This window comes from Myotis nattereri, assembly GCF_964212035.1.
Source record: "Myotis nattereri genome assembly, chromosome: 1".
Classification (NCBI taxonomy): Eukaryota; Metazoa; Chordata; class Mammalia; order Chiroptera; family Vespertilionidae; genus Myotis; species Myotis nattereri.
The window spans coordinates 208191075-208315741 of NC_138075.1; the positions used below are offsets into that span (position 1 = coordinate 208191075).

At 44.9% G+C, this 124667-nt stretch overlaps 2 protein-coding genes across 5 annotated transcripts; one reads left to right on the top strand and one right to left on the bottom strand.

The window, feature by feature from the left end:
* Positions 1-46887: 46887 nt before the first annotated feature.
* Positions 46888-121163, top strand: RELL1 (RELT like 1). 4 transcript variants are annotated; one of them, XM_081097698.1, is made up of 7 exons: positions 46888-47100; positions 89318-89542; positions 91371-91442; positions 96297-96354; positions 100025-100261; positions 103032-103170; positions 117890-119877. In XM_081097698.1, exons 1-6 carry the CDS (start codon positions 47013-47015, stop codon positions 103165-103167), a joined length of 816 nt encoding a protein of 271 aa, XP_080953824.1. In that variant the 5' UTR covers positions 46888-47012; the 3' UTR covers positions 103168-103170; positions 117890-119877. The 4 variants fall into 4 exon arrangements, with proteins under 4 accessions (XP_080953824.1, XP_080953826.1, XP_080953825.1 ...); XM_081097700.1 differs by lacking the exon at positions 117890-119877 and adding an exon at positions 106179-106558; XM_081097699.1 differs by lacking the exon at positions 117890-119877 and adding an exon at positions 120423-121163 and having other exon boundaries at positions 46909-47100.
* Positions 64612-65592, bottom strand: LOC308523669 (regulation of nuclear pre-mRNA domain-containing protein 1B-like; the record flags this gene model as incomplete). The annotated part of the gene is given in 2 exon segments (XM_081097685.1): positions 64612-64758; positions 64762-65592. Coding segments are annotated over 2 exon segments (978 nt in total).
* Positions 121164-124667: the final 3504 nt, after the last annotated feature.

The window sequence follows — 124667 nt, forward strand, 5'->3', positions numbered from 1 at the left end:
TGGTCCAGAGGATGAGAGAAGGAGATGGTTGAGGTTGAAGAATGAGTAGGATTTTAGTCAAGAGAGATAAAGGCAGAGGGACATGGCTCCAGAAATTAGGCTCCAGGAGACCGAGTCTGGCTTGTCCGTCACTGTTGCCACCAGCACCCAGCCCAGTCCCTGGTACACGGTGGGCCGTCTGTAAATATTGGTGAAATGAAAATGAATTCTGCATCTGGAAGGGGGGGTAGATGCATGATTGGGGAACTCTAATAAGACCAATTTGCATAATGAAGAAATGTGTTTGGAAAGGTAGGCCAGAGCCTTTATGTTCATTTGAGTCCTCCAAGAAGCAGATGCCAAGACTGAATTAAATGTGCAAGGATTTTATCGAGGGAAAAACCTGAGATAAATTGGAGAGGGATCCGGGAAAGGTAGGAGAGTCATCACACCATGGGTAAAGGAGAGAGAAAAGCAGAAAAGCGGGGTTGGGACAAGTACCCTAGAATGCCATGCAGTCTAGAAAAGCCAGCAGGGAACTCTTGGGTCACAGTCGGCTGTCAGATGTTTGGGAAATTGGCCAAATGTCAAAACCAGGACTAGAACCCAAATTGCCTTTATTCTCAGGTCAGCACTCTTCCCTTTGTTTTATTTTATTTTTTAGATGAGCCAGTGGCTTTCCCAGAATTGAAGGATAATTTTTGTTCAACCTAATCTGAGAACAGAGCATAAAACTTCCTGGAAAATCATGTAAAAAGATAACCTGTTTGCCGTCACTGACTAGGAACAGGTCCAGGCTGGTACCTAGAAACCACCTGAAGGATGCCAGAGCCAAATCCCTGCCTTGTATTTGCAGCTGCCCTTCAGCAAGGAGAAGCCACTGGGTAAGGTCATTAACCAGATGAGCAACCTCCCTGAGTTCAGTTTCCTCTTGGATAAAATGAGAAATTTGGACTCGATGTATGCAAAAGCCCACCCAACCCTGTGTGTGAGGATTCAGGCCCAGATAGGTGTGAGCATCGTGGCTTCAGTAATGGAGGACAAGGAAAACGACTACTTCTGTGGGTGAGGGTGGGGTGGTGCCAGGGTGGCTTCTTTTAGAGTTGTACTAAAGGTGTGATGAAAGCATTTGTTCAAATACGGGTTCTGTGCCCAGCTCCGTGTTAGGCTGTGGGTATAAAATGAGAAGTAAGACATGGTGCCCTGGCCAATGTGGCTCAGTTGGTTGAACATTGTCCCATGCACTCAAAGTTTGCTGGTTCAATTCCTGGTCAGGCCACATGCCCAAGGTTGGATCCCCAGTAGGTGGCATGCAAGAGGCAGCCAAGCGAGGCTTAGCTCTCACATCGATGTGTCTCTCTCCCCTTCTCCCTTCCTCTCACTCTAAAAAAAAAATTAATAAAAATATTTTTTAAAAGATATGGTACCAACCTTGAGGAATTTATGGTTTAGTTAGAAGATTTGTGAAGCAGTAGGGTGGGGTGGGGAAAGGAAGATGGCTTCGGGGTGTCCTGTGGAACCTTGCGTAAACCACATAACCTCTGACTTGGTTTCTTCAAATGAAATACCTACTTCTCAGGGTTGTTGGGAAAATTAGAAATAGCATTGATAAGCTGATCCAAAGAGCGTCTGGAACAAAAGTGGGACTCACAGGATGGCTGTCTGTCATCACTAATATGACCGGGTGTACGATTATGAGTGGAATTGTCGCCAGGCTGTCCCTCCACACCCCACCCCACCCCACCCCACCCCTGTCCTGCTCTCGACGAGGAGACTGCTTTCTTGGGCTCCTCGCCAGTGGCTTCGGGTGTGAAACCCTCTCTGAGGTGAAGCAAAAGATGGTGATGCAGGAATAAAAGCAGCTGATGGGAGGAGGTGAAAGCCTCGGAGGAGAGGCTAAGTAGATCTAATAAGGGGGAATTCAGCGAGAGAGGAGATAAGAAGGGAAGGAAACATGACTGGAGGCTGGGGAGGAGGGGGAATAGGAGGGTGGTGATGAGTGAGAGGCTCCGGAGCTGTGGGGTAAGAACTGGGGAGAAGGGACGAGGGGATATACAAATGTAACTGGATATTTTGAACTGGACCCTCCCCCTCCTTTATTTTTGAGAAATAAGTTAAAGAATAAAGATTTCCTTTTTGGATGTTTTTGGCTGCCTGCGCGTCTGTAATCATGACCTCATAGCCAGATTGAACCACAAGGGTTTGGCATGCTTAAGGCTCACATTACATCCACACATAACTGGGGTGCGTTGTGGTGACAGTGGTATTTACAAAGTGGTATGGGGCTCAAGGAAGGAGCGATACTTTCTCATGAACGGGTCAGGGAGAATGAGGCAGTTGATCTGCTTGAGAGCTGGCTTTGGCTTTTACTGAATGAACGATCATGGTAAAATCACTTAAAGTCTTTAAGCCTCGACCTCCTCATCTGTAAATGAAGAATAATTTCTAAAATACCCTCCTTAAAGGCTTCCCATAAGGATAAAATGAGATATTGAATGTACACTATACAGAAGCAGCTGAGAGTTTCAGTTGAGAGTGTGGGTTATGAGGTTAGACATATGTGGGTTGAATCTTGGCTCAGTAGGTCCATGGACAAGCAATAGGATATTTGTGGGAACCAATGGCCAATGCACGCAGATAAAATAAAGGACACAGATGAACAAACAGGGAGGAGGCACATAGAGTGAGGTCTGGAAGGATTCTGACCACAAGAGCTTCTGTCCCTGTGGAGTTGGGGTGCCCCACCCTCCCAGCACATAGATGTGGTTACCAACTCAGAAGCTCCCCGAATCCCATAGATTTTTATGGAGGTTCCATCCGACAGGCATGGTTGGTTTATTAACCCAGTCTCCAGCCTCTCTCCCCTCCCTGGAGGTTAGTGGGTGGAACTGAAAATTCTAAGCTTTTAATCTTGGCTTGGTCTTTTTGACGACCATCCTGAAGCTATTGAGTCCACCAAGAGTCACCTCATTACACAAAAGAAAGGAAATTTAAAGAGATTTAAGAGCTCTGTGTAAGACATTCCCATCACATCCATCGCTCAAAAAATCACAAAGAATTTAGGAGCTCTGTGTCAAGAACCAGGGTCAAGCCCAGCCGGTGTGGTTCAGTAGTTGAGCGTTGACCTATGAACCAGGGAGGTTACAGTTCAATTCCTGATCGGGCACATGCCCGGGTTGCAGGTTTGATCCCCAGTAGGGGGAGTGGAGGAGGCAGCCGGTCAATGATTCTCTCTCATCATTGATGTTTCTATCTCTTTCTCCCTCTCCCTTGTTCCCTCTGAAATCAATTATATATAGAGTCAAAACCCTAATATTAGAACAAAAGATGCTTCTAGTACCCCCACCACTCCGGTGCTAGGAACTCCATGTCAGGAACCAGGGACAGAGGCTAAATACATATTTCTTATTAGGTCACAGGTGGGCACAGTGGGATCCAGAGAGCGGGGCCGTTTACCGAGTCCATGGGGTAGGAGGTGACTGAACTGTGGCTCCAGCCTGTGTCTCCCGACTCCACACCTGCCTGTGGCGTAGAAACCAGCACACTTCATTGTCGGTAGATTAACATTTTAATTTCTTGCTACTTATTTTCAAAAGTAAAACAGTCAGAACATTTTCTCCCTTCCTCCCTCCCTTCTTTCTTTCTTTCTTTCCTTCCTTCCTTCCTTCCTTCCTTTCTTTCTTTCTTTCTTTCTTTCTTTCTTTCTTTCTTTCTTTCTTTCTTTCTTCCTTTCTAATACAACACAATCCTTCTGCGGTGGAGCTTTGAACTTTGATGAGGTCCCTGATTTTGCTCTGAGCGCCCACAAGCATTCACAAGGAGCTGCCCTGTTCCTGCCGCATCCAGCTTGTCAGGCAACACCAAGTTCTGCTTTTCCCACCCAGAGGGGCTGGCGGGTGGTCTGCCCACAGCGCTGAGCTCCTGCCTATTGTAGTTCATTTCTGCTTTACAATGACAGGCGGTGCACAGGTGGCTGCCAGGCTGTCCCTCACCTACAGGACAATAGAAAAAAAGTGTCCTCTCTGGACAGATGCAACCTTGGCCATCAGAAGTCTCTTTGAGCCAATTAGACAAAGGTACCCTTCCTTTGCATAGTCATGGTCCATGCCAGGGTAGAACAGTGCTTGCATTTTAATCCCCACCTGCCCCCTGGGCCTTGGCACCATGGCAGGATGGGTGAGCTCATAGCATCTGGGTTTGGACCATAGGTCCACCACCTATTGCTGTGTGACCTTAGGAAACTGACTTACCGTCTCTGTAACTTGGGTTCATTACCTACAAATTGGAAAAAATAACTATCCCCATTTCAAATGTTCTCATGAAGATGCAATAATTTAACACACATACAAGTTAGAACGGTTCCTAGACATAGTATGAGTGTGAGTTAGTGTTGTTAGTACTAGAGCTGCACACCCAGTTACTGGGAAGAAACAGGGTCCTCAGTTCTCTCTCTCTCCTTCTAATCCCAGGCCCTGGGGCCTCTTTTCACCCCCACCCCTTCCCTCTGCCATTCTAGAAATATCTTCTCTGACGCTCCACCCTCACTGATGCCCTGATGACACCAGAGAATCCATCTAGGCACCACGTTTGCCTGCGTGCGTGCTTCACACATATTTGATGAAGACCTTAATCTGTTTTGCTGAGTGTATTTGTTAAGATAAAAGCTAAGCTGTTGAAACAAAGAAACCTAACACTGTGTGGTTTGAAGAAGATAGAAGTTTACACTTGAGAATTACCACCAGTCACTGTTTTGGAAGAGATGAGTGGAATCTCCGCTCTCAGACTATCTTCCCGCTGCGGTAGCCTGCGCCTTCTCTTGTTAAGTAGTCAGGAGTTAGGCACTTTCTCATGCACAGGAAATGGGTGATATTTAGACATAGTCTGGGCTCTAAGGAATCTAGAACCTGCAAACAGTTCTCATTGGTATATCTCACCGGCTGCGGCTTCACGTTCCTGCCTCATCTTAATGGCATATTCTTCCTAGAAACCCACCACTTCGATATTTTTCTTGCAATGGTTCAATCAAAGTGCTTACACACACACACACACACACACACACACACACACACACACATAAGATTATCTTTATACCGAGGCCTGCCTTGGTAGCTCTCTGCAACAGTTTTCTTTTCTGTGTGTTAGAGTTGACAAGAAATGCTCATGCGTTAGGAGGTGGCAGTGAAGAGAATGTCAATAATTGTGATTGTTGATTGTTATTAGCTGTAAATGGAGCTGGCAAATGAGCTCATTATCTATAAAAAGTAGCACACATGTTGATGGCGCACACAAAAAGCGTCATGTGCACACAGAGAAAGCATAGACTTCACATTTGTAGAGTCTTTATTGTGCCATCTCTTCTTTCATTTTTCACACAGAAATCTCTGACAATGAGCATTTCTCCCTGGGGTGGGTAGTTGGTGATGCTGTTGTGTTCTTTCCCCAGAGCACCTGGGGGTCAGAGCGCCTGCCCTGGTGCCTCAGCGGCTCACCGGCAGCTGCATGATGCCGAGGTGGGCCCGTCTCCCGCTCTGCAACAGACACTCCCGTCCAGACACCCTGTGACTCGTGTGACCTTCTTCTGCTGGAGCTGTCTGAGACACACTGTTCCAGAAAGAAATAAAGCAGAATAATACAGAATGCTGCCTTATTCTAGACGTATGACGAAATACATGTATTCTTTTTAAAAATTTATTTATTTATTATTATTATTTTTTAGATATTTCTTCATTGATTTCAGAGAGGAAGGGAGAGGGAGACAGAGATAGAAACATCAATGATGAGAGAGAATCATTGATCGGCTGCCTCCTGCATGCCCTCCACTGGGGATCGAGCCCACAACCCAGGCATGTACCCTTGGCTGGAATCAAACCTTGGACCCTTCAGTCCGCAGACTGACACTCTATCCACTGAGCCAAACCGGCTAGGGCTATGTGTACTCTTTTGCACTTCACTCATGCATGCATTCATTTATTCAGTAAATGTTGATTGTCTACTTACTGTCTTACTTGGTGTATTTACCAGGATAAAGGGTAAGCAGCTATAGCAAAGACAGAAAATGCAATGGCTTAAGAAAGAAGCTCTTGCTCGTCATGGTCATAGTCAGGTGGCCAGGTTGACAGATGGTCCCCCAGACTCTGTCCCCGCCATGTGTGTGGTTTTGTATGTAAATATTTAAAAGGCTGCCTCACTCACCCTTTCTGAAAAAGAGAACCTGTTTTGACATTGCTTATTCCCCACTTTGACAAATTATAAACATGTTGAAATGAAGAGATGTCATAATAATCCTATCTAATAAAAGAGAAACATGGTAATTAGCGTACGACCGCTACCCTTCCCATTGGCTAATCAGGGCGATATGCAAATTAACTGCCAGCCAAGATGGCGGCCGGCAGCCAGGCAGCTTGAAACTAACATGAGGCTTGCTTGCTTCAGTGACGGAGGACTCCAACGTTCCCCGCCTGCCACTGCAGGCCTCTGAGCTGCAACTCTAAGCAACTATATAACAAATATAGAAGCTAAACAAAACCCCAGAAACCAGCTTTAGTCCCGGGCTTCAGCCAACAGAATCGCAACATTGTAAGCAAAGGCCAGAAATCTACTTTCAGCAGCAGAGGCCTAAGAGCTGGAGCCAAGCCTCAAAGCTAAAGCTGGCCCAGAATAAAAAAAAAAAAAGAAAAAAAGGAGCAGTTGGGAGCTTCAGTCACCCCCAGCCTGAAAACAGCCCTCAGCCCCTCACCCAGACTGGCCAGGCACCCCTGTGGGGACCCCCACCCTGAAGGGTGTGTGACCAGCTGCAAACAGCCATCATCCCCTCACCCAGGCTGGCCAGGCACCCCAGTGGGGACCCCCACCCTGATCCAGGACACCCTTCAGGGAAAACGAGCTGGCCCCCACCCGTGCACCAGGCCTCTACCTTATATAATAAAAGGGTAATATGCCTCCCAGCACCGGGATCAGCGGAGCTGCGAGGCCTCCCGGCACCGGGATCAGCATGACAGGGGGCAGCGCACAAACCCCCTGATCACCCCACAGCTCTGTGTGTGACAGGGTGCGGTGCCCCAACCCCCCCACCCCACGGGCCCTACTCTGTGTGTGACGGAGTAGAGCCATAACCTCCCCATTGGCCCTGCCCCGAGTGTGAGAGTGGTGGTGCCCCAACCCCCTGATGGGCCCTGGTCTGTGCGTGACAGGGGGCAGTGCCCCAACCCCCTGATTGGCTCTGCTCTGTGCGTGACAGGGTACAGAGCCCCAACCCCCCTGATGGGCCCTGCTCTGTGCGTGACAGGGGGTGGTGCTGCAACCTCCCCATCGACCCTGCCTTGAGTGTGACAGGGGACGGTGCCCAACCCCCCAATCGGCCCTACCCTGAGTGTGACTGAGGGTGGCATCACAACCTTCCGATCACCCTGCTCTGTGCATGACAGGGGAAGGCGCCCCAACTCCCCAATCGGCCCTGCTCTGAGCCCGACCAGGGGCTGCACCTAGGGATTGGGCCTGCCCTCTGCCACCCGGGAACAGGCCTAAGCCAGCAGGTCGTTATCTCCCGAGGGGTCCCAGACTGTGAGAGGGCACAGGCCGGGCTGAGGGACCCCCCTCCCCACCGAGTGCACAAATTTTTGTGCACTGGGCCTCTAGTCCTATATAATAAAAGGGTAATATGCAAATAGACTGAACAGCAGAACAACCTAACAACCAATCAAAGGGTAATATGCTAATGATATGCTAAGGATGCTCAACTGCTTGCTATGACGTGCACTGACCACCAGGGGGCAGATCCTCTGTCCCGTAGGTTAGCTTGCTGCTGGGGTCCGGCTGATCAGGACTGAGTGAGATGGGCCAGACACGCCCTGGAGCCCTCTCGCAGTCCCTCACTGGCCTGATCGTGCACTGGTGGGGTCCCTCGGCCTGGCCTGCATCCTCTTGCAATCCAGGACCCCTCATGGGATGTCGGAGAGCTGGTTTCAGCCCTACGCCACAGGCCACTCCCCTTGGGAGGGCACCAGGCGCAGGGCTCATGGCTGGCGAGTGCTGCTGTGGCCGCTCAAGCCTCTCCTGATTGATCAGGACTGATTGGGCACGAGCCTGTGGCAGGCACATTGGGGCTGTGATGAGCAGGAGTGGCAGGCAGGAGCTGCAGGTGGCGTTGGACTGTGGGTTGCTGCCTGGTCCCTGCAGGCCACCCAGAGGGACCCCACCCATGCATGAATTCATGCACCAGGCCTCTAGTGTTTAAATAAAATTTGTTATTGCATGTGGTTTTTTGGGGGGAAGAGTTTATAAAACAAAGGAAAACATGTTTGTGCCTCCAAAGCAAGCCGTGTAAACTAGTTGTTTGCATTGGACAGAACGCCTATGAGGGAACTGGTGAGTATTGAAGCTAATACTCCTCAGGCTCTAACCCCCAATCTCCTTGTGGAAGGTTTTCACAGAAAAGCCCATCCTGCCTGACCCACACTGAACGCTGAGCATCCATCTCATGCATCTCTTTGGAGAATGCTGAACTGGGTTTCAAAGATTGTGGCACACAGTTTGGAAGAGCTTCTGACTTCATCCTGTAGACAAGAGAAAGAAATCTTGCTCGCCACGGTCACAAGGTCACTGACACACCACAGGGGGGTCAGCAGTGGAGGAGGCAGGGAAAGACTGATCAGACTGAAGAGGTTGTGCATGCTTGTCACCCACTCCCACTAACCCGCTCCCTGCTTGCCTTGTTGAAGTAAATAAATGTAAATGTGGCATTCTCTCTCTCTCTCTCTCTCTCTCTCTCTCACACACACACACACACACACACACACACAGAGAGAGAGAGAGAGAGAGAGAGAGAGAGAGAGAGAGATCAATTGTTTTTCTTTGATATTGACTATTTTTCTACATCCTGAACTTCTGAGTTTTACCTTAGGAGGGGCATGCTTTTCTAAATTAATAGAGTAAATCAGCCCACTTCTGTATGGTCAAAGCTGAGTCAAGAGAAGTTTCAGCTTCCAGAAAGGGAAAAGAAATAGTAAAGATAGTAATTTCTTCTTCTAAAAAATATAGGTGGATTATGTGTATTCACCCTGCATTGATGAGAACATGATCACATGGCCATACCACGCTGCAAGGGATGCTGGGAAATGTAGTCTAACTGGCAGCCCTAGGTTGGAGCTGAAACTTTATTACATGATTTGAGAACGTGAGAAAAGATTTTGGTGCAGCAATTACTCACTATGGCATGGAATTTTAGTCCTACGCCAAACTTCTTTCTCATTTTCCCCACTTTTAGGGATATAGTTATGTTTTAAAGTTTCCTTTAAGCACAGTGAGACGGCCCACAGAGAGCAGAATCTCCATGCTTCCCACTCACCCAAAAGGGGAGGTTGCCCCACCGCTTACAGAGCAAGCCCAATCCTGTCATTAATTCCTTTCTTCTTTGGCACACTGATTCACTGTTGCCAGGAATCCAACATCGTTACTATGGGTTTCAAACATGCTGGTTGGCCGCAGGCGCGGCATAATCTAGCACACGTTGAAAATGAGTCCGGTATTGAATGATTACACATCAGGCAACCATAATTTTAGCACACATATCACTCAGATCCTACTTGGTTTTTCAGACCTCTGTGTTAAGCCAGGAAGGAGTTAATATCAAGGTAATAATAATGACGAACATGTATCATCAGTGCCAACTACAATCAGGGCTTTGGGATTTGTGCTCTACATACATTTTCTTTAATCTCTTAAACTGTGTTTCTAAGCAGTTTCTGGGATCACCTCCCCAAATCCTTGTTCCTTACTCTGGAAGGCACCCAGATTATAATAGTCATCTTAGATTAATTATCTACCCCCTGGGGCTGGGGAGAGACCCGTGTAACATATGAGTGCTCAACATCACAGACCTTCAGGGCTCTGAGAGCTGGGAAAAGGGAGACCTTGTTGGGTGGTCAACTAGCAGTGACCACCCAGGTGGCTTTAGCCAAGTCTGGTTTTCTATGTTCAGATTAACAAGTAGCTAGCTGTTCCCACACTCTTTTTTTTTTGGTTTATCCTCCCCGGAGGTTATTTTCTCCATTGTTTTTTTAGAGAGAGTGGAAGGGAAGGGGAGAGACACATTGATTGGTTGCCTCCCACACGTGCCCCCACCAGGGCTGGGGATTGAGCCTGCAACCCAGGCATGTGCCCTTGATGGAACTGAACCCGGGACCCTTCAGTCCACAGGCCGACGCTCTATCCACTGAGCCAAACTGGCTAGGGCTGTTCCCACCCCCTTGAATACATCCTGCCTACATTTTACAGTTGTCTTGGAACATTGATGATGCTTCTGCCAGGTGGAGACTGCTGGAATGGTCACCCGTCTGCTTGTCTGAGAGGGAATCAGAGAGCACGCTCTGAAGGGGCCCAATGCTCCCGCTTCCAAAAGGACTCATTTGCTTTGGCTGTATTTTGGGAAACAATGTTTTGCAGAAGTATTAAGACTAGAACTTGTGACAACAAAGAGAATTAAATTCGTTCTGAAGATTTTTATAAAGTCATCAGCATTTCCTCTTACCCATGAAACAGGGAAAATGGAGAAAGAAGAAAAGATAATCTTAAGATCTCATCTAACTGAGGTTTCCCAGAAAGGTTTCTTGGCTCGTGATTTCAGAGTCAGGATTCAAGGGAGCAATGGACCATCCAGAAAGCTTAGCTTGTAATGCTTTTCAAGCTTAGCTTGTAATGCTAACATACCTAAAACATTTTGGGACTGCATTTAAAAAGAAGTATTATTAGAGCCAGTTTATTGCAGAAAATAAATATCACTGCACACAATCACGCGTTGCGTTTGGCCAGAAGGGCATTCCTGTGTTTGCTTAATCACTTTATTTTACTACTTGTGACTCTCAAGGATATTTAGCTATTCACGCAAGTTAAATCCACCTTTAAGAGACAGAGATATGTGATCAATGAGAATGTAAAGCGGGCTCTGAAGGTGAGCCTAAAAGGCAACCCCCCAAACCTGTTTTGTGCAAGGTCTGCTTTGAAGAGGGCTCTTAAGTACGTAAATTACAGTACGCTGATTTTGAAAAGTCAACCACATCACATTATGCTCACACCTTATTGTTTTTCCTTTTAAGTGTGTAGCTAACAGAGGCAAGGCATCAGGGCCTTTGCAATAGGGAATCTGGTAACTCAAGCTGGTGTCTGGAAGGTGAGTCAGCTCTGTAGAGGAGCCTGGGAGAGACTTACTCCAGAAACATAAGGTCAAGATCAAGAAAGAAATGGCCCATGGATGTGGCCTGTCCTCGGTAAACACTCCCAGGGATCTCACAGAAGAAACGGAGAAAAAGTGGCAGGTATGACGTTCATCTCCACACTCCTAGAGACCAAATCTCAAAGAGGCATTTCCAGCACGGAGACATTAGCAATAGAAATGTTTCCCCAAATGTTATGGAAGCCACCGAAAACGTTCCCAAAAAGTTTAAAGAAGAGGATAATTGTGTAGCCACCACCTTTATTCAACAACTGGTAACATTTTGGCATTTTGCTTTGTATGAGTGTGTATTTGTATGTCTGTACCTACATATATTGCAAAAAAATAGCACTTTATTTTTTTTTTTAAATTGTCCTTTTGAAGAGAACCAGCCAGTGGCCTTATAGAATGTCCCACAGCCTGGATTCACCTGCTTGATGTCTCCTGGGGGCATTTACCTTGTTCCTTTCGCCCAGGTATTTCCTGCAGCTGGAAGGTAGGTCCAGAGCTGTGACAAGATCCAGGTGACACATCTTTAGCATGAATACGGGGTGGATGACCCTGTGGACTTCACATTGCATCTCACTAAATGTGATAACTAGGGTAGAATGTTAACTGCTAGAACTTTCCATTGAAATGCTCTTTTTCTCCTTTACAATCAGGAACCATGAGGAGCTAACTTGGCACCCGGCACTGGCCTGTCAGCAGCAATCTTTCACCAAATGGGTTAGTCCTTCAAGACAACAGCCTTATCTATTCTGCCTGCTTGAGAGCAACTGGTGTCGGCTTCGTAGCGCCATCTCTAAAGTATCTTCACAGACTTTTTTCTTTCTTGAATTCCTTATAAATCCTAGGTTACAAGTGTTCTCTTGGCTGTTCTTCAAAAACAGCGAGTTCTTGCTCAATGCTGGTAGAGAAGTTCCGCAAACACGTGCAAACACTTCCTGGGAGGGACAGCTGGAAACATCCACCCCGCACATCCCACTGGCTGGTGGAGGAGCCCGCTTGGCTCTGAAAACCTCCTTTTTTTCCACCAGCACCTGGAGTTTGCAGAACGATTCACAACATAGGCAGGTTTTCGGTCAGCAAGCATGTCAGTGTGTTCCCCTAAGACCAGGGGTCTCAACCCTAATAACACATTCAAATTATCTGGGGAGCTTTCAACTATACCTGGCCAGTCTCCTCCAGACCATTTGGATCAGACACGATGAGGATGAGGCCAAGCAGTATATTCTAGGACAGTGGTTCTCAACCTTGGCTGCACATTAGAATTACCTGGGAATCTTTTTAAAATCCTGATTTCTGGGCCTCATCCTCCGGAAATTCTGTTTCTTTGTTGCTAATGTTGTGGCCCCACCCCATAACAAAGAAACAGAATTTCAGGAGAATGAGGCCCAGAAATCAGGATTTTAAAAAGATTCCCAGGTGATTCTAATGTGCAGCCAAGGTTGAGAACCACTGTTCTAGAAGCTTCCTGGGTGGGTCTCTTGGGCAACCCAGGTGGGAATCATTGACAAAGTCACTTCAAAGAGGAAAAGGAATTGTAATGTCATCATTTAACACCAAGACACTACAGTTAAGTCCTCACTAAATGTCATTGACAGGTTTTTTGAACCATGGCAAAATGACATATAACGAAGGCAATTTGACCACAGGCCAGTTGATATAAACAGTTAAGTTTCTACAGGATTTCATCAACGTTAAATGAAATGAAGGTTGAGCACCTGCTCTAAAAACCTTCCTCCAGAATGGGGTTTGTCAAACTTTGTTGCACATTAGTACCATCTGGGGAGAGTTTAAAACAAATGGCCAAGTTACAACCAATACCAATTAAATGGGAATGTCTGGGCATGGGAACCAGACACCAGGATGTTAAAGATGCCAGGTGATTCCATTTTACAGCAAAGGTTTGGAACCACTGACTCTTCCAAAGAGGCAGCTGTGGTTTGTTTGGAAGAACATGGACGCGGGAATGAAGCCGGTCTGCCGCTAGCTACCTGTGTAATCTCTTAGTCTAAATGTCCTTATTAGGAGAACAGGGCTAATAATGCCAGCCCACAGTTTTGTTGTCTGGACTGAGGGAGAATACATGAGCTAGCACATAAAAGTAAGTACCCATCATTACCCTTGTATTCGTCTTCTGTGGCTACTGTACCAAATTACCACAAATTTAGTGGCTTAAAACAACACAAGCTTCTTACCTTACAGTTCTGGTAGCCAGAAGTCCCAAAGGGTCTCACTGGGCTAAAGGCAAGATGCTGGTTGTGCTGCATTCCTCTCTGGAGGCTCTAGAGGAGCGCCTGTGTTCTTGCTCTTTCTGGCTTCTAGAGGCGCCTGCATTCCATGGCTCATGTCCCTTTCCTTCTTCATCGCCAGCAACGGCCAGTATTTTTCTCACATTGCATTACTCTGACTCTCCTACCTCTCTCTTCCACATTTAATAGCCCTGTGATTTACACTGAGCCCATCCAGATAACCCCAGATAATCTTATTGCAAACTAGAGGCCAAGTGCATGAAATTCATGCTCCGGGGGGTGGGCCGGGGGCCCCTCAGCCCGGCCTGCGCCCTCCTGCAGACCGGGACCCCTTGCTCCTTATCACCTGCCTGCTCACTGCTCCTTACTGCTCAGCTCGCTGTCCTTAGTGCTGTCACAGAGGCAGGAGAGGCTCCTGCCACCTCCGCTGCGCTCGCCAGCTGTGAGCGCGGCTTCTGGCTGAGCGGCGCTCTCCCTGTGGGAGCGCACTGACCACTAGGGGGCAGCTCCTGTGTTGAGCATTTGCCCTCTTGCAATTAATACTAAAGATTTGTATAAAGTCATCATACCGACTGGTCATTCTGGTTGTTTCACCGAAAGGGTCACTGAGGCTTTTATTATATAGATAGCTGCTTAGAATCTTCATTTTCCTTTTCCATGTAATGTAACATATTCACAGGTTCTGGGCATTAAAACAAGGATGTCTTGTGGAGGCTATTGTTTTGTCTACCACACCCTCAATAGCCTGTCCCACTGACCAGGATACAAAATGCAATTGTAGGTTTATGTCAGTTTATATCCTATAAATATGTGAGAAATCTGTTAATGTTTTGTTAACGTGATGCCAACTAAAGGATACCTGTTGCAGTCCTGGGTTCACTGTTTGACCTACAAAGAGTTTCCTTCCCTGCTGCTCTGTTGAAGGGCCCGGCATGGGCACCCAAGTTTGTATCACATGGTCCCCGTGCACAGCCACAGCAGATGTGACCCGGTGCGGCCCCATAACCTTATCAGCACCTCATTACAGTTTTTCTTAAGAAATCGAGGCAAGGGGCACAGATCATTGTAATTAGTTGTTGCTGCACTTGGAGCCAAAAAGGAGTATAGAATGAGAACTGGAATTGGCATTGTAGTAATTTAATGTCGCATTGTAGTAATTTAATGTCACATTGTAGTTATTTAATGTCACAAAACATGTGCGTTGGAGGGGAGGAAGAGCCAGAACGCACGAGAGGAAGATGGTCTGCAGAAGGCTGAGCACATGCACAGAGAGGAACCGAGATGCAAGATTTTTTCAGCTCCCCAAAGGGAAATGCTTCAGTTTTTAGAAAATTCCTGTTCCCATAGATCTGGCTGTATTTTGGGAAATAATGTTTTGCAGAAGTATTAAGACTAGAACTTGTGACAACAAAGAGAATTAAATTAGTTCTAAAGATTTGTATAAAGTCATCAGAGTTTCCTCTTACTCGTGTAACAGGGAAAATGGAGAAAGGAAAGAAAAGATAATCTTAAAATCTTAAAACTAATGTTCCTGATCTTTCATGTTTTATAAATAACAACATAGAAAGCTCTATAGTGAGGGCAAGTACATCAGTTAGAAATATTTTTGTAAAAATTAGCCACAGAAACAGTTTATAGCAGCTGAACTCAAAGGACATTTAATTTAATTTTTAAATATATTTTTATTGATTTTACAGAGAGGAAGGGAGAGGGATAGAGAGTTAGAAACATTGATGAGAGAGGAACATAGATCAACTGCCTCCTGCATGCCACCTACTGGGAAATGAAGCCCGCAACCAAGGTATGTGCCCTTGACCAGAATCGAACCTGGGACCCTTCAATTCATGGGCCAACACTCTATAAACTGAGCCAACCGGTTAGGGCAAGGGCATTTAATTTCATTTAAGAAGAAGTCTGGTAGCTCCAGGGTTAGTCCCGAGCCTTCACAATGGCATCAATCAATCCTGCCCAAAGAAGGACATTCTCAGCTATTGGCTTCTCATTCTCGTTTCCCTCACCGCATGGTCACAAGACGATGCTGCAGCATGAATGAGTTTGGCTTCACATCTCCTTCCCGAGGTGGAACGAAGGTGGAGGCAGTACATTGAAGTTTTATCCCTTTGAGGTCCTGTCATTTTATCTGAGATGCCAACTTCCCTCTACAACTCTCTGGCCAGAACAGGCTCGCATGATCCCTTCTAACCCAACTCTACCAAAGGCGAATGGGCAACATGGTTAGACCAAACACAGTTGTTTGGCTGTGACTGGAGTAGATGCCGCCCTTCCTGAGACAAATAGATTTCCACTAGTTGATGTTTTGTTAGCCGGGAAGAAGTGGGGAGACTGGTTGACAACAAATTGTCTGCAACAAGCAAGCAATGATATGGCTGAAAGGAGGAAGAAGAAGAGAACTAGGACTTAGGAAACCACATAGCTCTTTGTTTTGCAAGACAGGAGATCAAGCTATGCCTGTTACAGCAGCTCTGGCTGAGGCTAATGGGACCACATCAGAAATGTATTTTTCCTGTATTCTGAAGGAATCTTCCAGATTCTGGGTTGGAGGCCTTACCTGGGATTCACTCTCAGCTCTTTATCTTCAAATGTCACTTGAGAAATCCCTGTCAAGGGTAAATGGCAGTTAAAACCACAAGTTCTAAGCACTGAACAGATTTGGGGCTCTTCTTTCTTCGTCTCACCCCCCTCCCCCAAGTAATTAGAGATCAACACAAAGTTTCCCCAGTGACTACCTCCCACTTCAATGGTTTTATTTTTTTTTTAAAATAATAATATTAACTTTTTCAAAATTCTTTGTGTGTGTGCGTGTATGATTGCAACTTTTCTGGTATCCTCTATTTTGGATAAAGTATATGCTTACTCTCTATTTTGGATAAAAAAGCATTGCTCCTGGGAGTTATCTAGGCTTCTATGTCATCCCTTGAACCCAAGGAAATATAAAAAATGGTTTAGCATCACGGCACTTTGAGAGTTAATTCAAACCATCAAAGGGTCACATTATCAAAGCAAGGCTCTAATCAACTACAGTAGCTAAGTCAACATATGCAAAGCACACATAACACTGCTTGACACATACTGAGCTCTATATAAAGTGTTGTTGTTGTCAGAGATCTCAAAACTCTTGACATGAAGATCACACAATTTGCACAAAGATAGGATGCCAAAGAGAGAGCGGTGCAGAAAAGCGAAGGGTAAGAGAATATTTGTAGATCATCCTCCCTGTGTGTTCCAGCTGCAGGAAAGACCATGTGAATACATGTGTTCTCACATTTATTACAACCAACCCCACGCGGTAAGTATTGTTGCAGCCACTTGATCAGCGAGGAAATTCGATCCCAGAAAGTTGGAGTGACTTGTACAAGATAACAAATTAGTGAGCAGAAAATCTAACTCAGATCTGTCTCAACCGAGTCATGCTTTAAGAAAACATGCTTTTTTAAAATTGATTCATAGGGCAAAATATTTGGTATATGGTTAAGATAACCAATCCGTTTAAACTGCATTGCTGTTGATGTCCCTAGAAGCAAATACGGTGTTGCTTTTTCTGGGTAGCTATTGTTGACTATTTACAGCCTTGGAGTTACAAAAGTAAAAATGTGATTACTGTCCTCAGAGAACTTACAGAGTCGCGGAGAAGCAGAAATGAACAAAAAAGATTAGAATTCGCATGATGACTGCTACAATGGTCATATTCAAAATAAAGGTAGATCATGGAAAAAGAAGTCCCTACCTGGAAGGGGATTAGAGAAAAAGGATTGGATATAATTTTGGCACAAGACGTTGGCTTAAGGGCAAATAAGAGTTTGCCAGGCAGATAGCCTGCAGGAGGGCATTCCAGGCAGAGGGCAGTCTGGGAAAAGACAGGGAAGTTTAAGAGAGCTCTGGGAATTGCAAGTAGTTCAGTATTGATGGCTTACAGCATTTAAAGATAAGAGTGGCAGAAAATGAATTCCTAGGGGAATGCAAGTACCCAGTATTTCTAAAAGTGTCTTTCTTTCTTTCTTTCTTTCTTTCTTTCTTTCTTTCTTTCTTTCTTTCTTTCTTTCTTCCTTCCTTCCTTCCTTCCTTTCTTTCTTTCTTTCTTTCTTTCTTTCTTTCTTTCTTTCTTTCTTTCTTCTTTCCTTTCCTTTCCTTTCCTTTCCTTTCCTTTCCTTTCCTTTCCTTTCCTTCCTTCCTTTCTTTCTCCCTTCCTTCCTGATAAAAATACTAGTTATGTAACAATGTGATGTCAGCCAAGAAGAGATGATGTGAAAGCATAGAGATCCAAAAACAATTAACATCATACATATTTATGCCTGCAAAAGATTGGAGATGACCTAAATGTCCACCAGTAGACGATTGGTTACATAAATTTTGTATGCACATAAATGAAAAATTATGCGGCTATTAAAAAAGAATGAGGCAGATTTATAGTGTCCTAGACCAGGTTCTCTAGAAAGGAACGCTAATAATTTACTTGGGAGGTACAAGCCCAGGATGGTGAGGATGAGGCAAAAGAGAAGTGAGTCAAGGGAAGTGTGATGCGATGCCATGCAGTATGTTATGATGCTGACTAGATCAACAAATTGCAAAGAGATATTGTTTCACTAGGCAGACACGTTGCATCTCAGAGTAGTCCACAGAGGAGAAAATGGAGGGGGAAGTCAACTGCGTGGCCCCTCCTGTCTCTGCTTTCCCATTGGTGGAGGTTCACACTTCCTGGTTATGGTCATCTGGCCTCAATTGCACACAGGAAGCTGTGACTGACGGCTTGCAGGGTGGTGTTCCACCCGGGACCCCGACTGAAGGGGCAACCAGGTGCAGGAGAAGGACTGACCAGGAGGGAAAGGACAAGTCGGCTGAGGCAATTTAATAAAGCATATGAAGGTGTTTATCCCAACACATATATTCTGTCAGGCTATCAAATCTGGAAACGTTATTTTGTTATCTTTTTTTAATCAATAAGCTGTATTTTAAAAAATATATTCCTTATGTTTTCAGACTTGATGGCCACCTATATTTTGGTGCAACAGAAGCTCCAAAATGTGCTCTAGATTTAAAAAAAAAAAACTAGGTCTAAAATAGCATATACAATATGCGGACATTGGGTAAAATAAATTTGTATGCTGTTTCTGCATCGAGTTCCTCTGGAGTCTGGGAGGAGACACAAGGAACCAATGGCATTACTTGTCTTTGGGAAGACCAGTCGGTGGTTAGGGAATGAGTAAGAGGGAAAGTCACTTTTTGTGCATTTCTAAGTTGGCACCATGTCAAACTATTAATTATTAATGTAAAAACATACGTCATCCTGAGAAAGCCAATATTAATATTAGGAAGATAGCACTGGCAGTAGTAAAGAAGATGTTGAAGATCATTTAACTCAACAAATATATATGAGCTTCAGGATAGCTGGGTATCCTGAAATAATGTGGCAGACCCTCCCTCTACCTGGACAGAGTTTACAATAAAAGAGAGGACAGCCCTAGCTGGTTTTGCTCAGTGGATGGCGCGCCAGCCTGAGGACCAAAGGGTCCCAGGTTCAATTCCAGTCAAGGGCACGTACCTTGGTTGCAGGCTCCTCCCCGGCCTGGGCCCTGGTCAGGGCTCATGCAGGAGGCAACCAATCCATGTGTTTTTCTCACATGGATATTTCTCTCTATCTTTCCCTCTCTCTTTCATTCTCTAAAAATCAATGGAAAAATATTCTCGGGTGAGGATTAAAAAAAAAAGAGAGAGAGAGAGAGAAAAGGCAATTAAGCAAGTGTTACGGTAACCACGTGGGCTCTGGAGCCCTAACCAAGACAACCAATTCTGCTCTGAGTACACAGTCTTTAGGGCTAAAGAAGTTATTTTTGTGGCAAAACACTTACACAGCAGCCCTCAGTTTCTCATTTTTAAATTGTTGGTGCTGAGCTAAAACAGGGGTGCACAGACTTTTTCTGCAAAGGGAAGAGAGTAAACGTTTCAGGCTTCTCAGGCCAGCCGGTCTCTGTCACAACTCTGTTGTAGCTCAGAGCAGCCATAGCCAATCCCTAAGCAAACGAGCATGACTGTGGTCCCATAAAACTACTGGGAGTCTTGCAAGTCCATTGTAGGGTGCAATAGAACTTTGTCATATAATCTATATGTATCATAAAATATTATTCTTCCTTTGATTTTTCTCCAACCCCTTTAATTTGCAGGCTATGCAGAAATAGGCCCTATTTCACCTGCCGGCTGTGGTATGCTCACTCCAAAGTTAGAAGATTGCTCCCATGTTAAGATGCCAACTCTGCTCATGGGAAATCTCAACACCCCTCTGAACAGCAATTGGCACTGTGAGCTGGTGCTGCGGGCCTACCAAAGCTTTCTGGTTCTGATTGCTTGATTTGCATTTCATTTGGTTTAACTTTGTGTGTCTTCTCTCGTCCTCTGCCACACTTGCTCTTGCTGCATTGTGTGCTGTTTCGAAAGGGGGTCCTGCGCTGCAATAAAAGTCACAAGAGAAGATTTAATTCCTCTGCGGCTGCTGGGGAATTCATTTCTGGACATTAAGCCCCATGCCGTAGGCCATATGGAATACTATTATGTGCTCCCTAGAGCTCCTGCTATTGCCATCTGTCGGTGACTTCCTGTGTGCTTTCTTTGGCACTGGGGGATTCAGCTATCGGAATAGCTTCTATAAAGCAAGTTTTAAAAACCCAGTTCTAACATCTGCCTCTGAAGTTAGATGTATAATTTCAAGGCTTAAACATTGGAAGCACATTAATAATGATCTCCATTGTGAAGCCACAGTTGAAAATTATAAGAGTGTATTGTAGTCCGTCACCAGGGCAACACCCAGATAGAAGCACTGCCAGTCCTGCAAAGCCCTCCACCAAGTAAATCTCTAACATCTCCCATTTCGAGGACTCTCACATGTTAGTCAGAACCTTGGCATTCTGCCTGAACGAGGCCTCTGTTCTCAAACACAGCCAGAATTTTCCATCTTAACAGTAGACATTGTATTTGTTCCTTTTGCTTTTGTGTCCCCGGTATCTAATGCAACACCTAGAACTTAGTAGGAGGACAATGAATCTGTGTTGACCTGAGCTGAAATGGCGAATTAACCCCAAGAGTTTGTAGGTCCTATCTGCATGCAACGTCAACGAGAGGATTTTTACTCAATGTGACTCCGGTGGTTGGTTGCAAAGAAAATGAATTGTTCTGTTGTCTTGGTGGCTGATTATGAATGTGCAGAAAATGCATATCTTTATTACAAAGATGAATGAGATACTCAAAGTAAAGCATTTTTAGATCTTCAGATAAAGGCGTAGTATAGATCCAAGTTAGAAACTTGGAAAAACAGAGTTTTTATAAATTGTTGTGACATTTCCCTTAATACTAATTGTCAGTGAAGTAGGTGGTGAGCTAAATGTTTCACATCTGTGAAACTTATCATTAGATAATTTAGGAATTCGATAGAAATTTTTGAATTTTATTTTTCACATATAGGAAATTCTGGGATCTAGAACCTATTTCTCTTAGCCAGAGACAATATAAATTTAGCTAAAGTTGACAATATAAATTTAGCTTAATCTAACCTATATTAGCTAAATTAACAAGAAAGAGGCAGCTAATTTTTCCCATTAAAAATTTTAAATATATGCATATATGTGTTTGTTCAAAATGTTTGTCCATTTGCATAGAGGTGTTTAACAGGAGAAATTATTCTTTGCTTCATCACTTTAAAAAATATTTTTATTCATTTCCGAGAGGAAAGGAGAGGGAAATAGAAACATCAGTGATGAGAGAGAATCATTGATCAGCTGCCTCCTGCATACCCCACACTGGGAATTGAGAAGAAGTTATTAAAACTGGCTGTTAATGGAAGATAGAAGGTGAATTATCCTATATAATAAAGAGGTAATATACAAAATTGACCATCACTCTAACACACAAGATGGCTGGAAGAGGAGGGCAGTTGGGGGTGATCAGGCCTGTAGGAGAGGGCAGTTGGGGGCAACCAGGCCAGCAGGGGAGGGCAGTTGGGGGTGACTAGGCCGGCAGGAGAGCAGTTAGGCATCATCAATCAGGCTGGCAGGGGAGTGGTTAGGGGGTGATCAGGCTGGCAGGCAGAAATGGTTAGGGGCAATCAGGAAGGCAGGCAGGCAGGTAAGTGGTTGGGAGCCAGCAGTCCTGGATTGTGAGAAGGATGCCTGACTGCCCGTTTAGGCCCGATCCCACCAGAATTGGGCCTAAATGGGCAGTTGGACATCCCTCGAGGGGTTCCAGACTGGAGAGGGTACAGGCTGGGCTGAGGGACATCTCCCCCCCCCCCCCGCCCCCGCCCCCCATGCATGAATTTCGTGCACTGGGCCTGTAGTTTAGGATAAGAGTTAGTAAATATCCTGAGTATGCTAAGGCTGTTCTAGTCCATTTCTGTCAACATACCCAGACACTGGCTTTGTCCGCTGTGAGTGTTAGTAACGCAAAATATAGAAGCAGTTTAGACTTATTCTTAGTAAGTAGTGCTGTCACTAATCTAACCTATATTAGCTAAATTAACAAGAAAGAGGCAGCTAATTTTTCCCATTAAAAACTTTAAATATATGCATATATGTGTTTGTTCAAAATGTTTGTCCATTTGCATAGAGGTGTTTAACAGGAGAAATTATTCTTTGCTTCATCACTTTAAAAAATATTTTTATTCATTTCCGAGAGGAAAGGAGAGGGAGATAGAAACATCAGTGATGAGAGAGAATCATTGATCAGCTGCCTCCTGCATGCCCCACACTGGGAATTGAGCCTGAGACCCGGGCATGTGACCTGACTGGGAATCGAACTGTGACCTCTTGGTTCATAGGTTGATGTTCAACCATTGAGCCACCCTGGCTGGGCTTCTTCATCGCTTTTTTGTGCTATGATTGCAGTGAGCAGTGTGCAGGAGGGTGACTTGCAAATTTTGGGGAGTAGAAAAGATTAGGTAATATATAGACTGAATCCAGCTAGGATTGTTCCCTGGTGTTTACATAAGACCTCTTCATGTGCTTTGGGCTTCCTTAGTGCACGGCAACCTCAGGTTAGTCAAACTCGTTACTGGCAGCTCGGAGCTGTTAGCAAAAGATACTGTGACAGTTTTAAAACATGGCACAAATTCCAAATACTCCTATCAAAAAAAATCTCTGATGAGTCTTTGAAGAAAGGAATGTACGAATACCATAAAACCTCCAAAAAATCTGCCATTTAATATGTGAGTAATGCAGTAGGAGGAGGAGTAATTGAATAAATTATTAGAATTTCTTGAGTTGGGCAATGTAAAAACTTGGGATTTAAAGATTTAGATCTGGTTTCCTAATTATCCTTGGCTCATAGTGATGCTTGGGCACGTCTGTTCCAACCTCTCCCTGCCACTTCCATCATATACTGGTATTTCCTGATCCGAAAGCCTTCTTAGCTACGGCTCTGATTCCCTCTCTGCCTTCAGTCCAGGCCGTCTGTTTTCTTCTGAGGCCACAATGATGGGTGGCCAGGAAACACAGATGAGCTAGAGATTTGTGTGCAAATGCAAAGAATGATGACGTGAGTAGAAATTGCTATAACCTTTACCATAAGGTTATCGCCAAGTAAGATTGTGTGTTTTTTTCTTTAAACAAAAAGAGCTTGAAGACACGGAAGATTTTAAAAGTAGAGTGTTGTCACTTTGCCTACATACCCTCACATACCTTTATAATGGTTCTTTTAAGAAGAATGCCATTCACGCTATTATTTTCCTTCTTTCTGGCAGGCATCGCTGGCATATACTGCTCGCTAGTTAACTGTGAAAGGGCATTTCTGTTGTGGTTTATTAAAAGATTCAATAGTTTTAAAGAGCTAAGGTATTTTCCCTCTCTGGTTACTGAACTCAGTGTAAGGAGAGGACCCTGGGAATGTGGACAAGGTCACAGGCATTTGACACTGCTGCCTCCTGGTCACCTTGGGCACTCCTGGCGAGGCCTGGCTCTTTTTCAGGTGACTGCTTATTGTTTAGTCAGGAGAATCAGGTAATTGATTGGGCGTGTCTGTGCAAACCTTCACCACATCTGAGGAGAACTCAGCCCCTCCGTAACCAGCATCTATGGTCAGAAGATAATAGCAGGGATGTGCCTGGAATTCAATGGGAACCTTTTCCCTTAGCTTTGCCTTTTTGTGTTCTCTTGGCACCCACTGATCTTGCCCCTGCGCTTGTTAAGCACCTGCACTGAGAGCCTTCTTTTTTTACTTTGTAATTTACTCAGGGCAATTATAAGCAAGCTTCATAAAATCTCCTCCAATTTTGTAGGCTTTTGGACACGGTGTCTCTGTTTGAGGTTAGGTTTAGGAGCTTCACCCACATTCATTTTTTACTTTAGAAGTTGTTTTGGAATTTCTCTGGAAACCACACTCTGAGTCAGAATGAAACCATTTCAGGACATCTCCCTGAATGGAACACGGCAGGGGAGCTAATCCATCCAAAGGGCTCAACTGAGGAGCAAGGTTTGATGACTGTCCTGAGAGTATGGGGGTTTGTTCTGCTGAGTGGACTATGCAGGCTGAGGACAAAAACTGAACTGCTGGGGGATTTTTAGAAGCTGCTCCTACTGGAGTGGGAGTAGAGGATTGAGAGGCAGTGAAAACAGAGAACAGAGACCTGGTTGGGAAGACACAGAAGGAAGAGTCTGGAGTAAGATCAGAGAGTTAATGGAGGAGTCTGACTGAGCTTAGTGGAAGGTGTGATAATTTTTATATGATGCATTTCTTAGGAGACTTAAGGAAGAAAAAACACTATGAATACTTATATTAATTCATTTAATTTAACAAAGATGTTCTTTTGACAACCAGTGTGTTATTTTGAGTATTATTCTCATAGGGGAAGTGGGGGCAATCTTAATTTTTTGTTATATTTTCAGCTATCTTTATGTGGGATATTATGAGCATGAGTTTTTGTTATCTTTATATTTTTTTCCAAATCCAACATGTATTAATTTTGCAATGAGAAAAGCAATGCTATGCTAAACATTCAACCTTTATTTCGACAGTCATATATTGTCTTATTTGTAAAACTCCTGTAAGGTTCAATTACATCATAATAAGTGCCTAACATCTATTGACACAGCATCTTTCTTCTGAGGAGCTTCGACATCATCTATTAGGCCTTATAAGAGTCCTTGGCAATGAGATTTTTGCCCAGCACTGAGTGCTGTGTGGAACAGAAGATGGAAAGGCTGGCAGGTTTTCATTCTATTTGATAGACTGAAAAATGTGGCTCTGGGGATTGGCAGTGATTCATCCAGGGCTAAGCAGAGAGAACAAGAGCTGGGACCAATCCCAAGAAGCCCAAGTTCTAGTCGAATAAGCAGATGTCTAGACATGGTGTCCAGATGTCCACATCAGTATAAAGTGATTGCTCAGCTCTGGCTGGGTAGCTCAGTAGGTTAGAGTGTTGTCTCTATACACCAAGGTTGCGGGTTTGATCTCTGGTCAGGGCACATACAAGAGTCAACCAATGAATGCATAAGTAAGTGGAACAACAAATAGATGTTTCTCTCTCCCCCTTCCTCTCCCTCTAAATCAACCAATACATAAAAAATAAAATGAGTCAATAATTTTTTTAAAAGGGAAATTCTTTTTTTTTAAGTGATTTATCAGAGACAGCCAGTCAACAAATACTGATACATTTGCAGTATAAGGTATGACTTTTTACAAGGAAATAGTTGGAACTCTTTTCACAAGTGGGAAGTATTCTTCAAAAGTATGTTTTTCTGGCTCCTAATATATGATTGCATTTATTTGTTGGAAATCCCACCAATTTATTTGCGATCAGCATAGGGCAATCAAAGATCCCCATTGTATCTAGGTTATAATATTAAATCAGTAACTCTAAAAGAGATATCTTATATTGAAATTTTTAAAGCTTCCTATGATCTCACTATTTAAAAAATAGCTATGAGCTTGATTTCCATGTATGATATAACAAGGCAACTAGGAATTATTCGTTTGAATCCTTGACCATAATATTTTTACTCAATCACGGCATTTCTAGAAAATGAAATGTATAGTAAGATCATAGTGCATACAGATTTCAGTGGGAACCTGATTTTGTTCCTACCCTCAAATAATGCATGTTTTTAGAGCACGTAAGAATATTCTTATTAATAACACTGACAAGTGCCCAGAATCAAGCATTTTGGAGACTTGCCAAGTGCAATTTTGAATCTGTGTATTTTTCTGATTCAAGTACAGTAAAGTCAGTAGCTCAGCATTTCCTCATCATTATTGACTGTGTTCTAGCAGTGTGACTTTCTCCTAAGAGCCTCCCATCAATGATTAATCTCGAGAGGGGTGAGATCGATGTAGGGTATATGGATGGTCGTGTTCTGCCAATTTTATGATATCGTTACAGACACTGGTACCAGGAGCTACTATACCACCAGAGGTCCCCTTGGTAACATTTTGAATACTTTTAAAACAGCATTCGTCAGGGAATAGAGGATGGGCACCTGGAGGCACTGTGACCTACTGAGCCTGTCTACCCCAGAGTAACTCCGCAAATCCACAGACAGCAACACAACCACTAATCAGGTGTCATGGAAGCATTGTGGTGTCGGGTTATCATCCTAATTACGTGCTCTCATGGTTTGCACAAGGTTCAGAGGGAAGGCTCTTCTCTGTCCTTATGGCCTGAGCTGGGGCAGCTCAAATGTGGGCAGAAGCATTTGCTCCCAAACTGGCTCACTCACATGGCTGGCAAGTTCATGTGGACTGTTTGCCTTGGTTCCCATCTATATGGGCTCTCTATATGGCTTAGCTTTCCTCACAATATGGTGGTGGAGTTCCAACGGTGAATGTCCCAAGAGTGGTGGAAACTGCATGGGTTTTTACAACCTAGCCTAGGAAGCCCCTTAGCATGGCTTCTGCCATATTGTATTAGTCAAAGAGTCCCAAAGGTCCACCCAGGTTCAAGGGAGAGAGGGACATATACCTGGGGCGCAAACCTTGATGGGACAGCGGCAAGGTTCTGAATGAGCATAGGAGATGGGAAATATCGCAGACATTTCTGGAAAATGCAACCTGGCACACTTTTTAATATTTTTTTTACCTGCTAATGGTAGCTTAGCAGTTAATGAAGCAGTTCTTCATTTTAATGAAGTCCGATGTGTTAATCTTTTCTCTTATGCTAATTCTTTGTGTGTGGTAGTTAAGAAAGTTTTGCCTATTTTAAAGTTACATGATCATACTTAATTCTCTTCACTATCATATAAGGCAAGTACTCATGATGTTATGGGTCTCAGTTTTTACGAAAGAGAACATAAGCACAGGGAGTTAAACTCTTGCTTAAGGCCTGAGTCCAAAGTTCATGATTTTGTCTCTCACCTGGTATTCTTGGCACCCTAACACTCAGAGCGATCCCCTATTCCTGCTAAACCTATTCAGATCCGGCCTGTTATCCCGGGATCATCTCAGAGCTGACGCTTCCTCTGGAAGCCTGTTTTATCCTTCCATGCCTCTGGGACAAGCTGTCCTGGGAAGGCAAACACTCTCAAGTTCCTGGATAATCTTGTAAGAAGTTATAAAGGAGAAGGCAGCTTCTTGGCTACATCAGACTGAAAGCAGGTGCAAACTCAAAGGGCTGTTGCCTTGCTTTGTATTTTTGCTGTTATTATTGTTGTTTGGTTTGGTTTAGGTGAACTGCATGGTTCTAGTCCTAATGGCCCTAACAGTGGGTCCTATTTTTAGGACTGAATATAAATAGCTGTATAATCTCAAGCCTAACCGTGAACAGGTATGTAAGGTATGAGATGAGAATGCAACTACCTGTTTCCTGTGCTTCACCAGATTGTTGTATCAGATGAGCCAATGGACAGAAGTCAGCTCTAAGAGCAGTGACCATAATGCTTCTTCACTCAGACTAGAAGCCGAAAATCCCTGCCTAGGGGCAAGCGTGGAGAACAAAGCCATTCACAAGCCAGAGCACATCTTAGGGAAACTTTGCCTTCCTAGTAATGTCTTCATACATAAACACCTGTATTCTAATGGCAAATGTATTCCCAGACACTTGGAAGCCTGCCAGCTTTTTGCAGTTGTTCCTCTCCTGGCATGAACATGACTCACTGGCAGAGGGAGGAGGCCACTCAGGACTGTACTAGTTCATTCTGCAGTTTTCCTATTAATAAAGGCAAGAGGTGAGAAGTAGGATGATGGTTTACAAGATAATCATCCTTCGCCAAGTCAGAACAATTTCAGTCCTGAATTAGTGATGGCCTGTGACAAAGCAAATAACTCACTTCTTTTTGTTTGTTGTTAATCCTCACCTGAGGATTTTTTTCCCATTGATTTTTTTAGAGAGAAAGTGGAAGGGAGAGGGAGAGACAGGAAGAGAGAAACATCAATATGAGAGAGACCCATCAATTGGTAGTCTCCCACACGTGTCCTAACCGGATCGGGAGATCGAACCTGCGACCAAGGTACACGCCCTTGACCGGACTTGAACCCAGGACACTTCAGTCCTCCTGCTGATGCTCTAACCACCACCAAGCCAAACCAGCTAAGGCCATAAGTAAGCTGTCTCTTTCTTTTAACTTCTGGCTTTACTTAAGATGACAACGTAATAGAATTATTGCATTTACTCTCTAGTTGCTAAATGGCAGTAAAAAAAAAAAAAATCAAAAAAAATCCTGACATCAAAAGAAAATGTAAGCTCTAATCAGAACCACATGGAAAAATGGCTAATATTTATTGAGTGCTAGCTATGTGCCAGGCAGTTTTCCAAGTGCCTTACAGTGTTAACCCACTCAAGTCCCATGACAGCTCTGTGAGATATGATTATTTCCTGTATTCTACAGATATGGAAAATGAGGTGTGGAAATCCAGAATTTTAACCCATGGGGTTGGATGCCAGTCTGCTCTCAGAATCTTATGTTATACCACTTTTCTATACAATATAGAATTAAATGTTAACACTGATATTTAAAAATATCAACCTAGACACAGCTTACTTGCGGCTGATAGCCTGACGCAGCTAAGCAGGAAAACCCTCTGGTTCTATAGCAGGGGAAGATGGGCGCTTGTAGTGCCCAAGTGGGTCTGAAAATCAATCACTTCTCAAAAGAGGGAGGAGCCAACTCCAAATCTCACCCAATCCCAGAGCTACCCCCTCTCTCCCCTAAATCAGGATGGGTGTAGTAACTTTGTTCTTGAGGCCACTCCAAGAGCAATTACAGTAAAATGACTGTGGGCGAAACGGTAACTGTGCAGGCCTGCCAGAGAGAGTTCACTGGAGGAAAACAATCCTCCTTAGATCTTGTCAGAGAAGATGCTGCGACAGGGAGATGGAGGGAAGTTCTACACACTAACATGACAAGTGAGGCAAGTGTTCCCACTCCACGGCCAACAAGCTGGTACCTGAATGGCAATGAACTCCTCAAGGGGTCAGCCAGTGATGTAGCACCATGGTGTTTAAAGGGGAATGGGAATGCAGGCCAGACTTCAACCACAAACTGGTGAAATGTTCCTTTGAACATGGAAAACTTGGAATGAATGTCAGAACTAGGCAGTATGTTAGTTGTAGTGGATGCATATGTAGCTCCACTCCTATTTCCTTCCAGCACTTGTTTCTTACCGCTTTCAACTGTCAGAACTTGCAACTCTTTGTCTAAGCCCTAAGGGCTTTCTTGAGTATCCAGAGGTGCTGGAGAATTAACCATCACCATCACCGACACCCATAACCACTCCCACACACGCAGGGCCCCAACCAGTGGCGGATGGGAGATGGCAGACAGGTAGCCCACCTCCCCCCTCTCTCAGCAGGAGACTCAGGTATGCTCTTCATTGTCCCCAGAGTCTCCAGTGGGACTGAGCTCCAATAACACACAGTAGGACGTCGCTTGGAAACACATCACTTATTGACTTCCCGTCTCACGTCCCTATTTCCCCATCAGAGTTTCCTGGGATGAGCTCCTAATTAAACCAGTTGTCTCAGAGTCTGTGTCTAGTGGAAACCAAAAGAAGAAAAATCAAGATAACGGTAAATAAATCTAACCAAGTTGGACAACACCTTTACAAAGACATTATAAAAATTTATTGAGGCCTGCACCGTGGAGGAGGTCCTGCTGCTGTAACTTCCTTTCCCTACAAGTGGCCAGGCATCCGCCATGGAGCGGAGGATACATGTATGGACTGTCCCTCAGTCACCCAGCGTGTTTGTACCAATGGTCCTGGCACCGGACATGTGGAATCGTTTTCTCCTTCTACAGCCTGGACAGCTCAAGATATGTTTTTCCACTACCACCTGGACCATCCAAGAAAAAGCATTTGGGGTGTGCAGTTTGATCTTCGATGGCTGAAGTTATAGTCTGAAAGGCTGCCAACTGTTCATCACTCAGAGAATTTATCAAAACCTCTGCCCTTTGTTGCTCATACAATTGATCACAGGTATTTGCATTCATTAATAAAGGATAGTAAAAAAAAAATTTATTGAAAAACATAAAATAAGGCCTAAATAAAGGTAGAGATATACCATGTTAATGTCAAGGAAAACATAGTATGTCTAGATTTCCCCAAATTTGATCTATTGGAAACTCCAAATTGCAATCGGTTTTTCATGAACCTTATCAACTTGAGCCTAAAATTTGAATAAAGAAACAAATTGCCAAAACAACAACAAAACCCAAAGCCACCAAATTGCCAGGAATAGCCAAGATACTTCAAAAGAAGAACAAAGAATGGAAACTTGCTAAAGGAGATATTAAAACTTATTATAAAGCTACAATTTTGAGAGTGTATTGCTGGCATAGGGATTGATAAGAGATCAGAAGAACAGAATAGAAAGCCCTTGTACAGTTAAACAAAGGTGAAAAGTGAGATGTGACCACTGTAGCCAGTCAGATCAGTGGTCAAAGGGGAATGCATTCCATAAATGATGCCAGGATATGGTGTTTTCCCATGTGGAAAAAAGTGAAAATTGAATCTCCCTTTCATATCAGATGCAAAAATCCATTTCTGATAGTTAATACACCAAAATGTCACAAGCAAAACTTTAAAAATAGTGAAGAGAACATAAGAAGTATCCCAGTGATTTGAAATATGAAAAGATGTCTGAAAGGAAATATACACCAAAACCACAAAATAATAATTAATTGATTATAGTAATGAAAAGTAGCAAAAAGAAAGGTAGAAACTGGAAGAATATAAACAAAGGAACTCCTAAAACACTAGTGATAAAAGGGTGTAATTATTTTGGAAAGTAATTTACCTTTATCTTATAAAGCACTTTCCCAAATGTTTCATTCTGTTATGTTAAGCACATGGCCTTCCGTTGTGATTCCAGATGACGCTGTCTGAGCACATGAGTAGAGTGCCACTTCCTGCACTGGTACTGATGGGGAAAAGCCGATGATTAGGAAGGATTATTAGGGAGGATTATTAGGGAGGATGAATGTAAATAAACAGCGTGATTCAGACACAGGAGAGCTACAGTGCTCTACGTGTCCCAATTACTCCCAGATGGAGGACAGGCTAGCCTTGTCAGAGGCCAGCATTACATTTAATTTTCAATCAATCAGCTGGTATCTACCAATTGATATCTGTGCTGGATGATTAGGGTGCAAAAACACATAAGTACATCCCCCAGAGAATTGAAGACATATATCCACACAAAAGTTACAAAAATCTTCATAGTCGCATTATTCATAATTACTCAAAAGTGGAAATAATCCAAGTGTACAGCAAATGAAGAATGGATAAACAATGAGTGGTATATGCATACAGTTTAATATTATACAGTCATAAAGCCAAATAAAGAACAGTGACATGCTACCACATGGGTGAACCTTGAAAACATTATACAACATGAAAGAAGTCAGACACATATGATTCCATTGGTATGAACTGGATGTTCAGAAGAGGCAAGCCAAGAGAGACGGAGAGTAGATTAGTGGTTACCAGGGGTGATGGAAATGACTGCTAATGGGTATGGGTTTCTTTTCAAGGTGATGAAGATGTTCTGGAATTAGATATGGTGAGGGTTGCACAATTTTTTGGATATAGCAAAAACGACTGAAATTTAAACTTTAAAAGATAAATTTAATGTACATGAATTAGGACTAAAAGGAGAAATGAATGCATTCTCTTAGGCAGGATAATAGTACTGGTGATGGTGGGGGCACGTGACTGGAGGAGAGCGTGACAGAACTTTGGGGTGCTGATCATGTTGTTTCTTGATCTGGCTATTGGTTCCACAGCTCGGTTCACTTTGAGCTAGAACTGGGAACTGAAGTAAACATATGTTGATATATATTGTTTATAGTTGAATTGTCTTCCTCAAAACGATATGTTCCATCCCTGCTACATCAGCATGTGACGTTGTTTGGAAATATAGTCATTGCAGAAGTAATTAGCTAAGATGAGGTCACACTCGAGTAGACTGAGAATTTGATCCAATAGGGCTGGTGTCCTAGGAGAAGGGGAACAGACACCCAAGGAATCCAGCCATGTGAAGACGAAAGCAGAGGTTGGAGTTATGCTGCCACAGACCAAGGAAAGTCTGGGGCTCCCGGAAGCTGGAAGAGGCTAGGAAGGGCCCTCCCCTAGAGGCTTCAGAGGGAACATGGCCCGGCAACACCTTCATCGCAGTCTTCTGGCCTCCAGAACCATGAGACACTCCAGTTCTGTTGGTACCTTGTTGCAGCAGCCCTAGCAACCCAAAATGTATATTATGAGAAAGTCCTTAGAATTAAAAAGAATAAGGCATATAAGACTCATTCCTTCATCAGATAGAAGTTACTATAGATGCTGCAAGGAGGCAGCCCTTACTCTGATTGCTGAGATCAGTGAAGGTGTCTTTGGGGCTGATGCTTGAGCCAAATTTTGAAGGCTCAGTAGACGTTTGCCAGGTGCAAAGCTAATATGTTATTGAGGGAGACTGGTAGTAAACAAGTGAGCAAATAATACATTACAAACTTTAATAATTATAATGTGGAGCTTGCTGTCCTGACAGCATTCTCAATTCATTGGACTGGTAGGGACCAGGTCATAGATGGCACCCCTCAGCAGCCTGGTGTCTGGAGGTCATTGGTAGAGTGGACAGGCCACTGGGCAGAGAAGTATGATCGCCTTGTTTTTACCCCAATGCTGTGTGGCTTAGGCAAGCCTTCTCACTTCTCTGAATCTCACTTCCTACATCTGAAAAAAGATATGGCAGGAAAAGGGGGTGCATCTGAAATGCATTCTCATTCTAGTTGGGTGAAATATCTACACTAATCTACACTAATAAAAGAGAAAAATGGTAATTGGCGTACGGCGATACCATTTTCATTGGCTAATCAGGGCTATATGCAAATTAACTGCCAACTAAGATTGGCAGTTAACTGCCAACAAGATGGCGGCTAATTTGCATATGTAGGCACAATGCAGGGAGGCGAAAGGGAAAGCAGGAAGAAGCCCCCTGCCACTGACAGTGATCTGAAACCCAGGGGGGGGAGCTAAGAGCTGGGGGGCAGGGCCGCCTTTGCCCTGCCCCCCAGCCATGATCAGAGAATCAGGTGCCTTTGCCGCCCTGGCCAGTGATAGCAGGAAGTAGGGGTGGAGCCAGCGATGGGAGCTGGGCACGGTCGAAGCTGGCAGTCCCAGGAGCTAGGGGTCCCTTGCCTGGGCCTAAAGCGAAGCCCACGATCGCGGCGCCCCCTGCTGCCCCTGCAGGTCCCCGCTGCCCGGGCCGGATGCCTAGGCCAGAGGTGTTAGGCCTGGGCAGGGGCGGAGCCTGCAACCGCGGGGAGCTGGGGGTCCCCTGCCCAGGCCTGACACCTCTGCCGGAGGCCTCAGGCCTGGTCAAGGGGCCGATCCGGTGATTGGTGATCAGAGGGTGATGAGGGTCAACTCCTCTGGCCGAGGCATCAGGCCTGGGTGGGGGGTGGAGCTGGGGATTGGGGGGATATGAGGGTCCCCTTGCCCAGGCCTGAGCCTGGGTCAGAGGCGTCAGGCTTGGGTGGGGGGTGGAGCAAGCGATCAGAGGGAGATGGGGGTCCCCTGCCCAAGCATGATTCCTGGGCCAGAGGCCTCAGGCCTGGGCGGGGGCCAGAGCCAGTGATCGAGGGGAGATGGGGGTCCCCTGTCCAAGCCTGACACCTCTGGTGGAGGCGTCAGGCCTGGGCAAGGGGCCGATCAGGCGATCGGAGGGTGATGGGGGTCAACGCCTGAGGGCTCCCAGTATGTGAGAGGGGGCAGGCTGGGCTGAGGGACACTCTCCACCCCCCCCCCCCCACACCCAGTGCACGAATTTCGTGCACCAGGCCCCTAGTGTTGTTATATAAAAAGCTATATAATTGGGTTAACTAAAGCAGCATCCATGGGATAGTAGTAAGTCAATGGTAATTACTAAAGTTTCACAGCAGTCTACATAGATCATTTTTTTATGTTGGTTAAATCGAGCTATTACATTACAAACTATTACAAAGAAAGGAAGCTACAGTCTCTGGTCTTATTTTTTCAGATTGGAGAGTGTGGTAATTCACTCTGAATGAGAAGAGCATTTGGTTCTAGAGATAGCTCCATTTTTGCATTTATCTCTCCTGTAACCAAAGCTGTTTTCATTGCAGTCCTGTTCTTACCGGAATTGATTTCATTGCTCGAGGATCTCTTAGGCCCATGGTTGGCAAACTGTGGCTCGCGAGCCACATGCGGCTCTTTGGCCCCGTAAGTGTGGCTCTTCCTAAGCCTTAGGAGTACCCTAATTAAGTTAATAACAATGTACCTACCTATATAGTTTAAGTTTAAAAAATTTGGCTCTCAAAAAAATTTCAATCGTTGTACTGTTGATATTTGGCTCTGTTGACTAATGAGTTTGCCGACCACTGTCTTAGGCTAAGGAAAGAGAGATGAATGTTCAATGCCATCCTAGAGAAGAAAAATGAGAGGGCAGCTCTCATGGAATCAAAAGAACGGTGGACTTGGAGTCAGGGACCTGACTTCAACTCTCACTGCTTCCACCTATTAGCTGTTTCTGAACCTCACTTTCCGCATCCATTGTAGGAATGAAAACCCGCTTCTCACCTGGTGGTTGTGAAGATTAAATGAACTCAAACATTCATCAAATAGTTGTGACGATTAAATGCATTCATGCATTCATCAGATATTTATGGAGCACCTACATTATATATAAGAGGCACTGCAGATATAGTGGTGAAGAAGACAGCACCCTCAAGGAGTTTCTAGTGTAGAGGTGACCATAGGTTTGACTAGTAAGGATGCAATGAATGTTACTCACTTCCAGCGTCATGGGGTTGGATGATGAGTAGAAGTCATCTTTAGATCACAAGTACTAGGAGGCAGGAAGAGTGTTCAGCGTGGGAAAAAATAAGATGATGCTGATGTCCTCATTGGTGCTGGCTGACTCAACAGTGAAGGAGTTGGTGACAGGCTTGAAGTAACTGTGAATTCAGTAAGATCATATTTCAGAGATAGCGTTTTCCTGAAAATGTTTATCTTGGTAAAATTTCTCCCAAACATAAAGAAGAGCCAAAAATCATAGTTAATTTCTTTTTAGTTGTGAACTAACAACTCAAATTGAGCTCATTTCTGTGCGTCTTTTTCCAGAACATGGAATATTTAACAATACTTGGGGTAATTTGCCTTTCAAATCTCTCTAGTGTTCTGAGTCATGTCATGTTTTATTACATCTCAAGCTACTTCTGAAAATCTGAATGACATAATTGGTCTTTGTCAAACATTATTTCTTAAGCGTCTTTAGGTGCTTTGTGGCAATTAAATTCACCTCAACTTCTGTAAAGATACAGGTTGACTAGGTTGTTACCTGCCATTTATCTATGACCACCCACTGAAGCCTGTTATTAAACTAAATAAGAGAAGAAAGGAGGTGCTGTAGCTTAAAAATTAGGGTTTCAAATGCTAGTGATTACAGGGAATGTGAATTTTGCACTTGAAGCAAAATTTAAAAGATATTATTTGGTAAACTCCAGGTCCAATCAATATGTTCTATTTTTTCCTATTGTGCTGTCCAATGTGGTCCTCACTAGCCATTTAAGTTCAATTTAAATTAATTAAAACAAAATATAATTTAACATCCAGTTCCTCATACTCCTAGCCACATTTCCAGTGTTCAATAGCCACATGGTACTAGTGGCTATATATTATACAGTACGGAAATGGAATATTCTTGTTATCACCAGAAGTTCTTCTGGATTTCATTGCCTTAGATAGGCTAGTGGGTAAGAAGAATTAAGAAGCATCCTGTATGAAATGGGATTTTCTTTACTTCAGTCTTGAGAAGAACATGAGGAATTTTTAAAGTTACTTCTAGAAATACATCCTTAAAAACGTAGAGATGCAGCGAATGGTTAATGAACAAGTGTATTCCTCATGGCATTATTATAGGAATTAAAGTAGAAGTCCACAGGAGTTAATGGTTTACGGTTACTGACGTCATGTTTTGAGAGACTGTTTAATGACATGAGAATATGCTAATGATATTAGTTAAAAAAAACCACACACACACACACACCTCTCAATACATTATGATACCCAAATGTATGCAACATGGTAACTTCTCAGTCATTAGCTAATGGTGCTTTTTATTCTTTTACATATTTGTTTTCAATAAGCATGAACTATTAAGTTGCTAGAGGAAAAGTATTTTTTAAAAATACAAATATTTGAGGTTTGGAACAGGTAGTGAATAAAATCTAAGGCACAAAACAAACTATGGGTGAATTCCTATTTTTGTCTCAGTGAGTAATGGAAAGGTTGCTGACATTAAAAGCGTTTCGATAGCAATCTCCAGGTCTAGGATCTGTCTTCAGGCTGAGTTCATTCTTGTTACCCATCAGGGATCTAATGAGTGTGATTCAGATAAAAGTTTGTGGGCTGGCAGCACTGCAGAAGGTGATATTAAAGCAAATAGCAATGTGCCAGGCCATCTGTAGATCAGAATAAGAAAATGGTTTCAAACAGAAAAATCAAAGTGTCACAGGATAAAAAGCAACTTAGTCCAAAAGCTCACCTTTATTGAACTAAAAATAATCAAGTCACTTAAAAGAACCATTTTCTTTACTTAATTTTGATGATTTCAAAATTTACATCTTAAGTTTTTTACAGGTAAGTTGGATACAATCAGCTTTAGCAAGCCCTTTCTCAATGCTCAGACAGTTCTTAGCTATCATTTCATGGATGATTCAGCCTTGTGGAAATTTTAGCAGCTTTAGGATGGATCTCACACACTCCACATTTTAGATATATTTATAACACATGCATATGATTTCTATAAAGACAAATGGAACATGTACATGCATAAGTACTTTAATGCTTGCTATTATAAATCAAACTTTATAGAATTTTCTTCAACCTTTGCTTTTCAAGGACTGTACCACATACATGGACATTTTGGAGTTATTTAGAGAATGTAAAAATGTAAGCAGTTGCAAACGTTATTAATGAAGTGACTTGTTTAAAGGTTAAATTCCTAGCGAAAATAAGAATATCTTTTGGGAGAACCGACAGTGAGTTGTTGAATCAACTGCTTAAGAAGAGTCCAGAAACAGAGTTCTCCAAGCAGCATTTTGCTCCTTCATGGCCATGACCAGATTGCTCATCACTCCTGACAGCCCTCAACTCTAAGAGAAGGAATGAGGAAACAAGCTGCACTGCATTTGCAAATACCAATTTTGAGTATGAAGCTTTAATCAGTGGAATGCAGGTGTTAGGAATATTGGAACTAATTTTTTTTTCTTATACTTCCAACTCAGAAATTATGATAAGGTTTAGCAGAGAAAAACATCATTATTCATCTCTTCTTGAGTTCCCTGGAACTTGGCATCATGATCTGGCTTAGGTTGTCATATAAAGTCATACGGCTTATCGTGGATCTGCTGAATTTATTCACATCACAGAGAAAGTCCGAGACACTATGTGAACACATTTATTGGTGCACGATGGGACCATGGCACTGCGCTCAATACCAGGACTGCAGTGACAGATAAAACCTGCTTCAGCATTTGTAACCTGATGCTGTTTTTCTCATAATTTGGGTGATACGATATGGGGACCATCTTCTAATTTCTTGGGAGAGAGAATGGGGAAAAAGAGGGTCTGGTCAGTGCATCCATATCTTTGTTTTGGTCCCTGCATCAGTATTGATGATGACTGGACTCTTTGAAAGTTGAGGATCCTTTTCCAAGACTCTGTGAGCCCTTGCTGGTCTAGACCCCAGCACTACATTGGTGTTCAAAGGCAATAGCTTTCAATTCATGCTGACACAACCAGATGTTCTTTTCAGAGCAAGACCCATGGAGCTGGGTTTAAGAAGCTTTCGGTCTCGTGTCTCTCCACTAACCCTCCAAGAACCCTTGTAGAGGTTGAGTTACCTAGTTGTGTTAGTTTCTTATTGCAGCTGTGACAAGTTACCTCGAATTTAGCAACTTACACAGAACAACTTTAGTATCTTACAGTTTTGTAGGTAGAAATAGGAAGTGGGTCTCCCAGGGGCTAAATGAAAGCATGAACAAGGCTCCTGTTCTTCCTGGGGGATCTAGGAGCGAATGTGATCTATTGTCCTTTCTAGTGTGTAGAGGCCTCCCACATTCTTTGGCTCCTGGCCTCATTCCTCTGTCTTCAAAGCCGGCAACATGGCACTTGTCTGTGTCTTTCTTCTCTCTGATTAGTCACATAGGTCTCTGATTACTGTTATTGTTTGGCTGGCTTCTTCCACTTATAAGTCCCCTTCTGCCCTGGCCGGGTTGGCTCGGTTGGTTGGGCATGATCCTGTACACCAAAGGGTTGTCGGTTCGATTCCTGGTCATAGCACATGCCGGGTTGCCAGCTCGATCCCCAGGGACAGCAGATCGATGTTTTGCTCTCACATCAACCTCTCTCTCTCTCTCTCTCTCTCTCTCTCTCTCTCTCTCTCTCTCCCTTTCTCTCTAAAAATCAATAAAAATGGCCTGGAGGCAGCTCCCTTTTGCTGAGGGCAAGTTCCAGAGAGCCCTGGGCTGAGGACCTTGAGGGCCATTCTTCCAGCAGCAGGGGGAAACAGAGGCATGCCCCTGGGTGACTCCTCCCACTGTCACTTCACTGATGACACCACCTTTCCAGGGCAGGCATCCTGTCTGCCAGGGAGAGGGAGGAGTTTGTAATATTTCAGACAACTGGACTTTTAATTCATGTCTAAAGTAGCTTTTATTACCTTGAAGGTAGCAGGAAAATCATGGGGCTTGCTCTATTTTTCATTCATGGGCAAGGAAAGAAATACCCCCACAGAAGGCATGTACAGAAACGTGTATCTAGATAACTAGCTAGATAAGCTTGCTTACATCCCCCAAGCCTTGGTTATAACTGCAGCTGTTTCTAGAGAAGCAGCATCAGAGAAGATAATCTTTGCATAAGAGCATTCCTCAGTGGGTATGGTCATGCAAAGGCAGGCCTGACTCAGTGCTTCCACGTGACTGTGTGTGTGTGTGTGTGTGTGTGTGTGTGTGCCTAGGATCCCTTTGGCAGCCTGGCCTAGTTCTATGGAAACTCTTCTCAGAGTCATATTTTCAAATACATAAAACAGAGTACAAGGAAAACCAATTTTTAAAAAATTGTGATATGGTGATATCATACTATGTTAGTGCAGTTTTGGTAATATTATTATACTTAAAATCCTTTTATTTTTGAAATATTAATGTTTATTCATGTAATCTATACTAATAAAAGGGTAATATGCTAATTAGACCAGACATCTTCTGGATGTCCTTCTGGACAAAACCACAGTGGCAGGGGCCGTGGCAGAGGCGGTTAGGGGAGATCAGGTCAGCAGGGGAGGGCAGTTAGGGGTGACCAGGCCATCAGGGGAGGGCAGTTAGGGGTGACCAGGCCATCAGGGGAGGGCAGTTAGGGGTGACCAGGCCAGCAGGAGAGGGCAGTTAGGGGCAACCAGGCTGTCAGGGGAGGGCAGTTAGGGGTGATCAGGCAGGCAGGCAGGTGGGCGGTTAGGATCCAGCAATTGGAGAGGGTGCAGGCCGGCTGAGGGACTGGATTGAGGAAACCCCCCGCCGCCCTCACCCTCCCTTTGCACGAATTTCATGCACTGGGCCTCTAGTATTATTATATGTAATGTCATTTTTCTTGAATAATTGGTGTTTATTGCATGTAACATTATCATATTTTAAATTGTTTTTCTTGAGATATTAAAAAATTGTGATATGTGTGCTGCATCACACATTAAATGACAAGATTTTAAGTAAAAATCTTGTCATTTAACATGTAATTTTAAGTTTCAGAGTAATTTCAAAATAATAATGGGAATAAATAATATTTTGAGTATCTGCATACCTATAATTAATATGAAAGCATCTTTTTAAAAAATATATTTTATTGATTTTTTACAGAGAGGAAGGGAGAGAGATAGAGAGCTAGAAACATCGATGAGAGAGAAACATCGATCAGCTGCCTCCTGCACATCTCCTACTGGGGATGTGCCCGCAACCCAGGTACATGCCCTTGACCGGAATCAAACCCGGGACCTTTCAGTCCGCAGGCTGACGCTCTAATCCACTGAGCCAAACCGGTTTCGGCTGAAAGCATCTTTGATTTTTATTGGTGACAGTGTTGTTGGTATGGTAGTCTGTTGCCTACATTCATAGTTGAATGAAATGCTAAATTCCACTTCAAGATTACAGAAAATAACAATGTAAACCTGGATCCATCCCCTAAGCTGCCTTCTTCAGTTTTACCCCTGGGCTGCTAGGCACAGTTCAAGAGCATTGTTCAATCGTGCAGATTGGCCCATCAAAAATTCATGGCTCCAACTCCAGCTCTACCCTCGTGATGCACAGCAGTGCACACACTGGCAGCTCTCCCGTTCTCTTTGGTGGCCATAAACCTTTACCACTCTCAGAATCTCTGAGAATCAGCAAAAAGTGCCCCTTCCTCCAGCTAGTTTGTTCTGATGTTACTGCACAAACTGGAGACCTCTGCCCTGAGGGTGAGGGAAACAGGGCTGCCACACTGCCAAGGGGAAGCATCCCTGGCTGCACACATATTTGTGTCCAAGTTCTTCTGACCTGTGAACTCCCCTCCCCTGCCTTTGGGTCCCCACTGCACACTGTATGCTTTCTCTGTCCCCATCCCCAGGGAAAGAGACGCAGGGGTGGAGTCTGGTCAGCATGAATCAAGCTTCTGTGGGTGAGAGAAGAAATCTCAAGGGATGCTCAGAGCATGATGGACACAGGACACAGGCATATGGGTGCATGAACAGCAGTGAGAGTGCACGTGTATACCCTTCCAAATGGGCAAGGCCTTGTGTGCAGTGTGGGTTTTTATGCAGGTAGAGGCTCTCCTCTGCTTTTCCAAGATTTAATCAAGAGGTTGAATCTCTTTCCTTCACATCCTGGGATAAATTAATATATGATACCCTTGTGCAGTACACAATCTGGACACCTGTACTGATGACTCAGACCATAGTCTCTTCAAAATCCTTGTATCATTCCCATCTCTTCCATTGTTAGGGGATGGCTTTGCCTCCATTAATATGAACTTCCTCAACTTCCTATTTCCCACCTGCAAATATTTGTTTCTTTCTTCTGTCTTTGCCCTTCAATTTCAGAGCATGAGCTGTCTGCTTTTTCTGCAAAGCTAACACCTATGCTCTTGATCCCATCAGAGGTGTCCTCTGGACTTTGCTGCATTAGTATTCCCTCTTCAATCTTTGTTTCCAGTTATCCTATAACATCAATTCCATTCCATATAAGCCTTCTCTTGACTATGAAGGTCCCATCTACTACTCTTTCTTCTCTCTCAGCCGAGCTTCTGAGAAGAGAACTCTCTACAATCATTTTCATTTCTTCATCTGCTACCCTCTGGCCTCCTCCTCTATCACTCCCCGTAATGTCCATTCACAAGGGTCCTCCATTGCCTCCATGTTGTCTGATTTGCTGGGTAGCTTTTCAGTCCTTATTTTACGGAACTACTCGGCCCATTTGACTTGATGGTCACTTCTTCCTGCAGGAAACTCTTAACTCTATGGGCTTCCATGATACCTTCCCATACAGAGCCTATCAGCCCAACGTCCCTGTCTGATGGGCAGCCCCATGTCCTGAGACACAGAAAACCTACCCACAGCCAATCTGTGGACGTAATGCTGAGCAGGGCCTGGATGGAAAGCTGCCATGGGAGGCCCTGGCCAAGACAAATAAGCAATAAATACGCAGAAGATGGCAGAGACAGAGAGAGAGAGAGAGAGAGAGAGAGAGAGAGAGAGAGAGAGAGAGAGAGAGGGAGAGAGAAATGGGGAGAGGGAGACACAGAGACAGAGACAGAGAGAGAGAAACAGACTCAGAGACAGAGAGAGAAAGAGAGAGACAGAGAATCAGGCTCAGAGATAGACAGAGATGGAGATAGGGAGACAGAGAAGCATGGACTTGCTAAGAGGTAGGAGTGGCAATAATATGTCAGCCCAGAGAGATGGCTAGGGAAGCCTCACTTTCTATATTTACTGTTCCCAGTTCTGAATTGTTTGAGGACTTGGGGCCTGGCCCTTTTCATATCCGCAAGAGCGCTTTACCCCTATAATAAATGTACTGTTTATTGAGCTAGTGTTTAGGTTTCTGTTAATTATAATCCGAAGGAAGCTTGTCTAGGACAGACAACTTGAACTTTATAATTTGTCCTCTTAAATGTACATTTGTGGGTTTAATTGGGCCGGAACCACAAGGTTCCACACTGTGATTCTCTTTTGCCCTTTCCTGAGAACAACTGTATCGATGTGCATACACCTGATTTTGAGTCCCTACCAGCAAATGCTCTGAGTTCCTTAAGCAAAATTTTCAGAAGAAGATATGTTCATGAAACAAAACCCAACATGGCGGTCCAGGAAATGAGGCCGAGATGATGGACACCATCACTAACCTAAGGATCAAATTCCTCTGACATCTACTGAAAATGTCAGTAAAATTCGGACTGCTCTATTTGTAGCTTCTGATGTATGAAGAAAAATAGCTAATTGAGTGATGAACATATTTTTTCTAACTATCCTTAAAACAATCTATTTTGGTGATAGAACCCTTTATTATACTTATGATATAATTCACGGGCATGTGAAATGCTCAGTTCTCCGAAACTATTAATGTCCAGCTGTGACCCACAGTCCTTGCCAACCCATTCTCTCCTCTTTCCCTCATGCATTCTCATCACTGTGCAAGTTCTTTCACTCTGTGCTCATACACTTCCCGTACCTCTCCATTCATCCCTGTACTTCCTTTAGACTCAGCTCAAATCTCACCTGTTCCATGAAGCCTTGCTCAGAGCCTCCAGTTGCAATCCTTATAATCTTCTTGAAATTCCTTTAGGCCAGCGGTACTCAACTGGGCTCAGTTTTGTCCCTCAGGGATATTTGGTAATGTCTGCAGATATTTTTGGTTGTCACATCTGGAGGGACAGTGCTGCTGGCATTTAGTTGGTAGAAGCGAAGGATGTTGCTAAATATCCTACAATCCATAGAAGAGCCACCCAACAATGTCAATAATGTTAAGAAGCCCTACAGTCTAGCCCAGTGGTTTGCGAGCCACCTGTGGCTCTTTGGCCCCTTGAGTGTGGCTCTTCCACAAGATACCATATGCGGGCGTGCACGTATGGTGCGATTGAAACTTCATGGCCCATGTGCAGAAGTCGGTATTTTGTGGAAGAGCCACACTCAAGGGGCCAAAGAGCCGCATGTGGCTCGCGAGCCGCAGTTTGCTGGCCACTGGTCTAGCCTGCCTTTAGCACCATCAACCTTATCATTTGGTTACTCACTATGGTGTGAACTCTAAGGGCTGGATGGGAACTTTAAGAAACCAGTCAGTTGCCCCCCTGAATTTTGTGGGTACGAAGACTGACTGAAGAGAAGCTGCTGAAAGGCACAGAGAGTGCCATTGGCAGGGCTTTATTCCCTGACCGCTGGGCCTTTGACTAGTTCCATTTCACTCTAATGTTGTTTCCTTTCTCCAGGAAGATTGAAAACGTTTCTGCAAGCAAGGGAAGGGTCTTTCATTGAATGTGCAGTGACTCTCCCCTCCAACCTCCTACCCTCGGCCTAGGACTAAGAACACAGTACATACGTGTCAGGTCAAAATAACCCGAGGTTTTATAAAATATCATTTTATTCCCCCGCAAATGCATTTTCTTAAAGAACTGCAAGCTTTTCTCCTGGATATAACCTCTCAGAAATAAAGATGACTACATCTAAGTCACAGGAAAAAGGAATTCTACAGAGACCTTCTGCGGAAGTATTTTCAACAGTAGAGTGAATAGCAGCCAACTGAGTCTTACACATTTAAATGGCGGTGATGAAAATTACCACCTTAGCAGCACAGAGGAAAACAGGAAAGGTTTCTACTAAGGGGAGTAATTAAATTCTTAGAGAGAACTGGAAAATAACCCCCTAAAAAACAAACAAAAAATCAACAAAATACGGAAACTTATTTATCGCCCATTCCCATAAATACATTTTTCTCCTTGGAGAAAAAAATGTGTAAGCAATTGTTGACAATTAAAAAAGGCTAGGTTAAGCATGCAATGACAGAACAAGACTTTATATTGGAAAAGGAGAGCTGACTGACTAGTATTCTGCGTTTTAGAGGCAGAACAGTAGAAGCAGATGAAGTGCAGGCCTGGAGCAAACTGATTCTGGACCGGAGTCTTGGCAGTGCTGCGGAGCAGCTGTGTGACTTGGGGTAAATGCCTGAATCCCTCAAATCCTGGTCTCCGCAGCTTCGAAGTGAGGATCTGTAACAATACTTCCCAAACTATAAACTTGTGAGGATGTGATGAAGGAACACAGGAAAAGTGCTCACCGCAGGATCAGGCTAAATCCAAGCTGTCAGTAAATGACAGCTATTGTTGCAATGATTTCTACCTACTAAGCTTTAAATTTATTTCTGAAATAATGGAAAGACCATTTAGTCTTGTGATGTCAATTTTTACTTCCTCAGAAGAAATAAGAGAACTACTTCATAATACAGAAAAGAACTTCCATGGAATAGGAATCTTCACACTTAATTGCTGGCCAATTTTAAACAATAAAAACTTTTAGATATGCTATGTGGGGCTTTTAAATTGTGTAAACAAGTCTGTAGTTGCAAGTACAGACTTAATTTAAGCTTGAGCTCCTTAATTAATTAATCCTTCCTTCCTTCCTCCCTTCCTTCCTTCCTTCCTTCCTTCCTCCCTCCCTCCCTCCCTCCCTCCCTCCCTCCCTCCCTTCCTATCTTTTCTTTCCTTCCTCCATCTTTCCTTTCTCCCTCCCTTTAACAAGATGTTCAAAGGCAAGTATTTGGGGTTGTGTGACAGTATAAGATAGCTATAGAGAGAGTGTCAAGCATCTAAGTGTTACGGAAAAGTCTGAGAAGGGAAATTTCAGCAACTTGGTTTCCAACCCTGGCTCTTACTAGGTATGAGATGTCAGGCAAGTCACTTAACTATCTCTCATCTGTAAAATAAGGGGCTTGGTAGATGATTACTGAGATTTTCTCCAGTTTTAGATACTGGATTGCATTTTTATTTTTGGAAAGTCACAGCAGACATCCAATTAAATATGTTAAGAATGATTTTGTCTTAAAATTTTTTTAAAAAATTGATTTCAGAATGAGGAAGTGAAGACAGAGATAGAAACATCAACGATGAAAAAGAATCATCAGTCGACTGCCTCCTGCATGCCCCCTACTGGGGATCAAGCCTGCAGCAACCCGGACATGTGCCCTGACTGGAATCAAACCTGGACCTCCTGGTTCATGGGTCCATGCTCAACCATTGAACCACACTGGCCAGGCTGATCTTGTCTTTTTAATAGAAAGTTCAATCTCTGAGAAAAGAGTGAAACGTCATTCAATTTTAAAACGATATTTTACATTTGGAATAGATCTTTTGGTCCAAGCATTTTGCCCCTTTAGTCCCCAAGCCAGAGCTGGCTTTATGGGTGCAGGACCCTACACTTAGAAGGGCTCCATGATTGATTTAACGCTCCACTATTGCCGTCTTGAAATTCTTAACGTTTGAACAAAAGGCCCTGTGTTTTTGTTTTACACTGGGCTCTGCAAATGATATAGCTGGTTCTGGCTATAACTTACAATTTACAGTGTAAGTTCGAAGCACGGGACTCCCTCCTTTTTTGGTGAGAAGCCTACACCGACCTCTTTCCTCTGCAGCCGTTCTCAGTTTTTGTGTTGGTATAAAACTGCTTCACCAGCCAGGCTGCAGGATGTGAGGACAACTGTGCACAGGACACACAGCGCTGCCTTTGACTTCAAAGGGCAGAGGCTCCATCACTCAGCCCAGCCCCCTGCAGGGCTAGAGCCTCTGTCAGCGGCAATTCCCACATGAGTGCAAATGCTTGCAAGGGTCTAGTAGACTGCATGGAGGACTCAGAGAGAAGATAAGAAGTCCTTTGAAAATTCAACGCTGTCCTCAGGCCAAGGAAGTGCTCCGTTCTGTAAACACCCCCAGTGCCCACCCCATGGCCTTATTGGCGTTCTTAAGTATTTTCTCAAGGCGTGACCACCCTGCTACAGAAGTCTCTAAAGTGAAATAACAAATAACTACTCAGAGAAAGGATCCGAGATCAGTGCTTGGGATGATGATTCACCTTGAAAAATCACTTTTGACCCCTTAGTGTGTGCTGTCATTAAGCCAGGCACCGAGGGCCCAGCAGGAAGCAAACTTAATGAAGATGAGCTAATTCCAATTTGTCCCTGAGGCCTGGCCTTCATGGGTTTACTCCCAGCCTGTGAAATGGGGATACTGTCATAGAGCTGATATGAGGATATAAGGAGATAATAAGTGACTATGCACTAGAAGAAATACTTTGTGGAAGTATTTGCAAGGTGTAATGTAGCAGATAATTTTTTTAAAAAGGTGATTTATTCCTGGAGGTATGTACAGGCCCCCCCCCCCTCAATAGGAGTAGCTTAAATGGAAGCAGAGATAGGAAGAAATTTAAATGATTTGCGTTCTCTCAATTTTCAAACAGTGGAATTTGACATCCAGAGCAGCACCCAGGGGAATGCCAGCTGAATAGAGATGCCACCAGAGAAAAAAGAGCGTGCCCACGCCCATGCTAGCCATGTCTGCATCCAGAGCTTCCCGACCCGCTGTTTTCCTTTTCCCACGCCCCCCTGGTACCAGAGCCGGGGAGGGTAAGCTGACTCAGCCCCCGCCCTGGGCTCCCGCGCAGTCAGTCCTCGCAGTGGCGGTAAAACCCGCTCGGAAAGGAAGCGGTCGGGGCGAGAGGGGGCGGGGCCTGGACGCTGTGGGCGGGGCAGAGGGCGGGGCCTTTCCGAATCGGGCCGTTGAAGCTGTGACCACACGGAAAACAAGCAAGCGAGGGGCGGGGCCAGGCTGCGGTGGGCGGTCGGGGGCGGGGCCACGTACTGGCTTCGCGCGGTGCAGGCGGAGCCCGCGGCTGGGCGCGGAGACGCCAGGCGGAGTCCAGGTGGGTGGGGCTGGAGGGGCGGGTCCAGGGCGGGGTTCGCCGCGCGCGGGGGCCGAGCCTGGCCAGTCCGCGCGCCCGCCAGCTCCAGAGCGGCGCGGTCTGCCGGATCCCAGGACGCGGCGCTCGGGGGAGAGGGCGAAGGGACGCGGCGATGGCCTCGCGGGGATTCCCGGATTTCGCCGTCCTCGCCGCCGCGGTCTTTGTGGCAGGCACCGTGAGCTCGCCGCTCGTGGGCCCGGGTGAGTTTCCCGTCGGTGCTGGGGCTAGCCGGAGGAGCGAGGGATCGAGACCGCCGCCCCGCGGCGCCCCGCGCAGCTCCAGTCCGGGTTCAGCCCCCGGCGCCGGCGCTGCACTCCGGGCTGTCCCGGGCGGCCGCGGCGCGTGGCGCTGGCTGGGTCCCCCCTTCGCGCCGGCAGGGCTCCCGCCTTCACGCCTCCCGCCGGCTCCTCTGAGGACCTGTTACCCCCGTCCCTGCCTCTGAGTGGTCCCCGGTGCAGGGACCCGGCCGGGGCTTGCCTTCCTCTGGGGCGCCTCCTCCGGGCAGGCACCCCGGAGCCCCGCGAACCCTTTGGCTGCAGCCCTCGCCCTCCAGGGCTCCGCGAGCGGAAGATCGTGACAGCGGAGACCCGGTGCGCTATCGCCGTCCTCCCCCTCGCCACCCCCCCCCCCCCGCGGCCCTTTTCTAATTTAAAACCTTGGGCCGAGTTTCAATGTCTTCACTTTCCAAGTTTTAACTTATTTTAGTGGTTGGTGAGTTCTTGTAACAGGTTGGGGGATTTCAGATGTCTTCTGACATATCCTGTATAAATCAGGCTTGGAAAAAGGGAAGACGCGTTCGTGAACGTAACAGTTTTTGTTGTTGTATTTTTTTTTTCTTGAGAGGATTCCTGTCACCACAAAAGGAACCTTCTGAGGTCAGAGCAGGAAGCCGCCCGCGGAGCTGATAAAAGTGTTGCCGCCAATGATGAGCTTAGAGCAGGCATTTTTAATGGAAACCTAAGAGGATCTGTCACTTGTCCTGTCGCAAACTCTTGTTTTTATATAACTGTAGGCACCAGGGATGCCTTGCCACCATATTCCCCCTCTTAATGGCCACCTCGCTGAGTGGTTTAAAAATAATAATAAGCGTATGTATACCTTCTTGGCCAATTGGGGTTTCCACGACCTGGAATCTGACGTCAGCAAGCGCTTCTCAGCTTGAGCAGCTCCTCTCCAGGTCCCGGTAATAAGCATCTGGAAGCCTTCCAGCTGTGACCGTCTCCTCCATAGAAACACACGCGCTGTTCTTCACAACGGAGAAGAGTCCAATGACAGCTTTTAAGCCGGCTTGTCACTCCGGCCTTTACTTTTTCACAGAAACCAGAACATGTTAGGAAGGAAGCAGGGTGGATAGTGTATCTCCCCGGAGTCTGTATTAGCAGACCTGTATTTCCCTTGGCCATCCTTCAGGGGGACCTGGCTGCTAGTGACGTGCGTGCGTTATGTATTGGCTGGGAGATTTTGGTTGGTCGCCTGCGTTTCATTGCTGAGACAGGTAGGTGCCTTACCAGGTTCAAAGGGGGACCTGAGGGTGTCAGTCCTGAGAGATAACAGAGCCAGTTGCTCCAGAATTTGAAGAGTTTCACCGGGGCGTAAAATTCAGCACCTGATGCATGTAATCCTCCATCCACACGAGAAATCCACCCCCTCGAGTAAGATTGTGTTTCCATGGATCTCTGAGCAGCACCCAGGAACATAAGAAAACTCTCACCTAAACTGCACAGTAACCTTTTGGGTGAAAGGGAACACTCGGGAAGCATAAGGTATCTAAAAAGGAAAGGGAACAGAGTACAGATTTGCCAGGGTGCCCTGAGGCCTGACCAGTCAACAGCGGTGGCCACCCGCTGGCATCTAAGGCAGTGTTCATGTTTGTTGGGAATGTGAGGACGTAGGGAGAAAGAAATGGGAAGTCATGTTGAGTGCCTGCGACATGCCGGGCTTCCAGTTGTGCACTTCATATGCATTTTTATACTTATTGCTCAGAGTCCTAGGAAGTTGTAGTTTCCAGTGAGGCAATGGAGGCCCAGAGCAGTTAAACAATTGGCCCAGCGTCACATAGCTAATATATCAGTCAGCATTTAATCAGAGGAGCAGAATCACTGGGAGGTGTGTGAGTGTTTATCTCTATGTATCTCTATCTTTGATAACCTAGCCAGCTTACTTCCAAAGTTCATTCATTCTCTTTCCACTGTACCCACAGGTCCCCCAGAGAGAAAATAGAGCAGAAGTCTTGTTGAGATTGTAAGACAGGGAGTTGAGGACATTTTAAAATTGTAGGCATGGGCTTATCAGAAGGTGGGAAGCAGAGGAAAGTAGAACAGGGAATTTCACAGTGGGTAGTGGCAGTGTCTTTCACTTCCTGCCTAGTAGGTGAATCTCATTAAATTTCTGTCTTCTCAGTAGCAGCATTTGAAACTATATACGGCAAGCAGCAGAAGGGATGATTTTCCACATCTTGGCTTATTTATGTCCTTCAGTTCTCTGGTTACTCAGCCTTTGGGTTTATTTGTTTCTCTACCAGACAGTGAGCACAGCCTCCTAGTAAGGAGTGAGTGGCGAAGGGCCAGGGGCTGGCGCATGAGAAGTGCCCTGTCCCTGAGCTCTGAGGGCTGCCTTCCAGCCTCCTCTCTCCTCATTGAGATGCTAAAGATAAGCTTTATTAAATTCTGTTTCTCCTTTGGCCAGGTAGCTACCCAGATGTACATAAACATCAGTAGACAGAATATTTTGAAAAAGCACCCCTTGGAGTTGAGGCTTTCCAAGTCCAAATTTAATTTAAAGAGGAAATGGAAAAATTTGAGAAGTGCTTGTTATTCCCTCTCTTCCCCTCTTTCCACCCTGGCCTCCCAGATAAATCAATCAATCTATTTGGGAGTAATTGAATTTGAATGAGAGAGGTCAGATCTCTATAGAAGCAAAAATTTTCATTGTTACTTTTCAAAAAATTGTTTGGCTCTGATATTGAAGCTTAATTATATATTGAGAAGTTATTTAAAACTGACAAAAGTGATTTAAATTGTCATTGATTAAAACTATTTTGTTGAGTGGTTTCTAATTTTTTTAGGGCACTTCAGCAGTTGGTCAAGATTTGATAGGCTGAAAGCAGGTGGAATAAGGAGTGTGGTGTGGCTACCAAAGACTAAAATTGGAGTATGGAGTTAATTCACTGTAGGCACTCTTTTTAGAGGAAGGAATGCCATGTTTATTATTTCTGTTTTGTGACAGGTTCTGGTCTGTGTACTCAGGTTATTTAATTCTTACAACATCCTGTCCTATACTAAATACTAGAATAATTTTTTTAGATTTATTGATTTTAGAGAGAGAAACATCAATTTGTTGTTTCACTTACTCATGCATTCATTGGTTGATCCTTTAAGTACTAGAATAATTTAAATATTCCTTTTTTTTATAGATGAAGAGATTTTGTCTCTGAGAAGTTAGCTTGAAAATGTCACTTAATAAAGTATATGATTGTCTAACCACTATTCTATACACCTGAAACTAATACACAATAATATTGGATGTAAACTGTACTTGAAAAGTAAAATAAAAATAAAAAGTCACTCAGTTATGCTAAGTGAAATAAGCCAGTCAGAGAAAGACAAGTATCACATGATCTAATATGTGGAATCTAATGAACAACATAAACTGACAAACAAAATAGACCCAGAGACACTGAATCATGCAACAGACTGACGTATTTCAGAGGGAAGAGGTGGGGGTGGGAAGAGATTAACCAAAGAATGTATATATATGTCCCATGGACACTGACAGTAGTGTGGTAAAGGCCTGGGGAAAGGGTTGAGGGGGTTAGTGGGGGAAAAAAGGGACAGCTGTAATACTTTCAATAATAAAGATTTTTAAAAAAGAAAAAGTCACTCAAATGTATGTTGGGTTTTGACCTTGGTTAGATCTATTCAATTCTGAAGCCTGTTCTTATTATATTACTAAATCATTTTGTTTTTCTTTCAAGTAAGACTTTTATTCTAAGATTTATAAAAGAAGCACTAAGGGTAATGGCAGGATACAGTGGAAAGAGCATCAAGTTCTAAGTCAGAGACCTAGACTTGAAGTCAAAAGTGAATAAGAGCCCCTACCACTTTCAGGAGTGTGGCTTTCTGCCTCATTTTCTTACCTGTAAAATGGGCCTGTGCCAACTCCTATTTTTATCTACCTTATTGGCTGCCAGTAGGGATCAAATGAGCTATTGTCTCTGAAAGGTCTTAGCAAATGGCAAAGTGGCATATACCTTTTAGCCTGTGTATCTTTTTTTCTGTATTTCTTCCACAAAGTGCTCATCAGGTTGGACTTATATTACACTGTCAGTCAAACTATCTAATAAATGTATACCACTCATATTGTAAGCCTTTCATTCTTTAAGTGGTGATGGTTTTGCAATGATGGGTTCATTGGAAATATATAAAAGCCCAAAGTGATGCTTCAGATTCATGAGTTTGCTGCCACTGACTGGGAGTTAAGGAGCCAAGTCTTCTTTTCCCATTTTCCCTCTGCTAAAATACAGTGCTCTGGGTATTCTTGGAAAGTTCCCCACAAGATTTAAAGTTCGGAGGGAGGGGGTCTCATTACTTCAAGGCACTGGCCACTGTTAGTCTATGTTACTCTGGTCTCTATATACAGTATTTTTTACTTGGATAGGATCATAATGCAAATATAATTTTGTGTCCTATGTTTTTCACTTAATGTTTGTTATACACGAAGGTTCTCCATTTCCCTACATTTAAAAAATGGCTGCATCATAATCTATTGTAAGGATTCACTGCATTTTACCTCATTGTGCCTCCATTTTAGGATATTTTATTATATTTTTTTGCCAATCCTCACCCGAGGATATTTTTCCATTGATTTTTAGGGACAGTGGAAAAGAGAGGGAAAGACAGAGAAACATCGATGTGAGAGAAACACATCAATTGGTTGCCTCCTGCACGAGCTCCGACCAGGGCCTGGGCTGGGGAAGAGCCTGCAACCAAGGTACGTGCGTGCCCTTGACCAGAATTGAACCTGGACCCTTTGGGCTGCAGGCTGACCCTCTATCCATTGAGCCAAACTGGCCAGGGCATTAGGCTATTTTAGTTGTTGCTAATTATTTTCAAACTAGAGGCCCGGTGCATGAAATTCGTGCACTTGAGGTGGGGAGGTCCCTCAGCCCAGCCTGCGCCCTCTTGCAGTCCGGGACCCCTCGCTCCTTACCGCTTGACTCGCCACTGTGCTCGCCAGCCATGAGCCCGGTTTCTGGCTGAGCAGTGCTACCCCTGTGGGAGTGCACTGACCACCAGGGGGCAGCTCCTGCATTGAACATCTGCCCCCTGGTGGTCAGTGCACATCATAGCGACTGGTCATTCTGGTTGTTCTGCCATATGGTCGCTTAGGCTTTTATTATATAGATGAATTTTAAAACTCATTGTTTCAGTGTTATTGATGACTTCCCAGGAAATGCATTACTGAAAAGGCATTTGGGGGGAGAGAGGGTTCAAAGGTTTTTGAGGCCTTGATGACATCAATATTGGTGACCTGAACGTTGTCCCACTTTACATTCTCATAGCAATAGTCAAAGGACTCACTTTTCACACCATTGACATTTTCTCTGAAAAATGTATTTGCTAGTTTGTAAGGTGAAAATTGGTACCTTGATTATTTAAGTTTGTATGTTCTCATATATTGACTATTTTTTCTAGTATTTGAGCCATTTGCACATGTCTGGAATCTTTCATGGACAATTGTGAAATCTGAAAGTCTCTGAAAACCAAAAGGTTTTTTTGAGGCTTTTTGCATACTCCGTTGGTGGTAAACCCTAATCTGAACCGATGTGAGATTCTATAGTATATATTTATCCCACTCAGTGTGAATACTGCTAAGTTTTGCTGCAGTTATATTAGTGAGTTTGATTTCTGAGTGTTACATAATGTGTGCTAAATGCGTTACAGTACTTTTTTGGAATCACAGTCTGACTTTTCGAGGCACATCTGACCCCCAGGTTTTCAGATAAGGGATCATGGTCCTGCAGTTTCCGCTTTGTGACTCATCTGTTCTTGTCTGTGGGCAGCCAACTGTAAAACTGCTCAAAATAGTAAAATATCCTATGGAGAAAATAACTCCTCAAATGAGTGGTATGTCATGAAAAGAAGCATTATTTCAATATTCTAGTAAGATAAAGCTATCCGGGGAAAGCAGAAGTTTTGTTTATTCTAGGTGGCTTTAGGGATGGGTGCCCATTATAATGGAGACTGATGGAGGAGTTGGGCCAATTTCTCCTCTGCCAGTTATTGACATACCTCTCTTTGTGAGGGAGAAAAGGAATAGAATCCACCCAAGGGACTTTTTGGGGAAGGAGGGGAATGGGTAGAGGGTGCCAGATACTGAGTTCCTGTGCCCAGTCATCTCATCTTGAGGATCCTTTTGCCAAACTAGCTGAACTTGGAAACTGGTTTTCTGTTCCCCCTTTGAGATACCCTAAGGCCCCATCTTCTTGTCTTTGCTCCTGCCAGGATTCCAAACAGCTGAGCTCTCCCTGGCTCCCCTACCCCCATCTTGTTTGTAGATCCTGGGGTACGACCATCAATAAAGTGCCTGTGGTACAGAGGGGAGAAAATCTTTCAACCATTTTTCTCATCTATATCATGGAGCAAATATGACAGAGTTGCCTTGTGGATTGTTTTGACATAAAATATGCTTGGGTATGGCCATATCACCCTGAACGCACCTGATCTTGTCTGATCTCAGAAGCTAAGCAGGGTCAGGCCTTGTGAGTACTTGGATGGGAGATAAAACATGTTTGTCATGAAGTGTTCAAAAAGCATACTAGTATTATTATTTTGTTCTTAACTAAATACTATCCATTTACTAACAGCTATCAGATGGGGGACAAAGTTCTGAACTGCCCCAGAGGTTTCTTTCAGGTGCCCTCTCTCTTCTTGCCCTTGAGCCCTGGATGCTGAGGGTGGTGTGTAATGGGCTCCAGGGGAAGGGGAGGAATAGGGACCAGTGGGCTTGGCAGGGAATTCTCTTGGGACGCAGGGGATACATAGGACTGAGCCATTTAGCTACCAAAATTAGGCAAGGAAGGAGAGAGAGAAAAAAGGGAAAGAAACCGTTACCTATGTGACACATTTTTGGGGGAAAATTTTTGGAAGATTCAATAATTGGTTTATTTCTAGCCAGTCCATCTATAGGTATAGCCATACAATTGATAGTTTCCCCCTAAGATCTGATGTAATTATTGGCATGATTTTTTATTATCCAGGGTATGATTTTGAACCAATGCTAATGAGTGACTTAGGGTGGTACAGCCTCATGATGTAGACCTAAGCACTGTTGTAGATCTAAGCTCTTTACCTGGAGGCGGCGGGGGGGGGGGGGGGGGGGGGGGATGGTCTGGTTCTGTCTCCCTGTAGATAGTGTCAGATCTAATTACTTGGTGGTGCTGGAAAAAACACAAATTAGAATGAGCAAACTCCTGTGGTTCTAGGGCTGGAAGGGACCTTGATAATCTTCCTAAAGCTGCTTATTTTTAAATTTTATTTATTAAATTGGGGTGACATTGGTCAACATGAACATATAGGTTTCAGGTATGGGTTTCTCTGTTACAAGATCTGTATATTGTACTGTGTGCCCACCACCCAGAGTCAAATCTTCATCTGTCACCTTATATTAGGACCGCCTTCTCCTCCAACCAGCTTCCCTCTGCCAACCACCACTGTTCATGAGTTTCAGTTTTATATCCCACATATGAGTGAAATCCTAATGGTGTTTAGCTTTTTCTGACTGACTTATTTCACTTAGCGTAATGCTCTCAAAGTCCATCCATGTTGCTTTTCATCCTTTCTCATGGCTGAGTAGTGTTTAGTCCAGGGGTGGGCAAACTTTTTGACTCGAGGGCCACAATGGGTTCTTAAACTGGACCGGAGGGCCGGAACAAAAGCATGGATGGAGTGTTTGTGTGAACTAATATAAATTCAAAGTAAACATCATTACATAAAAGGGTACGGTCTTTTTTTCTTTTAGTTTTATTCATTTCAAACGGGCCGGATCCGGCCCACGGGCCGTAGTTTGCCCACGGCTGGTTTAGTAGATGAGGAAGCTGAGTTAGCAACGCCAGGATTTACCCCTTGTGTCAGAGCTGGCCGTCCATGGAAGTGGCCCAGCAATGCTGCTCCTGGCAAAGCTCCTGGCAAAGCTCCTGGGTCTACATCTGCCCTCGGTCCGCACACTCCAGGGCCTGGTGTCTCAGCTCTGGATCTGGGGTGAGTGGCCCTGAGAATAACTTTGGCTGACTAACTTCTGAGACGAATTGTGTTGTTTTCAGTTGTGTAATTTAGAGTCAGAGGGGACTTGGTGGTCATCTTGTAATGAATCCCTCTCTTTGCAGACGGGGAAACGGAGCCTGCGAGGTTCAGTGGCCTGTGGAAGGCAGTGAGGGCCCTGGTTCGCCAGCAGCAGAGGAGCAGACCATTTGGTTTGGTGAGGGAGGGCCTGTGTGTGTGTGAGTTTTGGTCACGGTCCAAGACTCAGATCCAAGCACAGGACCCAGAACAGAGCAGACATTTAGAGACTGGAAGGAAGGAAGAAAGGAAGGAAGGAAGCCAGAGCTGAAACCCAGGTGTTTTTGTTGGCAGTGGCGAGAACGGCACCAGGTGCTAGACCGGTGGGGTCAGACCGGACCTTGGTTTAGCAACCTCGGTACTGGCTAGGAAAGAATTCAGAGCTGAGACTCAAGCTGTAAGATAAGGTTTCTTTAGAAAGTCACAGAGATAGAAGTGAGTGGTAGAAGAATGGGCTTAGGAAACAAGTTACAGGGGTGAAAGAAGGGGCCCTGTTGCTTAGGAGAAAGAAGGGTAAGGCAAGACCGCAGGGTGAGAGGGGGAGAGGAGGGGAGCGGAAAGGCATGGGTGTGCTCCTGAGAGGGAGAGCCGGCTGGGTCCTCCATCCTAAGGGCTTTTAAGGGTGGGGATTTTAGGGGAAATCCCAGGGGAGGATCTCAATGGAATAGTCATCGTTTTCCAGGTGTGTCTTTTCAGAGTCCTGGTCTCCACTGATTGATTGGTCAGTGCCAGGGCAGGGGGTCATGAGTCAGTACAGCAGGTCCCGAGTCAGCCATGGTATTGCTTGTCTGGTTTGGCTGCTTTTCTAGGCCTGGACCTGAAACATAATTGAGACCTGGAAGTAATCTGATGTGGGTCAGCACCTCACTGTCCTGGTGGCTTAATGCTTATTCTCTGGCCCCCTTGTCTGTACCCCCTCTAAAGGGGTTTGACCTTCATGACTAGCGACATGCCAGAGAGGAAAGGTCAGGGGAGGGTCCAAACTGCATGACCACTATATGAAAGGTCAGGGGGTCCAAACCGCCAGACCAGAGATATGCCAGGGGAGGAAAGGTCACCCTGGGGGTGAGGTCCTTGTTTTTGAGGTTTTGCCTGTTGCTGGGCACCCGGAGCTTTCTTCCCTGATGACCTTCTGAACTTGGCCCATCGTCCTTGCTCTGCTCATGTCTGTGTAACTGCCTACCACATTTTAACTCTGCTCGAGGCTTTTTCTTTATAATAAAGCAAGCAGTTAGGCTTTCCAAGGTTCACCCACAAATCTTAGCTGTAGTCTCTGCTCCTGCTCCCTTCCCGAATTGGTGGTCAGCCAGCCCAGAGGCCACAGAGATAAAAAGAAATGACAATTAAAAAGTAAGCAGGTACTGCTTGTATCAGGTGAGCACGGTGTGACGCTGATACGTTTGGAAATGTTAGTGAAAATTTTCAGTACAAAGGTTTTCAAAACCTAAATTCATTCATGAAGCTCTTTTCAAAGACAAACTAAATTCAGTTGTGTTTCTACAACCAGCACTTCAAATGTATCTATTAATTGTATATCCATCATATTTCATAATATTTTACACCTTCCCTTTATACCTTTGTTTCATGGGTTAAGTTTCTGATTTCTTCATTAATTCAGCAAATACTATTAAACTGCCTAACTGTGTGTGTGTGTGTGTGTGTGTGTGCGCGCAGGCCCTGGGGAAAAGGGAAGTGAATGAAATAGACTCAGTCTAGGCTTTTATGGAATTTTAACAGCTTACCAGGGAAGACAATTTAGCAATCATGATACAGTGTCATTGGCACCTCCATCAGGAAACTATGGCCCAGAGCCAGAGTATCTAACCTGCGGCTGGGGGTGGGGTGAGAGTCCAGTAAAGGCTGAGCAAGACTTTCTGGAGAAAATGAAGTTTAAACTTGTAAAAATGTCAATGGTAGCCAGGTGAAGGTAACTAGAGGTCACAGAAGAGAGGTGAGAGCAAGCAAAGCTTATAGCAGTGGTTCCTAAACTTGAGCGTGTATCCAAATGAACTAGAGGGCTGTCAAAACCCAGGTGGCTGGGCCCCACCCCATTAGGTCTGGGAAGGGACTGGAGAATTTTCTAGCACATTCCCAGGTGATGCTGCCTAAGGATCAGATGTGAGTGGGGGTGATCAGAGGTGGGAGAAATAGGTGGGTTGTGTTGTTTTAACCTGGAATCCCACCTCTCCTTGTGGGCTATGCATATCCTGTTCTCCATCCATCCTGCAAACTGAGATCAAGAGTAACACATCCAGCCCTAGCTGGTTTGGCTCAGTGGATAGAGCGTCGGCCTGTGGACTGAAGGGTCCCGGGTTTGATTCTGACTAAGGCAGTGGTTCTCAATCTTCCTCATGCCGTGACCCTTTAATACAGTTCCTCATGTTGTGTGACCCCCAATTTCATTGTTACAAATGGAACATAATTAAAGCACAGTGATTAATCACAAAAACAATATGTAATTATATATGTGTTTTCCGATGGTCTTAGGCAACCCCTGCGAAAGGGTTGTTCGACCCCCAAAGGGATCGCGAGCCACAGGTTGAGAACCACTGGGCTAAGGGCACATGCCTGGGTTTCGGGCTTGATCGCCAGTAGGGGGTGTGCAAGAGGCAACCGATCAATGGTTTTCTCTCATCATTGATGTTTCTATCTCTCCCTCTCCCTTCCTCTCTGAAATAAAAATATATTAAAAAAGAAAGGGTGACCTTTCCTAGGTCATTGCACTGATGTTATCTCTTGGAGTCCATGAATACGTGTTGCATTCGTTCCATGTTATTTAATAGATAATTATAAGCAGTTGTTTCCATTGTGTTTGCTCTAACTAGAGCTCCTCGAGGCAGCGGCACATAGAAGACAAACACAGATCAGATTTACGTCTTGCAGCTTCAACAAGGACAGATTGCCATATTCTCTGTGCTGTAGACATGAGGAAACGGAGACCGAGTAGCCAAGACGAAGAGAAGTGAAATGTCTCACCTGTCACAGATGAGGGGAAGCCAAAGCTAGATGTATGTTCATGTTCACAAGTGTTCTGTGTGTTACATGAAATTGTATGTGCTCCGTGCTCAGCACCACCGGTAAAAGGAAGGTTTTCTATTTACCTACTTATTTTACTTTTTTACTGTAGATCCATCTACTTAAAGAGAACACCAAGGCATCTTATAAATTGAATGTAGACTTTGTTTTTAGTAAAAAATGGGCAGTTATCCAAGGAATTCTTCAAGAATTGTTTATTTGCTTTTAGAGTAAATATTTGAAGGAAGTAAGTCAATTTATAGGTCATTAGGTTTATGAATGATTTTTATAAAATTTTGGCATGAGGTAGGTATTAAGAGAAAACCTATTTCAGTTTCCTGAAAAGACACAAATAAATAAGGCAGTTTATGCTATTACTCTTCTTGACTGGCCAGGTGAGTTTAGCCAAGTGAAGATTTATAAAGAAACTTGTATATGAAATGTTATGTAATAGATAAGGTTAAAAACAAACAAATTCTTTTCAGTATCCATAACATGCCCAGCCTTTCTTCCTTATGTTTATATACAAACAGAATGTGATTTTCTGAGACTCCTGTCAGGGGTGGAGCTTTGAAGAATTCACTGGGCTTTCTGTGAATTCCCACAATATAACTCTAACAACAATTTTTCAAATGCTCTAACAGCTCTTCATAGCTGGAAGTCTCCAACACAATCATGTGAATTATTCACATTATAAAAAACAGCAGCCGGAATTTCCTGGCATTGGCGAAGTGGCAGATGGCTATTGAACAGGCATTCCTTCGCTTTTCTTTGCGTGTTTGTGCTATATGCTTTGTGTGGCCTGAATGTTTTTGCTGCTTCCTTAATTCTTTCCATCCTCCGCCCCCTCTGTTAAAGGCAAAACACAGAGCAATCACTGATAGCAAAAAAGCGGCCTTGGACATTGCTTAAAGCTAGGTGACAGAGCCAAGAAGCTGGGTGTTGAAGGTAAAACTCAGTTCCCATGCATGATTGCCAAGTTGGTGTCTTAATAGTCTTTGCAGATAAAACTAATAGATATTTCTTCCACACAGAGTGTATGTAATTCATTTTAAAATGAGGGCCTTATTTGAGACACTGTTGGGTGTTGTGTAGGTATGTAAAATGAAGAACAAACTTGGCTTCTGTCCTAGACAAACTTGATTGAGAAGGGAAGATAAACTATGAATACATTATGGAATAAGGGAGAATGCGTTTGGTGTAAGCCGAGAACTACAGACAAGGTGCTGCCTGGGGTCACAGAGGAGACTTTCCTTCTGATAAGAGAGATGGAAAAGATGTGTTAGGCTAAAACTTGGCGTTTTAAATGGACCTTAAAGGGAGTGTAGGGAAAGGGAGTGGCCTGTGCAAAGGTGTGGAGGCAGGACAGGTAACGTCAGTGCAGACCTGGTACAGACTGCAGAGCGGATGCTGAGGCTAGGCTGGGAAGCTCCTGAAACTATGCACTTCACTGTAGGGGTCTGGGGGCTGAGGATGGGGTGGAGTGGAGGGTGGGGGAAGCAGGAGGGGTCCTCAGGCTTTTTGATGTGATGGAAAGTGCTTAGAATTTTTATGAGTTTATTTGAGCCATTGCCGCATAATTTCAGCAAGGCAGTTGAGGTACTGTTCCTATTTTTTCGGCCCGGGGCGGCAGGGGGGTGGGGCGGGTAGTGGGGAGGAGGAGGAGAGAGAAGAGAAGAGCGGGGAGGGGATAAGATCTGTTTTTTATACACTTCAGAGTTTGAAGGATCAAACAAATAATATAACCCTTTGCAAATAATACAAATATGACCTGTATAAGTATATAGGTTTAATATAATACCTATAGTATGTTGATAGAAATAGTTTTTCAAAGTTTAAGAAGTGTTGAGAAATTGAAATCATGAAGTAAGCATAGTTATAATCTTAATGGTGTGAAGGCCAAGAAGTGTTCATTAGTCGTAAAAGCAAGCTAACTCTGTATTTGTCTTATATTAGAGTAAACCCTCTGAAATTGTACAAATCAGCTTGATTCCTGAATTCCTTGCTAAACATTTGTTTTTAGAAGGTTGTTGTGCATTTCCATCTTAGCCTTATTGCTGTTCAACTTCTTCTCTCTCCCAGTGAGGAGGATGTCAGTGTAAGAAGCATAGAGAATTTTTATGAGTTTATTTGAGCCAAACTGAGGACTATGCCAGGGAACAGGATCTCAAATGCTCTTGTAGAATAACAGTTTTGCAGTTCCTTTTATGCATTTGAAATCAAGGAGGGGACACATGTCAATGTGGGAATTGAATTACAGGATGTTTAACAAGATTATGTGCTCTTTTAAATGGTTAATACCCCCTTGGAGGAGTATTACTTCTGGTATTTCAAAGGTACACTAACCTGGATGCACAAGAATGTTGGACAGGTCCGGCGGTGTTGCTCAGTGGTTGAGTGTGGACCCATGAACCAGGAAGCCACAGTTCCATTCCCAGTCAGGGCACATGCAGTGGGGGGCGTGCAGGATGCAGCCGATCAATGATTCTCTCTCATCATTGATGTTTCTATCTTTCCTTCTCCCTTCCCCTCTGAAATCAATAAAAATATATTTAAGAAAAAATTTTTTGAAGAAAGAACCATGAACAGGGCTGGCTAAAAACCTTTCACTAAAGAAGTTATAGACCTGGAACATTACTACTCACCATGACCTTCCCAGTTAGGAATTTATGATCAGATCACCCTAGAGCAGGGGTGGGCAACCTTTTTGTGAGTGCGTGCCAAAACCAGCAAAATTTCTGACTCAAAATTCTTCTGCGTGCCAACCCTAATTTTTTGAGAACATGTTACGCCTACTTGATATCTTTTAAGGTGTACATATGTGAAGAACCTTGAAGAAATAATAAAATTCATTCGAGCGACAAAAACAGTATATGATGATGAAAAATACATTTATTTTTTAATGTATACATGTACACTGATAGTCCGACAGAAAACTTTATGACTCCGTTTGATATTATCAGTGGGACTTTTCCTGCTGCATCACTGATGACAGAGATTTTACATCAGGTTTATATTTCGTGACCTTCAGAGATATGCACGAGCTACTGCTTTCATCCATCAGGCTACTCCTATTATGAGACTTAACAAAATTCATCACTGAGAACAAAGATTCACAAGCGTATGTGGATGAAACCAAAACACTGGTCGGATCTAGGAAGGCAGGGAGAGTTAAGGCAGAGGCATAGAAATTGCTCTTCCCCTCTCTCGTCAATCCATGTCTATAGTCTTTAAGATAACTTGTTATGTAAAATTATTTATCTAAGATGCACCTACACTGAATTTATCTGAAAAATAAAAAAGTCTATATTAAGAAAAAAATTGTAAATGGATGATTATAAGAGAGGGTTTCGCGTGCCAGCAAAAGTTACTGGTGTGCCATGTTTGGCACGTGTGCCAGGGATTGCCCACCCCTGCCTTAGAGGTTACTTTTCATAGAATCTCTCCTTTTTTCATCCATAAGGGCAGTGTTAGTATAATAAATATATGTATTCGGCTTTTGTCCTTACTTCCTGGAAACCCTTGGAATTTCCCAAATGATAGGAGTGTATGTTATTTATAACTAGAGGCCCAGTGCATGACATTCGTGCATGTGTGTGTGTGTGTGTGTGTGTGTGTGTGTGTGTGTGTTGGGGGGGGGGTGGTCCCTCAGTCCAGCCTGTGCCTTTTTGCAGTCCAGAGCCCACGGGGAGGTGACTAAACCTCAGTCAGACATCCTTAGCACTGCTGCAAAGGCGGCAGAGGCTCCCGCCACCGCTGCTGCACTGGCCAGCTGTCAGCCTGGCTTCTGGCTGAGCAGTGCTCCCACTGTGGGAGCGCACTTGACCATCAGGGGGCAGCTCCTGCATTGAGCGTCTGCCCCGTGGTGGTCAGTGCTCGTTATAGAGACTGGTTGTTCTGTGGTTCATTGGATTTGCATATTAGCCCTTTTAGACCATAGCTGAGTTCATGCTAATGGTTGACTCTTGGTGGGCCTTTGTTGGGGTCCAACCCCAGCAGGTCCAGGGGTTCCCAGAGGTGTGGATGGAGTCAGCGAAGAAGGAATGACACAGAGACAGCGATCACTTGATCAGCAGTCTAGCCAGGTTCTCTAGCCAGGCTCTGTCTTTATAGTCCTGTTACATCTGTATTTATACCAGTTGATTTTAATCCTATCCATTCTATTCCAAAGGTTAGGGCATTTCTTATCTCCATTCCAAGGTTACTCTATTGTTCTATTAAGCTACAAGGAAGTAACTGAAGAAGATTATCCTAAGTAAAGATTATGTAGCTTAAGTGTGATTGTTCATAGTTAAAGTGATTAATTACCCGCCTGGCACTTAGTTAAGGAGTTTTCTTCCCTCCCTAACTCCAGGGAAAAATCCCCACCTGAGGAAACAACCTTTCTTGGAGAGGTGACCTTGGTTAAAACACATAGCGCTAAGAAGGGGAGCAAACATATTAAGAACAGTATGCCATATACGCCAGGCCCTTGAAACATATGCTGTGCAGATGTTTCTTCCCTGCAGCGACTGTGTCAAGCAGCAAGGATGGACCAGCTTCTGGCAGATTCCCCCTTTTTTATTTTTTAAATGATAGCGCATGTAAATCAGCGGCCACCTCTCAGATTGGGTTGTTTAAGACTCGGAAGAAGACTGGCAAGCAATGACAGTGAGCATAGCTATGAACATAGTGGATGGAGTGCACACGGAGCCTTGTTCCTGTAAAAGGTTGCTGGCCTCTTCAGTCAAGGATTTCAGCTGTCCCCAAGTCGGTGGTTTGGTTGTCCTTGGCTAGCGGGCGGCGTCGCTGGCAACGGGCTTCCTGAAGAGTCAGTGTGTTGAACGGTCGGATCAACGGGTCCATCAGGGCCGTGCTTGATGGTGGTGTCGGTGTCCGGGGAGGAGTCAGCTGTGCCCTCGGGGTCGGCTGATATGGATGATACTGGGGTGGAGGAGGGTGAGGCGGAGACAGGGCGGTGTGACATAAGGTCGGACTAGACCAGCCGTGGGCAAACTATGGCCCGTGGGCTGGATTTGGCCCGTTTGAAATGAATAAAACTAAAAAAAAAAAGACCCTACCCTTTTATGTAATGATGTTTACTTTGAATTTTATTAGTTCACACAAACACTCCATCCATGCTTTTGTTCTGGCCCTCCGGTCCAGTTTAAGAACCCATTGTGGCCCTCGAGTCAAAAAGTTTGCCCACCCCTGGACTAGACGGTACCTTTACCAAAAGCAAGTAATGTCAGCTGGCATGATAATAGAATTAAAACCCAAAATTAATATCCCCAACTTTCCCCCTTCCCCTGCCCGAGATGAGCTATTCAGTAACATCTGATACAAAGTACTTCTGGGCACAGGGACACATGCAGTGATGTGGCTGACGGACAGATGAGCATGCACGGTCATATTTGCAAGGGAGATAAGTAAGTGCAGTCACCATCCTGAGGACATATGCCCACACAGTGAATTGTTAGTAGTGCCCTACTCCCCAAAAGAAAGGGTCAAAGCAGCACCCACACAGAACCCAGGCTCTCAGCATGCCTTTAGCTTTTTGGCCCAACCACTGCCATTGCTAACAAGCACCTTCACAGCCAACTGGGGGCAGAAGGCTGTTTTTAGGAAGGTGTTCTATGACGCTGGGTAGACCCTTGAAAAGGGCAGCCTGTTTGTAGGAACCTGAAGCAAAGTACTTATTTTAAACCCATCCTTGTAATTTCTGTTACTCTGTCTCTGAATTATGATTTTATGTCCCAGATCAGCTCCTAATCTTCTTGCTAGATTCTCTAGTCTGCTTACAAAACAAATGCACCCAACCCTTGACTATACATCGCCAGAAGTAATAGTAGAGGAGAATCAGAGATTTAGCAAACTCCTTATGGGAAAGCTGCTCGACAGTTGTGCCTCCCTTTGGGGCTGATGGAGCAGGAAAGCCAGTGACTCCAGGTTGAATTCCTCAGTGGAAGCCTGTACTGAACTTGAACGAGCCCAGCTCAGACGGAAGCTGCTTTCATGACACAATGCTATCATCAAGGACAAGATTCTTCTGAAAGCTTCCAGAAGTACACATGATTTTCATAACTTCTTCAGTATAAAGTGAGAGCTAAGAATGGAAAACCAACAGGGGCATAAAAACACAAAGTGGGAGAGTTTGTATTCTTTCCAAATATCAATCTAAACTGGATTCCACTCACCACTGTTCTGAATTGTGTGCAACAGGAAAGGCTGGAGAGGAGAACCAGAGTTTGTGATTCTTTCTGGAGGCTGGGGGCCAGGCAGAAGGAGGGATAGAACCAGGGGCTACAAGGTTATTTCCAACCATGACTTGCCCTCTTCTTTCTGCTGGTAGAGATGGGAATCTGGGGCATGGCACCTGCCCTAGTCAGTAGAAAAGAGGTCACCAGCAGAGGGCAGGGGGGCCAAGCCCCCTGTGATGTTGGGCAACAATGAGAGGTCTGGCAGACTCTGAATATGGGACTTCAGTTCCTTGCGGACCTGGGTTACCTGAGCAAGCTTCCGTTTATATTATTCTAGTTTTTTCTTCTTTTCTGACAAAACATCTTTCTGGTTCTGGGTGTACTCCACCAACATCTGAGCCAGCTGGCGCCGGTCTTCCAGTTCTGCCGCGAGGCGCCCGTTATATTCTGCTAGTAACAGACATGCTTCATCTACTGTTTTTGAAAGACGTTTAGCTGCCTCTTTGTCTGTTATTTTTTCCAGCAAAGAAACATCTTGCACTTCGTGGGGCAAAGAAGCAATTCTCTGTCGGACAGTAGCATCCCCTGATGCAGCATTTTCCAGGTCCTGCAAAGCTTTGATTAGTTCCTCAGTCAAGAGGGGTCCTGCAGAAGGATCTTGAGGAGAGTAGCTTCCAGGGTAGTCATCCTCCTCCTCCTCTTGTATCTGTTGCAAAGTTCGCTTTAGAGATTTCTTCTCCTCTGTTGCTTTGTGGGGAGGGCTCTTGGAGTCCACCATAGACAGCTTCAGCTGCTGTATGAACTCGCCGCCATACACACTTCTTTCTTGCCAGATGTTCAGCAATCTTTCTAAAGGTTTTTTACAGCCTTCATCTGCTTCTCTGACAACGTGAGAAAAAGCATCCACAAGGACAGATTCAAATTCTCTAGTGAATTCAGGTCCTTTCCTTTTACTGTTTTGGATGACATCATTTGCTAAATACAGAAAAGTAAGCTTTCTATTTGATTTGGCTTTGTGCAGCTCGCGGTGCCACACTGAGACGATGGGTCCCGCGTGCTTGCGGTGGTGGATGAGCCACAGAGACAGGGTCTGCATGCTCTGCTGCGAGTTGCTCAGCTCTGAGAGTTTCTTCTCCAGCGCGGATTCCAAGAAGGAGGACATGGCGGCGGTGGCAGCGAGGCCCAGCAGGGAACGGCCTGGGCTGCCCAGTGCAGCAGGAAGAGCGATGGCAGTAGGCCAGGGCCTCACCAGACTGCCCGAGAGACTCTTCACTCACTGACAGGCAGCCAGACAGGCAGGGGGGGAGGAGGATGTGTCTCCACAGTAACAGCCGCCAGCGCTGCCGCCACAAGATGGCCACCAACCTCTCACCCCACCGTGAGAGCAGGGTCAAAGGGCAAGGGCTGGAGGAGCTGGACGCTGGGAGGCCTCAGAGCTGTAGATACATTCTTCCAGTGGCGGCAGCAGCCTCTCTGAAGCTCGTTCAGGGCACTTTGAAGGGGAAAGGAACACAGTTCGACGGCGGCCTCTGGAAGATGCTTTCACCACTTGCGCCCGCACACCTGCGCAGTGTGTCTCCCTGTTCGGGCACCAGATGTTGGGGTCCAACACTAGCAGGTCCAGGGGTTCCCAAAGGTGTGGATGGAGTCCGCGAAGAAGGAATGACACGGAGACAGTGATCAGTTGATCAGCAGCCTAGCCAGGTTCTCTAGCCAGGTTCTGTCTTTATTGTCCTGTTACATCTGTATTTATACCAGTTGATTTTAATCCTATCCATTCTATTCCAAAGGTTAGGGCATTTCTTATCTCCATTCCAAGGTTACTCTATTGTTCTATTAAGCTACAAGGAAGTAACTGAAAGAGATTATCCTAAGTAAAGATTATGTAGCTTAAGCGTGATTTTGTTTGTAGTTAAAGTGATTAGTTACCTGCCTGGCACTTAGTTATGGGGTTTTATTTCCTCCCTAACTCCAGGGAAAAATCCCTACCTGGGGAAACAACCTTTCTTAGAGAGGTGACCTTGGTTAAAACACATAGCACTAAGAAGGGGAGCAAACTATTAAGAACAGTATGCCATATACGCCAAGTCCCTTGAAACAAATGCTGTGCAGATGTTTCTTCCCTGCAGCGACTGTGTCAAGCAGCAAGGATGGACCAGCTTCCGGGAGGCCTTCAGGTAGCTTAGGATGGGGCTGGTTGCGGGAGGAACCAACTACAGGATTAGAGGGTTAGAACTTTCAGCCCTTGGCATTTGGGAAAGGGAGAGGGGCTGGAGATTAGGTTATTTGCCAATGTCCAATGACAGTCATGCCTGTAGTAATGACACTCATAACAGGGAGGTGAAAGGAGGTTCTGGATTGGTGAGGAGGGTGCTGGGAGGGTGGCGTGTCTGGAGAGAGAATGGAAGCTTGGTGCCCCTGTCCCCTTACTTTGTCTTATAAGGCCTCTCCTTAATTGTATTTTTTATAATAAAGCAGCAGTCCTAAGTAGAGCACTTTCCTGAATTCTGTGAGTCATTATAACGAAGTGTGGAACCTAAGGTAGATTGTGAGAATCTCTGAATTTCTGATGGTTAGCCTGGGACCCCATTTGCAGCTGGCATCTATGGTGGGCTAGTCTTGTGGCACTGAGCCCTTCAACCTGTGGGGTTTGTACAGGTAGTTAGTGTCAGAATTGAACTGAACTCTAGGACACCCAGTTGGTGATGGAGAATTGGTTGTTGGAAAAATGGCACAATTTTTATTTGGAAAAAAACCAACTCATAACATTAAAATGTGCCTGAAATAAGGTATTTGAAATTATGGGTTGGTTTACTACTTAGATAAAGACTCAAAGGCAGAGGGGATAGGGGGTAACAAGGGGATAAGGACACATATGTAATAACTTAATCAATAAAAAAAAAGACTCAAAGACATTTAAAAAATATAGTGGGAAAGAAAAATTGTCAAGTCAGTGCTTTGTTGTTTATGTATTTACATTGTGTTTTATAATGTAACTAGAGGCCCGGTGCACAAAAATTTGTGCACTCGGCGGGGGGCGAGGGGGGGGGGCGGTCCTTCAGCCTGGCCTGTGCCCTCTCACAGTCTGGGACCCCTCGGGGGATGACCATCTGCTGGCTGAGGCCTGCTCCCCGGGGGATTGGGCCTAAGCTGGCAATCAGACATTCCTCTGGCAGCCCGGCAGCCCTTGGGGGGTGTCCACTTGCCAGTGGGGAGCAGGCCTAAACTGCAGTTGGACATCCTTATCGCTGCTGAGGAGGCAGGAGAGGCTCCCACCACCACCACTGTACTGGCAGCCATCAGTCTGGCTTGTGGCTGAGCAGAGCTCCTCCATGTGGGAACTCACTGACCACCAGAGGGCAGCTCCTGCATTGAGCATCTGCCTCCTGGTGGTCAGTGTGTGTCATAGTGACCAGTCATTCCCAGTTGTTCTGCTGTTAGGGTCAGTTTGCATATTACCTGTTTATTATATAGGATAGAAGCCTGGTGCACGGGTGGGAGCCGGCTGGTTTGCCCCGAAGGGTGTCCCAGATCAGGGTGGGAGTCCCGCTGGGGTGCCTGGCCAGCCTGGGTGAGGGGCTGATGGTTGTTTGCATCTAGTCACACCCCCTTCAGGGTGGGGGTCCCCACTGGGGTGCCTTGCCAGTCTGGGTGAGGGGCTGAGGGCTGTTTTCAGGCTGGCTAAGCCTCCCTGGCGACGGAAGCTCCCAGCCTCTCCTTTTTTGCTTTTTTACCCCTGGGATTTATTTACCTTCTATAATTGAAACTTTGTAGCCTGGAGTGGAGCGCAGAGCCAGCCAGGGCTTGGCTTCCTCCATCGCCAGGGGCAACCCAAGGCTCCAGCTGCATGGCCACGGCCGGCTGAAAGCAGGTATCTGGGGTTTATTTACCTTCTATAATTGAAACTTTGTTGCTTTGAGTGAAGCTTAGAGCAGTGCCAGGGCAGGCTTCCTCCATCATTGGGGCAAGCAAACCTCCTGCTTGCTCCAGCTCCATGGCTGCCAGCTGCCATCTTGGTTGGGTTAATTTGCATACAGTCGCTCTGATTGGCTGGTGGGCGTGGCTTAAGGCGTAGTGAAGGTATGGTCAATTTGCATGTTTGTCTTTTATTAGTGTAGATAGGATGTCCCTATTTCCCCCTTTTTGCCCCCTCTACCCAGCTCTTGCCCCCCACTACTCTCTGGCCATCACCATACTGTTGTCTGTGTCCATGGGTTGTGCATGTATTTTCTTTGGCTAATCCCTTCTTTAAATTCACTTCTTTAAATTTTTATTTTCAGATAAGTGCTTATAACTGCACTATTATATATTTTCTATTACAGTGGGGCCTTGACTTACGAATGTCCCGACTAACGAGTTTTTTGAGATAGCAGCTGTCTCTCCGCCGATTTTTTGCATTGAGTTGATAGAGTAATTTGAGTTAACGAGCTCCTTAACGAGCTTCTTAACGAGCTTGGTCTTGGAACGAATTAAACTCGTAAGTCAAGGCCCCACTGTATATCATTTAGAATTAAGACATTTTTTAATTGAACCCTTGTAAATTTTAGCACAATTTAATAAATTATGCTAGAAGCAGTTAGGAGATTTTTCATGTAATGCAGATACATTTCAATTAATATTTTATTAATTTTTAATTTTTTAATATTTTAATTTGAAATAATCTCATACATGTAAAAAAAACTATAAAGTACTACAACATATTATATGTACCCTTCACCCCATTTCTTAGGTTTTAATAATTTAAACATAACCATTATACAACTAACAAAATTTGTAATATATTTTTCTTATAATGTCTTAAATGTTACTTAATCCATTTACTTTGTTTTTGTTAATCTTCACCCAAGGATATTTTTCCATTGAATTTTAGAGAGAGTGAAGGGAAAGGGAGAGACACATTGATTGGTTGCCTCCTGCACATGCTCTGATAGGGACTGGGGATCAAGCCAGCAACTGAGGTACATGCCCTTGAGTGGACTCAAACCTGGGACCCTTCATTCCATGGGCTAATGCTCTATCCATTGAGCAAAACAGGCTGCAACTTAATTCATTTACTTTTAATCTGTATGTGTCTTTATATTTAAAGTGGGTTTTGTTTTTGATTCACCCTCATAATCTGTCTTTTAATTGGTGCATTTATGCCACTGACTTTCAGAGTGCTTACTGATAGAGTTACTGCCATATCTGGAGGCTTCTGGGGCTTGCGGGGCGCGCCAGCGGCCTGGGACCGGATCCAGTCCCAGGCGGCAGGCAGGCGGCTTCTGGGGTTGCCCACAGGGCCCTGGATGGCGGCTTGTGCTGGTGGCTCACACTGTCCCACCCTGCCTGCAGTATGCAAATTAGCCGCCATATTTGTTGGCGGTCAATTTGCATATCTTGCTGATTAGCCATTGGGAGGCATAACGAAGGCACGGTCAATTACCATGTTTGTCTATTATTAGATAGGATAAAGTAGCATGATACCATTGTGTGGTTTTCTTTGACCATTATCTTCTATGGTGTAGACCAAAGGTTTCATAGCATTGTCTCTGCCTCTAGTCAGTGGAAATATCTTGTATGTAAATATTATGGATTGCACTTATAGGTAGTCTCCTTACTGAGGGGTTCCCAGCATTCTGGTGTACGTCTGCAGCATTAATTTTAAAAATATATATATATTTTATTGATTTTTTACAGAGAGGAAGGGAGAGAGATAGAGAGTTAGAAACATCAATGAGAGAGAAACATTGATTAGCTGCCTCCTGCACACTCCCTACTGGGGATGTGCTTGCAACCAAGGTACATGCCCTTGACCGGAATCGAACCTGGGACCCTTCAGTCCGCAGGCCGATGCTCTATCCATTGAGCGAAACTGGTTAGGGCTACAGTATTAATTTTACTATTAGGTTGACCTGTAATTTATAATCTTACCACTCAGAGATAACTAGTGTGAGCATTTTGGCATCTTTTCCTCCAACAAAATAACTCAAACTACTGTTTCATATTTGTTTGTTCATTTAACATTTCTCATTAACAAGTGAGATCATTTCAGATGAAGGTAACTATATATGGCAAATCTGATTCTTTCGTACAAATTATTTCTATTGTTGTAAAAGTCAAAGGGAAGTTTAGGGTTTCCAAGAAGAAATGAACAATTTCAACAGTGTTAAATGTAAATTAGGATGGCCTTTTGATTTTGCTTTTTATAAATGTTTGCAGGATTTTATTTTATTTTTTGAAATTTGTAGTTGATGCAAAAAAAAAATAGATAAATTGACTTGGAGGGGATAAAACTTCAATGAACCTTCCTTTTCCAATAATTGTTTCACTAGGAAAACCATTCTGTCATTCTAGATTTATATACTGAATTTCTACTCAAGACTCTAACTCAACGAGAGATGAGCTATGTGTAAATCCATTTCATGGAACTTTAGTGAATATCAAAACTGTTCATTCTCATACTTTAGGGATAATAGAGCACAGAGTACGAGCTTTGCAGCCAGGCCGCCTGGATTAAAATCTCACCTCTGCCATTGCTAACTGTGACCTGATGCAGGTTACTCATCTCTCTGTGCTTTAGTTTTCATATCTGTAAAATGGGGTTGCAGATAATAGTGCCTATCCCATAGGGTCATTGTAAGGGTTAAATGAGTCATACCTGTAAAGTACTTTGGATAGTAACTACAATGTGCTCACCAACGTGTGACGGTTGTTAGTATTTTTTCTTGCTACTGGTTTTCAGAGTTCTTCCTGAGTTTAATGCTAGTCAATTTCACATTTATTTCTTGCCCTTAAAAATCAGATTTTCTATGTCTAGGGTTTTCCTAATTCTGTTTAATCTTTCCTTTGCTTGCCTTTTCTGAAGTGATCTTTATTTTCTATCTTAGTCCCTCTTTTGCTTTGCTCTTTCTCTATCTAACAGCATTAGCGGAGACTTCACATCAGAGGACTCCTCGTGACAGAACATTTACTCATCTTTGTTTTCCTGTCCCCATATTCCCAGAAGGCAGGCACATGCCTGACTTCACCTGTGACTAACGGGAAAACCCCGTGTTTAGGACTTTTGCCGTGTTCTGTTTAATCGTTATCCACTTCCTGTTCCTGGAAGAAAAAGAAACTGCGGGGCTGGTGACAGTGTGTGACAGCTGCCCCCTCACCTCCAGGTTTACGTTCTTATTCTGTCCCGACATTTACCACTTCCTCCTCCAGTCTGGCGCATGTGGCTCACCGTCCTTTCCTGCCTGTTGGGTGGGCATCAGCTGAGCGGTAAGCTTGGGGAGGATAGCCGTGTTTACAGTTATTAGCACTGATAGCAATCATCATGGCAACGGTAGCTAACTTTTATTGAGCACTGACCGTGCTAGGCACTCAGGCAAACCCAAGTTCATCTCTCTTAAGACTCAGAAACAATTCTGTTCTTATCTTCATTTTAGAGATGAGGACACAGAGCACAGGGTAGTTAATTGACTTGCCTGGGGTCTCACAGCTAGCAACCTAGTTGAATGAACATAGTGCAGCCAAGAGAAAGCTGGCTTCCGCTCTGGCCGCCTTTCTTTCTGGGGCACAGCTTTCACTCAGAGCTTGGGCCCTGATGGCAACAGACCTGGGTTCAAATGCTGGCCGTTCCCCAGATGAGCCACCTTGGCTTCAATACTCTGCTCTTTAATGTCTCCAGTAAAAAGTGCCGGGCACATAAATAAGCATTCAGCGCAAATTCGCTGCCATTGGCAGTGGGTGGTAGAGTAGTTGACTGTCCCTGAGGCCTTGGGTGTAGGCAGGGCAAGCCCTTTCTGGCCAGTGCTGGGCCATCTTCCTCTTTGAAGGCCTTGCTGAGCTCCAACCAGCTCAGCCAACACCCTGTTGTTATCCCACGTGGTTGGCTTGTGTTTCCTTCTGCCTTGTGGAAATTACTTGGCTGGACTCTGGCCCTGCAGGGGCAGGTTGTACCCAGAAACCAGGGACCTAGCTCCCCGAGGCTGGGTCCTCTGCACCAGCTGTCTCTGTGATGTTCCAGGGGGCTCACTAAGGGAACCCCCTAAACCTGGTCTTGCTGTTTCTGCCTGAAAAGGCCATCTGGGCCTGTCCTCTTCCCATTTGGTGGTTTACTCTGGCACTTGCCGCTTAGCTTCCTCCCATAGTTTAAATAATTTCTAACCTACTCCCTGCTTGGCCTCGCTCAAGGAATGTGCACGAAGAGATCAGTTCGGGGTCACGACCCCATGGAAAGAGGGCAGAGCCTTTCTTGAGGGTGTGTCAGCTTGGCTCCTTTAGGACTCCTCAGTTTGGAATGTGATGGTGTTCCCCAAAAATCCAGCAGAGGGCCAGTCCCCAAAGCTGGTCTTAGGCATGTGCTGCCAGTTGTGGTCTTCCTATGAATCTTTGCTAAGTGGAACCTTCTGTTGATTTCGGTGAGCACAGGGCTTCCTGGTATAGTTAGATTTTTTGGAAAGGACTTTACCCAACAAGAGTGTAAAACTATGGGATGTATCAGTTCTGCTTTCAAAAGAATTTGTGTTTTTAAAAACTGTTGGCATTTGGGGGTATAAGTATATTGGACATTCTGTCCTACCAAATAGTACCTTAAAACTGCTTACTAAGTTACAGTGAGAATGGACACCTGATCAATTACTGGGGGCCCTTCAGAAGGTTGGGATCTGCTTCCATAGGATCCATAGCAGATGTTTAAGGTGCTTCCACTGTGTTCCAGGAACTGTGATAGGGATTAGAGGTACAAAGACACCTCCACTTGGGGAAGCAGGCGAGTTTGACATAAATGAGGATTTCCCTGCGAAATCAGTGTCGCTTTTGGTTGCCCACAGGATGCCAGAGTGATGTACGCTGTAGTGAGATGGGTGGGGAAGATGTCAGCGGCTCTGAGTTTTGGTTCTGCCTGGCTTGTTTCTCTATTCAGTGATGTCGTGTTGGGCCACTGATTTATTTGCAAAATGATATCTCATCCACCCTCTTGACTACTTTCTTGGGATAGAGGTTTCAGACAAAACAATGAATGTCAAAGTATCAAGTGACATTTGGGTGGGAACTTTATATCTTTTACTAGAGGCCCGGTGTACGGATTCGTGCACAGGTGGGGTCCCTCGGCCTGGCCTGTGGGTATTTGGTTGAAACTGGCTCTCTGACATCCTCCAAGGGGTCCTGGATTGTGAGAGGGTGCAGGCCAGGCTGAAGGACCCCACCGGTGCACGATAGGGACTGGGGAGGAACCATAGGGGGGCTCCAGGACATGTCCGGCCCATCTTGCCCAGTCCTGATCTTTCAGACCCCAGCAGCAAGCTAACCTACTGGTCGGAGTGTCTGCCCCCTGGTGGTCAGTGTGCATCATAGCAACTGGTCAAACAGTCTACCAGTTGGAGGGACAATTAGTATATTAGGCTTTTATATATGTACTAGGGGCCCGGTGCACGAAATTCGTGCACTGGGTGTGTGTGTGGGGGGAGAGTGTCCCTCAGCCCAGCCTGCCCCCTCTCACATACTGGGAGCCCTCAGGCGTTGACCCCCATCACCCTCCGATCGCCTGATCGGCCCCTTGCCCAGGCCTGACGCCTCCGCCAGAGGTGTCAGGCTTGGACAGGGGACCCCCATCTCCCCCCGATCACTGGCTCTGGCCCCCGCCCAGGCCTGAGGCCTCTGGCCCAGGAATCATGCCTGGGCAGGGGACCCCCATCTCCCTCTGATCGCTTGCTCCACCCCCCGCCCAAGCCTGACGCCTCTGACCCAGGCTTCAAGCCTGGGCAAGGGGACCATCATATCCCCCCAATCCCCGGCTCCGCCCCCCACCCAGGCCTGATGCCTCAGCCAGAGGAGTTGACCCTCATCACCCTCCGATCACCAATCACCGGATCGGCCCCTTGACCAGGCCTGAGGCCTCCGGCAGAGGTGTCAGGCCTGGGCAGGGGACCCCCAGCTCCCTGCGGTTGCAGGCTCCGCCCCTGCCCAGGCCTAACGCCTCTGGCCTAGGCGTCCGGCCCGGGCAGTGGGGACCTGCAGTGGCAGCGGGGGGCGCCGCGATCGTGGGCTTCACTTTAGGCCCAGGCAAGGGACCCCTAGCTCCTGGGACTGCCAGCTTCGACCATGCCCAGCTCCCATCGCTGGCTCCACCCCTACTTCCTGCTATAACTGGCCAGGGCGGCAAAGGCGCCTGATTCTCCGATCATGGCTGGGGGGCAGGGCCGCCTTTGCCCTGCCCCCCAGCTCTTAGCTCCCCCCTGGGTTTCCGATCACTGTCAGTGGCAGGGGGCTTCTTCCTGCTTTCCCTTTCGCCTCCCTGCATTGTGCCTACATATGCAAATTAGCTGCCATCTTGTTGGCAGTTAACTGCCAATCTTAGTTGGCAGTTAATTTGCATATAGCCCTGATTAGCCAATGAAAAAGGTATCGCCGTACGCCAATTACCATTTTTCTCTTTTATTAGTGTAGATATGGTGTCTTTAGCTACTGTGTGTGATTGAAGATTTTCTTCCTCCTTCCCCTTCCTTTCCTTTTTCTTCCTTCTGAAAGATTTTCAGATATCATGTAATTAACATGTTTAGTACAAATTATGTTTGTGGCAAGTACTGAATTGCTTCCAAGTACAATAGTTTGTGGATAATAGTGTGCAAATACATATATGGATGGGATGCTTTTTTCATAGATAGAAAAATATCTTCCTTTTCCTTCATAAGAGTTCTGGAAGGGTAAAATAAACTAATACTTTAGAGTGAGCTTTTGCTTTATGTAGTTAAGTTAATAATGGGAAATTATGCTGCTGAGGTGTTTTTTTTTTTTAAATGAAGTCAATACAAATTCATCTTGCTTTAGCTGACTTTAATAATTTTTCATGCAGATGATTTTTACATTAAAAATGCATGTGCATTCCAATGTTTATCATACATAATACAGTCATATGTATGATAGAGGCAGATGAAGAGAGGCAGATTTTTTGGGTTTAAAGGCATTAGGCTGGGTGAGTGTGGACCTGGGCTCCAGTCCAGCCCAGTGGTTAGTGATGGTTTAACCCACCTGTTTACTGTGAGGCATGTGTCACTCACTGGATAGAACTGAAGGCTGCCTCTGCTCTCACAGACACTGTGGCTGAGATGCGAGGCCTGGGGTCACGTTGCCTGGGCTAGATCCTGTCCCACCTCCCACATTAGGGCTTGTTATTGAACCTTGTGTCCATCATTTTCCTCATCTTTGGATGGGGGTAATGAGAAGACCTACCTTACCGATGTGGAAATGAAATGAGATTGTAATGAAGCATCTAGAACAGTGCCTGCTGCACTGCAAAGACCCGGTAAATGCTGCCTTAAAATTGTTTTAATGTAGCAACTCACTCTTCATAACACACTACCTTTTGAAAAGAATCTGAAGGGAGCATTAGATTTCTGCAGTTCTGTTGCTTTAAGGTCACTTCAAACAAATGACTTTTATTTTATTTTAAAAATATATTTTTATTGATTTCAGAGAGGAAGGGAGAGAGTGAGAAAAAGAGATAGAAACATCAATGGTGAGAGAGAATCATTGATGAGCTGCCTCCTGCACGCCCCCTACTGAGGATTGAGCCTGAAACCCAGAAATGTACCCTGACTGGGAATTGGGTTGATGCTCAACCACTGAGCCACACCGGCCAGGCCAAATGACTTTTAAAAAATCCCATTTTTCCTCTTGAGTGGCCATCACTTACACTCTGCAAGGTGCAGAAAGGTCCACCAAGTCTCTCTCCACTCTGTCCTCCAGCCACCTAGGCCCTCCCCTGGAGACACAGTGCCATCAGTAAGTAAAGATTTTTTTAAAAATCTCCAAATGGACAGCACAAAAATAACAAGAGAAGGAGGAGAGGCAAGGGAAGGGAAGGGGTTGGAGGACAGGAAAAGTGGATAGGGGGATTCAGGGAGGTCCCGAGCTCTCCTGGTCCCTGCAGCCCCTGGCTGACACCCCTCTCTGAGGACCCCATGATGTGTCTTCCTGCGTGGGGTCTGCCAGGGGCTCCTGAGCCTTCTCTGCCTTAGAGGCTCGGTTGGTGGCTTCCTGGCCTGTGTCCCAGGCAGATACTGGTGAGATGACCGTGCTCTGGTCTGGGGTGAGGCCAGGTCAGATGAGCCTTCTGTTGTCCTCTGAATGGAAACCATTGTTTGAGGTGCTCTGGGAGGTTCAGGAAGAGCCCAGAAGTTGAGATCCTTTGCTTCTCAGCACACGGGGATCCTAAAGTTAATCAGTCCTCTCCCAGGAGCAGCTGTGGGGCTGTAGTAGTTGTCTACCTATAATCCTTTGGTGCCCTTAGGGAAATTGTGTTTGGTCAGGAAGTTTCGTGGTCTTAAGAAATCACTTCATTCTGGCCGGTGTGGCTCAATGGTTGAATGTCGATCTATGAAGCAGGAGGTCACAGTTAGATTCCCAGTCAGGGCACATGCTCGGCTTTCGGGCTCGATTGCCTCCCATCAGTGATTCCATCAATGATTCTTTCTCATCATTGATGTTTCTATCTCTCTCTTCCTCTCCTTTCCTCTGAAATCAATAAAAATATAATCAATCAATCAATCAATCAATGAATCAATAAATCATTTCAAAGGGTGAACCTGAGAGGGTTGCAGCGAATGCTAGGAACTTTCTCCGACTTTGCCAAGTTGTTTCCCCCGCTCTGGTTTAAATGAAAACCTGCAATGGAGACTATTTGTAGTTTCCATCATTATTTTTAAGTAGCTTTGTTTCCTTATGTTGACATCACCCTCGTTTCAGCCCTTTGTTCCGGGAGCTCTCTGGGGTTCAGGAGTGGTTCCAGTTGTTCTCCAATTTCCTGCCTGTCAAGAATGTTTGTTTCCTTTTTGTCCACCCAAATTCAATTTTTCTTTTGAAACCTAATCTGAAGTCCCTTTTTCCCCCTGGATCACACTATTTACTTCCCTTCTCAACTCCAGCGGAACACAGAGAGAAACCACAGCTTAAGTAAGTATGGCTTGTGCTTCAAACATGCCTTATTGAGTAATTGGGTTGGAAATTAAAATGCATTTTCCCATTAAAAATGATTACTGGGGTCCCACAAAGGGTATTTAAAAAGAATGATAAAATAATACTTTGTGAACATTTATTACAGGAAAGTTGAAAGAATAGTAAAATGGTTACTTGTATATTAGCCACTTAGATTCAACATTTTGCCATATTTGATTTCCCACCCTACTTGTCTGTCTACCTACCTACCTACCTACCTACCTACTTTTTTTGCTGAACTAGTTAGTTAAAATCAAGTTGCAGCATTTCCCCCTCTAGTGTGTATCTAGTAGGATTGACTTCCTATACATAACCTCAATACCATAATTATCCTTAAGAAAATAAACATGTCTTTAATACTGTCTAACCCAGTTTCCTCAATTGTCCTCAAAATATCCTTTGTAGCTGTTTAAATTTTATATTATTGTTTAAAATTTTCAATCAGGCTCCAATCAAGATTTACTTGATTGCATTTGGTTGTATTAGTTCTAACAAAAGCTATTTGAATGCACATTCAGCTACTAGAAAAGTAGGGGCTGGGGGGGGGGTGGGGGGTAGGGAAGGAACTGTCTTGAGCACAGGCATTATTTGAAATCTTTGGCTACTTACTCCCTCCCTTACTCTTAATGCCTGTCTCCAGATCCTGGGGTGCTTCTGCTGCCCCGAGCTCTCCATTTTGGCACCCCCAAGGGTGCAGCTGAGCTTACACAGATACGTATTAGCAGAAACCTCAAACAGCTGCATTTTTCAAGGGGCATCTTAGCCAAATGCATCTGTCAGTCAAGAGTTCATGGCCAGGCGTTGTTGATGTGGGCGTGTTTTGCTGGGAAAGCTGTCTAGGCCTCCATCTGTTTCCAGAGTGGTCTTTCTACCCAGAATCAGAGTTCTGTGCTCCTGGATTGTGGTAGCATTTCAAGGACTTGGACAAAATAAAGGTAACTGGCTGTGTGCATTGGGAGGGGTTTTGTGTCATGGGTGGGTAGACTCTGAGCAGGCAGGTCCCTGTCTGGATGTCCCCTCCCTGCCTTGTCACAGCTGCGGAGTGGGGGAGGGTGGGGCTGTGGCAGCTGCTTATCTGGGAGGTGTTTGGAAGTTGGCCACTGCCTGAAGTTTTGTTTCACTACAACATTTAGCACTTATTTATATACTGATTTTCATTGTTTTCCCATTTGTGCTCTCCATACATTTTTAGCTTTATGAATTTGTCTGGGAAAATGCTGTGTCTTAATAATTGTTGCTGTGGGGAATGATCTTAAAAGCTCTATGACTTTGGTTATCTCTACAGCCAAAATAGGAATTATCCCCAAATAGGAATAATTTGAGGACAGTTTTGTTTTGTAGAATTTGCTTTTGTTAGTGTAGTTAATTGATTTCTTTTGTTAGTGTAGCTAATTGATTTGAACTGTGTTAAACCAGTTAACTTAATAAAGGAGGTTGTTTTGCAGGAGCTAGTTGATCTGGTTGTGAGCACCGTCAGAAACATGATCTGCCCGAGTTTTCGGCCAGGCTCTTACTAGCTCTTAACCGTGTGACCTTGGGCAAATGATTTATCCTCCTGAACGTCAGTTTCCTGTTCTCTAAAATAATAGTACCCACCTCACAGTTGCGACCATCTGAAACCGTTGGGGTTATGACCTAAACCCTGAGGCATCTAAGCAAATATATTAAATGTTTATGCAGTAAACTCAGTGGAATAGAGGTTGTAAATAGCCTCACATTACATCAGGATAGGCTTTGCTAACAATGGGTTTGTCAGATTTGGTTTGTTACCGGTCCAAAGACCATATATGCCCAACACTTTGAAAATGCCAAAACTGAAAATGTCAGAGCCTGGAGGAGAAAAGGTTTATTGATAGAGAAGGTGCCAAATTGAGAAGATGGGCACCTTAGTGGTTCCTCTAATCCACCTTAAGGAAGCACAGAGTTCAGGCTTCTTTTATGCCAAGGGAAGGGAAAATGGGAGGGGATGATTTAATAAAAACTCTGAATCCCTAAGCAGAATTTCTTTAATGCTTAACATGTTTACAGCAGGAGCCATTAGCCTGAAGGCCATGGGAAAACACAAGCCCACACACGAAGGAGTCAGAGAGACTGAGCACTCCACTTTATTACAGTTTTATTAGGAAGTGAGTTTATTCTTAGATAGTTTTGGATCTTTTCTTGTGGACGTGGGCGGGTGGGCTTATGTTTTTCTCTCCAGTAGCATCAACCCAGAATGAATGGGGCTGTAGACAGTGGGGGAAATTTTGGACTTTTGAGAACCACAGAGGACATCAGTACTAGCTCATAGTTGTTCAGCTGACCCAGTGGTCGGCAAACTCATTAGTCAACAGAGCCAAATATCAACAGTACAACGATTGAAATTTCTTTTGAGAGCCAAATTTTTTAAACTTAAACTGTATAGGTAGGTACATTGTTATTAACTTAATTAGGGTACTCCTAAGCTGGCCTTTGCTAAAAACATCCTCACTCTGATTGAGGTACGTTCTCTGAGGTCGACCCCTTCCAACTCTCCCATTCACACTCGTCTTGTATACTTGTTTCGTCTATCTCCTTTCCGAAAACCGACTTCTGCGCATGGGCCATGAAGTTTCAATCGCACAGTACGTGTTCTCCTGCACGTGGTATTTTGTGGAAGAGCCACACTCAAGGGGCCAAAGAGTCCCATGTGGCTCGAGCTAACCAAATCAAGGCCCAGAGAGGTAAAGTAACTTGTTCATGGAGGTAGCAGGTGGCAAAGCTGGATAAGGAAAAATCCATTTAGAGAAATGCATATCTCATGATGTTAGTCAGTAATCTAGACCAAAAATAGATTGCTCTTGGGTACTGTGATTTGAATGTTTGCTAAAGAAAAAAAGTGGGAGGAAAAAGTGTGTGTGTTTAAAAGTTCTTTTCCAACTAAGCTTGGTGTGGGTTATCAATTTACTAACCAAGCCCCTTTCCCATCACAGAGTTGCTGGGTCACTCTGCTGGGAAACTCTAGCTTCTGGGAATGCAACCCCTTTCCTGATAAAAGGGAAAGAATAGCTATCAGAACCATCAAAATGCTCTTGACCTTGATTGGAACAGAGCTGCTTGGGAGAAGTCACAAGGTCTCCTTATCTGGAGTCTCTGGTTATTACCATCGTCTTCCCCATTATTTTAGTAACCCTCAGGTGATGCCCACTGGCTTTGAGGAATGCCATTTCTGCACCATTCATCTCAGCACTTGTGAGCACTCTTGTTACTGGTCCAAAGTCCATGTGCCCAGTGCTTCAAAAGGTCAGTACTCAAAACATTAGTAGTTGGAGTAAGAAAAGGTTTATTGATTGAGAAGGCTCCTAATTGAGAAGGTGGGGGCTTTAAGAGGTTCCTCAAATCTATCTTTGGGAGTGCAGAATTCAGGCTTCTTTTATGTGAAGGGAAAGGAGAATGAGAGGGGCAAGAGGTGGTTGAGGACCACAGACATGTAGGTACCAGTGGATCCAAGGAAGAGTGAGCAATCTCTAAATCTGTTCGTTTTCGGTCCATTGACCCCTGTTGATCTGAGTCTGGTCTTGAGGCTCCTGCAAATGTTTGATAAACAATCATTATTTTGTACTTTTCCCCTACCTCTTCAGGAGTGGTACCTTCTGGCAAGGGGCTAGATATATTTCCAAAAGCTCGAGCCTCAAGCAGAATTCCTCTAATGTTAGCATAGCTCTAGCAGGAGCCATTTGCCTGAAGGCCACAGGAAAAATGCAGACTAGAATTACTGATAAGACAGAATCAGAGAGACTAAGTGTTTTTCACCTGTTATACTGCCACGCATGTCAAACTCGTGGCCGGAGGGTCCCATGCCTCATTTATTTAAACGAGGCATGCAGCCTGCTGGCCTCAAGTTTGACATGCTTGCAGTGCCATTGGAGTCCGTTGTAAACACAAGTATTACTTGGAAACAAGCTAGAAAATGGCTTTTGATTTTGGGGGTATGACTTTTAGCCATTCCTTATACTTTTTCCTCAGTTCCTTGCAGTCTTCAGTCTTTTTTGTTTCACATCTTCTTTTCTGACCTTCTTCATGGGATCTTGGCAAAACATGCGATGCATACATAGTGACTCAGAATACACTAAAGCTAGTGTAGGTGATTAAATAAGCCTGTCTGGTCCAAGGAAAACCCCATGGATTTTGATAAATGCTGTCTTTGTTGGACATTTTTTTCCTTGTAATGTTGTGGAAGGGAATCACATGCAGAGGCTACTGGAGATGAGGTGTGGGGCTTCTTTTTGGAGAGGCTGAGGGGACCCAGGTGAGCTGTGGATTGGGAGTTGGAAGGGAGGTCAGAGATGGCGGACAAAGAGTAAAGTTTTGCAGTTCATCTCATAAACTGCTTTGAGTCTGGTGCTGGGCATTTTCAGAACATACTCTACTTCTTACTATTCTAACTGGAACCCATTGTTTTGAAGTTTGGGGATCATTTAAGCTGTGAAGGGAAAGGAGAATATGAGAGCAAATGAGTATTCAATATTTTAACAGGAAAGTAGCTAAATGTTGAAATATTATTGGAAAAAAATAATTGAAATATACCTTAAACAGACATTTGTGGTTGGATGGTGCTCTGTTAGGAGCCCTGTTTTACATATTGTTAAACAAAAACCCTCCTGGCTGAAAGTTATTCTGAAAGAAAGGGTTTATTGAGCCAGAAAAACGACCAGGTCCTGGGGCATACAGCACCAGCAGCTGGGCTGGATGGAGAAGACAGACATGTCCACCGTCTTGGGGTTGCCGGGCGTCTTTTGGGGAAGAAAGATGCAGGTTGTTTCGAAAGATTGGGGGTGAGAGGTAGGTGGGAGAAGGTGAAGCAGAGAAAGTTCTGGGATAGGTGACTAAGTCCCTAAGGAAGAAGTAGTTGATGCTTCTGCACTGGTTGTGGGCAACATCTGGAAAGTTCAGGCCTAAGCAAGAGCATCTGGTGGTTTGTGTGTTTTAGATAAGAGCTGAAATAGCTGCCTGAAGGTTGATTCAAAGGTGCAACATACATTCAGGAATGTGACCAGTCTTTTGTTGGCTTAAGCCTATGGCTCTGTTAATTGATTAACTTCCCTTGACTTCCTCCCCCCTCCTGCTATAGTGTAATTTAGGACATCTCAGAATTTTTTCTCTTGCCACTGTGCAGACACGTAGGCTTTGAGAAGGAAGAAGAAGCAGGGTACCGGCAGGCAGGACCCAGACTGCCTGGTGTGAATCCAGGCACTGCTACTGAGTGTGTCCTTGGGAAGCTTGCTCTACCTTTCTGTGCCTCCTATTTTGTCTGTAACGTGGGTATCATACCACTAACAGTGTCATAGGTTTATGGTGGAGATTCAGTGCTTTGCATAGTGCTGGCTCATGAATGCTCCATACATGTGGTAGCTGTTGTTAGTAGTAACAAGAGTAATAAACTCTCTGCACCAAACTTCCCTCCCTTCTGGAACCTTCCCACCCCAAACTGTTCCTTTCCTTACTCTGGCTCAGCCTACTTTGTCTGAGCCTGACCGCTTAATCCTTTATTGTCTTGGGCTTTGCAATTCCCATGGCTCTCCCTGCATGGGTCAGCCCAATTGGAGACTTGGGGTGCACAGTTCAGCTGTGCCCCAGTGCCTTTGGAGTTTTTTTCACGGGCCTCTCCCATTTCTTCAACTCTCTGGGTAGCCTCACTGAACCCACAAGCCCTCTTCTGCCCTGACTGCTCTAGTTCTCAACAGATGCCATCTCTTATTATATGTTAAGAGAAAATAGAGGGTATTGGGCACCTGCTCCCTCAACTTCCTTATGCCCACTACACTGGACTCTAACTCATCACCCTGCTTCTGGAACAAGTGTCTTTTTCCCTAGTCAAGTGTTTAATCCGTCTCCTTCACGCGGAAATCATCCCTTCTGGCTTCTTCTAGGTTATCACTCCCTATTCCCTCTCACTCTCCCATGGTCTTTCTGCATGTCAATACCTGGGTTCAGCCGCTTAGAAACAACCACCACAACAAAGCTCCAAATCAAAATGCCTTCCCCTCCTCTACCCCTTTCGCTCATACTTGGCACCTAGAAAGAGTGAACCGAGTCCCATCTGTATTTGTCAGCCCAGCGAGTTCCGCCTTACCTTAAGTCTATTGAAAACCTGCTCCCTCCCAGGCCACATGGGTCTCCCCTGCATTGTTTTTCCTTCCTACTTTATTTTTAAAATGTATTTATTCATTTTATGTATGTATGTATTTATTTATGTTAGGATTTTAAGGTTTATTTCAGGAAATGATAGACAAACAGGGAGTAAAATACAGCAAGGAGAAACTTAAAAAAAAAATTCCAAGTTGCTGCCTAAATTAGAAACTAAAGGTTTCCCACATGTTCTTAGAAATATCTGTGTGGCCTCATTTGCCTTAGTTTTACATTCTCTGTCTATAAAGATACTTCTTAGGTTCTTTTTCTTTTCGTTGTGGTAAGAACATTAACATGAGATTTACCCTCTTCATAGATGTTGAAGCGCACACACCGTGTTGTTAACTATAGACAATGTTGACAGCAGATCTCTGGAACGTGCTCATCTTGCATATCTGACACTTTATACCCACAGGAACAAAAACTTCCCACTTCCCCTCTCCCCCATATCTGGCAACCAGTGTTATATCCTCTGCTTCTAAAAGTTTAGCTATTTTAGTATCTTGTGTAAGCAGAATCAGGCTGTCTGTGTCCTTCTGTGACTGGTGTACTTCACTCAGCATAATGTCCTCCAGGTTCATCCTGTTGTCACCTGTGACAGGACTTCTTTCTTTTTTAAGGCTGACTAGGATTCGATTGTGTGTGTGCACCCCATTTTCTTTAACCATTTATTAACTGATGGGCATTTAGGTTGTTTCCGTAGCGTGGCTATTGCACATAATGTTGCAATAAAGTGCAGATACCTCTTCAAGATCCTGTTTTCAGTTCTTTCGGATAAATACCCAGACACGGGACTGTTAGATCATATGGTAATTCTATTTTTAATTTGTGAGGAACCTCCATACTTCTTCCATAGCACCTACACCATTTTACATTTCCCTCTTATTTTAGTTCTCTCTTGCAGCATTTTACCTAGCCGACTTCTCATTCCTTCGAGAAACTCCTTCCTTTGTGTCCTAGGGTGGCCCCTGGCTTCTCTTCCTCTGCTTCCTCATGGAGTAGATCTAATTGCTTAATAGATATTTCCATCTCAATGTCCCCCTGTTTGCCTCTATCTGTACATGCTCAAAACCAAGCTCGTGATCCTGTCCTCTCCATGCCAAGTATATTAGTTTGCTAGAGCTGTAACAAAGTACCACAAAGTGGGTGGCTTAAAATAGAGAAATGTATTGTCTCAGTTCTGGAGGCTAGAAATCCAAGATCAAGGTTGGCAGAGTTGTTTCCTTCTGAGGGCTGTGAGGAGGGATCAGTTTCATGCTTCTGATGGTTTGCTGGCAATCTTTAGCTTGTAGAAGCATCACCCCAATGTCTGCCTTTTTTTTTCACATGATGATTTTTCTATGTGAATGTCTGTCTACACATTTCTCCAGTCATGTGGAATTAGGGTCCACTGTAATGACCAAAGATGCTTGAGTTTGGGACTTCAACCTATGAATTAGGAAGGTGGCAAGATTCAATCCATAACACCAAGCAAACTTTTTTTCAGATATTTCTAATGTCAGTGAATTAAACCAATGTCCACCATGTTGCTCAAGCAAAAATGTGGGCATCATTTGTGTCATGTCACTTGCTTGTATATTAACTAGGTTTCAGAGCTCACAAAAATTGGAGGCAAAATTTTGGAATAGGAACTATAGCATCCAATAAGTTTACAGAGAGGCCTGTGACTCCCAACTGGCTGACAACCTCTGCTCTATATCTTTTTTTTTTTTTAAAGCATTGACTACCTTGGTACAAAAGTAATATGTATGTACAAATTTTGGAAAATTACAGAAAAGCATACAAATAAAATTTTAAATTATCCTATTATCCACTTACCCAGAATCATTTCTTTGTATGTTTTATGCCTTTATGCATTTTTTTTTTTTTTTTTTTTTTTACTCTTTGGGTCATACTGTATGTAAGATTTTGAATCTAACTTATAAAATTCAACATTGGATCATAAGTGTTTTCTCATATCTTCATAAATAGTTTCAAATGATGCATTTTATTATATCAAATGGTAGACTATGATTGACTTAGGTATTTTCTTACTATCCCATTGTCAAACATGCAGATGCTGCCAATTTTTGACTTTTATAAAATAACTAGAGGCCTAGTTCATGAAATTTGTGCACGGGTGGGGTCCCTAGGCCTGGCTGGCGATCAGGACCAATCAGGGCCTTCCTTCCTGGTGGCTGGTGGCTGCCAGCTGCCAGCTGCCAGCTGGGGCCTGTCGACCAGGGGAGAGACTGCAGGAGGTTGGCTGTGGGAGTGCACTGACCACTAGAGGGCAGCTCCTGCGTTGAGCATCTGCCCCCTGGTGTTCAGTGCGCATCATAGCGACTGGCCGTTCTGGTTGTTTTGGCATTCGGGTCGCTTAGGCTTTTATATATATAGATGCTGCAACAACCTTTGCTATTAATTTGGACTCAAATAATTTGTTCATAATTCAGATGCGCTTCAGCTGGCAGTGAAGGAGGAAGGTGGACACAGTGTCTTTAAGCAAATTATTAGTGTAAATTGAAGGAAAGCTAAACTTATCTATGTTAACAAATGATTTAGGCATTATCTGTGAATAGTTACTTATGATTTATAATTTATTCTTCATTGAATTGCTAAGGTAGATCACAGTAGAATCTCCAGTCAACATTTTGCTTTTTAGTGATTCTTGATAGTCTATGATGAGCTGTCAAATGGAACTTTTGGAATGATGGAAATATTCTCTTTACCTGATCCATCCAATATGGTAGCCATTAGCCACATGTGACTATTGAACACTTGAAATGTGGTAAGGGCAACCAAGCAACTAAATTTTTAATTTTATCTAATTTTAATTGTCTTAAATTTAAATAGCTATTTGTGGCTGGTGGTAACTATATTGGATAGTGCTGTTCCTGTCAAGACAATGACTAAACACTTCTATAGTGTTTTATCTTTTCTGAGACACTTTTACATGCTTTACTTATTAATATATTTAATCCTCACAATGACTCCATGAGGTAATCTTCCAGTTACTAGTGCTGTAGAACTAATTATCCCCAAGCTTAGTGATTTAAGACAATAGCAACCATTTATTTTGCTTAGAAATCTAGAGTTTGGGCAGAGTTCATCAGAAACAGCTCATCTTTGCTCCACAGAGCAGCAACTGGGGCTATAGGATCTACTTCTAAGATGACTCAGTTACATGATTGGTAAATTGCTGACTATTACTGGTTTCTCTCCTCAGGGCAGCTTGGGCTTCCTAACAGCATGGTGGCTGGGTTCCAAAAGCAAGTGTCCCAAGAGACAGGACTTGGAAGCTGACAAAGGATCACTTCCAACATACTCTATTGGGTAGGCAAAGCACAGAGTATGTTGGGGCCGAGTTTTGAAATCATCATAGAAAGGTACAGTCATTTCGACTCAATTTTTCAGTTAAGGAAACTGAGTGCAGTATCTAAAATAACTTGCCCAACGTAACAAGCCTAGTAAGTGGCCAAGCTGTTATTTATTCCAGGCAGTCTTGACTTTGTAACCTTAGTGCCTATATTGCATCGCTCTGTAATTCAAGTTTCACTCATTTAGATCTATGTCTTCTCCAGTTTTTCATGGTAGAATAATTATCAGATTGTGACTGATACATGTTCATAAGTCACAAACACTGTAAATATGTAGTATTTGCAAGGGTTTGCTAGATGTCAAATTAATGATAAAGACACAGTTTCAACCACCTCATTCAGAAGGTGCTGTTTGGCTCCAATTTTCAACTCCTCTGCTTCCATCCCTGTCTCCTACTGCTCCCCAAAGAGAATGTATCACCTCCAGACTGGAACAGTATGACTCTGAGTAACACCCTCAGTCTTAGCCTGCTGCCTGCTTCACCCACGCCTCGTGTATGGAATGTGTTAGTAAAAAGGAATCAATAAGTAAAACTTATGTAGAATTATAAAAGGAGTTAAAGGAATGTTTCTGTTTTTTTCTGAACTTAAGGCTTGAGGCCAAACCCTCATGTAGGTGATATATTTGCGTATATGTAGTGTGTGTGTTCATTCATTCATTCATTCATTATTGTGATTCTTGGAAGAAAAATCAATAAAAAACAGGTTGAAATATACAGGTTAAAAAATATACAGGTTACCTGAAATTCTAGAGGTTGCCTATAATGAATGTAGCTTTTTACTAACTTAAGAAACCAGCAATTTCTTTTCATGTTCAAGTTCAGAGATAATGGATATTTCCATGTGAAAAGAGAGGTGGCTTTGTTCTTTGCCCCCTGGTTTGCAAATTAGGCTCCTGTTTGGTACTGTTTGCTGCAGTGATGAAATGTATCTGTCCCGGTGTAATCATTACAACACAGGTTCTTTTTTCACCAAAATACTCTTGAGAGCGCTTGAAATTAAATGTATACAGCTTTCTGATTTCTGGGTATCTTACGCAATATGTATGGATCTTTTTGATGTAGAAAACCTCACTTTATCACTTTCTATTCTGAGTATTCCAAATGGTGAGGCTTCATTTCTGTCAAAGCCCACGTATTTTTTTAGTCCTCATCCTACCTGAACCCCTTTCTTTGATAATTCTCTTGCATTTTGTGTTTGAAAACTGGTACTTTGCTGGTTTTCTATACAGTTTGTTCTTTCTCTGTTATTTTAATTGGCCATTTCTTAGGTTACTTACTTTCCTATGAGGAGCTTAACTGACACCCTGCTGGCCTGCCCAGACATCCGGCTGCCCCGATGTGAGTCCAATATGTTTTGACACATCTAAAAGCATATTTCTCCTTTTTTCCCCCCAAAAGATGTTCCCTTCCCAGCTGCCCTATTTTTGAAGTCATAAAATAGGTACGCACTGTCATGTTTTTCTTCTGAAAATGGCATGTCTTCCATGGCATTCTCCGAATCTGCCATGACCTGCCCATGAGTTGACTTGTTTGATGGCTGTTTCCGGTGCTACCCTGCAAGCTCCAAGGTGGCACTGGCTAAGCCACATTGTTTATCACTTTCTCTATCCGGCTCCCAGCAGGGAGCTTGTCACGTAAAGGGCATCCGTAAATGACCTCATGCGTTCATTTGGATCAGTGAATGAATAAACAAGTGCTTATGTTTTCATTTTTATGCTTGCACCCCTGGGCCAACATCTTAATGCCATCCTGGGTTTTCTCCCTTTTCATACTGTACATCTGTCAGTTTGCTAAATCCTAGGAAGCTCCTTGAGACAAGGTTCTTTGTTCTGCTTGCCCAGTGATATGGCACAGGTGCCCTGAATGGTGGCATGTGGTGAGCATTTCCTATGTTGCAGAAGTGGTTCTAAATGTCTCACATGTATTAATTTACTTCATCTTCGTAACAAGCGTAGAAGGGTGGGTAGGTACTATTAGTATGCCCATTTCACAGTGGAGCCAAAGCATCGTTTTTGTCATCGATCAGCGTCACACAGCTGCAAAGAGATGGAGCCTGAACGTGAACCCATGTCTCCTGAGTCTGAGCCAGTAATACACCCAGTGCTTATGTGTGTGCTCTGTGCTGGGCACTGTGCTCACTGGGCTTTTATTCCACGCTGTGTAGGTGCTCTTAGAGGTGAAGAAGCAGAGGATGGCTTGGAGAGGTTTTAAAAACATTATCCAGGGTGGGACCCAGTTCATGAGTAGCAGGAACAGGATGGGGCCCTCACCTGTGTGCCTGAACAGCCAGACCCACTAGTGTCTGGATAGCCATGGCTTTGGGCACAGACTCGGATTTAATGTGAACATTCCCCAAGTCGTGGGGTTCTCCTTGCTCCCTGCAGACGTCTAACGCAGCCATGCGGGTTTCTTCCTACAGACAGTGGCGGCAGCCACACGCTGCACTCCAAAACAGAGACGACCCCGTCGCCCACTGACAGTGCTGGGAGTGGACACCCAGAATATATCGCGTATGTGCTTGTCCCGGTGTTCTTCATCATGGGGCTCTTTGGCGTCCTCATCTGCCACCTGCTTAAGAAGAAAGGCTATCGTTGTACTACAGAAGCTGAGCAAGATGCGGAGGAGGAAAAGGTTGAAAAGATAGGTGAGTGCTGTGGATTCTTTTTATGGGAGTGTGGACGATTTTTAAGTAAGAAAATAGTCATACACACACACACACACACACACACACATATTCCATCCCTGTGAGGCAAGATGATGCATGCTAACCGAAGGTGGTATAGTAAGCGTCAGTGTAGATGACACCATAATAACACCTACCATTTTAAACTTGGCTTTCATTTATTAAATACTTACCAGGTAATTACGCTTACTTGCCTTGTGGTCTTGGGCAAGTTACATATGCTTTGAATCTCTGCTATGTATAATTTAACTTAAATTAATTTAATTAAAATTTTAATTCATTTATATGAGTATAGTAATCTCTACCTCAAAGGATTATTGTGAAACTTAGAAGATGATGGGATGTGGGACACAGATGGCCACTCTGTAAATATTAACTCTCTCTACTATTATTGAATTAGATTCTAATTTAAATGATGGGAAAGTCAGTGGATCTCACCATTTGGGGGGTATTACTTTGACTAGGGGAGCTCTGTGTTAAATCTAGGAGATTGGAGTTTATGATGTTTAAATTAGTGATTGTATGAATAGTGCAGTATAAGAAGGGCAAACTAGTGTCTTAGCATTAACTTTAGGGCAGCTCACCTTTTCCTCTTAACGAGGAGTTGTTGGGTGGTATTTAGAAACACCTAAGAGGTGAAATTCTGTTTTCTCCATGGATGTTCTTTCTAACCATCCGTTAGGGATGCTTCCTAACTTGAGTCTTGGGGAGTCTAGATAACTCTCCATGTCTCTTTCAGCTTCTCAAAGGGCAGTTTTTGCAGAAGGTGACATTTGCAGTAAGTAGGTCACCCTTCAAGCCAGCCCAAGGGTGGAGTGGGGGGAAGCTTCCTCATTCCTTGCCAGCTTGCCGGCCTGTTGGTTTTTCCCACCCCCACTGACCTTTGAGGCAGAGAAAGAACTCGGCTGCAGGATGAGTCATGAGCAAGCTTATGAGCAAATCAGAGCTGGGTGTTTGTCAACAGACAGCGGAGCCTCCCACCTTCTCCTTTCTAGACACTCTGCAGGTGGGCTTAGCAGTCAGCATTTGCACTGGCCCACCAGACACGCATCCTCACGGAGGAGCATCCTCATGGAGGAAGTGTCTGTGCTGGAGAAGGCCCTTCTCCAGGTTCATGCTCTGTGAACTGCCATGGAGTGTGTCAGCCCTCCTCTTCCTTGTTTATTGAAACAAATTATACAGACCAGTTTCAGAGTAGAGGTTTGATTTTTTTTCCCAAAGACTATCACCTATACAAGTCTCTCAGAGTAAACTGATTTTGTGGGCAAATAACTATGGCCAAAATTAAGATCATCTGGAAGTGTATTTAAAAGAAAGGAGAGTCTTATAAACATGGATGAATATTACATTACCCAATTAAAAAAAAACAAATTAAAACCCTGCAGTTCCACTGCAATTAAAATAATCCAAGAATAATTTTTTTCCTTTCAATTAACTTTTTTCCATTTCCCCTAAGGGTTTAACACACTGTTGAGAGAGAAATAATAGTGGTATGGACTGATATCAACGCATGAAGTGATTGTCTTGGAAAGTGGGTGGGTGTTTGGACTTGAGACGAGACTGATGGACCACTGCGATGCTCTTCACGTCCAGTGGAAGCAGGGAGTCGCTGCGTGCTCTGCCTCAGGCAGTCGGGGCTGAAAGAGGGGAGCCTGGGTGCTCAGCACCCTGGGTGATCGGCTGAGCTTCTGAAGACTGTTCAGTGAGGTCTCGGCTCCAAGAGGGAATGTCCTATCTACTCAGTTCAGGTGACCAATTGTAACATCGTTCCCTTCCCTTTCTCTTTCAGAGTTGAATGACAGTATGAATGAAAATAGTGACACTGTGGGGCGAATTGTCCACTACATCATGAAGAATGAAGGTATGTTTTAGTGTTCCGCAGCAATTCAGTATTCCCATGTTTTATTAAGAACCTGCTCGGAAGAGTCAGGATTTGTATGGCCTCTCCTGTCGATTTTCTGAAGTTATTGGCAGCACCTTTTACCGAAGCTCAGCTTCCAGCGTTGTCCAACCATGAACAGTTCAAATAAATGAGCTTTCTAAGAACCAGTTGGCCTAAGGGCTGCAGAGTCAGGCCTGGAGGTGGCGGCTTACCTTCACATCCTGGCTTCGTCTCTCAGTTCTGGGGAGAATTACCTCATTTCCCCTCTGTAATAACAACACTTACCTGGTAGCATTGTTGTGACACACCGCACATTAAGTACATAGTATAATAAGCACTCAAATATTATCTACTCCTTTCTTGTGCTTTATGTGAAATACACATAACGTGAAATTTACCATTATATCCACGTTAAAGTGCCTAATTCATTGGCATTAGGTACATTCACGGTGTTGTACAACCATCACCAGTCTCTAGTTCTAGAACTTCTTCACCCCAGACTGAAGCTCTGTGCCCATTAAGCAGTTACCCCCCCCCCCCCAAGCTTTATCCCCTTCCCCTACCACCTGCTGGCCACCGCTACTCTGATTTCTGTCTCTGTGCATTTGTCTGTTCTGTGATCATTCTTAAATGTGCAAACTTTTAAAATGTTTAACCTTTATGGATTTAAGCATTTCCCGCCTCTGAAATGTATTCTAAACCACCATCTTCTTTCATGGCGGGTTAATTTAATCATGATCAGATACAATAGGGTCATCACCATAGGATGATTCTGTGCCCTCGGCAACTTTTGAGGTTTGAGCATCTCCTTGCCCACATACCCAATGGTTGCAGATCCTCATACTTTAGATTTTTACGAGGATTGAAAATAAAACGTTCTCTGTGGGCACTGTCTTTGCCCATCAGTGCTGACTCACATGGTGTGCATTGATGCAGCTTAGCCATTTGTCCGGAAGGTGAAATGCCTCTGTATGGCCCAGTAAATGCCTGCTCTTCTGCCCCAGCCTTTCCCTGGAGAACCTCAACCTGCACCTCTTCTCTATCAAGAGCTGCTGCCCGGCCCAGGCAGTTGGTCACTGTTTTTGACTTAGAGAAACAGCCATTCCCTAGGATTCAGGATAATTTTCATTGTTCTTTACAGTGTGTGCTTCATGTATTTGGTATAGATCTAGGTGCTTTATGTGTATAATTTCATTTAATCCTCAAAATATCTCTAAAGTTAGCTTTATATCCATTTTATAGATGAAGATGTGAAGGCTCCAGGTAGTTGAGTTCACGTGGTTCATGAGCAGCCTAGTCCTACCTGGGTCTCTCTCAAGTGTAGCTTTCAGTTTCTGTAAAACCAGACTTAGTATAATGGCCTTTAAAAGAAGAACAAAAAAGACCAGAACGCTTGGATTTTGAGCTGTCTTCCAGAGATCTTCCTTCAGGGAACAGTATTTGGCGATGCTGTTCTTAACACTCAATGGTGCATATTTCCTTCACATAGAAAAGTGGTTTGTAATTTGCACAAGAAATACACAAACATGTTCTCGGCATAGAAGCTTCAGCCGTCTCAGAAGTGCCAGTGAGGTGTGGACAGCCCCTTCATTGCTCCCGTGCCTGTGGCTTTGGGGAGCTTGGAGGCCTCTGGGCTTCTGAGAGCGGAAGCAGCTCCTAAATTTGTGAGTACTGGACGAAGTACTGAATTGATTGAAGTCGGTCACCTGTGGAAACTTCGCCAGGGGCTGAAGTTCGTATGTATGACTTCATAGTGCGCCCTGAATGTTGGCTGCATGCCAGGCCTGTTCTAAGGGCTTTTCAGGGACTAGTAACTCTGTGATTCAGGTACTTTCTTGCTATTTTACAGGTGAGAGACCGAGGCCCCTAGTGCTGAACTAACTTGCTGGGAAGTGGCAGAGCTGGGCTTGGAACTCTAGCATCTGACTCCAGAGTCTATACTTAACCACTCGCAGTTACTGCCTCCTTTGTGGTTTACATAGGGATGGTAAACTTCTTTCTTTGAAAGGGTTAAAGTGTACAGCTGGGGTAGTTTGTAAAACTCTAGAAACATTAAAGCATTGAATTCTCAGAACTACCTGATGAGGTAGGCCCGTTTTGCAGATGAGGTAGCTGAGACTCAGAGGGTAAGAAACTTGCCCACGGGCCGCAACCAGTGTGGCAGGATGGTGCCTGCAGGGAGCCCTTCTTCTGATTACAGCAGCAGGAGCATCTGGGCCCCTGGAGCAGGCATTCTGTGTCATTTCCTTACCTCCCACACTCAAGGGCAAATTGGTCTGTTCTTTTGGTTTTTAATTATGTCCTGTCCTTTTGGAGAATAGCCTTTTTGTTTCAGCTGCGGTAATTCCCAGTAGGTATGTCAGGGTAATACCCAAGGCTCTGTTTTCTGTCTGATTCTTTTTTTTTTTATTAATATGTCTTTATTGATTTTTTTTTTTTTTTCAGAGAGAGAGGAAGGGGTAGGGATAGAGAGATGGAAACATAGAACATCATCAGTCGGCTGCCTCTTGCACACCCCCTGCTGGGGATCAAGCCCGAAACCCGGGCATGTGCCCTGACGTGGAATCGAACCACAGTGACCTCTTGGTTCCTGGGTCGACACTCAACCGCTGAGCCACACGGGCCAGACTCTGTCTGATTCTTTACCCTGCTCCCCTGTCAGTGCCTTCACCTGTCTGTCTGTGATGTGGCCAGTGACCGTGAGAATGGGTGGGGACTCTGGCCCTTTGTGTAGCGCTGGTCCTCCTTGGCTGCAAGGAGACATCTGATCTCCCAGGACGTCCCTTTCCTGCCGTGGCCCCTCCAGCTTCCAGCCTGTTCCCAAACCACAGCCGGGTGGTTACTGACATACTCTGGTCTCTTACCAGTTATAAGCCAGCTTTTCCAGTTTGCCTTTGAGATTTAAATCCTCTATAGAACAAATTTATTTTTATTTTCCTTTGTCTCTGTCATTAAAAGACTCTGAACTTAACTATCAGTTTAGACCTCTCTGTTGGTGTTAGGTTTATAATTCTTTTTCATTGTAAGCACACCATAGCATAATCTTTAACATTGGGGAAAAAAAGGAGTAAAATTAAATGCGATTCATCCAGTACCATTTCCCACATTTATTTAGGTTTACTTTGCCTATATTTACGTATTTTAAACCATTTGTAATCATGATGTATGATGAGTCTTCCTCTTTGCATTTCTAATTTGGCTAACGGGGTAGTATTTCCCCTGTGCTCATGGTGACAGGCTTGTTTATGGCTTAAACATATCATGGCTTGAATGTTGCAAATCAGGTTACTCTAGATAAGGATCTCTGAAGGATGCATTTCTCAGCTGACCTGAGCACTGATTATTTTCCTCCTAATCTCAAGTCCTGGATTAGCTAGAGTGTTACCTTTAAGTTTTCTTTCAAGTGAGGCTGAATTGAGGAGTGTTTGCGAGGTCATTGGGGTGTTTTTCATTATGGAATTTGCAAAGTACCTGCCACTCCATAGCTGAGCTCCTCTTGCAGGCCCTTTCATGGTCTGATAGAATAACAATGAAGAGTATTGTGATTATTCTCCATGTGTCCCTGACCATTCACAGGAGGCAGAGGGATTTCTTTGTGAAATTCTTACCACAATTTATACTATGGCTAAAAGGATTCCTTTACAAACTCTTGTACGTCTCTGAAACTTGCTGTAATGGTTATGCAAACATCCTGTCAACTATTGAACTATATTAATCATTGGGGTAGAGACCTGGATGAGTGGGAAGACCATCAGGTGAAAGAGTCAGGTAGACCAGTTTGTGTCCAGCCTGTCGCTGTGCCCGTGTGACTCTGGCCAGCCAGTGACAGGCTTTAGGCCTCAGTCTCTGTATTTGTAAAATGGGGTGATGATTCTGTCTATTGTTAGGGTTGTCGGGAGAGTCAAACATGGTGAGGTCTGTAAAGCTTTTGGCCAGGGACTGGCACATACCAGGTTCTCTCATTTGGCTGATGGCAATAGTAGTTCTTACTTGGGAAATTTGCCTTGATTGTAAGGAAAAAGCTGAAGAGAGTAGTGGTGGGAGAGGAAATGACCTCCCTTCTTCCCTCCCTCCCTCCCTCCTTCCTTCCTTCCTTTCTCCTCACCTGAGGATGACATTTTCTCTCTCTCTCTCTCTCTCTCTCTCTCTCTCTCTCTCTCTCCCTCCCTCCCTCCCTCCCTCCCTCCCTCCCTCCTTTCCATTTTCTCTGAAAAGCAATGGAAAAAAAATTAACATTAGGAGTGTAATCTAACTTAGTCCATGCTAGGTAAGTTGTATGTGTGACCAACACAAAGTTTTAAGCGACCTGGACTGTGTGGTTAAGGATGCAGAGGCAAGCCAAACGACCCACCTGGAAAATTATATTACGCGTGGGATTTTATGTGGGATGCACTTGAAACGACATGGCAGGGTTGAGAGGTTATTATTTGGGCACCTAGAAGTCATTAGCACACAGGGCTCCTAAGACATACATGTTCTTACATATTCAGCACAGTGAGCTGGATGCGGTGGAGCATGTCTGCGCTCCCTTTGGTTTGAGAGGAGGAGGCAGTGTCTTCTTGTCACACGGGGTGATGGGTAGGGAACAGCTCTCCGTTGGAGCTGCTTCCTCTGTCGATTCTCCATCACTCATCCTCTATTCCCTCCTGGGGAAAGGCATTGGCAGGTGGTACCCTGTCCTGGAGTTCCCTCCCTTCTCCGGGCCCCAGGGCCTTATCTGTGAACTGAATGAGCTCAGTCAGGAGTTATTCCAACAGCTTTTCTGATGTGATAATTCTGTGATTACTCCTCTTTCTCGTGCTGTCCTAATTCTTTACATTTATTCCCCCTTAGCAAATGCGGATGTGTTAAAGGCCATGGTAGCAGATAACAGCATCGGTGATCCTGAGAGGTGAGTGCTCCTCCCCAGCTATGGGCATTTTCTTCAGTGTATGCCAGAGCAGGTTTCCCAGCTTCGGCACTGGTGACATTGGGCCAGATAGTTATTTGCTGTGAGGAAGGTCCTGTGCTTTGGGGTGTTTGACAACATTCCTGGCCTCCGCTCACTGGATGCCAGTGTCCCCCTCCCTCCAGAATGTCTGGGCACATTGTCTGTGTCCCCTGGAGGCAGAGGCACCCAGTGAGAACTGCTGTGGTAGAGAATGGTGATGGGGAAAGTGGCAGCCTTGGGGTGGGGGTGGGGGCCTGGCTAGGGTCTCACCTCTAGGATTTACTAAGCATCTTCTTGAGGAAGTTACCTGACTGCTCCGAGGTCAAGTTCCATCTCCTATAAGATGGAGATGACCACTGCACCCACTTCATTGGGTTATTATAAGGAATACGAAAGACTTCCATGACTCCTCCCTAATTAATTACAGGACTGTATTTCTGTATAATTTCTATATAACTTGTCATTCTCCAATCAGGAGCATTTATCGAGCCTGCTGTGTGCTGGGTACTGTGCTGGAACTGGGCGTTCAGATCTTTGCCATGGAGGACTCGGTGTAGTGGGGGATGGAGATGTGTGAGCCCCCATGGTGGGTGCTGTGGAAGTAAGGGCCCGGGGTGCCAGGGGCACTGTGGGGCCTGCCAGAGGCCAGGGAAGGTTCAAAGAAGTGCCATCTGAGTCAGGCATGCAACAAGCAGAGAGAAGAGGAAGGGGCTGCGTGTAGAAAGTCCAGGAGAAAAGGCCCTGGGGCACGAACGTGTGAGATGCATCTGGAAAGGTCCAGTCTGGGGTGGCCAGAGAACGTGCTGCGGACAGTAGTGAGAAGGGCCAGGAGGCAAGTTGGGACTGAGTGATGTGGCGAGGAGTTTGGACCTTCCTGCTTACCCTGGGGGTGGTGCATCCAGCATGTTTTACTTTTTGCTATATATATATATTTAAAGCATATGTATATATATGCATCAATATATATAATTGATTTTTAGAGGGGGGAGAGAGAATGAGAGAGAGAGAGAGAGAGAGAGAGAGAGAGAGAGAGAAAACACATCAATGTGAGATTGAAACATCCATTGGCTTCCACCTGCACGCCCCCTACCTGGGGATCAAGGCCACAACCCGGGCATGTGCCCTGACGGGGAATCTTACCAATAACCTTTTGGTGCATGGGGGTAATACCCAACCAACTGAGCCACACTGGCAGGGCACATCCAGCATATTTTAAATATTTAATACATGCTTGTCAAACTGGCCATGTTAGCTTTGCACTTTTACGAGGTAACTGGGTGCAGGAAGGTCAGCTTAGAAAGTTCTGGTGGTGTCGTTCCCAGAGACATGAGCTGTGATTTTTCCCGAGTTCCAGCCCTGAGCACAGACGCCTGGTGTTAGGACCCAGTTAGTGCATGGGATCTTTGCCTCTGGTATCTGTGGGCATCACATGGTGCCTTCACTGGGCTTTATACACAGCGGGCACTTGATAAATGTTTGTGAATGGATGTTGTTCAACTTTTGAATTCAGCCTTCTACTATGTGGTGTTACTTTAACATTGTTTTGCCCCAGAAAGCTGCTGCTGCGTAGTTGTTGTTTTTGTTTGTTTGTTTACCATATAAAGAGCATCCCTGAAGAGCACCAGGAAGCTATTGGCGTCTGTGATATTTGTGGCCTTTTCAACCCAGGGCCACACTTCTAAATGTGCAAGCTGGCTGTTTCAGCAGCATAAAGGCTGGTGTGTGCAGTCGCAGACTTCCAGGTGCCTTGGGGCTCTGACACAGCCTTAGGTGTCAGGCTCTGCTGTGACGGATCGCCCCACCTGTATCTACTTCCACCAGGTCAGAGGGCTGGTTCCCTGTCAGGCTTGCCTGTCCTGTTTTAATTCCTCCTTTTTGAGTGGACCAGAGCCCTGCCATGTGCCTTTTGAAAGGAGCAAATCCCTGGCCTGCATACTTCTGTTTGTTTGTTTGTTTTTCAGAGGGGAAGGGAGAGGGAGATAGAAACATCAATGATGAGAGAGAATCATTGATTGCAACCCAGGCACGTGCCCTTGACTGGAATTGAACCCGGGACCCTTCAGTCTACAGGCCTACGCTCTATCCACTGAGCCAAATCAGCTAGGCAATACCTCTGCTTTTTGATATTTTGGGTGATCTCCCTCCCTCCCTTCAGATCTCCCTGTTTCTGAAGCACCATGGGATGATTAAGATCATGGTTTCTAGAATTAGACTTCCTAGATTTGGACCTCAAATCCATCACTTACAGCTGTGTGACCTTGGGTAATTTATTAAGCTTTCCTGAGTCTCAAAAATTTTTAATGAGGAAATTGATACCTACTTCATAAGGTCTGTAAAGATGAGTTAAATGAATATATATCAAATGCCTAGGTTATATGTAGGCTATTTTTATTACTGTTATCGACTCCAGCATTTCTTTGGGGCATCACTTTTGATATCTCGACCTAAAAGCTTTCTTTTTCTTCTCCCGAGGATTCTAATTTTTTTCTTAGAGAGAGGGTAAGGGAGGGAGAAAAAGAGAGAAACATCGATGTGAGAGAAAAATCAATTGCCTCTCTCCTGTGTGTCCCAACCAGGGACTGGACCCACAACCTAGTTATATGTCCCAACTGGGAACTGAACCTGCGACCCTTCGGTGTATGGAATGATGCTCCAATCAACTAAACCAACTAAACCACACTAGCCAGGGATAAAAGTTTCTTTTTTCTTTTTTTTTTTAAAATATATTTTATTGATTTTTTACAGAGAGGAAGGGAGAGAGATAGAGAGTTAGAAACATCAATGAGAGAGAAACATCGATCAGCTGCCTCCTGCACACTCCCTACTGGGTATATGCCCGCAACCAACGTACATACCCTTGACCGGAATCGAACCTGGGACCCTTTAGTTCGCAGGCCGACGCTCTATCCACTGAGTCAAACCGGTCGGGCAAAAGTTTCTTTTTTTGATAAAATAGTCAATTGGGTCAAATATTCTGTCTTAAGTCATTAGGTAATTTGGTTGGAATTTAAGTTTATCAATCCTCCAGGGCATCTCATTGCTTAGAAATCTAGTCAGGCACTTTGCTCTGTGTGAGAAATTGGTATGATCACATGAGAATGGAGATCAGTTGTTTAGAATGAAATCTAATACTTCAAAGACAAACAGTGCATCATCGTTGGAAGCAGTGTTTAATTCCATTCTTGAAGTGATAAATCACATTATTGCTATTTAAAATGAGCTGTCATTGCATAGTCCTAAGAGGAATTTACTGCCTAAGACTAGTACACAAAGCTCATTTGTTTAATAGGAAGAGGCATTTTTTTTTCTTTTGATTCAAACCTGCTTCTTATGTAGCAGGGGGAGAGATTGCCTTAGCTCAGCGTTTCTCAACCTGTGGGTCACGGCCCCTTTGGCGGTCGAACGACCCTTTCACAGGGGTCGCCTAAGACCATCCTGCATATCAGATATTTACATTACGATTCATAACAGTAGCAACATTACAGTTATGAAGTAGCAACGAAAATAATTTTAGGGTTGGGTCACAACATGAAGAACTGTATTTAAAGGGCCAGAAGGTTGGGAACCACTGCCTTAGCTGGTGTTTCTTTTGAGTAACCATTTCTACCTTTTTGTTTCCTTCCCATCTTAGCCCCGTGACCCCCAGCACTCCTGGGAGCCCGCCCGTGAGCCCCGGGCCCTTGTCACCAGGTGGCACGCCAGGGAAGCACATCTGTGGCCACCATCTGCACACAGTGGGCGGTGCTGTCGAGAGAGATGTGTGTCAGCGGTGCAGACACAAGAGGTGGCACTTCATAAAACCGACCAACAAGTCCAAAGAAGGCCGCCCGAGGCGCCAAGGGGAGGTCACGGTCCTCTCTGTGGGCAGGTGAGATTCCTGTGGAGGCTTTGGGTGTGTGTAACATGGTTGCTGTGCTGTGCGGATCTGTACTGAACTGTTCTCCTTAGCCTGGATCGAGTCAGGTCTCTGGACTTTTTAGGAGTTTTCAGGTGTGAGTTCTATATTTTTCCAACAGCAGAGGAATCCTAAGAGGCGGCTATTGCTAGATCAGATGTCAGCTGTATTAATTGAGCTAAAAAACTAATTACTTGCTGTATTAGGGTTCTTCAGAGAAGCAAAACCAAGAAGATAGATATAAATAGAAATAAGTGGAGATTTAGTATAGGAATTGGCTCATGTGGTTATAGAGGCCAAGAAGTCCCTTGAGCTGCTGGCTGAGAGCTGGAGACCCAGGAAAGCTGGTGGTGTAGTTCAGTCCAAGGCTAAAGGCCCGAGGGCCAGGGGAGCCGATGGTGTAGGCCCGATCCCAGCCTGAAGGCCTGGGGACCAGTAGGCTGATGTCGAGGTTAGGAGAGACACCTGGCCCAGCTCCAGCAAAAAGAGCAAATTCAGCCTCCCGCTGCCTTTGTGTTGTATTCAAGTCCTCAAGGGATTGGTCGATGCCCACCCACACTGGGGAGGGTGATCCTCCCTCAGACTACAAATGCAAATGCTAACATGTTCGGAAACACCCTCCCAGACACACCAAGAGATAACGGTTTTACCCAGTCAAGTTGTCATGTAAAGTTGACACACACACTTGCTGTAATAAAAAAGAGAACCCATGGACATGGAAACAGTGTGGTGACTGCCGGGTAGAGGTGGAAGAGGGCGAGAGGGGATAAATGGTGATGGGGGGAAAAAAGCCCAATCCGAACTACTTGCAGAATAGAAGTTTCTGTTTCCTGTGTGGAGATGGAAAGGTCGGTGGGTGGCTCTTCAAGCAGTCACCCAGAGCCCCCAGCTTCTCCATCGGCGCTCTGCCAGGCTCGCTAGCAGGAGGAGGAAGTGCCGGAGGACCGCTCCTAAGAGGTGTCAGTGAGATGGGCCTGGAAATGGCACATTTCCTCCACTCGCATTCCACTGTCTAGAGCTCAGGCACTCGGCCACACCTCCCGGCCAGGCCAGGGGTCCACACGTCGGCTCCCTGTGCATTCCTGAGACTGTTTTCTTTGCGCTCACCTCACCCGAGCCCTAAAGTACCATTTACCTGTGACTCATACGTGATGTGGATCTTGCATTTCAAGTGATGAACAGCTTGACTATGTGTAGAGCATTTTCGCGGTGTCTGCGGTTTTGGTTTTGAGTCTCCTGCGGGAATTGCACTGCTACTGCCACATCGGTTAAGAGCGTGTGTGCTGGACCAGGCCCCGCAGGCACCGAGCAAAATTGACAGTAGGGCATCTATGATCCTTCTTTCTGTACTGACAGACTGGGAGGCGTAGCCTGGACGCATTGTATCTCCCTTGTTTGAGTCTCGGTACCACAACATAAAAGCGCTTGCTTCTCTCTGTGCCTCATTTCCCCCTTAATAAATTGGGAATGACAGTAACACTCACCTCATTGGGTTGTTGTGAGACGAAATAGGATGATTCATGTAGAAGTTTTAGGCCCGTTTTTGGCACTTACAATGCACCCAAGAAATGTTGGCTGTTATTACTGTTTGTTTAATTCAATTGAATTTCATCATGTGTTGCACCAGCAATGAGGGGTAGACTGCTGGGCTCTCTGCCACTTCCAGCAAAACAGTGCAACCCATGACCACGCTGCTTTATTAAGAAGCAGAGTCATGGGAGTTTATGAATGTGGAATGCGACCAGAACCTGTAGCTTGTTTGGATAAAGCGAATGTTGTTTGCTTTAAAGGAAAATCTGCTGAAATTTTCAACTCTGATTCAATTAAATGCCCCCAGTGCAAGTCTCCTTCTGGGATGCAGAATGCTAGGGACGTCAGCATGGGTTACTTAGCGTGTTACAGTGCGACGGAACAGAGTTCTGGTGACACCTTCCCCTGTCCCCCTTCACTTCCTCAGCCTCTCCTCCTGATGGTGGTGATCTCATTTTGGACAAAGAAGAGTTTATTCAAGATACTTTTAAGGGAACTTAAGGCAAGAACTAGAGAGAAGTTATTATGAGAAAGACCTTAGGGATTTCATGACAATAGACTAGAAATGGAAAAACAGTCAAATTGAGTAAATTTCTTTAACTTCTTAATCTTGATGAAAAATCTCTTCTTTAATTTTCTTAATTTTTTTTCCATAAGCCTTAATGAAAATTAATCCAAATTTGCTTTTTTAAAAAAAAGACGAAAACTAGGCACAATAACCCTATTACCAACTGATACTGATAAAATACATAGTTGGGCCTTTGATGGCTGTGTGTGTGTGTGTGTGTGTGTGTGTGTGGAGAGCTGACCCTCTGACAAATGTATCTTTGACTAAGGCAGTTTCTGGTTGAATGTTTTGGTTACGTCATTACATTAGTCTAATTTGAAAACTGGTTATGTTTTTCTCCAGCCAGATGTTAAAGCCCATGTCTTCGTTAGAAACCACAACTCAGAGGCTGAGTAATATTTGGGTACTGCGTCTGTAATGCATTTTCCATGCTCTGTGAAGTGCCCAGCATAGTCTGTGATGTGCTGAGTGAAAATAAACTGGGACGTTGGGCAGGGACAGGGGGATTTACTGTTGACTGAGGTGTCTTCTGTTGCTGTCCTGACTTTTGGCTGAGTTCATTTGGGATCCTCTAGGTGGGTGGTTTTTGATTCACTCATCATTCGTGTTTCCTGGAAGAGCAAACATACCCTCTCTGCCCCTCAGGTTTAGAGTTACGAAGGTGGAACACAAGTCCAATCAGAAGGAGCGGAGAAGTTTGATGTCGGTCAGTGGGACTGAGAGCGTCAATGGGGAGGTGCCTGTGACCCCTCAGAAGAGAGAACGGAGAGGCACAGAGTAGCAGGTGAGTTGTAGTTGTGTGTGTGTGTGTGTGTGTGTGTGTTTTACTGATGTAAATAATGCAATAAATAAGTAAATAGAAGAGACAAATTTTCCTTACAGAATTCCAATAGTATCTTTAGATACTCCTCTCTATAGAAGGTGAAGTGTAATTCCCTAGGGGATGGGCTAGGATCCGTGATATGCATCCTGAAAATGGAGTAGGGAAAGGGAAAAAATATTAACTTTATTATTTTATTTTATTTGCTATTTTCACTATGTTTTCATTTATACTGATACAAAAACATACAGGTAGAGATGGAGAATGATCATTTGGTAGTCATGGAGACGAGGACATTTTATTTACAAATCTTCCTCCATCCCATCTCAGCCATCTCACTGATGGCCAATCAGGGTTGCCATTGCTGAGCTACCCTGCCAGGGTTTGGTTCTTTGCCAGGGTTTGGTTCTGGATGTCATCAGTCTGTTGTGGCCAGAGGCTCCATGGTGACCAGGCAGTCCCTGTGTGGATGTCCATGGAGGGGCTGAGGTCCTCTGTAGAGCTGGGCTCTGGGCCCGTCTTTGGGAAGCTGGGTGAGGAGGTGGTGGAGCTGCTGCCCAATGGCCAAAGTCCACGCCTCCCTGTCCATATCCTCCCGTGGCAGATATTGGTGTGTCCACCTGTAGGTGAATGTAGTTTTGGTGGCATTGGGGGTGGGGCAGTGCTTGGTGGGGGTGGGGTACTGGGAGCCTCTCTAAGGTGTGGGGGAGGATAGGAATGACTTGGCAGGGAAATGAGAATGCTTTCCTGCAACTGGTCGGACTGGAGAGGACTGAATGTGATCACTTGTGTCCTTAGATTCCTATAATGAGGCCCCAAACTTGGGTGCCTCCTGGAGCTTGGCCTACATGATAAAAAGGCAATGTGGAGTGGTGGGGATTGTGGCAAACCAGAAATCACATAAGCCATTTATTGGTTTGCATTGCCAGACATCACTTAATGTTGCTAGATCTTATGCAAAAAAAGAGTGAAGTCTAGGCTTTTTAAATGTGAAATCACCGCAGGTTTTTAAACATTAGCAGCATATTAAATTTCTTTTAAAAAACCATGCAGGCCAAATGAAATGTAACCTTGTCATCATGTCTAGGTAAACCGTGGTTTGTAAAAGGCTAGAGCAAGCTTCTTCCATTAATTGAATTGGAACCCAGTTTTCTTCAATGTACCATCATTTTAAAACACTCCCAATAGGGATATTACTCATTCCACCAAATATTTCAAAGCAAAAGTAAAAGCTTCTTGTTTGGCAGTTTTAATTTTGGAAGATACATTATTGCTTTAAAAAAAAGAAGCCCCTATTAATTTGATACTGGCTTAGGTTTTATCTTACTCCTTTCTGTTCTGGCTTGAATAGCATTCATTCTTTTCATGTTTCTTATTATACATAAACTAGAGGCTCGGTGCACAAAAATTTGTGCACTCGGGGGGGAGGGGGGTCCCTCAGCCTGGCCTGTGCCCTCTCCCAGTCTGGGACCCCTCGGGAGATAACGCCCTGCTGGCTTAGGTCTGCTCCCGGGTGGCAGAGGGCAGGCCCAATGCCTAGGTGCAGCCCCTGGTCGGGCTCAGAGCAGGGCTGATTGGGGAGTTGGGGCGCCGCCCCGTCATGCACAGAGCAGGGCGGATTGGGAGGTTGTGATGCCACCCTCAGTCACGCTCAGGGTAGGGCCAATTGGGGGGTTGGGGCACCGTCCCCTGTCACACTCAAGGCAGGGTCGATGGGGAGGTTGCGGCCCCACCCCCTGTCACGCACAGAGCAGGGCCAATCAGGGGGTTGGGGCGCTGCCCCCGTCACACACAGAGCAGGGCCCATCAGGGGGTTGGGGCACCGCCCTCTATCACCCACAGAGCAGGGCCAATCAGGGGGTTGGGGCGCCGCCACTCTCACACTCAGGGCAGGGCCAATGGAGAGGTTATGGCTCTACCCCATCACACACAGAGCAGGGCCCGTGGGGGGGGGGAGGGTTGGGGAGCTCCCCCCTATCAGGCTGAGCAGGGCTGCTCAGGGGGTTGGGGCCCCGGCCCCTGTCACACACAGAGCCGCAGGGCGATCAGGGGGTTTGGGCGCTGCCCCCTGTCACACTGATCCCGGTGCTGGGAGGCATATTACCCTTTTACTATATAGGGTAGAGGCCTGGTGCATGGATGGGGCTGGCTGGTTTGCCCTGAAGGGTGTCCTGGATCAGGGTGGGGGTCCCCACTGGGGTGCCTGGCCAGTCTGGGTGAGGGGCTGAAGGCTGTTTTCAGGCTGGGAATGACTGAAGTTCCCAACCGCTCCTTTTTTTCTTTTTTTTTTTTTTATTCTGGGCCAGCTTTACCTTGAGGCTTGGCTCCAGCTCTTAGGCCTGCCTCCTCGGCTGAAAGTAGGTTTCTGGCCTTTGCTTACAATGTTGCGAATCTGCTGGCTGAAGTCCAGGTGGTATTTGTTACAGTGTTTCTTAAACTGCCCGCTCAGAGGCCTATAGCCGTTGCTCCAACAATCCTCTGTCACTGAGGCAAGCAAGCCTCATGTTAGTTTCAAGCTGCCTGGCTGCCGGCCGCCATCTTGGCTGACAGTTAATTTGCATATCTCGCTGATTAGCCAATGAAAAGGGTAGCGGTCGTACGCCAATTACCATGTTTCTCTTTTATTAGTGTAGAAGGGACTCGGGAGCAATCGTGGTCCCAGAGCTCTGATGAGAGCCTGGACATGAAGGCAAAGGGAGGGGAGGGCGGGCGTGGGCAGTAGACTGCTGGGGTCTCTGGAGGCCCTGGGAAATAGCAAGGTGGAACCTGAGCCCCGGATCAGGCGGCCAGGCTCAGATCCCAATTTGCCACTCTCCAGCACCGGGACCTGGGCAAGGTGCTTGGGCTTTTTAAAAATAATTAATTTATTTATTGATCGATTGATTTTAGAGAGAGAGAGAAAGAGAGACATCGATTTATTGTTCCACTTGTTCATGTATTCACTGGTTGTCTCTTATATGTGTCCTGTGCAGGTGTCCAGCCCGTAACCTTGGCATACTGGGGCGATGTTCTAACCTGCTGAGCTACCCTGCCAGGGTTTGGTTCTTTGGCTTTTCATGCCTCACTTTCTTCACTGGAAAATGGAAATAGTGTCACCTGCTCCGAGGGCGGCAGTGGGATTTCTGTGAAATAACTTGAGGCCCAGGGCCCGTCGCATGGAAATCTCAGTCAGTGCCGCTGATTAGTATTTGTTCCTGCACTTCTGGTGTTCCTGAGTTGGGGGAAGAAGTGGCTTTTGATAATCTCCCAGGTCCAAGGGGTTGGGCATGGTCTGGGAGTACTCTGGAAGAATGCACTCCTGAATTCTGTAGGCATAGGCTTTCTAGTGCGAGAAATTAAAAGTTTCTCTTTCACATCGATGTTTCTCTTTCTCCCTTCCTCTCTCTCTCAAATCAATAAAAACTATTTGGAAAAAAAATTAGGGTGTGCCATATTGGGCAATGCAGACAGAACATGTCCAGCGTTGCAGACAGTTTTATTGGACAGACAGCAGACGGTAGATGGGACCTTAAATGTTGGGATTGGAATCCTAAGTGACTCCGGTAAATTAGAGAAGCATTCTGATTAGTTGTGGGGGCCCGTCTGGCTGGGGAGAGAAGCATCTGGCCGGGAAGAGAAGCGTCTGGCCCTGCAAGTCTGGGTGAGGAAGGCCCAGCCAGCTTAGCTGTAAAGTGAGCTTGGGTTTAGTGCGTCTGCAAATGACAGTGTGTGGAGAGAAGGAGCAGACCATGTGGAAGAAGGCACAGCTCGCCTTCAGGCAGGAAGTGCCAGGCTCAGCCTGATTAGAGCCTTGCCAGGGTGTCCTGGCCTGCTGCCTGGAGAGAGGACCTGGAGATTTAGGGAGATTAAAAGAATTAGGATTGCTCAGCCGGTTTTCTTAGTCCACATGTACCTGACCATAGGAATTTGATCTAATCATCTGACATCCTGGCCTCATTTAACTGGTTTAAATGTGATTTCCCTGCAAAGCACAGAACCATCCACAGGATTTTGTGAGAGAGCATTGAATCTGATCAGAAGACAGATGCTCACGTCCTGGCTTCCCCACTAGGAAACTGTACTTGACTGCCTGTTCCCTGCTCCCTTGATGTGAATAGGATATTACATTTACTGACTAAGGCAAGTGCCAACAGAGTGTCTGGCATGCAGTTGGCTCTCAGTAGACCTTAGTCATAGTGTGTTGCACCCTCCAAATCAGCTCAGGAATGATTCAAGAAGAGAATGCGTTTTCCTAGCCCTCCACTGGTAATTCATTTTGAAATTAAAATTAAACATTTTATTATGGAAGTTATCATACAAACTCAGAAGTAGAGAGAATACTATGAATGCTCATGATTCATAGAATAGGAGTTCCCAGCAAGCATGTGGGGAGTTTAGAGTCCAACCCAGGCAGCCTGGCCTGGAGGCCTACACTTCTCAGCTCAGCAGGGCCTGAGGGTGGGGTCTGCTGGGGCTGGGACCTGGTGACTGATCGTGTCTGAGGACCCAGCAGAGAGTGGACTCTAAACAAGGAGCGCAGGGAATATTCACTGACCTTTAAAAAAATGTATGTGTTCACTGAAAGTTTTCTTGCTGGTTTTTATATTTCTCATCCTCAGAAAGAGTGTTTAGCATATTTAACAACTTTATTTTCCAAGAGGCAAGATCCTGAAACTTTTCTTCCTGGGCCCAAACCTCTGGCTCTGGACTGAATTGAAAGATGTGCTCTAAACTATGACTAATATAATAAGACAGGAGGATGACGTGTTTTTTTGTGCAATTTAATACAGTGTTTAGAGGTTTTCTTTTCCCTGAAAAATGTTTTTGTTTCAGTTTGGATTTTTGGCCAAATCATTTTACTGTTGTGCCTGTTTTAGTGTAGAATTGATTCAAATATTCAAAATATGTCTATTCATCAGTTAGGTTTCTTTATATATATATATTTTTTAATTAGGTGGCTGGTACTAGAAACCAGACTTATTATTCTTAACAGAACGTTATCAAGACTGGGGCAGGATTTCTCTCTTTCCTTCTCTTCTTAAAAAACAAAATCAGTTGATTCTTTCCGCCCGGTCTCCTTGGCCTGTGCAGCAGAGATCGGACTTGCCCCTGCCTGGTTTATTTTGGCAATGCCGTTAGAGTGGTTTCTTTTTTCCACAGAAAATGTGTTTTGATTTCTTCTTAGAAGAATACGCTTTTGTTCTTCGAAGTTGCATAAATCGAATTGATTTCAGGCTGCAGACGCCACTACCTGGTCTTCGTTATCACTGGTCTCCACTTCTTAACGGTGACACTGTCTTGCCCTGGCCGGGTGGCTCCATTGGTTGAGTGTTGTCCCGTGGCGCTGAAGCATCGCAGGTTCGATTCCCCGTCAGGGCACATACCTAAGTTGCCTGTTTGATCCCCTGTAAGGGCAAGTACAGTAGGCAACCAATTGATGTTTCCCTCTCTCTCCCTCTTCCTTTCTTTCTTAAAATAATAAAAATAAAAACATGTCCTTGGGTGAGGATTTAAAAACAACAACATTTAGACATATAAGCATGTGCTGAAATTGACTTTATAGAAAAACTGACACTGTTGTAAGCATTCTGTATTGCACATTTTTGAAGTTTATACTCTTTTTTCCCATTTTATGGTAGGATCTTATTGCAAACGTTGATTTTGAAAGTTTAGATAGTATTTTTTTTTAACAAAAAAGTTACAGTAGTAGACATCTCTTTATCTTAAATCATATTGAAATTCTTCTATTTTAATTTAAGTAAATTTTAGTGATTAAAAGCTGAGTTTTAAGCTTCTTAGGTTTAGACATTTTTGCTGAGATATTTTTGTTGTTATTATTTTAAATCATTTTTTTATTTTTAATTACTGTTGACATACATTATTATATTAGTTTCAGGTACACCCCAGTGATCAGATATTATATAACTTAGTGATTCCCCCCAATAAATCCCACACCATGCCTAGTTATTACATTATTGACTATATTCCTTATGCTGTACTTTACATCCCCATGATTATTTTGTAACAACCAATTTGTACTTCTTAATCCATGCTTAGATTTAACTGTAACTGCTACTAACTACCAATGATTTTAAACAAATTAACCTTTCCAAGCCTCAGGCTCTTCATTTTTAAAATGGGTTTGTTGTTGGATTTAAATGTCAAAATGTATGTGGAGAGTTCTTAAATCAGTCCTTAGCATTAGTATTTACTAAATATTTACTATTATCAATACTTTTCATCCCATTCTTGGTGCCTTAGTGATTAACCGCTTCCTCAAGCATCAGCTGTAGGTTCTGTGAATCCCCCTTTTTTTCTTATGAACATTAGAGCTCTGGACTCTTATGACATCTCAGAATAGAAATTAGGCAAATTCGTTAGGATTGGGGCCACTGTCTTGCTTGTGTTAAGAGTGCCTTGGAAATAACCATCCCTCTCTTCCTGGAGGTGGAATGAGAATTAGTTACAAGGCAATGGAAAAGTTTGGCTGACTTATGTTCCTCTTATTATAAAGATCAGAGGGTGGTCCCGAGGACCGGGAAGCTCTGCACCTGGGCGGCTCTGCACCTGGGCCGCCCTGCACCTGGGCCGCCCTGCACCTGGGCGGCTCTGCACCTGGGCCACTCTGCTGCAGCTCCCTCCGCTCCTGAGCACGGTGGCCAATCACAAGGTCAGCTGTCTTGACCTTTGGTGCCTTCACTTGCTCCTCTAACAAGGAGGGAAAGGCAAGCTTTCCCCCTTCCTTTGGGGGAGTGTGGTGGAGGGACCCGTGGAGCCTCCCCGACGCTGTGTTGCTTTATTTGCTGTCGGGCATTTTTGGTTAACTCCCCAGGGAAGGAGAGGATGGTGAGAAACCTCAGATATCACTAATAATTCTTCTCCATCGCATATAATTTTTTCATGGTAAAATACATATTTTTTAAAAAGCAAAAGGATCTCAGGTTTAATGGAAGCTACTTCATTCAATTCATTGGTCTTCAAGGGGACAATGATACATACATTTACAAAAAGAAGCTGCACCCTTATGAGTGATGGGTGATGATCTCTCCACATTACACATGAGGAATGGGCTCAGAAAGATTCACTTTTCCCAGATCCCGGGCTAGGCAGTGAGAGGGCTTGGATGGGGAGAAATCCATACTTGGGAGCCAACATGCTCAGTGACTTTGAAGTTCAGGGGAGCTTTGCTTTCTCCAACAAGTGGAGAAACTCCTTGCCCAACTTAGCCCAGTTGATTACATTAGTGATCATTTTGGCAGGATCATCTGTCACCAGGCAGGGCCTCCTTTGGGCTCCTGTGGGGACCTTCTGATGCTGTTTGACTGTTGGAGCTGTGCCTGGACCAGGTCTGGTTTGCGCACGGTTCTCTTTTCTTACAGGTAGACTAAGATCATAGACATGAACTCAAAGGAGCTATGATTGCTAGTTCAGGTCAATTCAGGCATAATTATATCGATTAAAAGTATTTGTTGAACCCCTACTTTGTGCCAGGCACTGTGCCTGGCCTTAGGGATGCGGCATTGTGGCAGACAAGGGCCATGTTCTCATGGAGTTTCTGTTCTGGTATTAATAGTAGAATTTTCTCCCTATTTCCCGGCTCCCTCGTTTTAGAGTAGGGAGGCTCTAGGACAGTGATGGCAAACCTATGACACGCGTGCCAGAGGTGACACTCGAACTCATTTTTTTGGTTGATTTTTCTTTGTTAAATGGCATTTAAATATATAAAATAAATATCAAAAATATGCATCTTTGTTTTACTATGGTTGCAAATATCACAAAATTTCTATATGTGACACGGCACCAGAGTTAGGGTTTTTCAAAATGCTGGCACGCCGAGCTCCAAAGGTTCGCCATCACTGCCCTAGGAGGTTATGTATGTTGTTCAAGGTCATGCTGATCATGAATTCCAGAGCCTGGACTGGGCCTCCCTGGTGGTTTAGTCCCTTCACTGCCTCCAAAGTGTTGGATGTTGAACATGCACACAGTAATTGAAAGTCTTAAAAAGTGTAAGCCTTCACCCATTCTCCACCCCTTCCCCCCAGCACGCATATCACTCCCAGGCCCCTTTCCAAGAGGGGCCTGCAGATGCCGGCGTCCTTGGTCCCTTCCAGGGTTACTCTGAGCACGGACACATGCTTGTACAGCATGTGTGTGGATGCACTTCCCCTTTCGGTTGGAGCTGATGACTGTTGGATTTGTACTCCTCCCCCATTGCTTGAGTTACGAACAGTGAAAATGCTGGATGCATTTGAAAAGTTCTGTGCCCTGTTTGTTCCTTGTTGTTGGAAATAGCTCCAAAACACTTAATGCCGTTTTGGGTGGACCTAAAAACATACTTTGCTGTCATCGCTATGGTATTCTAAGTTATTCTTCCACAGCCTTGTTCTGTGTACAGAAGAGGCTGAAACATATTTGTCAGCATTCCCAGAACTGAGACAACATGGGAACCAGAGCCTTTGGTTTTGTTTTGAATTGCCACCAAAGCCAGCCATCTTCTCTCCACACACACCTCCCACAGGGGCTGCTGCAGGCCCTCCCTGTTGTTGACCAGAGATTGAACCCCTGACCCCTCAGGGAGCTTTTCTCTTCTCCCTCAGGGGCCCTGTCATTTGACCACAACTTAAGAAAGAGGGGCCATGGCCTCTGCCCTTTTCACCATAGGAACTGCAGAACTGGGCACTCACGGAGACTTTGCGGGACCCAGAGGCGGACCTGAGGGGCGCCAGGGAGGCAGAGAATGAAGTGCTCTCGGGGGACAGTTTTGCCCAGGATGAGAAAGAAGAGGGAATTAATAGCTACAAACAGGGTCTTTATTTTTATTAATTTGTAACTTGAGGCTTTGATCTTTACTCACATTAAGTAGTTTAACTAAAGAGCAGTACCTGCTTTCTCCAGGAGAAAGCATGCGGCGAGTTTGACATGCTTGCTGTAGTGCCTCCATGGGACAGGCTTTCTGTGCCCCAGTCACTTTTCAGCTGTGTAATTCCGGACAGTAACTCAGCCTCTCGTGCCTCAGCTTCTCCATCTGAAAAGTGGGCTGATGATGATATCGCCCACCTCTTAGGGATGCTGTGCGTGGCACTCAGTGCTAAGTAGGCAAATGCTAGATGTTACTACTGTATTATATCAAGCCCTACTATACACTTAGCAAATAACCGTATAAAGTTAATTTTAAAAATATTTCTTAATTTTTCTGTGACTCAGAGAGGCCAGGTTGGACATAACCTATGAGGTGTATGTAGGCTATTCATTTGATGATCAGTTAGAGGCTCTGATGGCCGGTCAGCGGAACTCAAGCTCACAAGCTAATGTCTAACTTGTTTGCCTTCCTCATTAGCAAGACCTGGTACTATTCAGAATAATAAGCTTTTCTACCTGCATCTATGGAGAGAGAGACATTGCCTCCTGCATACGCCCCAACTGGGGCCTGGGATTGAGCCTGCAACCCAGGTATGTGCCCTTGACCGGGAATGAAGGGCATTGAATCATAGTTGTGTTGAGACTAATACTGCAGAACTGCATTTAAATATTTCCTAGGCGAATCCTTGTTTTCCCAGATACAGCACCATTTTTCATGTCAATCACATTTTACTTGGAACGAAGTGCTCTGACTCTCACTGTCGCAGGGCTGGTAAATCACTGTATTCACTTACTGTCACTTGGGCAGCCCATTTTTGCTAAATCTGAACACATTTAAGTTGCTGTGAGGACCTGACTCCGTAAAGAGCAACCTTCAGGCTTCCTAGTGAGATCCAAGTCTAACGTCGGAGACTCTAAGCTAACGGAGTGTGGCATCTCACCGGCATTACTCAGTGAAGAAGGCAATATAATTTGCAGAGATATACATTTTATCCCTATGCTGTTTCCTTTTTTTTCTCTTAATCCTCGCCCAAAGGTGTATTTTTATTGATTTTAGAGAGGAAGGGAGAGGGAGAGGGAAACATTGACCCATTGACTCCCATATGCACCCCAACCGGGCATAGAATCCTCAGCCTGGGTATGTGCCCTGACTGGGAATGGAACCTGCGACCTTCCAGTGCATAGAACGATACTCCAAGACACTGAGCCACACGGCCAGGCATCGTATACTACTTTAAAAAGCTATTTCCATTTAAAATGAAAGAAATACCTATAAACATTTTATTTTTCCTGGATTGACCCACATATATAAAAAGGTGCTAACTATTGATATTTAAAAAAAACTCAATTTTTAAGTATTAAACTCCTTACTGAAGTAGGGGCTGTGATATGGCAGCCTGTGATGTGATTTATAATAAGAATATGTATTTGGTCTTCATACCCAGTTCTGGCACAGAGCTAAGGAAAACCTTGATATTTCTAAGTGGTGAAGGCCAAAGAAGTCTTTTGTTGTGTGACTGAGGTCACTTTGTAAAGCCCCTAGGTAACCCATGTGACTGGAGGGTTGGAATTTTCCTGTGTGTCCCCCCTCCACTCTCAGTCACACACACACACATATGCACACACACACATACGTTGGAATTAAGTGCAGAATCCTTACAATACACAGAAGATGCAGTGTTCATTAACCATGAAAAATGCCCTATCTTACTAATAAATAAATACAAACTGAAATGAGATCACCTTTTGCTTTTCTGTTGGGGAAGAGGAACGTTAACACTAGCAATGTGACATTAGCAACCTGCAGAATCTGCAGTTTTTAATGTTTGAGCCAGTTCTAAAGTATGTGCTACTGATCATTCTGAGAGCGCTGACTTAAAGAGACTGCACGGATTAACACGACAAGCCCCACGTCAGTCACTGGTGACTGACACTATACTTTTCGTCCGGAAGACAAAACGGGCTGGGCTCTTAACATGTTAACCTAGGTTAGCATGGATCTATTGTACTTTCTAAATAAACATGGAGCCTGGCCGGTGTGGTTCAGTGGTTGAGCATCCACCTATGAACCAGGAGGTCATGGTTCGACTCCTGGTCAGCGCACATCTGGGTTGTGGGCTCCATTCCCAGTGGGGGAATACGCAGGAGGCAGCCAATCAGTGATTCTCTCTCATCATTGATGTTTCTATCGTTTTCTCCCTTTCCCTTCCTCTCTGAAATCAATAAAAATATATTTAAAAAATAAATAAGTAAACATGGAGCCTTTACTAAACTACAGAGGTGTGAATATAAATTTATAAAACTTACCGCAAAGTTTAGAGCAGAGCAAGACTGAAAGGACGGCAGACACCCACTGTGCCTTCTGGTGTCTCCGGTTGCTCTCCACCCGGCAAATGGCGGTCCGTGCAGGCGGCACTGCGGGGAGAGCCGGCGGGCCCGCGGCCAGTGCTTTCCACGAGAGACGGCCAGCACCTCACCCTGCTGCTGACCAGAGCCTGGCACTGAGGAGTTCGATCTTGCAGGTGACAGGTTACTGGTGAGAGATCGCATCCTGTAGCTATAGGACTTGAGCGTGAATATTACTGCTGCAATTTTAGCTGTTTCTATAAATAACTTTCCCCATTTATGTATTTAAAAGTGTTCTAGCAAATCCTCCAGCCAGCTAAGTGGTTCTGTAGGCCTGTATCTCTTCACTGCCGTACAGCTGCACTTTTGAACGGGGTGCCTGGGAGGTGCAGGTTTCTAGCATCATTTACCTGTTGCTGTAGAGCCACGATGACTCCCCAGGGCGGGCCCTGCTGGCTGTTCCAGGTCCTGCTTTCCTTCCTGTTGCCCCACAGGTGGGGGCGGAGAGGGGAGGGCCCCAGCAGATCTCGGAGACGCCTTGGGTGTCTGTGGTGCCTGGTGTGGCCGCCCGGTGTGGGGTGACTGTAACATTAGTGTGTGTGGCCTCGGGCATGCTGGGAGCCCGTGAGCCTCGGTTTCCTCCTAGGAGAATGGCAGTGACACTGACTCCTGCAATCATTGGACAGATTGTCACTGAGTCCCCGGGGGCTTCCCCGGGGGCTTAGCAGGGCCCTGCCAGGCACAGGGAGCAGCTGCGAATGCCAGCTCCTGTGGCTGCGGACCAGGTGGTACTTTCCTTCCTTCACACCTGCCCTTCGAGGGCTTAGTACTTACGTTTCTAGCGTCTTCAAACACTTTTGTCATTTTAAAGGGACCAGATCCTTTTTTCTAGAGAATCCTTTTTAACAAGGGAAATATATGTCTTAATCAAAAAGGTACAGAAGTTCCCTCTCCCTTATCTGAATCTTTACTTTTGAAGTGAGAGTCTGTCTCCTTAGCATGATGAAATCTCGTGCCGTCCTGCGCTGTTCTGCCCGGGATGTGAATCATCCCTCTGCCCAGCGTATTCCGCACCCCGCCCGTTAGTCACTCGGCAGTCATCTCCGTTACCAGAGGGACTGTCACGGTATCGCAGAGCTTGTGTTCAGGTAAACCTTACTCCTCTTCCTGTGCCTCATTTCCAGATGAAACTTTATCATAGGGATGTGCATAGGGGAAACACATAGATGTATATAGGTTCAGTACTCTGTGGTTTCAGGCACCCACTGAGGGTCCTGGAACGTATTGCTCTGTGGATAAGGGGCGACTACTATATATGTGGCTTTGGTGGAATCATCGCTTTATCTTTATAATTAGACTTGTGTAGCAAGCAATCAACTTTAAAGAAAAAAAAGTGACCTCTTTATTCTTTCCAGATTAGTCTTTAAATTTTTTTTAAGAAAAAATAAATATATATATGTGTGTGTGTGTGTGTGTGTGTGTGTGTGTGTGTGTGTAATTGATTTCAGAGAGAGAAAGGGAGGGAAAGATAGAAACATCAATGATGAGAGAGAATCATCGTGTGGCTGCCTCCTGCACGCCCCCTACTGGAGATCGAGCCTGCAGCCGGGCATGTGCCCTGACTGGAATCAACCCTGACCTGGTTCATAAGTTGACGCTCAACCACTGAGACACACCTGATGGGCAGATCACTCTTTGAGGTTCTACATTTCTGCCCATCAGTCTTCACGGGGGAAATGGTCACACTTGGGTTTATGCATTGTCTTTCCAATATAAGGAAGTTGTGCTTAATTGCTTCCAGCTTGAGTGTTCACTCATATGAGACTGTAATCACCAAAAGGAGGGGGTCCGGCTTGTTAAATATGGCGGAGTCCCCTGATGGGAAAGGTGCACAATGGTGGGTGGAGCGATTGTCCTCCCTCCTGTCCACGGCTGCTGGCCTTCCCCGCGTTTACATCAGCCTAGTCATGGTTCTGACTGCTCTGAGACCCTGTGGAAGGCACCTTTGAACAGGAATGTGCTGTGGTAAAGAAATGCCGCTTTAAAGCCTGTGTTTGTTTATTAATATGGATATATTCACAACTGTAGCGTGAAACAAGAAGGAATTTAACACTAGACATGCATGTGACACAGCCCCAGCGTAAGGCCACAGCTGGAACTTTATAAGCCACAGAGCACGCAGTGTCTTCTTTCCCCTGGGGTGTCGTCCTGGTCAGACAGGGATTTAGCTGGGAATTGAGAGCTCTGTGCTGGTCACGTGCTGCCTGATAATCTGTGTGTGTTTGCAGAGAGAGAGAGAGAGAGAGAGAGCGTTCAGGATGGCGAGTCAGTGCTGAGCAGCTTGTAATAGAGCTTTTACAAAGGTTATCTGCCCTCTCCCTCGTTTTTATTTGCTTAGTTCCTTGTATGAGGACGTTGAGCAGCAATTCGTATTTCCCTTCTTCTCTCAAAGACATTGTGTACAGTGCAACTTTAACCCGTCCCAGAGGCAGTGTGACGGTGGCCATGATCCAGAGAACTCGCCCTGGGGCATGTGCTGACTGCTTGGCTCTGTGTTAAGCATATACTTATATCACCTCTGTCAGACCCCTTTGCCCCACGAGGGGGTGCTGCAGGTCCACAGCTAGTCATGGGGTCTGGCTTCACATAGACCCATGTTCCTAGCCCAGCCCTCTGTCTTGCTCACCCACCCCCTTAAAGTTGGTCAAATCTGTGCAAAGAACTAGAAATGGGAGGTTGTCCTACTTGGGAATGAAAACTCTTACTGTGATGAAACATTATATTCTAGCCCTGACATCCCTCACCCTTGACCTTGTTTTCCTTGATGCAAAAAAGTCTAGGTCTAAGGGAGCAGATGATAAAAGGAGACATAAAAATAGTTGACTACCAATGGTCCAGTTTGAAGTTTTACTGGGAAAATTATCTCTTCTTTTTCTTTTAGGACCATTTTTTTCTATTTTCTATTTTAGAAGAACTTAATACACTACAGAGCCCTCGAGGTTCAGGGCAGACCTAGGGTTGAGCAGGGTTTCTTGCCAGCGATCCAGCCAAGCGGCCTGCGTACTCAAGAGGGACTCGGAGTTAACTCTGTGGTGAGGCCTGGGAAAGACACTCACCTGAAATCCGAGGCTCCCTGTGCTGAGCACGGTCACGTGGCAGGTGTGGCTGAGGAGTTAGCGGGCGGGTCCCAGGAAGTGGCACCCGGCTCAGGGGGGAGGCTCGCCTTAGGACTCACCGTAGGCCAGACCGGTAGCCTTCGTCCCCTGTGGCTCTCGAGTTCCTCTCTCTTCATTTAGGAAACCTTTCAGTGAGGCCCTTTTGAACTGGCGGTGCTTACCTTTCTTCAGGCGGAATTCCAGAAGTGTGCCGGCGGGAGGAATGCCGTGGGAAGGGGCGAGTGGGTTACAGTGTCTCTGTGTGTTTAAGTCTTCAGGCAGGTTAGTCTGTGATATTACGCTTGCCTTCTACAAAGCTTTACCTTTCTTGATTTCTCTTTTAGGAATGACTCTATTTGAAGAGTTCTAAGAGACTGAAAACTTACACGATACGAAGTTGTGCCCAAGGAATGTTTTTAATCTTTTGTACGATTTCTATCGTGGAATCTGCAGGCATATGGAAGAAAGCCAAAAAGGGGATATTGTTGTTCTGCTGAAGACAGAATTCAGTTGGCGTTGAAACAAGTTTTGATTTAAAAAAGTCTCATGAGAAAATTATCACATTTCCAGGGAAGAAAAGAGCTCATTTTTTATCTCCCCAACTGCCTTTAGCCACCACCCCATGGTGTATACACCACAGTTTTTTCCAGTATGATCACTCTGTACAGTGGACGTATTCGTGCACAGTCTGAGCTGATGCTCTGTGTGTGTGTGTGTGTGTGTGTGTGCGCGTGTGCGCACGCATGTACTTCTGTTCCCCCAACCCTTACTTCTATGTTACTACTGGTCGTAAGAAGATTCTCTTACAGTTTAACTGCTGCAGAAGATAAAGACGGCTCTGGTAGTGAAAGGTCCCTGAGGATAACCTAGTTGGCCCTGAGAAATGGATCCCCAAGAGGCCCTGGCGTCAGACGCTGGATGCTGAGACCGAGAATTCAGTGCTGACTCCTGCTACATCATGCCGCTCTTAGGTCACTTATAAAATATTGGGAAGTTTTGTGTTTGTTTTTATTTTAACGTGAGCTAAACAAGTCTTACTTGGTTTATTCAATAAAGGGGAAAGTGGTTTAAAGTCACAAAAACAAAAAAAATTCTTGTTTTGACAACCCAAGTTCAAATAAAAGGAAAAATCTCCGCTTCTCATGCCAGACGGCTGCTTTCCCCCGGCCGTTTTCTCTAGTGCATTGCTGGTTCCATCTCGTAACTAATGCTCGTTATTTCAAAGAGTCGTGGTGGTTTTTCCCCTTTGGGCTTGGAAACCCTGCTTTTTTCTTTGCCGTAGGGTTTATGAAACACCTGGAAGAGCTCAGAGGCCAAGACAGTGAATTTGTGGTAGGTCTGGGCCAAAGCCTGGGAGGGTCCACTTCCAGGGAGAGCTCCCAGGGCCGCTGGGTGCTTGCTCTATTTCAGAGGGAGAAAGCACATTTCTCACTTGACTCCCAGGAGGTGATTTCCATTAAAATGTATTTAAAGTATTTGCTGTAAATAAGCTCATTCCATTCTGTTTCTGGCATCAGACTAAAGCTTCTAACCTTTTAAATGAATGGTAGGTTCAATTTCATGTGAATTTTTACTGACAACTGATTAAAAGGCATACGTGTACACATACATCTACACAGTGGACTAGAGGAAGTCAGTGTGGAGGAAATTTCACTGAGGTCCAAAAAGTAGCAAGATAGGAATTTTGGGGATGTGAATTAGTAAATATGTGTGAACTAGACCAATAGTTTTAGCTTTTTTTTTTTTTTTAAGAAAACATCATTTTTTGTTTGTTTGAAGAATACACTCTCAGAATGGTGAGGGATAATATGTAAGATATTCTTCAGCTTTAATTATTTTTTAACTTTATTCAGGTCAGAGCACTTTTTATATAATAGCAATACAACAGGCAGGAGAATACTCAAAAATATTTAAGATGATTGTATTTATACCAACAGTACATTTTAAATATTTTCTAATACTTGAGCAGTTTTTATCTGTCTGCAAAATATGCCAAAAGTTAAGCATTCAATATTTTCAACACATAAGCTTTTTACTGGTTTCTATGATCTAATAAGAGCTCCTGAGTGTTCCCAAAGCGAGTGATGTTTACAGGCCTGTGCTGTCCTCCCGCAAGGGACGGGGGTCCGCACAGACTGACCGTGCACAACACTAACGATGATGGACTGACTGCTGGTGTAAATGAGTGGGTTGGCCGCCACCTCGATGTAAAAATTTGTAAAGGAAAATTTTCACCCTTATGAGTGTCAAGTGTATTTTTAACTGTCTGGTTTGTACTTCTACGACTTTTGTACTACCAAAGCAGAGTTAAAAATAAAAATGTTAAATACAGTGTGCTGCTTTTGAGTGATCCGATTGTTGGCGCCTTAAGTACAATGTGGGTGTGTACTTTATGGAGCTTAATATAACAGTGCCTAATTTCTTGCGTCTCATTTGGCTGGCCTTCCTCATTGGATTTACCCGCCATGGTAACACCATTCCTCACCCCCGCCATAATGATTTTCTAAATTTGGAGATAGCTCTGGCCGGTGAGCAGTGGTTAAAGCATTGGCCTGCTCACCGAAGGGCCGTGGGTTCAATTCCCAGTCAAGGGCACGTACCTGGGATGCAGGTTCGATCCCGGGCCCCAGATGGAGCATGTGCTAGAGGCAACCAATCGATGTGTCTGTCTCAGCGATGTTCCTCTCTCCTCTCTTCCTCTCCCTTCCTCCTTTCCACTCTGTCTCAGAAGGAATGGAAAAAATATCCTCACGTGAACATGAATCAAAAAGGGCCACTTGGGGGGACGAGTTTCACTCAATCAGCCTTTTGACATCTCCAGCACAGGTGTAATGCAGAGGGTGGGGGATGGTCACTGTTCTCTTCTGTCTTCCTCAGCTTGTCAGGGAGCAGGTGAGCAGTGGTCCCACGTGGAGACAGAACGCCAGCCCTGCAATGCCCACCTGAACCATGAGTGCAGCTCGCCCAACACGCACAGGGCCTGGGTGAATTTGCCAGGGCGACTGTCCACGGCCGGGGATGCTCCTGCCCTTCCTTCTCAAGTCCATGGTGATATGTAGGCTCCCTCCACCCTAATACAGCCCTAACATGGAGGAACCTGCCTTCCCTCCCACTGAGGGCAGGGGTGTCGGGGCCAGGAAGTGGGGTCCCACAATCCAGCTCTGGTTGCCGAGGGCTCAGCTGTGGTCAAAGGGGTCTCTGTTTTGCACCCGAGGTCATTTTCAGGTCCTGGGTCCTCTTCACCCTTTTGTCTGTGGGGCAGGTTGGTTCTACCCAGGGCTTCCTTTGTTCATTCCTCACCTTCCCGGGACTGTTCTTCAGGACTGTTCTCAGACCCCCCTGGGTGTTCCCTCATTGTAGCTCCAAGCAGTTGTAAGGACACCTGGGACTTCTTTGTGTCCCGCACTCTGTGGCGGCCCAGCTGGGGTCGCTGTCCACTCCATCCTATTCAGATGGTGTCAGGCGGGAGGTCGTCGGCCTTGCAGAGCAGGCGCGCCCTCTGCTGGCCAAATGCAAGAACTGCATGGCTTCGTGGCCATTTGTTGTGCTGTGTCTTCAACTGGAGCTCAGAAAGGACTCATGGTTATTTGCTGAGTAAATAAATAAAAGTCTACCTTTAAAAATGAAAGACTATCCTTAACTACTTTATGGAAGTAAAAATTCAAGTTTGCGGTTTCCCTGCCCCGCTTTCTGACCCTGGCAGTTTCAGCCTTTCTCAGCAGAAAGCCCCGTTTCCTCCCTGGCAGCGGCGTCCTGCAGGTGTGAGCTGGGACCCGGTGGAAATGACTGAGCCGCGTGTTGGAGGCAGCCCACGCCCTGAAGCCTGTGCCGGAAGTGCTGTGACTGCGGGAAGCAGTGTGATCTTCAGCAAGTAGCCCGGCCTTTGCTTTTGAGTTGAACAGCGGCGCTGCCACTCACTGCTGTGTGATACTGGGAAAATTACTTTACCTTTCGGAGCCGCACGTTCCTCGTCTGTATGATGACCTACCTCACGGGGTTTTTAAAGATCAGAAACATGAGTGCATAGTGACGGTGCCCACAGCGAGCCGCATGGCCCCCCGGCTCAGCCATGCGTGCCACTCAGAGACGGTCTGTGTGCATCTGTCCCGCCGCGGGGGGCCAGATGGCCTGCGAAGTGGCCCAGCACACACACAGCTTTAGCCGAGAGTAGAGCTGAGTCAGCAACTTCTTGCTCTCAAGCTGAACCCTGAGGTTCACACAGGATCCACGGAAGAGGGGAGGGCCCATGTTTTGAGGGGTGAAAAAGTACCTTGTAAAGCACAGAGTAGGAATGTAGTTAATAATACTGCCATCACCATGTATGGTGCCAGATGGGCACTGGAAATATCAGCGGGAACACTTTGTAAAGTATGTGATTGTCTAACTACTACGCTGTACTCCTGAAACTAATACAAAATGACGTTGACTGTAAACTGTAATCGAAAAAAAATCCTATCTAATAAAGATGGAATATGCAAATTGACCATAACTTCACGACAAAGATAGCAGTGCCCACAGCCAATAAGGAGGGAATATGCAAATTGACTCTACAAGGCGAGAGGCGGAAGGTGGCTCTGGCCGGAGTGAAGGCAGTGCTGGCAGCCAGGGGAAGGAAGGCCTATTCTTGCACAAATCTTCGTGCATCGGGCCTCTAGTAAAAAAAGCAAAAAAAAAAGAAAAGAAAAATAAGGATGAAGAGGCAGTGCAAGCAGGGAGCAGCTGACAGGCCACCAGCCCAGCACCTCTCCCTTCTGCAAATGCCACCTACCTCCTTTGGAGAACCCTTCCTCCTTCTAGAATCCAGCCATGTGCCTTTCTTCCCCACTGCAGCCGACGCGACCGAGGTGGGCACATGACCGGCCTGTGACCTGGCATATGACCCGCCGGTGACCTGCCTGGTGGAGCCCCTCCTTGAGATGTTTGCCAACTGGAGCTGGAAAAAGTGTTCTATTTCTCTGGTGGCAAAAGCTGCAGGCTCAGAGGCTGGTGGAGGCCAAGGTTCCTGCCATGTGGTCGTCAGCCAGTCTGAAGAAAGGAAGGGGCATGCAGAGGGAAGGGAGGCAGCCTGCTTGCTTTCAGGCCTCAGGCTCAGCTGCCCTGCGGAGTTTCCTGTGTTCCAGGGACATTCCTCTTTTGCTTTAACTAGTTTGGGTTGAGTTTCTATCACTTGCAACAACAACAAAAACCCATGACTAATGCAGTGACTCAGAAGGCATCACAGGGCCACCTGGGGCATCTGACACCTGGCCCTACAGCTGTGGTGGCTCAGAGCTGCCTTGGATCTGCAGCCAGGGACCTGGCCGTGGTGTGGTTTCTGCTCTGAAATGCTTGTGCAAACCCTGTCTTTCCCTCCATGGCTCTTGATCTTTCCTTGATTTCCCGTTGTGGGGGGGGGGGGGGGGGTCGTGATTCTAGCTCCTGTACGTGCACAGCTTTGGACATTCCGATGCTTCTGGCCACCTGTGACCTTAAAATCTTTGGATCTTGATCTTCTAACTATAGCGTGAAAGTGATATGTGCCTTGTAGAGTGGTGGTCACGGTTATGAGCTTGGGCGAGTCATGTACTTGGCCCAGGGCTGGGGACAGTCAGCGCCCACTCAGTGAGCTGCCTCAGAGCCGCCAAGCTCACACCCTCTCTAGCAAAAGAAATGATAGAACGATGGCAGTTTGGCCATTTGAGAGTCGGTGCTTGATGTTTCTGCCACGCTCACATTGCTTCATGTTTGAGGATGGACCTGGGGTGGGGGTACGGGCCCCGACTAACGTAGGAGGAAGCAGGTAGAAACGGGGCCTGTAATCTACTGGGCCTGAGATTCCCCCAGTGCCAGGTCACAGACCTGAAGTGAGTGAGAGAATGATCTCATTGTCCTGATGTTGAATGGACCCAGATAGACAAGGTAAGGGGCAGGTTTCTGTTTGTTCTGGCTGTTGTTTATCTTATCACTCTCATGATAAGACATGAACTTAGTATAGCCATCTCAGCGGGTTTAAAGGAACTTGATTACTTTTTATCTGCAAATTAATCTAGCTCGGAAAGTTGGATAAATGCTCTTGGAATTGTAACATTATACCCAATGGCAAAATTCATGGGTTTGCCTATTATGGGTGAATATCTTAATGTTGACCAACACAAACAAACATCAAACAAAACCACCCCTCTGAAATAAGCCAGGCCTGCCAAGTCCAAAGTTCTGTCTTGCATTAGAAATGCATTTCGTTTTATAAAAGCTTATCTGGGGCAAGGAAGGATACATGAAGTAGATCAAGCAAATACTAATTTCAAACAGTATGACTTAAAATTGTAACATAAATGGCTGTGTGTCCTATGATGGTCACGTCATAAAAATAATGAAAATAAATAACGAGAATTTTCAAATGTATTTAATTTGAAGTGCCCCCAAGATTTTTGTCTTGAGATGATTATGAATAATGTAGGTAGAAAAGCACGTATCTAGTTTAGGAATTGTTTAATGTTATTAGGAGTGATTCAGAGAGCTTTGGTGGTCACAGCACTCAAAATTTAGTTAATAAAGAAAGTGTTAAGCCCTGGCCAGGTAGCTCAGTTGATCAGAGCATGTCCAAATACACCAGGGTTGTGGGTTTAATCCCCAGGCAGGGGCACATAGTACAAGAATCAACCAATGAATGCATCAATAAGTGAACAAGTTGATGTCTCTCCCTCTCTCTCTCTCTTTAAAAATCAATCAATAAAAATTGTTAGAAAGGAATATACAAAAAAAATTTTTAAGTGATGAGTGCTACTCATAAAAAGGGGTCCAGTGTCAAATTATTTTTTACTGGGTAATAAAATGACACCAAACATCAATTAATTACCTCGTGCTGGGTATGTACTAATTACTTTATACTCTGTATCTCATATGTCTCATTACAGTCCCGAGGGAGGCATAGCGTCACTTCTGCTTAACAGGTGACAAGCCCCAGGAAAGGAATCTCAAGCTACATCACACTGTCTGTTCACATGGCAAACATGGATGGCCCCTGGGCCCACCTCATGCTCCGTGGGATAAGAAGTCCATGGTCCCATGATCGTTGTAAAAACTCAACTATCATCACTGATAGTAGTAGTCTCAGAGATCTTACAGACAAGTTCTTGACTATAA

Coding starts and splice junctions, on each gene's coding strand:
- RELL1 (XM_081097698.1), top strand. CDS start 47,013: ATGGCCTCGCGGGGATTCCCGGATTTCGCCGTCCTCGCCGCCGCGGTC. Junction 47,101..89,317: donor CTCGCCGCTCGTGGGCCCGG/GTGAGTTTCCCG, acceptor TTCTTCCTACAG/ACAGTGGCGGCAGCCACACG. Junction 100,262..103,031: donor ACGGTCCTCTCTGTGGGCAG/GTGAGATTCCTG, acceptor TCTGCCCCTCAG/GTTTAGAGTTACGAAGGTGG.